This window comes from Cyprinus carpio, chromosome B1 (genome assembly GCF_018340385.1).
Source record: "Cyprinus carpio isolate SPL01 chromosome B1, ASM1834038v1, whole genome shotgun sequence".
In the NCBI taxonomy this organism is placed as follows: domain Eukaryota; kingdom Metazoa; phylum Chordata; class Actinopteri; order Cypriniformes; family Cyprinidae; genus Cyprinus; species Cyprinus carpio.
In genome coordinates, this window is record NC_056597.1 from 8,126,076 (window position 1) to 8,234,932 (window position 108,857).

Below are 108,857 nucleotides of genomic sequence, written 5' to 3' on the forward strand. Positions count from 1 at the left end.
TGCTGAAAGGAGGACTGTGTCTGTGAATGTGATCAAGTTGCCTTCAGATACTTGACATGGTTTGCATTTGGCTCTGATTTGAACTTTTTATGTGTAGAATTATCATATGCAGGTCTTTCACTGATACACACCTGTTAGTACTTAGGAAGGGAAGCTCACCGTCTGAGAGTTTGTGTCTCGGTCAATAGAAAAACAGTGATGGTTTATCCCAGATTTGGCTCACAGTCAGTCTCCTGGAGAAGCTTTGCATTGTTGAGATCCAGCATTATCAGCACTGAGTCATGCAACTCTTTATTGTCCGTTATATTTAATCATGAACATTTTTTTTACATAGGACCCAAAATATGTAATAATATAAAAAAAGCAATGACTTTGAACAGGCTAAGATTTTCGACCTGGGAATAAGAATGGGTTGGAACAGCAAGGTCCTGGGAAGGTTTTAACTAAGTTCAAAACTAAATATCCTTTTAGGTTTTAAAGGGATAGTTTACTATTCCTTTAAGTGCACTCAGCGTGAGCAGCTTCTTGGTAATTAAAGGAGCTGGAAGCGATTGCAGGCATTTTCCTAGTTTCCACCATTGTGCTAACTTCCATTACCAAACTCCACCCTCTCTCCAAAGACATGTCAGCAAACCTGCAAAATGAGTCATTGAATTTCAACGTACAGCAGCTTTAAGACTAGTGTTTATTCCCATTCTGATGTTTTCCAGTAATTCAGTCAGATGGGCATTGTATTGTAAGGGCTTTGATTAAAAAAAAAAAAAAAAAAACTAAGAACATCAATGAAATGCGATAAAGCTGACGAAAAGCAAATCATCAGTAGATAGTTAAACAGCTTACTTCATTTCAAGCATGGTTGGGAACATATTTCTTAGAGATCTGTTTCAAGTAAACAAAGAAAGCGGGCAGCTGGATATTGTAACAGGAATAACTCAAAGTGCATCTGTTTCTAAGTTATACACTAATTGTATTTCTCTGCTCATAATTTCCATATCCCTGTGCCCTTTAGCTGATCAAGGTAAACACATAATCTAATCTAACTGGTTTTGCAGATTTGGAGAAGGTTATTGATCAAAAGAGAATCCACATACTGGTTCATGAATGAGCCCATCTAGGTCTAAAGCTTTTATATTCAAAAACATTGAGACTACCGTTTCATAACAATTCCAACTATTATTAGAGGAACAGTTCACCCAGAAATTAAAATTATCATAATTTACTTCACACTTATGATTTTTATTAAGAAAAGGGTTTAACCATGCAGTGAACGTCAGTGGGATTCAATGTTGTTTATTCCACAGACTAATGAAAGTCATACAGGTTTGGAACAACATGAGGGTGAGTAATAATTACAAACATTTAATTTTCAGGCACGATCAGGCACAAAACCGTGCAGTTTTGGGGGACAGTTAAGGTCAGTAGATTTAAGATCCATAAAAACCATATCTAGGTCAGCCTAGAGTCCCCATTTTACCACCGGCAATGCTGTAATATTTCTTGATTAACCAGCTGTTGAGTGTAACAGCAGCTGAATTTAGAGCAGGCCTCTCTGGTGATGGTCATTGCACAAATATGCTTACTCAGTTCTAAACGTCCATCTGCAGAGCCTCTGGGGAAGGAGTGAACTGTAGCTCTCATGATTACAGTCTAACGGTCTGATTAGAGGGGACGTCGTTGCAAGGAAATGAGAATGAAATTAGAGGGGATCTTCTTGCATGGAGAAGTAGAAGATCTAATTGAAATAGTATTACATTTGATCTGTGTCTTATCCAAGTGGTGGATAAGAGCAATAGAGGGGACTTTTATATTAACATATTTATGATTTATGGCTGTAACTGTCAGAATGCATCAGTATCATCATGATTTGGACTCGTACAAAAAAGAGTGATCCAAAACACTCAACGCTTCTATTTAATTAACTGTAATGCTTTTCTTGGGGCCTTATGGGTACCAGATTCTTTGACTGTTCATCCAGGGTTGTCTTGAGTGAATTGTTAATGGAATTTGATCTGACTTTATTCAGACTTTTACAGAAAAGCAGACACACATGTATGACACAAATAAATCATTTTAACAGTTGTTTTCCACTAAGTCTTCAAATAATGGCAAGGCTCTTTGTAAATGAATTGCTTGGTGGTCAGTCTGCATCATCGGATTGACTCAGTTTGGTTTTTATTCATAATGGGGAACTGACTGATTTGTTATGTCTCGTCTTTGTTCTTGTTTGTGAGTAATGGCGTCAAATTTTTTGCTTATGAAAACAAGTTTAAGATCTATACACAAAAAAATATCATCAAAGATGTCTCTCGGCATTGCGCCTGGCTATTATTTAATGCAATGAGTGCCACGTTTTTAAGATATCAAGATGTCAGTGAAAAACAGTTCAGTTTGTAAAATGTGTAGCAGACCTGTCCATTCTGTTCCATTAAACATCCTCTGTAAGTGTGGTTGGATGAGGAACGTTGCCTTTTGTAGCTGCATATGAAGGTAGCAGTTCAAGCTTGAATTGTTCTAATGGAAATAAAATCTAGTTTATTTTAAGGTATTATTTTGTATATGATTGTAATAAATTACATATATAGGCTACACTGTATACTGTATATAACCCAGCTGGGTCCTTAATGGAAGCATTTTGTGGTACAGTTGTATCTGATGTGTTTTCATGCTTGCCACTTGAGGTTCTGACATTTGTCATGGCTCTGAAGAAAAATCCAACAACTCAGCGGAAACAAGAATGGAACAAGCAGTTGACAGGATTATGACCTTCATAGTACAACCAAATTAAAATATTAAAATACCAAATTAAATTGTATTTAAAAAATGTTTAAGTGTGGTATATGCCAAGTAAATATATATATATATATATATATATATATATATATATATATATATATATATATATATATATATATATATTTTTTTTTTTTTTTTTTTTTTTTTTTTTTTCTTTAGAGGTGCATCTGTTAAAACCCCAAATGCTCTCAGTTACTAAGTGAGAAGAGTTTATCCTTCCCTATTCAACATTTTGCATTGTGTCATATTAATCTTTACAAGTATAAGCACTCCAAGTGTTGCAGGTTCAAACCTATTCTTCTGCAAACAGTTGCTGTACGAGCAATAATGTATTAGTAGACCGTATCTGCCAAGTAAGTATATATATATATATAAAATTGTTTTGTTTTTTTGTTTTTGTTTTTTTGCTCACAAATTTCACCAAAAAGTATTAACTATATATATATATATAAAAATTGTTTTGTTTTTTTGTTTTTGTTTTTTTTGCTCACAAATTTCACCAAAAAGTATTAACTTTTCTTCTCTCTGTTGACAAATTCAAGAATGCATTGCAGTTCAGCCAATCACTTTCAGATCTGCTTCCAATAGAGTATGCAACACTCGCTTTTTACAATCAAATCAACAACCAAATAATAACATCAAGTCTTGCACTGTGCTGTTTCAAGCTCAATAAATCGTATCACTGTCACGATACAGAAATAAAGTCAGTCACAACTTCTATTTCACGCCAACTATAAGAAAGGGAGCAGAATTGCATTTGTATTGTTTTTTAAAAGAGCATCTGCATTTTTCAGGGGCGAACCAGTCTGACATCTATGCCAAGTACTGGCCTGGTCAGGCTGTAGATTATACAGAACTCATACGGATGTAGCCACATAATGGCAGGCCTCCAGTGTGATGTCATTATAGTCTGTTTTCCTTCAAGAAGAGCTTGTTGATATTGGTATTAATCATGCATTTTCAATGTGATCTCAACATGGAAAATGGACGAGTAGGCAACATATTTGAATATTATATGGAAATAGAGAATAATATGAATGCTGCAGTATAAAGTGTGTTACAATATAATTCGATTTGATCATGGTGAATTCAGTGTCCCACATCCCAGCTGTTTTATAAGCCCCTATAAAAGCCCCTCAGTCCTTGACACACTGACATACTCAATAGGCACCAGTAGACAAGTGAGTCATGCCCTGGCAGAAGTAAAGTGTATTCTGGCATAGTTTCCAGGAGATGTCTTAGCTTTGAGAGAGGAAACATAAAACTAAAGCTTATGGCTGAAAGACAGTCCAAAGATTTATCATACCAACAGCACACTGCAAGTTTAAGCACTGCCTGAGGCCTTCCTATCAACCCATCTTGTTACTGAGTGCAGTTTCCTTTCAAATCAGTTAAGACATTTCCAGGTCAATGATAACAGGTTGCTTTCATTTCTTAACAAATATATGTGTAATTGACAACGGGTTTCACATTTGATACAAACACTATAAGGTTTGTGGAATTATGACTTTGGTTTTACTATACTAAATTACTGCTGTGCTGTGTTGAGGAAATAAAAGGAAATCAAGAAGAGCTACTAATTTCCATGAACTGCTCTCTAATCCTTTTACGCTGAGTTATGATGTAAACATGGTCACCCATAAAGGTCGACCCCTGTCATCAACCTGTTATTACTGCTGTGCAGGTAAAACTGACATTAATTCACCATCTTTTCCCCTTTGAAGTGTGACCAAAGACATCTTATCAAAGGCTTTGCTGTTGTAGCTTCAAACATCAAAATATCCTAGTAGAAACATCAAAAGCATCAAAAGATTAGAAATAACTAGTTATCTGGCCATAATCTTCATCAAACATCTAATAAAAGTGAAAGAATTTTTTTTTTTTTTTTTTTTTTGAATGAATGAAATTGAAAAATAAATCACCAAGTAGAAGGTCTATTGACACCAAACAGAATACTGGGTGCAACAATTTTTAACAATTATGAACGGCTTTAACATGTCTGTTCTGAGCGTCATTAATATCCGCATACAATACATGCATCACAATTTTTAACGTTGAGTTTTTGTTTTGGCCGTCACATAAAACTATTATTTTGCTATGCCACAGTGATTAGTGGATAAGGAATCTGGAACCAACTCTTTTGTTTATGTGTTCTTGTATTTGATTGTTTGATAAACATTACAGCGAATTTTAAAAAATAAAAAGCTGTTAATACTATTCGACTTCCTTTTTTCCATTTTAGAAATGTAAAGTTGTTCTGCACTTTGTGTACCTTGTCATGGGCATTTCTGCTTTTCAGTAAGCGCCACCTATGGTCAAAGAATGAAATAGCATTTTCAATTTGTGAACAGGCCTTTTTTAAAGGCCTTTTAAGAGTTTGATAGCATGTTAATCAGACAACAATCAACCTTTCTGATTCAGTAAAAATATTTGCCTACAGATAGATGATTACGGACTAGCTTTGTTACAAAAAAAACAAAACAAAACAAAAAAACACTTTACCGCAATTGTAAATGCGCAAATAATTGTAAATGATTTTAAATTACAATAAGGTTATTCCAATAACTCTTGTCTTTTTGGGTCTTTTTCTTGTGAATATTCTGCGCTGCTGTTGAATGGACATTCAGATAGACATGTATCGCTTTCTCGCTCATGAAACAGACATCAAGTTTATCTCATTCCAGAAGCAAAAGGCCAGTACTGTACACAACTTTGATTTAACACTGGCTGTCGGTGTAGTGATATGGCAGCCTCGTTAATGTCTGCCACAGGAGGAGATAAAACTAATTGAATGTATGCTTCCAGAATTTATCATTTAATATCATCATACAGATGATCTTCTACACTAATGAGCAATGTATGAATCTCACATCTAAAACTGTGTAATTTAATTACTCTCCCATAGGAGTCCCTTCCTGGATCCTACCAGAGTCTCTTCCTCGGGGGGTCAAAATCTTTTTTTTTTTTTTTTTTTTTTTCACATTCTTTCCCTTTCACTAAATTCCTCCAAAGGAGTCCATGTGGATTTCTTTAGAGGTGCATCTGTTAAAACCCCAAATGCTCTCAGTTACTAAGTGAGAAGAGTTTATCCTTCCCTATTCAACATTTTGCATTGTGTCATATCAATCTTTACAAGTATAAGCACTTCAAGTGTTGCAGGTTCAAACCTATTCTTCTGTAAACAGTTGCTGTAAGAGCAATAATGTATAAGTAGATGATATCTGGCGCACCCCAAGCATGTTTAACAAGTTTCAGAAATATTTAAATCATAAAGTTTAAAACAACTGTTCTGGAAGCACAGCTGAATAAATCTCAGTTTATCACCCTTTGGTGGATAGGCTGCTCTACAGCAGATGTTAAATAATAATAGGCCTGTTACACTATTTAGTGATTCGTTGGTAAGTTTATGTCCAATTTGATGTCCAAGGAACATCTCACGCCTCTTACCGATTTCACTGGGAAGAACACTGGAAAGAAGTGTCCATTGTTTTTAGCAGGAATTCTTTGAATGTGTTGTACAGCTGTTGAGTTAATTATGTGAGGAGTTTTGTGTTTTAGTCATTACTGGTGCTACAGGTAGATGTTATATAATCCTGCACTTACAGTAGAACATTTTATGTGCTTAGCATCTGTTTGCGATCTGAGCCAAGCATGTTGAAAATATGTTAAACAGTGCAATCTGGGGTTTCTTGGATAATCCTGATTTATATTCTCTCTTTGACCTGAGAGGTTTTCCAGTCACTGGGGTTCAACATTTGCATCAATTACATTTTGTTACCTCAAAAAGTCAAAGCTGTAAAAAGTTCTCATTCTTTCCAGCTCAATTTGCATTATCTTTTAAAAGTTGCCTAGCTTAGTCAGAATCACTTCCATTTTGGTTTTCCCATTTCTTCTTTTTCTTTTTATTCCAGGGATTTTATTAATGAACATTCTAAGATATTCTCTTACACATGCGACAACCTGGAAAGAAAGGTATTAATTTCAGTGCCATTCCACAGATGGTCTTCATTAGAGTCTTAATCAGAATACTCAAGTTCTGCTTCCATCTCTGGAGACTGGATTTGTGAGAAAGGAAACCCCCCTAGAGGACACAGACTAATGTAAGACCTGGATAAAGTTGAAGAGATCTCCATAATTTTCCGATGTCTCTAACCTGTAAAAAATAAAGAATGTGCCAGGGCATGTTTGGTTTACTGTGCAATCATATCTAGTAGTTTTCAAATACCTCTGCCATGATTTCTATAGTTCACGCAGTTCTGTGATTTACCGTCATCTTATATCACAATAATCGAGACCAGGTGTTATGTTGAAACTGACAACATGTTATTTAGCTATTGCAGGAAGCAGTTCATTAACAAAAGTGGGGCAAAATGTGTTTGCCCTCCTCATACTATGTTGCCAACTTGAACAATAAAGTCTCATATAAAGATTCAAAGACTGTTATCAAGGGCTAGTTCAGCACAGAAGTTCTTTCCAGCCTGCTGAAGACAGATGTGTAGGTGAAGAGATCGTCTTACCTTGTTTACGGAAAGACTGCATGTGCTCAGTCCATTTCAGATTGATTCGTTTTTTTTTATTATTATTCTGGGCGAGATTAACAGTATTAATCTCAAAGGTATGATTAATATTTCTTAAACCAGCTCTGTTTACCAGATAAGTGTGCACACTAAAGGAGTGCTATGAATTTGTCGATGAATCATTTGTGTAAAGCTTGATTACGCGACTTAGATACGCAGTGTTTTCAAGCTGTTTCCTACAGTTTAGCTGGATAAATATTGACTCAGCTGAAATGCATTATAAGAGCATTTGAGGAACATCAGAACAGTTTAGTCTTTGTCTTACTTTAGACTGTAGACTACATTGTGTCAATACAACAAGAATTGCTTAATGTGTATAATTCTTTGCCATTTTTAAATGTCTTCTCTCTGCTTATTCTGGATAAACAAGTAAAATGAGTGGATTTACAGAAAGAAACGAGTAGCTCTGTGGCACTTGTTTGGGTGTTCTGACCAACACAGCAACACTGTCTCAACCAATGGTGTAAGTGGGGGAAATGTTCAAGTAACCATTCCTTACAAGTCCAATAAAGTAAATTTTTGCACATTTGATATGCCAAAAAGGATCATTTCAGATTTTTTTCCATTTGCAATTGCAAGTATATCTAACAATTTGGGATATTCTTCTTAGAAATATCTTCTTAGGTTATCTCACAATTCTGACGTATTAAAAAAAATAGAAAAGGTCTGAATTGTGAGATGTTGTAACGTGAGACCCAAACAGAAAATAAGTGTTTGAACCCGGAGCAGTTTACTGACAAATGTTGAGTGCCAATAGCACTCAAAGAGGTGAGTATGCAGCGGTAACAGTCAATGTTGACCAGACAATAAGTGAACTGGTGAATGTCTCTTTTGTAGTGATGCAGTGATGAGGTAAGTGTTCTCAGGTGCGTGATTGCTGTTGTGGATAAGGTGTGGAGCATGAAGGGTCTGGGTTTTAGTTAATGATCCTGAAATTAGAATTTAGGGGATTGTGATCACTGAAGGACAGTGGAGGTGGAGCCTGGCGTATCCGTGACAAATAAATCTCAGAATTATGAGATGAAAAAAGTCAGAATTGTGAGATTTATACCATGGCAAAAATAAGCTTCTGTAACTACTGGTGCAGAAATTGGAGTGGTTTTGGAGTGGAGTGGAGTGGTCTTTAGTGGTTTGTTTTGTTTTGTTTTGTTTTTACAAATTCTTTATAGGCTGTAGTATAAAGTAACTGTATGTAGGTTGAGGTGTCCATGGTTTTCCACGCTTTGTCTGGATTCTAGCAATAGTCCAGCTGCACACAGCAGGTTGGGAGGCTGTTTATTATACAGGCCTGTCCATGTGGAGGCCCTGGGGATCTAGGCCAAAACGGGAAGACAAAAGCTAGTTGAGAATTCAGGGAAATGGCCTATAAACCTGAATGCTACGGTTTAATAGTGACACACTGAAAACCACATAGTCTGCTCTACAGAAAGACTGACTAAAATGGCTCATCTTTTTATATGTCTTGTCTGTGCTTGCCTTTCAACACTTTTCTTTCTCAAATATGCCCTTTAAATGTCCATCAACTGCCTTTTTTTTCATTAAAGCGGAGATAAGGTTAGAAATATTTCGAGAGTCATGGTAATAACAGATGTGATTAGCTATTCATTTCAGGACTCAAAGTTTTTTTGTTTTTTTTTGCATCCTTTGACAAAAATATATGTCATAACCTTTATTAGAAATATGACAATGTAAATAAAAGCTACTTTACCCATTATAGGATCGTTTTAACATATGGTCAGACCACCAGTGAAAATAAACAGAACATCATTGTCTAGGGAATGTTGTTTAATACTAGTTGAATTCTACAGGTCAGTCTTCGGCCAGATGGTCAAACAGGGAAGTCTGGTTAGTACAGATCATTTGCTGATCCAAGACCAGATTTACTGTTTCATTTTCAATGAATAAAGCAAGGAAACTGATCTGGGAGCAGCGTAAATGTGCGACTGACACTTTTTGATTAATGCAGGGGGGAATGAAAAACACATTTCAGTGTCTAAAGATGACCAAAAAAAGGAAATGTAGAAGCTGGTAAAATGTTGTAAATCACTGAGGATAGAGAAAACAGGTGCTAGTTGCTTTTTTGTTTTTTTTTACATCTGCCACAGGTGCTGTGGGTAATTTTTTAGAAAATGTATTTAAAATATATGAAACCGGTGAACAAAAACCTGTTAAATAACAGGTTAACAATGTTATACTCACTAATAATTAATGCTTTTGTATTTTTTGTTATTTTATTTTGAATTTACAGCTGGATATGCTTTAGAATAGATATTTTAAAAGTAAAATTAATATGCTGAATGAACATCAGTGTTTTCCTACAAGTATCATGAAGATCTCAATTGCCTGAAACAAAGCTTTTAACAACACCTGAAAGGTATTTGCAAGGATATCATGCATATACTAGGTCTTTAGGTCACTTGCATGTCAGAGGAACTACCGCTCAGGGACCACTGGTGACATGTGCTAACCAGGTGGACTGGCCTGCATTGTATACTGTAGATTCATTGTTGAATGGTAGCTGCATTCACTTTCAAAACAGTGTCTGGAAAAACAGGTGCAAGCTTTGATGCTTCCCACTACACCAAAATATTATTAATCCAATATGAGCTTGTTGCTAAAGTGTGTGCACACCCTTCAAAGTTAATTTTAATTTATGCCTACAAAGTTCTTTGATTATAATCTTATCAAAGCACCTTTGACCTCACAACCTGTAAACATGTTGTCTTCAGACTCCCTGTTATTAAATTTAATTATGTCTCAGACCTAACAAATTTACAAGCTTAAAAGTAACAATTATATTTTTAAAGTCTTATTGGGCCCCAATATACATTTTAATTTTTTTTTATTAAACCTTTGATTTAAATGCAAACTTTCCAAAGATATTTAGCTTATCCTTATACACTTGGGGAAAAATTGATTTACAGTCAGTAAATTTCACAAATTATTAAAAAGAAATATCAAATAACAAATTTGATTAAACAATATTTTTAAGTAGAAAGACTGATCTATTTTCTTGTAAATATTTTTGCAAAATGTTTAAATACATCTTTTATATTTACTTATATAATATCAACACATACTGACAGGTTTTAGGATGGATATACATGTTGGCCTACATGACATATATGAGTGTAGTACAAAAATGTATTATACATGCATAAACATACACATTTGTATAGGTTAAATACATATGTTAATATATGAAATTGTTCCAGTTTCTAAAAGATTTTGTATGTTTTACTTCATATGATAGTAATTCTATAAATGAAAACGTAATATATATATATATATATATATATATATATATATACATATATATAAATATATATATATATATATATATATATATATATATATATATATATATATATATATAGAAATTAAAATATGGGTTTTAGTATAAAAACAATTTATTTTTTTCATGGTAAACTTAGGATTCTACCTTTAGTATTTCTCCAATAAAATGTGCACATTATGCTACGCATAGCCCTAGAACTTAGTCATACTGGAGTTTTGGAAAATTAAGGTTGACTCATGCTTAATGAGAGCCTGTTCATTTGCAGTATGTATAAAAGGTGATGGAGGATGAACTCCCAAGTCTGCTCCAGGTGCACTATTTCATCTCACCGCAGCAGAAGTATATTGAAAGACCATTCAGCATGACTGTGGTGTATGACTGGTCTGTGGCAAAGCGTGAGACATTTTAAGAGAGGCCTATTTTTTTAACCACTCAGTCAGTTGTTGTTAAAAGATTCTGACATCAGTTTCTTTCACTGTGTTTAGATGTTATTCTGCCATTAAAATGAATGACATGTTGAGGTCACAGAACATTAACTGAAAATTAGTTGAGCATGTTGTTTGAAGAATGTGTAAATGTGCTCTCTGAGAAAACCAGTCACTGTGGAACATTTTCAGTCTTTTTCCACACACACACACACACACACACACCCAACCACCCACCCACACACACATATATATAAAGTGTTATTTACAAAATGTACACTAATGTTCTTCTTGGGTTGGTAAGATCTTATTGCCATGAACTGCAGTAAAAATGCATTCATTTTAATCATTTATTAGTATAAAACTGTATAGTAATTTATTCTCCTACTAGGAATATCAATGATTTATGGTGATAAAACCTCCAAACACAACAAATGAGAATTAAACTGTTTAAATGGGATGATCTCCCTAACAAAGGAAGTTCCTTTCTTGAAGACAGTGATTACATTTTGTTTTGGATTCTTGTCTTATCATGATCACAGTGGATCCTTCACTGAAGAAATCTGCATGTACGTACATATCATTTTCAAACAGGTGTGCTTTCTGCTTGAAATGACATGATGTGATGTATGGAATCTCCCAAATGGTCAATAACCTGGACAGAAGTTTGTGAACTTTGCCCTTGCCAGCCCCCCTGCATTTTCTTCTTTAAATGCTTCAGGGTGCCTTGTGAACTCAGGGGACTTCATGCATCAGTTTAGAGTACACACTGTATTTGTATGTGTGTGTGTGTTCGTCTGTGAATGGTATGGAGGACAAGGGTCTAGAAGGAAATTACAAGGCATTGAACTCTGTGTAACCTTTACTTATACAGAGCCGGAACCTTTAAGAGTCTAAACAGCATGGAAAAATCACAGTGGGGAGATGCAGTAATTTCAAAGCTACCACAAACAACATGTTCTTGTTTGTAGATACTGGCCAGGTTTTAACACAGAATTGACATTTACCCCTTAAACTGTGCTGAGAATCCTGTAACTAATTTGGTGTTCCTGGTCAAAAATCACTGCCCTGTTAAAATGTGTTTGCAAATCTCTCATTGTGCTACATTATCACTATATTTTCAATAGCACAAGGGTTGTATTTTTTTTTTTTACTTATGTGCCTCAATTTTTGAGTAAAACATATGTATAATTTTGGCAGTGGTCACTCAAAAACCTTTTTTTTTTTTTTTTTTTTTTTTTTTGAGTTGCATAAGCTCAGATCAATAAGTTAACGAGATTGCATCTCATTTTTGGTAATAATATAGCATAATGAGAAATGTAGGAGCATTTTTTGTATACCAGGAACAACCCAAGTGTAACAAAGTGGAAAAACAAAACAAAACAAAAAGTCGTTGATTTTTTGTCCAATTCGGTATAATTAACAAGCATTTTTCTCTCCCCTCTAACATGAGGGGTTAATGCACCACATTTTGCCTGGGCGGTGTGCTCCTCGTGTCGTCCAAAACATTACTTTCAGGAACGCGTGTAAACGGCTCACAGTCGGTCACTCCCCCGAGCCCTGCGTTCTTTGCGCAGACGCGTTCACGCGCGCCACCGCCAGCTGAAAGTTCCATTCTCACGTTTCCAACAGAACGCGCAGCTTCACAGCTGGACTGCGCTTCTCTTTCTTTAAGATTTTAGTGATTTATGCTGTTTTTGTGTTTCCCCTCATCAGAAATCAACCAACTGGATTCATTTCGGATTAGGAAGAGAAGAAATAAAAACTTAAAACCTGAATGAAAACATTTTCAGCTTTTCATCATCAGTGGAGAATTTGCTGCCTGAAGTAAATGGACTATCACATGATCCTTGGAAATGGAGTTTTGAAGGGTTCTGCGGACCAAAACCATGCCGGATTGTAAATGGAATGATCTCCTGTTAACAAAGTTAACATAAAGGTTTGCTCTTTCCCTTTTCTTGAATGAAATCGGAGTTCAATATTTCAGCTGCGCCCCCTTACTTATTTTTAAGCAAGAATTCAACTGTTACCCACACTAAAATGAACCATGGTTTTATTATAGTAAAAGTGTAGTAACCATGATTTTCATTTGGCGTAACCTACTGATTACAATTCATATAAACACAGTTTTACTACAAATACCATGGTTAAACTATGGCTAGTGTAGCAAAACCATGGTTAATTTGTGGTTAGCTACTATAGTTTAACTATAGACTTGTTATAGTTTAACTATAGAAACCATGTTTTTTTAGTTTTATTTGTAGTAAAATCATGGCTAATTTTCGTAAGGGAGATTAAAAATAAATGACATTTAACACCGATTTCTTTATTTCAAGTTTCAATAAATATAGTTTCACCAAGATTTTGTTATCTTGTGTATTAGAAGTCATGGGGGAAAATGTGTGACAGTATTTTGTAATGTGCCGCTTCAGCTTTTGCTTCTTTCTGCAGTTTAAGGTGTTTGCTGGTGTGGAGCTTAAGATGGGTCGCTTTTATGCTCAGGTTTTGTTGATACTTGTGATGGTAGCACTGCTTGTAGTGGTACGGTGTTGCCCACGGCCATGTGCCTGCCAGCAGCCCGCGGAGGTTCACTGCACGTTCCGCTCTTTAATCGCGGTGCCTGCTGGCGTGCCCAAACAGGTGGAGCGGATGAATTTGGGGTAAGAATGACTGATTACGGTGTCATTTTCTTCTTCTTTTTCTGATATCAGCTTTCTTAAAAGAACACTTTAGCACACCCACTTCCAAAAGTGATTTATCTTGTAAAGATGATCATACAGGTCATCGAAACATGTTGAAACTTTGTTTCATTTCTCGTTGTTTGAAGACATTTAATCCAAGTGGGTTCATTTGTAGGTTAGTGGGAATTTCCCTTGATGGTGTTGAATGCCAGGGATATTTCAACCATTTTACAGGTGGCCTTCAACTATTCAGGATCTTTAGAACTTTCCCAGGGAGGATTTGAGATGGTACTTTGGGGTGACAGAGCTGTCACACTTTTCTTTCCATTTCTACATAAAAACTTAGCTTAGTTACAAAGGTATATTTCTACTGTTATTGCACAAGAAATGTAAGATGCAGTTCACTTAATTGTCACAATGCAATACCTGTCACCAGTCTATTTTCAAATAAAATTAAATAAAAACAGCAAAACGATTGTTGAACAAATTAATTTATTAAGTAACAATTTAATATGTAATGAACAAAATAACAAACCATAGTTTTAAACAAGAAGCATTATAAATAATAAATTGTAATTGTTTTTAAAATAAAAATTCATAGGACAATTTGCCCTGACTTAAAATGTATATTAAATAAATAAATAAATAAATTTTGTAATTATAATAAACTTAGCTGAAGTGTGACTTTTATTTTGTTCATTTGTTTACCCAACAGCAGTTACAAAAAATTGATATTCACCAGGGCATGGCAGAATTCACTTTTAAATTATTTAATCATAATAACTAGGCACTTGAAACAAATCTCCCTGGTGGAGAAAATACATATTTAATCAATTAGACTTTTAATTCAAAACTGTATAGCCTTCTAAAAACAAGCTCTGTTCTCCCCCACTGAAACCAATTAATTTTTTTTTTTTTTTTTTTTAGTAAATCTGCAACATTATTGCATAATTAACCTTAATCTTATTGACCCCTTCTTATGTCCCTCCTTCATTCAGGTTTAATACTATACATAGAATAACTTACAGCTCTTTCGCTGGGTTACGAAAACTGGAGCTTCTTTTAATGCATGGCAATGATGTGCATCAAATTCCTGATGGAACATTCCATGACCTCATATCCCTTCAGGTACTGTCAACTTTTTCCTTTGAAAATTTATTATTTCTGTACTTTTTGTTGTTGTTGTTGTACTACTGTTCACAATAAGACTTTCTATGACTATTTATGGAACAACTATTGCAATGAAATGACACTTAGAGTTAAAATTCCTCTTTCTTCGCAGATGCTGAAACTAAGCTATAATAAACTGAAGGTAATTAGCAGACAGACCCTTGTGGGTCTCTGGAGTCTCACTAGGTTGCACCTGGATCACAACAGACTTGAGTTCATCCACCCCAATGCATTCCAAGGCCTCACGTCTCTTCGCCTTCTCCAACTGGAGGGCAATCAACTTCAGCAGCTCCACCCAGCCACCTTCTCCACTTTCTCTATTCTTGGACACTTCCCAGTTTCCACCCTGAAACACCTGTACCTGTCTGATAATTTACTGACCACTTTGTCACAGAGGATGCTAGCAGGCATGCCCTACCTGGAGAATCTCTTCCTGCATGGGAACCCTTGGACCTGTGACTGTCGCATGAGGTGGTTCAAAGACTGGAATAAAAATTCACCAGGTAATTATCATAATTTTTGACAATCATGTTGCCGTTAACATAAACAATGATATTGTATCAGTTCAAAGGGAAAATGTAGTAGAAATCATGAACTGTAATTATCATCTGCATGGGATGTTTATGGTTATACTGAACTCATATTAGTAAAATTAGTTGTAGAACTGTTTCCAATGCTTATCACTTTATTTTATCTTGATGAATTTCCACTTACTGTACTTCGACCACCTCCCTTTCTTTTCCAGGAGTGCTGAAATGTAAAAAGGACAAAGCCTATCCAGATGGCCAGCTATGCCCTATGTGTTTTTCTTTAAAACAACTAAAGAAACAGCTCCAGGAGTTGGAGAAGCCCACTTGCAATAGTCCCATCATCAGCACGGCTCACAGAGCCATTTCACCAGAGGACACAGAAAGTGACCTCTTGACAATTGATGAATTTCGTCAACCCCTTGGCAACATTTCCCTGGGCCTGTCAGATGAACATGGACATCAAGTAGACTTGAAATGCGTTGTCACTGAGCCAAGAGAGCTGACTAGCATAAGCTGGGACTATGTTAACCAGTATCAAATATCAGCAAATGTGACTCTGACGTTAGATTTAAAGTGTGCAATTGACCGGTCCAGTTATGAGAGGTTGTGGAGATTGATTGCATATTACAGTGATGTTCCAGCCCACCTTCAAAGAGAAATTATGTTGAGTAAGGAATCTTACACAAGCTTTAGATATCGCCAAGATGTTGAAAGGGATGCTCTTTACTATACAGGAGTAAAAGCTAACATAGCAGCTGAACCACCCTGGATAATGCAGTCATCAATGGACCTTCAGCTAAACAGACTTCAGTCTACAAGTAAAAGTGTTCGACTAATTCTAAGCACCCATATGACTGAGGTTATGGAAAAGGAATCTATAAGACAGCAGAGTAGGGGCTGGGTTGTAATTGAGTCCAAGAACGACACTAGAACGATGCAGGCTGCTGTTGTGGGAAGTCCTGCTGAGATAAACTGTTCCATACAAAGCTCAGGGAATGAATCAGTTAAATGGATGCTACCCGATGGCTCTACTTTAAAAACACCTCATAGCAATGTTGATAACAGGCTTTCAGCATCAAATGCTGGTCTTCTTAAAATCAAGTCTGTGGATCATTCTGATTCAGGGGTGTACTACTGTATTGCACAGGTTTCAGATGACCTTACTATACTCCCTTTTCGCCTAAAAGTGGAGGAATCCTCCAGTCCACCTCCTGGAGGGGAAGGAGTAACAGAGCCCATTACAGGATTCACAGGTGGACCTTTTATCCTTCCATGTGTTGCCACTGGATCCCCTGATGCTGAAATACACTGGATTCTCCCCGATGGTAGCATTATAAACAAGTGGGTAAACATTTCCAGGATATTTGTGGCTTCAAATGGATCTCTGATTATTAGACACAGTCAGCTTTCAGACAATGGATACTATAAGTGTGTAGCAGGAAATCAGCATGGGATGGATACTTTGGCCACAAAAGTAATAATATCAAGGCCACCAGGTTTACTCCCATTAAGGAAGTACTCTAGTAGCCCTCAACCTGCTGAGGGAGTTTCAACCCAAGTCCTTGTGACAAACGACATGGAGTCTTCGGGGGATAATGAACCTGAAGAGTTTTTAGACAAAGTGCTTCCTAGGCAAGTGGATTTACCCAATCGGAGGCGGGTCCCAAGTGTGGGAATAAGGAGAGGCCATCCATTTAGGAACTCTTGGAGACGCCCTGGCACACCACGGAGGAGAGTAGGTAGCCCAGTAGTGGATAGGGTTAACACAGTAGAGACAAGAAGAAAAACTAGCATGTCAAACAACCAAATAGACCCAAAGCGCTGGGCTAGCATTTTGGCGAAAGTTCGCAGTGGTGGAACTAGTTTAAAAACAACTACTCCAAACTATGTTCAGACCAGTTCAAACAAAATACAGGAGTCAGAGACTGCCTACACAAAGCAATCAGAAATTGCTAACAAGATTGAAGCATCGTCTGCAGACGGTACAACGATAGAGGGCACCTGGGCACCAGTAAAGGATGTGTTGTACTCTGTCACAATGTCACAGATGCCCACTGAGGCTACTGAGTACAACTTGGATATAAGAGCTCTGGATTCTGAGGATTCAAGACATGTTGAATACCAGATAGCTGCTCCTGAAACAGATCCAAATACAGATTTGTTTACAGTTAGCACATATATCACACAACCCACAGTTGGACCACAGATGACCCATTTTACTTTGGGAGATTCAGAGGTTGCAGAAGGAGTTGCAGTGAGCACTGTATGGAGCACAGCATCATATGGAACCCATTTACAGGAAAACCAAAGCCACACAATGGATGGTGGCAGGGTAACTGAATCATTTCAAAAGTCTGATGACGAAGAAGATGAAGAACACAGGGTTTTGCAAAATCCTGAGCTTGTGGGAGAGATTTATCAGGGAGGGATGGATCACAGCTTATCATTGACCACAGCAAAAGCCTTCACAGAACCAAGTACAGAAACTGCTGTGTACTCTTTTACTGAAATTCTTACTACAATTAAGCAAAGACCACAGACCCTACAAAAGCACATAACTCAGAAGAAACATAATGTCTCAAAAATTCCACTGCTTCTTACTGTGACACCAACCACCAAACCCACTTCAGGACATAAAGCAACCTTCACTAATTCATTTAATGCTTCTTCCTCACGTGCTAGGAACTCATCCAGTTTGAGGAGGAGGAATGGTGGAAGACGAAGAAAGCCTAATCGAATTAGAACTAAGACAAACAGTTCTAAATCATCAGTATATGTCACAAATGTCACCCCACAGCCCACTTCAGCTTCAATTGTGGAGGTTACAAATGGGTTTTCAGTGATTACTAAGACAACTGCCTCCTCTCAAACTAAAATAGAAACATCTTCATGGGCCAAAAGTGCAGGAGTCAAGATGAATATTACTGTTCCATTAACTGGCAGCCAACCACCGTCACTAGGCAAAATGACTCATGAGGAGAACACAGATCCATTATACAGTGGCAGGAATAACAAAATCCATACATCCAAATTCCATGAAAATGTATCTATGACAAAGGGTAGACACTCATCTGATTCTAAGCCAGCTCAAGAACTTATAAACACTGCAATAGTACCAGTGTCTCCATCAATATTCAGTCATTTTGGAAGAGAACAAGAAAAGGCAACTATACAGACAACTATACTATCCAAATTGTCCCCCCATATTACAAATCCTCCTGTGAAGGCAGACGTTCATGAGTGGTTTACAAGCATGCATACCCCTGCAGCTAAACATTTTGAAGAGACTCAACAGGGAAAAATTACAAGAGACCCCAGCTCGATCCCAACATCAGACAGCTCTCATGCACAATTAGAGGAACTTCCAGGTGCAAGTCCAGATAACACAAACATCCAATATAACCCCACAGAGACTGAAAACATTTTGTCCTACAAAGAGCTTGAAGGAAGGTTTCCTGTGAGGCCATTCACTTCATCTTCCCCAAGCACCCAAAATGAAATTCTTAAAAATAATTTGGAAATTCAACAAGGTTCAGCAACAGCTGACACTACAATTTTTGAGGGGGCACAACATAGTTCACAGGTTCCAACAGACAGCCCCCAAATCTCTCCAGTATTAGTGCTTACAACAACAAACCCAAGCAGGCTTCCAACTGGCAGCATTCACAACAAAGAAGATTCTTCTTTATCCATGAATCCTTGGGCTCCATCAGAAAATGCTGATCTACCTCCAGTTACTAAAGACAACATTACTGCCACAACAACAACTACAGCAGCTCTGAAATTTTCTGTAGTACATACCCATATGTTTTACCCAAATACACCCACGTCTGAAGGCATGCTAGGTGAACTAGACAATGCTAATCACATTCCTGACAGTGACAAAGATATATTTGTAATCCCAGGCAAAGAAATTATTAGTAAGATAGAACTTCACAGAACAAATAGCAGGGCAGGACCTCCAGTCACACAATTTCCTTATCAGTTAGCCAGTGTTTCTGAGGAAACAGTATCTCAAAAATTAGAGGAAGACACCCACAAAAAGACCACTACAAAAACACCCATGACTCAACCACTTCACTCAACTTCAACAGTATCTTCACCCAAGCAAAAACTTCCTGGTAAGCCAGGTGTTCAGGGTAGAGGAAGCTCTTTGATACATTATGCCACATCAGGAGGACCTCAACAAAGACCAACAGCAGTGCCCGAGGGTAGTAGCAAACCTCGGATCATCAGCACAGACATTAGATCAGTAACTGCACATGCTGAGACTGATGCCTATTTGCCTTGTGTGGCTGTGGGGAAACCCATTCCCTTCCTTTCATGGACTAAAGTATCCACAGGTAGGAAAGATATGTTTTATCATTATTTAACAATATTACAATTACTTTTCCAATACTTTGCTGACACATGCATGTAGAAATATATTCTGTTGATTCTGTACTAGCATTGTCACTGTTTTCCTGCAGGGGCAAGTGTAACACAGAATACCAAGGTACAAAGATTTGAAGTCTCCTCTAATGGTACACTCATAATCCACAATGTACTTCCTCTGGACCGTGGCCAGTACCTCTGCAGTGTCCAAAACCAGTATGGAGAGGATAAATTTGTGGTTAATTTAATTGTTCTGGCTGAACACCCCAGAGTGCTGCAGCCTCGCTATAGTGAAGTCACAGCATACCTTGGAGAAACTGTTCGGTTTGAGTGTCAGTCCCAAGGGCTCCCTCAGCCTCGGATCACCTGGGTCCTACCAGATAGAAAAATGGTACATTCTAGTGGACCTACTCATGCCAATCCTGCCAATGTCTCAGTCTTATCTAATGGCATGCTTCACATGAAATCGGTCAGTCACATGGATCGAGGAATTTACAAATGCATTGCAAGCAATGCAGCGGGTGCTGATACCATATCTGTTCGGCTGACTATTCTGGCCTTGCCACCCATCATTCAGCAACCAAGACATGAGAATGTCACTCTTCCAGAGGGAAGCACTGCCTACTTGAATTGCACTGCCAGGGGTGCCCCTCCGCCTTCCATTGGCTGGATTACCCCTGATGGAATGCAGCTCCGTCCATCACAGTTCATCAATGGACGTAACTTGTTTGTATTCCCAAATGGGACACTCTATGTTCGTAGTCTCTTTCCGACAGACGCAGGGAGGTATGAATGCTCAGTAACCAATGTGGTTGGCACTGCACAGAGGACCATTATTTTGACTGTAAGGAAGTCCATAATATACTCAAGAGCCAAGATTACATTCTCTTCGCCTCAAAAAACAGATGTGGTCTATGGAGGCAGGTTGCACCTGGACTGTATTGCATCAGGGAATCCAGAACCCAGGATCATCTGGAGGACTCCATCCAAAAAACTTGTGGATGCTTACTACAGGTAATCTAAACACTTCACTGAAGCACATCTCCTTTGCATTCTGGGTTTACTCACATTAGAAAAATATACACATAGCTACTATCTTCCTTTCTTTTTCCTATCTATCTGCATTTCTCTTGCTCCTTAAAGCATGCACTTAGACACTGTTTTCATAACTTTGCATCTTGTTTTGACTGATGAGACATCTTACTCTTTGCATGCAAAATCAAACACTCTAACTGCTCTTCTAAAAGAAGGGCACATCTGGTTGTGAAATCTCAAGGATCAAGAGTGCAACACTACATTAAAAGCAAAAATCTTCTGTTAGTAACATTTTACATTACAGTGCTCTAATTACACATCTTAAAAATGTATAATGATCATAATAATAATAATGTCTTTTTGTATATTTCAGTTATGATCAAAGGATAAAAGTATCTGCCAACGGTACACTATCCATCATATCTGTGACAGAAAAAGATGATGGTGAATACCTCTGTGTTGTCCGCAACAAAGTCGGGGATGATTTTGTGCCCTTTAAGGTCATCGTCCTGGCAAAACCTGCTAAAATTGAACAGAAGACAGAGTCTGATAAGAAGGTGATGTATGGAGGAAACCTAAAAGTTGACTGTGTGGCCTCTGGACTACCCAACCCTAAAATCCAGTGGGCTCTGCCTGATGGCACCATGATCAACAGTGTCATGAAGACTGAACGTAATGTTGGCAGTCGAAGTCGCAGGTATGTTGTCTTCGACAATGGAACCCTCTTCTTCAATGAAGTAGGGATGCGTGAAGAGGGCGACTATACTTGTTATGCTGAGAACCAGGTTGGAAAAGATGAAATGAAAGTGCATGTAAAAGTAGTTGCAGATGTTCCTGTGATTGCTAATAAGACAAATGATGCAATCAGGGTCCTGTACGGAGAATCCATCTCTCTGCAATGCAGTGCCAAGGGTGAGCCAACACCTCTTATACTGTGGTTTTCACCCACTAATAGAGCCATAACTTCAGGTTCAGACAAATATTTTATACACGATAATGGGACTCTAGTCATTCAGAAAGTTCAGCGATTCGATGGTGGGAACTATATTTGTCTTGCCAGGAACAGTGCAGGGCAGGATCGCAAAGTGACCAGAGTAGAAATCCTTGTCTCTCCACCTACGATTAATGGCCTCATAGGTACCACAAACTCAATGAGGATTTCTAGTGTGAGAGATCAGCGGAAACTGATTGACTGTGAAACCACTGGTACCCCTGTTCCACGTGTCATGTGGGTTCTTCCAGAAAATGTTGTACTCCATGCACCATATTATGGCAATCGAATGACAGTACATCGCAATGGCACTTTGGATATCCGTTCAGCGAGAATGACCGATGCAGGCCAGTTAGTCTGCGTTGCTCGTAATGAGGGAGGCGAAACAAGACTTGTTGTTCAGCTTGATGTAACAGATATTTTAGAGAAGCCAAAACTTAAGAGTCCTAAAATGGAGTCACTCTTACTGACTGTAGGCAGGACTATAAATCTTAACTGTTCATTTGATGGGTCACCAACCCCACAGCTTACTTGGATCCTTCTAAATGGCTCTCCACTACAGAGTGGTGCACAATTCAATAAATTCCTCCACAAGTCCGATGGAACTTTGGTCATTAGTAATCCTGCTCTGTCAGAGGCAGGCACATATCGTTGTTTGGGACGAAATGCTGCTGGAATGGTTGAAAGAACTGTTACATTAATGCCAGGACACAAGCCAGAAATCAGTAACATGTATAACTCACCTGTTAGTCTCATGAATGGGCAGAGTTTACATCTGCACTGCTTGACAAACACTGAGTCTGTCCGCCTCGCCTGGACCCTGCCAAGTGGGATGGTCTTAAACCGACCTCAAAGAGCAGGTCGTTATGCTGTTCTTTCCAATGGTACCCTCTCAATCCAACAAGCCTCTGTCCATGACAGAGGCTCATACACCTGCAGGGCCTCAAATGAATATGGAAGCTCCCTACTAACTGTCCCAGTCATCATCATTGCATATCCACCCCGCATCACAAGTGGTCCGGCTCCTGCCACCTATGCTAAAAGAGGAGTAGCAGTACAACTCAACTGTGGGGCCATGGGTATTCCCAAAGCAGAAGTTGCATGGGAGACCCCAGACCGAACACGGCTTATTGTCAGCCCCCAGCCACGGCTGATTGGGAACAAGTACCTCCATCCTCAGGGTTCATTAATCATTCAGAATCCTACAATAAGAGATACTGGATTATACAGATGCACAGCCAGAAATGTGGTAGGGGTTGACACAAAAAGTACATACCTTTATGTGTACTAAGAAACACAAGAGATCTACTCTTCATATGCCCAAGGAACTGCGACGTTGAGCTTAACACAGCTTAATAGCAATAGCATTTGTCAATGTGAAATATAGAAAGGAATCAGCCCAAAAGCAAAAACATTACATATTTGCAAGTAAAACATTGTGAAATGTAAAAAGTTACTACCCTTCAAAAGCTTGGAATGGATTTCATGTAATGTAACCAACCTACTGATATTACAAAGCATCTTTCTGCTTTTACTGTTTGACAATGACAGTTTATGTCTAAATGTATAGATGAAATAAAAAGATATATATTTGTAGCCATGGAAGAAAAATATAAATGATATATTCTGATTTCCAATAATTCAGAATATTTGCAAATCAGGGATACAATTATTTTAATAATGCATCAAGTAATGAACAAAATCTAATTATTCAAATCATTCATACACGTTTTTTGAATGAATCACATTCCAAATTTTTTTCTTCCCAGTATTAAATACAGATTCTCAGCTTTTAATAGTTACTATCAAATAAGATGCCAAAGGTGCCTACAATAGCTTTCTCATTTGTTTTTGTTTTTTTATCTGCATAGATCTGTTTTTAAAATTTTCATACCTTTCAGTTGTTTCAGTTGTAACACTTATAAATTATTTTTTCTTTGAAAACTAATGTATTTCTATTTGCATATTTTTAATAAAGATGAGTTTTAATAATAAAAAAAAGTTGGTTGTCACCCAGTCTGATACAGATAACACAGATGCTACACATGAGGAACAATGCCCTTCTGCTCTTCAGAGAAATGGGTTAGAAATCAGAGGCAAATGTTTTGTCAGGAGAGTGATGAAAAGAGAATTTCCTCTGCGGGAGTTATTGCACTGTCGTGAGAATGTGTTACAGAGAAATAAAACATCAGGGATTCAAGGGGGTGATTCCTTTTTAGATTGTATGTTTACAACAAGCACCATCTTGGTCCATTATCCTTCCTTTGGTGGGACGTCCCATAAAAATATGATGATCTTAACAATCTGCATAAACAAAGGCCATCAATCATATTGCACAACAATCTGCTATTAAATATAAATATGTATATTCTTTAAATACAACATTTGTGCCTAACAATATGAATCAACATGATTTTTTTATTTTATATGATCACTCTCTAGCCTCTGCTAATGACTATTTAAACATTCTCTAACCAGTAAATAAGAGCAGTTCATTAAAATTAGAAATTTTGAAAACTATCATGTAACTAAGTTTTACATGTCCTCTATATATTCTTTAAAAATGTGGGAGAACATTTGGAACTGAAAACGTCTTTACTTCTGTCTCACTATGTGGTACACCTCTGTTTGTTACCATGCATACCCTTACGAAAAAGAAGTTTATTCAAGTGTGCTATTAGTATACTTCTTTTAAACTAAAAATAGGAAAGTATGCTTTTAGTTTACTTTTTATGTACTTCTCAGAAATGGGCATTATGTACTCCTCAGAAATATACTTAAAATGACATTTAAGTATACTTGACTTATACTTACAAAAACTCTAAATATACTTGAACTTTACTTAAGTATACTTAATAAAATAAACTTGAAGTATACTACTTTTTGGTAAGGGTAGCTTTCATCAAATTCACACTTAGTCACACACTTACTAACTACAGCAAAATTATTAATATTGAAGTAACACAAAACTGTGGGAAATCTGTGTGGAAAGCAGGAAAAACTTGATCCCAACAACAAAACCACAGAATGTGGAAGAGGGCAAATAATCCTTATTGGATTTATTGACGACTCTGAAACACGTTATGGCAGCACTGTTTACTTCGTTTCGTGGTACATGGGTATGTACCAGACTGTGAGACACAGCACAGGTAGTCTTCAGATTGCTGAACTATTAAAAAGAGTCATAGTGAAAGAGTTTTTGTCCAGGTCCATATGTTGATGGACATAAAAGTATGGTTAAAATACACATTTAGATTTCACTTAGACCTCTCTTGTGCTCAGTTTAGAGCATATAAAGAGAGAGAGAGATCTTTCAGAAGGGAGGACCTCTATATACCAAGAATTGCATGATTTATTGAACCAAATCAAATTAAAGATGTTCTCTAATTGACAGAGTAACATAAGCATAAATAGTTCATGACTTCAAAGAGCTGTCATGTTAACAAGGCAGAGCCAGAGGGTAATACATGGATGTAATATTAAAACATGTGGAACAAGGGTTTAAAAACAAGATTCCATCATAGAACTGGTTTTGACTTTGTCTGGCCACTAAGTTTGCTTACTATAAAAGTTTGTGGTGTCTGGCAGATAACATTTGGAGACAGGGTTGTGTTAAGCATCTCTGGAGAGAGATAAATATGTTTTATAAAACTCTGAGGTATAATACCTTTATGATTGTATTTCATCGTCTTTTAAAGCTTTTCAAACTCCAACTGTTATGCTCTGCCAGTGGAGTTTGTGGAGGTGTTAAAGCTAGAGAGAGTTTATAGACTGACCTCTAGTGGCAAGAAATGGCAATTTTGCTGTTGTGCACTAAAAAGAAAGACATTTTGAAAACCATTGTTAAAGCACATTTCCTCTTCTTTTTACATGATTTTTGTTGGACATTGACAATAAATACTAAATCATTCTTTCAGTTCTTTTCTCATGATTTAATAATAACTGATTAATTCTAAAATAATTGATTTGAAACAGTAAGTCAAATGCCTCCCTTAACAGCTATAGAGCATATTTACACTCAGTTCTTTAGGAAAACTGCAAACAAAAGATCACAACAAAGGCTAAATCATACAGACAGATCTTATCACGTGTAGGTTCATAATACACAAACTGAATTACTAGATTTTTTCATCTAGATCAGGGGTGTCAAACTCAATTCCCAGAGAACCAGAGCCCTGCAGAGTTTTGTTCCAACCCTCTCCAACACACCTACACATACTGCACATATTTAGTTTTCAAATTAGCCTGAAAGACTTGATAAGTTGGATCAGGTGTGTTTAATTAGGGTTGAAACTAAACTCTGCAAGGCTCCGACCCTCCAGGAATTGAGTTTGACACCCCTGATCTAGATGTTTACATTTATATATGAGACATTTTTCAGAGTATTTTTGATATGATCCAGTGATTGTGGCAAATACACAACAGAGGTAGAAAAACAGCTATATCTAAGGAGGGAAAAATGTAACGGCTGTGACGATGACGGATATACAGTAAAAACAAAACTATATAGAGATAATATTTTATATAATCTCATAAACACACATCAAACACTTACACACAAAATTAATCGAGGAACAGGTCAAGTTTCCTCATGATGTTGTTAAAGGCATCTTTACCCATATAATCAGCGCGACCTTCCTCCCACATACGTCGATGCTCCAGGTCATCCATTTCTGTCACAACAGCAGCCTGCAATTTAAGGGACCATATGAAAAAAAAAAATCTAACTTTAATATAAATATTGCTATCAAAATCATAATTATATGTAGTTTGTGTGTGTGTGTGGGGGGGGGGGGTGGTACTGGTGGATTCATGACTGCAAATTGAAGTCTTAAAACTGTGTTAATGAACCACCACTAGATGGCAGTATTTACAAACACAGACCAATCTCAAACTTCATTTTGTGAAGCAGTGTTATTTTAGTATCATTTTTTAAAAATACTATTTCAGTTTTATTCATATTTTGAAATATTTGTATTTTTACATTTTCAATTTATATTTTAGTAAAAAAAAATTTTGTGTAGAACAAATTCTAACTCTTTTTCTATTCTAAAAACTTTTTGAACAAAGCTCAGATACTGAAGTATCTTGGAAAGATGTAATAAGTATTAAAAGAACTACAACAACAAAATCAACTACTTTCCCAATAAGCAGGTAAATCAGCATATTTTTCTACATACAGCTTCTCCAGTGGCTGTGGCAGAATCATCAGTACTCTCTGGTTCTGTGTGCTCAGATGGAGGGCTGACTGCAGGAGTCTCTTCAGTCTCCCCATCAGACAGGACATCAAAGAGAATATTCTAAGATGACAAGATAAATAAGTAAGTGAATAAATACATAGGCCTTCTCCTAAAACACTTTTTGCATGACAAAATATATGCACATTCACTATATGTGCAACAAATTCTAAATACAAAATCAGGATTTGGAGGTGGAGGAGGGGACTAAGATGGGACTAACTTGGTATTGTATTTTTGTTTAATGCATGTGTTCATTTATTCATAAAAATTTGTTTGAAATCAAACAATAGGCAAAGGCAAGCATGCATAAATGCTTAATGTAATGAATTTTAATTAATAAAGCATATACACTCTTGTGAGGTAACGTAATGTGTATACTTATTCAAACAACATCTGCGCTGGATTATACAGGGAATAGATTGAATGGATGGACAGCAAACTGACAACACTTTTATCCTTTACGTTACTTAAATCAAGGGTTCTGGCCTAGTTTAATTGCTAAGCCTTTGCATTGCATGTAAACTGAACTCTTCGCATTTATTGTGTTTTGCAACCATCTGATCTAGTTTATGTTCTCTTTCTGTTGTGGTGAGTCACTGTTGGGTGTGTCACTGGATTTGTCTAAAAGCCCAGAGGGCACAATACTTTTAAAGAAGGCAGAGTTGATTTAGAGAAAGACTCAAAGCAAGAGGCAATCAAAACTGCATAGTGTCATTTTTCACAGTTTTTCAAACCTTCATTTCTCTGGGCAGTAACACTTACCGATTCCTCGGACTCTTCAGATGAGCTAGAGCTGATTGTTAGTGAGTCCAAAGCCAGAGGTAGAGAGGGCATCATCATCTCTCTGTGGTGGGCTTCAGTGCTGCTCTTTTGGCTTTGTGATGGAGTCTGATGTGTCTGTGGAGAAACAGACTGCTGCACTGACTGCAAACAAAGAGAAAGAACAGAGATGACTGACAACTTAAATACAATTTAATATTAGGTCCATTAAATAAGATAATTATGCTAATGGTGTGTTAAAATGAGAGTTCACCCAAAAATGAAAATTCAGTCATTTACTCAACCTCATGTGGTTCCAAACCCATTTACTGCTTTATTCAATGGAAGAAAAAAAAAAAAAAAAAGGTTTTGAAGAAGGTCAGAAAACAAGATTTTGGTTTCCCATTGACTTCCATTGTATAGAAAAAAAATACAATGGACATCAAGTAAGTCATACATGTTTGGACTGACATGACTAAATGATGACTATTTTCATTTGTTGGGGGGTGGACAATCCCTTTCTCAGTGTTGTAAGTGATTTGGTTTGGAACTTTGGTTTGTATTGCTTGAATGCAAAGTCGCTTTGGATAAAAGTGTCTGTAAATGCATAAAGAACAGCTAAATGGGCCACATAGGTATTATTACTATGTACAACATAAAAAAAAACAGATATCTGATGTGAGTGTATTCTTACATAGTCTTCATTCTTGTCATCCTTCTTAAATTGTAGCTGTCTTTGACTGTAGTACTCCACCCACCATAAATTCATAAATTGTGGAAAGTTCTTGCTGGAATCGCATAAAGATGACTCACTGGCAGCCTGTGGATCATATGAAAGGTGCCAGGGCTTAGTCCCACCCAGGAAGTGGACAATTTTTGCATGGTGGCCATACCTGCACAAAACCAGAATGCGTATTTGTCATACTTGTCTATGTGTTAAATGTCATATATGAGAAGTTACTAAACAGTTCACAAATATATAACATCAGGAATTATTGGTATACCTAATAAGAGTTTGTTTGAAAACTTACTGCTGAAATGCTGGTAGATATGTGTAAACGGCAGCGGCTGTGAGGTTGTACACAAATGGTAAATGCTTTCTGATATCTTTCACTGCCCAGTCACTGAAGAAAGTGTTTAATATGCCCTGGTCTCCTCCTATACATGACACAACACAGCATAATAATGCCATTAATACATGTTTTGGTAGTGCTAAATTATTGTGTAAAGAAAGAAATAATCAATCAATGCTGCATACGCTACCATTTAAATTTTGTGGTCAGTAAGTTTTTATTTTTTATTTTTTTGAAAGAGGCCTTATGCTCACCAAGATTATAGTAGAATACAGTATGAAACATTAAAGGGATAGTTCACCCAAAAATTGTCATCATTTACTCATTCTCATGTCATTCCAAACCTATATATGTTCGTATATTTATGCTGAACACAAAAATATATATATTTTGAATAATATTAAAGAACCAAGCTGTTCTTGGTTCCCATTGACTTTCGTAGCAGGGAAAAAAAATACTATGGAAGTCAATGGGTACCGTCAATGCTGGTTTGATTACCAACATTCTTCAAAATATCTTTTATGTTCAGCATAAGAAAGAAACTCATACAGGTTTAGAATGACATGAGGGTGAGTAAATGATGACAAAATATTCATTTTTGGGTGAACTATCATTTTAATATTACACAATAAAACAGGAATATTGTAAAATATTTTTTAAAAAAAGTAATATATTTTCAAATGCAAAGCTGGATATTCAGCAGCCATTACTCCAGTCTTCAACATCACATGATTCTTCAGAAATCATTCCAACATTCTGATTTGCTGCTTGAGAAACATTTCTGAATGTTTTCAGGATTCTTTTAACAAAAGAAAGTTCAAAAGAACTACAATTTATTTGATATCTTTTGCGATATTTGAAATGGCTTTACTGTCACTGTTGATCAACTGGATGCATTTTTGCTGAATAAAAGTATTAATTTCTTTCAAATAAAATCTTACTGAAACCTTTGAATGGTAATGTATATGCGCTTCTCTTGTTTTTAAAGATTAAAAAATACAAAACAGCATTTGAGGCTAATTAAAGTTCCAACAGGCTTTGAGTGCATCCAATTTAGATTGAACTTAAAAGATCCGAATGTAATATCAGCTAAATATAACCATGTGATTCACCATCAAAGCTGCCGTGCTGTGCAGCGTGTTCCAGTATTTGGGTATGGGTATTCAGGGAGGGCCTAAACACAAATACCCCAGAGTTGAAGCAATCCGGCCAGCCTGGATCTGGTGCAGCAGACAATTCTTCATATTCAAACAGCTCGTCAACATTACACAGTACCTGCGGCACAGAGTTATATTACAGACACATTTTTCTCTAAAAGTCTAAAATTCTCTAAAAGTTTACCTGCACTGTAACATGCTTTTGTGTATACAAAGTTATTAATAAAAAGCCTATAACTTTGCTTTTGGATATATATGTTCCTAAAGCAATAACTTTGAACACCTTGGTGTTCAGTAGCACTCTTTACAGTCAAGTACTCACAAGTGTGTCTGCATCCAAGAACACACACTTGCTGTACTGTGTAAGGGTCCAGCAGTGGAGTTTGGTGAAGGTGACCCCCAGTTCAGGACGTCGCAGCAAGGTGAGATGAGTCTTGTCTCTACTGTCCAAAACATCTACCACTACAACTTCATCAAACACGTCCTCCAGGGCCAATCTAGGCAAATGCATAAAAATCAGTGAGCCAAAAAAAAAGTCAAAGACAATTCAAGAAAGATTGGAGGCAGCCGACAATAAAATTAATGTTGCACTGAAAACATATTAGAGACTTTCAAATGCATGGCAAAGTATAATTAAAAGCAGTGTACAGAAAGAGATTTACATTATTGTCATTTCAAAATGAATGGTGGAGGATAGTTACTCTCTCACCTTGATGCTCTGGAAACGTTGGGGGAAACCATAGCCACTAACTTCCTTGATGTTCCATGCCTGCGCAAACTTTTGCCTACCACTAAACATCCCATGCTATAGGCATCTGTGGTGGCCAGGGTCACAAAGGCCTGAGCCTCTGAGAGACAGAGACAGATAAAATATCAGACAGTAATGGTGAAAACAGAGGACAAACGTGCAATAAATGTGCCTTGGGCCAACTTATGCATTACTAGTAAGGCTGGTCCGAATGCCATTTTTTGAGCTTCGAAGCTTCAGTAGTAATCAACACCGAATATTCGAAGCCTTGGAGGGAGGGGGCTGAACATATTCTTATCTCAACACCGTGTCTACACCGGATGATGTGCTGCGACAAAATACAACAGAACCTTTTATGCTGTCTACAATGGATGTGGCGTGGCATGGCGCGATACATTCCCGACAGTAAACTGCTGCAGCGTTCTATTTATGACATACTGACACAAATTTCAAATGATTTTCAACGGTCGGTTTGTCACGTCCAGTGCAGACAGACTTTAGTTGTTGCGGAGCGGCGCAACATGACAACGGTGCCCGGTGTAGACATGGTGTAATAAAGGCAGGAATCTCTGTGTGTCTGTCTGTTTGCATTTGTATTATGTCGAGAACTGTTCATCCAATCGACTTCGCATGGCGGGTGTGTTGCTGCCGACTCAAGGGAGTGCAGTGTCTTGTTTTGGTGCAATATGGACATGCAACAAGTTCCGAATTAATAAACTTTTAATAAACTACAGAACAGCGTGAGCCAAAAGTGGCACGCCTCACGCGGGCAGGGCTTATATGCTCCGAGAACAAACACACTAGTGAATAAAAAGAAAAAAGAAACAATCATTTTAATATAGACACATTATTAGTCTATTAGACTGGGGTACTTTACGTTTTTTATGGCTGCTGTATTCGCAAGTATTTTCCAAGCAAATTAACTTGAAACTTCACGTTTTTATCATGTGTAAAGATACTGATTAACATGGCGGATAAAAGCAGCTCGTTTTTGGTCTATAAAGCTATTTTTGCCCTTCATGACAACTGTGAGGGGGGTGATTTTTTTTATAACTCATCCGTTTAAATTATATAGATAGATATAGAGCTAGGTGGGCGTGGCTTCAGCAACTAGCTCCCGCCTTTTTGCCCATTTTCGATTATCCAGGAGAGTCATGCTGCCAAGATGGTGACGGCATGCTCTGCACACTTTGAGCTTCAAAAACGCTCTTCAGGAGTCTACGGGTGATGTCACGGACACCACGTCCATGTTTTTATACAGTCTATGGTTTTTTTACACCAACAATATACTAGGCATACTACTTACAGAAATTAGGTGATTTTTCAAACTTGATGTGCTGTTGTGTTAGGCCAGTTTCAAATCATTTCTTGTCCTCACTCAATTTAAAGTGCTCCTACACAGCTGAGGTCTTCGGCATGTTTGTCTTCTCTTCCAGATGGAATGAATCATGACGTTCACTCATGGGCGATTCATATTCAAGCAAATGAGAACCGTTTCGCAGGGGATGCCAAGGGGTTGGGACATTCTAAAATGCTTAACGTTTAATAACACCTTAAGCCTTTTCCTTCCATAGAAAACCGTTATAAGAAAATGATTAATTTTTAGGAATAACGTGTTATTAAAAGTGTTGTGTTCATATTCAGGGCTCATCTGATTTTTTGTAGATAGTATACTTTATTAGTATGATGTTTAGTGAGTTTGGTCTGTTAATATCACTGTCTTAGTAGCCTACATTAAGCCACGTTAAGCGATGTCACGTTAAGTGTTTTAGAATGTCCCAAGGGGTTAAAAAAAAAAAAAGAGAATATTCGAATCTCAAAATTGAAAATCGAATGCCAACCCACCCTAATTACTAGTCAAAATTTTTAGACACATTTGACTTAAAGGATGATCTTATATTATGTTTTAACCAAACTTTTGTTTTATGCCTAAATTCATTAAATTATTATTACTACTATTTTTTGACAAAATGGGCCAGATCGTGAATGAAAAGAAGCCATAAAATTATTTATAATAACCTTCCATGGTCACACTTTATTTTAAGGTCCAGTTCTCACTATTACCTAACTATCAACTACAACTTTTGCCTCAATAAACTCCTAATTTGCTGCTTATTAATAGTTTGTAAGGTAGTTGTTAAGTTTAACTATTGGGTAGGATTAGGGATGTAGAATATGGTCATGCAGAATATGTGCTTTATAATAAACAGCCAATATGTTATTAATAGGCATGCTAATAAGAAAATAGTTAATAGTGAGAATTGTTCGCTATAATAAAGTGTTACCGGTTCCATATTGTTAACATGAACAATTCAAAATACCTCTGAAGCATTTAGAAATCTTAGGAAATTTTAATTTCAACAGTTACTAAGACGTTATTAAAATCAAAAGTTGTATCTGTTAATATTATGTTAATATTACTTAATGTGCCTGAGCTAACTTGAAATAACAATGAATGCATTTTTATTATTTTTAACAAGGATTATTGAATACTATAACAAATGCACTGTATAAAAAAAGTGTGTCCAACTTTTGACTCGCGTTAACAAGGAAGGTTTCCAAATGCATGGCACACAAGGTCTCAAGTTTAACTCAATGACCCATCGCAATCAGGCGCCAGTGTGAGCTGGTTACTGATATACACTAGCTATCACCACTGTTGTCTTCCTGACCCCCTTTCCATTGGCAGACAAAGGAAGCGGATGGCACAATAACACTTCACTTCACTGTATGGCCAGTGATTGAACATAGAATGAAACAACAGGTTTGAAACGCAAATAGACTGCTTAGTGCTTATGCTGTTGGTGACAGCACATGGAATAAACAATTCCTTTCAAACGCCAATTTCATTTAAATAACTAAGTTTGCTTGAATAGGTCAAAACGCATCATACATCCTACCCAGTCAATGATTTAAGGGTGCTCACTTATGCTATATTTGTTTACTGTCTAGTGTATGACATTTGGACGAAAACGGTAAAAGAAGGGTGAACTTACCCGCCATCCCAGTTTGAATATCGCTCTTCTGAGTAATGAGGGAAATCTGTACGGAACAAGTGCTATTAAGTAAATAGCAGTGTTTAAAATAAATGACAAGTCGATGAAACGATAGTCGTGCTATCTTCAAATAGCAGCGCGCCTCAGTCCATGCTCAATGACAAGTGAAAACTGTTAGTAGCCTAACGGTCACGCGACAGGGTCATTCAACCCCCGCTACTACGACTGAACATAGATCTACAGATATCGATTATAGACTTACTACACTGAATACTGAAAGAAGGAAAACAAGCGCTGCGCTGAATGAAAGAACACATTGCGTTCAGAATGAACAATATTCTTAATCCAGAAATGGAGACAAGACTTTATTTGGTTAAGAAACAGAAAAACATATTTTAGACACTAGACACTCTGTTATACATACAATAAATCATCGATCATAATTTCTCTGGATGGTAAAAGAGGTGCATTGCACGCATTCAATGCAAGTTACTTGTAATTTTAAACTCATCCATCTTCAGCAGTAGGCTATTTACAATAATAAATACAGTAAGAGTCTTTTTACCTTGTCTATGAATTCCATTCAAATTTAAATGTATTTAAATATTTAAAAAAATGCAAAAGACGCAGAAATGAGTTGGCATCCTATAATTTTAAACTCATTCCTTTTTATTTTAGTTGACATTTTGCCATCACATCTCATAGATTCCCATCAGCAACCTCATCCTCCTCTTCCTCATAGTCTTCTGTTTGATTTGGAACAAAGGCAGTTTCTAATTCAGAGTAATGCAAGAATGAACAAAAGCCTAACTGATGCATTCACCTCTATATAGACAGCTTGTGCTTTACAAAAGCAAGTCCCTGGCTTTTGCAACTTGCTGTATTTCTACAAAAATAGTAACAATTTGTCATGTAAGTGCAGTATCTTACATTGGCACTTTCTGAAATACTAAAAGAACACTAAAAGCCATTTAAAAAGTGACTCTACCTCCTCTAAAGATGAACAATTAGTTACACAAAAGATTGAATACAGAAAAAAAATACATTCTTAAACAAAATAAAGATTAGAGTCAATACAACCTAGATAATCCAATAATATATAAAAAAAGAAAACCAAACAAAAAAACACTTACACTAGTATTCTAAAAACATTAATTTTAAACCAGCCTTTCATGTAACAGATGTTTCCCATAGGGTTAGGCTCCCCATAGCTGTACATGCTCGGTGTGCATATATACTTTCAGTGTGCAGATCCAACGCAGTTACGATGATCGGAGCAGGTTGCTGAGAACTTTGGGAGAGAAAATAGCAAATGATGTTATATACTAGGAGAGACTTGTATCAGAAAACATGAAATCCATATAAAATAAAACTGGTCAAAGAAACTTCTCTCCATGTTATGAGAGAAGGCTGAAAAAAATAAATACTTTGTATAGGACATGGTGTCAGAACTTCATTCTTAAATTCACATTAAGCTTAAAACATAATTAAAAAAAAAAAACATCTTACCTTGAGGATCAGACTGAGTACCACGGTTTTTGCCACTCTCTGGATCCTCCCCTACAAGAAAAGGTACTTTTTAGCTTATCCCATGATTTAATTTTGTTAAAGCCATTTTCATTAATCCTGTTATTAAAGTCTTATGTTCACATAACTTATACTTGGACAACACCGTACTAATTGTACTGTTAGCCTCTTTTTAACACTCTTTCAAAAAACACGACTCTGGTGGGACTCGAACCCACAACCTTTGAATCACTTCTCTAAGTGTAGCTTAGAAGTCCAATGCGCTATCCATTGCGCCACAGAGCCACCTGTTGAGGGCCCGAGGGCTTTTGTAATACAAGCAAAGCAGTTAAACTGCTTGCCACGTCATACGCCCAACCCCCACTTCCTCTACAAAAGCTGCTGCGTTAGTTGAGCTTCTTCAGAATAACCCAAGTACTGTGGCTCCCACAAGTGTTAATATACAGGTGTGAAGCAAATGATAAAAATGTTTTGAGATTAAAAAAGTTTGAAGTCTAAAGAGTTTTGTTTTTGCAACCAGAACTGCTCAAAAAAGTAAGCAACTTTTATAAATCCAAACCAAGGTAGTTCTTATATGAAGATTCTGATTCATACACTGAAGAAAAGTGCCAAACTCACCTCCTTGTACTTTGAAACACAGTTTCTTTTTCTGGTAGGCAAAGTAACTTGAGGCGGCACCGAGGATAGCAACACCCACAGAACTGATGATGGCAGCCATGTCTCCTACATTTAAAGGGATAGAACACACAATAAAAGAGGACAAAGGCCGGTTTTAAAATGCTTTAAGAGTGTGCCATTTTTTAGGTTTTATTTTATTTTTTTATTTTTTATAAATGGCTTCATCAGTTACTAATTAGAGCTTGATAACAAAACTACAGTAACATGGGAATATAACAGTATGGCAAGCAAACGGTAATAGTTTTGGCCACTAGGGGGTGCAACAGCTGTTTCCTATTCTCCACAGAAAACTTGGCAAATGTTACTGTACATATTGTTCTTCAACTAGACCTGTTTTTAATTTAACAGATATAGCAACTAGTACAGTTTACAGCACACATACAGACTTACTTAGGGTTTTGCTTCATTTAAAATCATACAGTCACTAAATGAAATGATTTAATTGTAGCCTACTATAGATCAGAAAGAGATTCATAATACTAAAGTGAGTCACTACATATTTGAAATTGTGCAATTTACTAAACTAGAAATTTAGTTGATGAGTTGCTGGGATACCACTGGGGCATGTTATCCAGTGTAAACATGCTGGGCGTTGCCGGCCAAAACTATTTTTGTGTACGACACGTCACACATGCAGGAGGCGGTCAACTGACTAAGCAAACTACTGATCTAAACTAATGACTGCACAATAATTTCAGATATGAAGCTATGCAGATTTGTCTCCCTAAACTTTAGGCAGCTAGATAAGAGGCAACTGCTAATTAGCTGGCAGGCCAGTGTTCTTCACACATGCTCAGTACATTCTCACTGTGCCATTGTTGATGGTGTTTACACAGCGAGATGTGCTGACAATTAAAAGAACAGAACAGGTCACAGCCGTTGAGCCAAACAGAGGGAATTCTCATATTTCACTTTATTAAAAAGAATCACAGATACAAAAAAAGCTGCTTAAATGTTTTTCAAGAAATCAAAGAGTGACAGAAAACAGCTACTTCTGTGGAAAAGAAACCAGACAAATCGTGAGCTTGAGTAAAAAAAAATAAAAAAAATAAGGAACAAACACCAAAGAATGCCAATGTTAAAAGGAGTCTTTCATGAAAACAAAACCAGCCAACATGGATATATGCAAAAGATTAACAACAGTACATGCAAACTACCATGTGCTTCAAAATACATGTCTGCCATGTGTGGTAAAAAAAAAAAAAAGCTCCAAAAGGGGGTTATACAACAATGCCATATAGCAGAATAACCATTTTGGATTCCCCAATAAACAATAGTGTGAAAAAAAATATATATTAAAGAACGTTGCGGCACTAGAACATTTTGATTAACAGAAAGGTTCTATGGGCTTATTCAGACTGTCAGAAAAAAAATATATATTTTTTTTGCATATTCAGATGGGTTTTGAATGTCTAGACCCCCCACCCCAAAAGATATAAGGAGGTGGTCTGAAATGCTCAAATCCTCAAATAGCATTTCAAAATGTGACATGCTGCATGGTATATACAATATATACTAGTCTCCTCCATCGCAGATTTTATCTTGTGTGACAGAGCAGTTTCGCAACTGCGACTTGACAGACACTTATTTGGAGATCGAGATGTCTGTTTTGAAATCCTCATCAAAAATGTGGGTACGTCTGCGTCATAACCAAATCAACCCATGCAGATAAGTTGGTTACGTCTGGACACACAAATCTGATTTGATCACTTGCAATTAACAGTGCAGACAGTCTGTTCGAAAATATTTAAGAAAAAAAAAAATTATTTGCCTGCAGTCTGAACATAACCTATGTTAAAGGTTCCTCATGAAACCAGTGATGGCAATAATGAGGATTTATTTTTAAGATTGTCTGTGTAATAAATCAGCCTCTTTTAACCTTAAACATCAAAGCGTCTGGGGTTAAAAACATCCCTATAGCGCCTCGACTCTCTTTGAGATTTGGGACAGCGTAATCCCTGCATGCGCTAAGCTTCTGGTTGAGACCCACACACAGACAAACATTTGCCAACTTCAATCTTCTGGTACATTTTCGAGGTCAACTAAGTCTAAAACCAAGTTTTCGCCAAAAGAGAATTGCTGTGTGACAATGTTTCTGCCACAAACATTCATTCTCAAGAAATGGGAAATAAAATGGCAGCCATGAGCAGAGAAAAAGGAAGCGCAGTAATGGAATGCTCAACATGGCCTTGGGTTTAATTTACTGTACCGTAAAATTCCTCATCTGAGACATGCCATGCAAAACCAGTCAATCTGTTATGTCTATTGGCAAAAATTCAGAGTGTGCCTTTTACATCTATATTGTATAAACACAATGGGGGCCGGGGGGCGGGGGGGGATGGTGGGGGAGTGTAATAACCAGTAGTCACAAGGATGTCCTGAGGAAAAAGATGACGGGGAAATCCCTTTTTAAAACAAATGCTTTGATATTTATTTCCCAGCCAGGATCATCATTCATTTGTATACTTTGGCTTCCACCTACTGCTTTATTATATATAAATATATAATATCAGTAAGTTGCTAAGAGTTGTTAAAGTTTTTAAAGACGTTTTTCATTGTTTTATGAAAGAAATCTCTTATGCTTACCATGTCTGCATTTATTTCCTCAGAAATACAGTAAAAACAGTTGTAAAATATTGCAATTCAAAATTATTTTAACTTAAAATTATTCAGTATTATATATTTGATCAATTTAATTGAAGAATAAAAGTACGGTAGTCTTTTTGAATTTTTTGCAAAATGCTTTTTAAAAACCTTCCCAACTCCAAACATTTTAACACTAGGTGTATAGACTTATTATAATCCTTACCAACACACAGAGAAACCAGTAAAACCAGTCAGGAATACAATAAGATTAATTCCTCATTGCCAGATGTCTAAATCAATACAATCACGAATCACTTGATCATTACCAAACATGCAACTCATCCATAAAAGACCATAAGCACCAGCAGTCCCAGCCTTACAAGCAATAACTTTCAAACCATGTAAACAATGTGTGAAACCATTTCAAATCCCAATACAAGTAAAGAAGGTTGCTATCCAGGATAGTTAGAGCTCTGCTTTTTCCTCTGTTACATTCAGAAGTCCTCGTAACTGCTCTAGCATGGGCTTTACTACTTGATTAAACTGGGCAATCCAAGCACTGAGGCCTTCTGGTATATTATCGACTAGCATCTTGATAATCTGGAGCCACTGAAGATCTGCAACAACAGGCAATCGAAGCAGAGATTTAGGACACAACCACTGGCAGAATGAACAGGTAAAGTAATCAGTCTTTAAATATACTAAAACGACAGCATACGACTGTTCACCAACCACTTAACTGTTCCAACACAGAAAGCATCTGCTAGTGGAAAACCTCAACATGTACTGCCTACAATAATTGTTTTTGTCAGTTGAACCGCCCTGTTCTTATATAAGAACTGTGTGACAGTTAGTCATCAGACTAGTGCAGTTTTCATGGTCTTGCTCTGTAGGCTAAAATATTTTAGCTTTGTGGTCAGACTCATGAACTTTCTCATTCTTGATTAAAGAAGTAATCTGAAGCAGGGGACATCATGCTAACTCCACTGGGAAAGACGACAACACTGGCAAGTAAACCAAGCTTCGGAAAGGACAAACAGCTCGAAGTGAAGTGAGGAACAGAGAGTGAGTGAGAGCTAAACAAAGACACTTCCCAGAGGCACTCATTTTCATTTATTTCAGTGGACTCCTTAAGTAAAATCCATAACAACCTTCACTTTGTGGCTGACAGTTTTTCCAAAACAATCACTGATAGATGGACTCAAAACCTTAAGTACAATTTGAATGAAATTAATGAATGTTTAATATTTACCTTGAGGTTGATCAGAGGCTCCATCTAATGAGAAACATAAATTAATTTCAGGAAAAATGAAAATAAATCTTACTATTCGAGACTATGAAATAAAAATGAAAATTTATCACATCAAATTGCAAGTATTTGCCATAAATGTAAGGAAATAAATACCATTTTCATTATTCTGAGGAATTTCTCCTCCTCGCCCTTAAAGCAAAACCAAAAACCAGAGTCAGATTCATTCAAAGCACTGATGTACTTCATAGAAAACACATTTAATAACAAATGCTTTCAGGTTTAGGTAATTGTGACTGCATTTAGGGCTTGAAATTGGCTAAATCTGAGTCAGAGAAACCTAAGAAAATCCAGAACTAAGAAAAATAATGCTGCAAACCTCCACTCCGGCCTCCATCGGGCTTGTATTCACCCCCTTCATTCACTTCAAAGAGGTCTTTGTCATCAAAACTTCCACCACCTGATAAAAAATAAATGCAAAGTTGATGCACGCTCTCTGTCTGCTGGTGGAAAATAACAGGTGATAAGCCTATGTGTGAACTGATATTAGGCCAACATTGTAGCTCTACTTGTGTTTTGCTCAATATGAATTAAAGTGGTAGATCAGTGGGCAGTTGTATATCCAAGTAAGATTTTATTTGTCATTACATTTACAGTTAAGATCAAATTACATTGTATTTTGGTGGCCTGATTGTAAACAACTTAAAAAAAACATTGCAATAAATGAATTTTTCATATAAATGAAGTCAGGCATTATTATTAAAAATAGACAATGTGCACTCCTAATAAACATAGTAAAAATAACCCAAAAATTACACCATTACAAGACCCTAACAAACAGATGTTGGCAGAAACATACCAGTTCCTCTCTCTTTGGGTGGGACCACAGGCTTTTTGGGCTCAGTATCTGGAAAGAGTGGGGAAAAATAGAAAGAATACTTATGGGATAATCTGTTAGTATTTCAAATAATTCTAAATATCCTTTAAAACAAGAAAAACAGGAAAACTAATAGCACTGGTAATAGCCATGAAATAACAGCTAACTGTAGCTTACATAAATACATAACTATTTAATGAAACACATTAATACCCAATATCTATTTTATTTTTTTCTAAAAGAAAGCAAACAAAACAAAACAAAACAAAACAAAACTGCACACTACACACAGTCTGAAAGTTCCTGAGAAAATGCAAAAACACTCATTTTTACCTGGACCAAATGCATCAGACAGATCGAATTCACCTGAGAATGAAAACATCATGTTATTTTTTTACATTTGTAGCTTGATTACTGTACAAAAACAAAGTAACACCTGATTTGAAGTAGAAACTACCTGACTTACAGTCACGTGTAATGCAGAGGTGGAAAGAGTATGAAAATATTCTACTCAAGTAAAATTACCATTACATTAATGAAATTTTACTTAAGTACAAGTCTAAAAATCTAGTCAAGTAAAAGTAAAAAGTAGCTTGTTTAAAATTTAAAAATTGTTTTTACTCAGTAATTAATGTGTTTTAGTACAATACTTCAAATAAAATATACTTAAAGTAAAAGTAAAATTACAGTCTGGAAAATTACTTTAAAATGTAGAGCTACACAAAAAAGCTACTCAATTACAGTAACGTGAGTAAATGTAATTCGTTACTTTCCACCTCCACTGCGTGTATGCATATGTATATTTTACCTTCAGATGGTTTCTTTTTATCTGCAAATAAAATAAAAAAGGAACAATGCAGTACATCTGTTGTATTAAAGCATGTATTTACAAATAAGACAAAACATGTCAATAAATTACCTTAAATGAGCTCAATAAAAACCTCCAAATAAATGCACTTTGGATCACTTAAACATTACTATATGATCTGGTAGCATTTCATTAAACAGTGTCCTTGTTACACGTACTAACTTTTAACTGACCCTAAACATTAACACTAATACATGTTGCTAATTACCATTACTTTAATTAATATACGATAACACTACAATAAGGGAACCTTAAAATAAAAGTGTAACCCACAAACTTTACACATAATTACATAAACACCTCAGTATAATGTTCTCTTACCATCTTCTGATTTGGGGGGAACGACATCAGGTTTTTTAGGGTCTTTGTACAACAAACAATGGTCATAAAGTTTTTTTTATTTTTATTTTTTCATTTTGAATTTAGGGTAATTCAAGTTTATTTATTAAACTGAAACACAATGCATGGTGGAATTTCAAATTACATAACATAGGAATTTACTGAACTGCAATTTAAAGAAATTCAAATGCATGCAGCTGCAGAATTTAATTAGTCATTTTTCTCCACAAAACCATTACTTTTTTTTTTTTTTGAGTAATTACAAAATTAAATTAAAAACACTTAAAATATCCAAAGGTGGTGTTCATTTTGCCATGCAGTGCTACAAAATGTCCATCATGTTACAGAGGGAAGAGTGAAATCTTATAAAGGACATTTCAAATGAAAATACATAAACAAATGAGGACATGAATAAACAATGAGTTTAATCAATGTACTGATCATCATATATTCAGCAGGCCCTAATAAAGAAAACCACAAAAGTGTGATAAAAATTAAAGACTAACATGACCAAAGTTTATTTTGAATATTCACTTTTTGTTAATATTTCTAAGCCCAAACAGTCTTACCAAAATCGAAGGCATCTAAAATATCCAATCCTACAAGAGCAAGACAAAACCATATTAAATAAGTCTTTGCATATACTTCCATGTGCCTAACTCAATCAATACAACAATAGCAACTAAATTATGTTTGAGCATAATGTTAAAGGTTACCTGAATCTGGGTTTTTCGGTGGGGCTGGTTTCACTGTTGGCTTCGGAGTGGCTTAAGATCATAATAATATTGTTAATTGTTTGAAACAACAATATAAATAGTGATACACTAGAACAGTATACACAGAATAAAGGTTGGGAGCATGGTGTTCCACATATGCTTGCAAACTTTTATTTACATTTAAATATATAATATTTATTTATATATAAACATTAAATATCAATAAGTAGACCATCAACATAAAGAGAGGACCACATAAATTAAATAGAAAGTCTTCTTTACTTACGCTTGACAACATCATCAAAAGCATCACTGAGGTCAAAATCTGCAAGAAAACAGTTTTTTTTTATATATATATATATATATATATATATATATATATATATATATATATATATATTTGCATTTCTCTATTAGTTTTATGGCCAGTTTAACCCTAATCAAAACTCAAGTTTAAATCTAATCTTATTTAACTAAATCAAAACTGTGCATGTCTAGAAAACAGGCATATACAAATTTCCAGTCTGTGTCCTATAAAAACTAAAAAAAAGAAAAGAAAAAAAAAACCTTTACAATACAGAATGCATCCAACCACTTCAAAAGCACTCGTTGGATTTACTAAGGCCAATATTTCCACTGCAAGCAGCAAATTTATGCATATCTAAGCAATCAGAGTCACACTCCAAATACAGCCAGTATGTAAAATATTCATTACAATAAACTTCCCATAAATGCCTAATGGAATTTGACTGATTAATTTATGAACTAGTTCATTAGCAATCCAAATTGTTAATTTGATCAAATGCAAATCAATTAGCATGATTTGAGCTGAATTATGCAATTTACATGTGGCTCCACACCACAGTACAAAACCCAAATAAAGGATGCAAATCGAACTCAAGTGAAGCGACTCAAATGACACTGAAAGTAATTGTTTTCTCGAAATCATTTCCAAATATAAAGGCTATTAGCATTGCAGCTAATTTTGAAGTGTTCTAAGTAAGTAACAAGACAGCATCTAGTGCTTTTCCTTTTGCAAAGTTACTACTGCATGAGCCCCAAATAGGCAGACTCAAAATAATCTCAAAATAAACCAGTCTAGTTCTCAGAAGGTGAAAGTCTTGACTAGGCTAAATGATTGGAATTTGACAGTTGTCTTTCACACGGAAACCCCACCCAGCTATACACTGTATGTATCTATTGTGTGTCGTATTAGATTCCCATTGTGACCAAACCCTCCCAACCCTTGAAGTGACATAAAGCAAAATTGTATGTAAAATTATTTTTACCATAAAAATATGAAACATATATGATTTCAGATGTACACTACACGCGACACACGTGATGTTAAGCGTGCGACTGTGTGCCTGCCACACGAAACACCCTGGCAGAGGCCGCATCCTGTGGCTTACGTTGCCAGGGCAATGGACTGTTTTCATTATGGTCTACGCAAAACCCATGATGATGACTCGTGGTTGAGTCACAGCTGAAACCAGAGTGATCCTTTTATCTGGGTGCATTGTTTATGCAATCGTCTTGCACTGCATAAAAAAAAAATATTTGAGAAGTACTACATTAAGATTTTGGGAAAAACAAAAGATTCGGGCAAACTTGAGTGATGCAAGTATTACTAAAATATTCAAATTAAAATTTGGGTGTGTCTGATTTTGTTCTGGCCTGTACACTATGCCTGCCGTGCTGCTCTCTGAACATTTCTCGACATCAAAACCCTAAACCAGCAAGAAGAATCTAATATCACATCGTGCCAAAACATCAATGTGCCATTCAGTAAAAAAACAAGAAGCTGTGGTTTACTTTGAGACTCAATGCAGGAACACAGAAAGTCATGTGATCAAGTTTTATTAGCGCACTGTTCAAGGCAACTTAACAGCTGATAATGCAGACCAAATTTGATGTTTCTGAAAAAAAAACAATTTTTCTGTGACCTTCAAAGTCTAACGTGAGATTTGAGTTGCTTCCCAAGCTAGCATCGATACCAAACAATGAGAAAGTTGTTATCATTGGTTCATTAACAATGTTGTGGTAGCGTCTGCCAAAATGATTTATTGTCACTCACTGATACACCTGCAAAAAACACTAAATATTGAACAGTGTAAAATTATAACATGCCACCCGTGCAACTGCTTGCATCATACATTGTTAATGTAAGATTTACAATATTTCAAATTGAACAAAAGCCTCAAACAACAGGCAAAGACAGTATACTATTGAAGGTTTGTTTTATAATTATAATTGGGGGGGGGGATCTAATAACAATAACAGCTAACTTATGCATATTAACATGTAAAGTCCATATTTTAAGTTGTGAATAAAAGCAAAGGGAGCTGGGAATACGTGGAAGGATCACTAATCTCAGTTTCAACTCTGCTTTATTTGTATGTCATAACTTTTCATCATGCTTTTAAAAATATCCCTTATGAAAATAACCATGGTTTTATTGTAATAAAAGTGTAGTAACCATGTTTTTTTTTGGTATTGGTTACCAATCGTATAACCACAGTTTTATATAAATACCATGGTTAAACCTATTGTTAGTGTAGCAAAACAATGGTTAATCTGTGGTTAACATGGTTTTATTTGTAGTAAAACCATGGTTAATTTTCGTAAGGGATTACGTGATGTTACCAATACCATGTTACAGAAACAAACACGCTTGCTGCTACAACTCTCTTGCCATTCTTCCCTTGGGTTGGTGAGTCATGCAGCTTGTATGTGGAAAGATTTCATTTCAAAGAGTCAAACCAATGCACCAAACCAAAGTTTTTTGGTCTTTCAAACGTTCAACTTTTTCCGCAATACAAAACGGTAAATAACCGTCGGTGGGCAAACATGTTTAATTCATCGCTTCAGTTACAGCTTATTTACGAGCAACTGAAACGAGCGTTTATATCGTTCATACAGAGCACGGTATGACTCCTGCGTATTTGTTGCGTTATTTTGGACACGATATACTTCCCAGTGCTACAAATTACAAGCGCTGTTACCAAAACAAAACGTCAACAGTTTAGATAGGAAACCATACCTTGCGCTCTTGTTGCCACAAGACTTGCCAGAATAAGTAAAATCCACGTGTATGAAGTCATCTTGCTGTGAAAATATATCAGGTTTAAAACAAATTTAGCGCAATTTCAATAATTCGCATAAGACTTTACTAGCCTTGAAGCCAACAACTAGGCTACAAGTATTTCGAAGGTAAAAGTTGAGCAGTAACTAAGTTCAGTTTACCCCCCCCTCTGAGTGATCCGAGCGTGGCCCAATGCTGCTCCTCAGTGCGGCTGGTCTGTAAAGTCTAATCAAAGAGTGATGATTCAAAAACACTGTGCAGGAAAAAGACGCGCCTCGCCACGCCCTACCTGCGTGCGCTTTTTTGAACTCGTTAGAACAGGCTTAGCGGCTTATGTAGTGGATGAATTATTAAAAAAAAAAAACATTCTTCATATAGGCTTTACAAAGGAAAATATATAACTCTTATATCTGATACACGGTGGAGAGAAATCTTTAGGTAAAACCAATAATCTGCTGAAGGTGACGTTGTATCACATCTAGTTTATGTGATGTCTGCCACAGCATTTTGTACAAACAGCGTGTTTACTTGTAATAGATTAACAGTACCATTGGGGTTTAAGATTAGGTTTAAGTTTTTTATTTGAATTTTTTTCCTGCTCAAAAATCACTGAATATGCGCGTGCCAGTTTTGGATGCGTTTCTAAGTTTAACATTTTTTGGCATTAGTGTTGGCATGGCAATAGCGCCCCCTAGCAGACAGCAAATAGACTGGTTTCTTACGCCATCTAGTGTTAAACGAACGCGTTGCAACAATAGAAGCGTGCAAGCAGCTCTACAGGATGTGAATTTGATTATGGTAAATATTTCTGATCTGACTCACTGAGAATCACCATTATCGGATACATGACTTGACTTGCACAGTTGGAATTAAATAAAACACAACCCATTGTCATCTTTGTCAGCGGATCTGGTTACAATATAATTCAAGGACACCTCATTTGTTGGACAAAACCCTAATACCAAGAGCATCTACTCATTTCAGAACCTAAGGTTTGCGATTTTTTTTAAAGCACTTTGTAACGCAACCTAATTCCATCCGAAGAGCTATTTATTTTTTCCCTTTTCTTTTTCTTTCCTTTTTCGAAGACCATTCACATTTCACATTAACATTCTTATCATTTATGATTTAATTTATTTAATCTATCTTTTGAACAAGCAGTGTTGGATAATGGGTATCCTGAAGGGACCTCAGAGTATCGTGCCCCCTTGCGCAAATGGTGTGAGAGATCACCAGTGGATGGCAGCGCTCTTTCGCGTGTCATGATTTTGAAGAGCCCACGCGTTTCACTCTAGGTTCCCCACTCGGCACGCACCAATGCAGACACGGACCGGATCGGACGCAGCTGGCGCCTGAACGTGTATCCATCTTCATTGCGCTCAAGGTGTCTGCTTTCTCCAGCTCGCCGGTGTCATGCAGTCTTTAATATCCCCAGTCACCAAAGCAATACTGGTTGCACTGTTTATTTTTGCGATCCTGCTCATTTTGTACGTGATATTATGGTATATATGTCGAGATGTGGATTGTGATCACGGAATTTGATTGAAATTATTGGATGCGTCTTTAAGACATGCACCGGGTGTCCAAGCTTTGGCACTGATCAACAAGGGAGCAAAAGGTGACTCTGGTAAGTGCCCTGTTACTAACCTGATAAACTCCTGGAATGAGAATTAAGAGTGGACAGCACTGATTCGGTATTTTTGTTTTAATATACTGACATTAATTGGGGTGTCGTTTTCCACTAACGTGTTGCGCTTCACTGGCTGTCAGTAACCAGTGAAAATATCTGCTTTCCTTCCACCTGTTAATGTAGACGCATACAAATTCAAATCATTCCATATGTCCAATTTTGAGCTTTTTAAACTAATTTGAATTTGAAATCGGGGACTCAAAAATGGAACAACACCTTATTCTCGTTTAAATTAAATTTAGTGGACTCTTTGCTGCCATTAATGATAAAAGAACTTGTTTGGCTCATTAAGTTTATATGCAATACTGTATCACATTTCATAAATTCAATTCCCTTCAATTCACCTTCCCAAAAAGACAACAGAGAACAAGACGATATATGAGCGAAAATTAACAATAAAAGTTGAGATATGATATCTAGGGCTGTCAGTGGTTTCTAAGCATGGCATCATCTGACTGCCGCCTGATTATGGTGTACAGTTTATGGATGTCTCATTTTTCTGCTGTCAGATACACTAAAGCAAATATCTTATACCAGTTAATCGCACTGGAAGTTTTATGGAAACCTATGGCAAGCCTATTTAACATTTATTCATATAAATTAAAAGCATATTTTGTTATTATATTATTTTCAGGATGTATGTATAATTACTAACGAGTAATCCTATACTAACAAGTGTATTTTTCAATTTCCAGTAGTAACTATTCCATAAATAGTATTTATATTCCATATTAGTCACTATTATAGGGCTGTCTATTCAATTAGTACTTATGTACTAGTACTTATTTTCATTACATTTACATTTATGCATTTAGCAGACGCTTTTATCCAAAGCGACTTACAGGCATTCAGGCTAACATTTTTTACTTAACATGTGTTCCCTGGGAATCGAACCCACAACCTTTTGCGCTGCTAACGCTCTACCACTGAGCCACAGGAACACTTATCCCATTGCAACAGTTACAGCGAATATTCCATTGTAAGTGGCAGAAAAATTGAATGCAGTTTTTCCATCAATTTCTTTATATTTTATATCAACTATTCACAGATTATTGTATTTCAGTTGTTTCAAGGTTGTCCAAGTTTACCTACCTGAATTATTTTACTAATCCTGAAGACAGTGATTACTTTAGTTCAGGTGAGTTTGACAGGAATTATAGAGCTAAACTTCAATCCCTCCAAACCCAGGATTTCTGAAACTCGTAACTCTCAGTGGTTAATTGTTATGCTTTTCAGTTAGAGCTTATTTACAATTGGATACTCGTACCTGTATGTCACCAGGTAACATTTATGTAAAGTTAGAATTGATTTTATATATGTAACTAGCCAGAAAGGCCCATTTAAGTTCAGTTATTAGTAATATTAAATATAATGTGAAAATACAGAGACATAAAACTATATAGGCTACTAGTTGGGTATACACAATAAACTCCCTGCAATATAAAACTGTGGTTCGCCTGTTGTGCGCTTAAGATGTGAGAGCGTTTGGAATTTGGTTCATGCTTTCAGCCATTAGTTATGGAGAGATTCAGGGAGAACTCATTGCTACAGCTTTATGTCTTTTTATTTGTTCTTTTTGTTTTCATTCACCAATGTATTGCCTATAGATGTTCCATAAATCGGCAAAGATTTGATTATGCGTTATCGTTTCCATTGTTTAGAGTAGGATATATATATAGGCTATATTTATCTATTTCTTCTTTTGCAAAACGGCTACAATTTCACGCTACTAGCATTGTGACTCACCGATTAAATACTCCGCTCTGAACGTGAGAGGAATCTCAAGTGTCAGCACAGTCACCATAGCGCATCATGAGCGCGTCCGGCTGCCAAATTGCCCTCGAACCTGGGCCACCTATGCAAGTGATCTTGAGAAAGAACCGCTAGACCCAGATCAGTGACAATGAAGTGCTATGACGACAGAACCCATTGAAGCGCTTACATTTCCTATCTGAAGGACAAATAGAGGGCAGATAGGTTGTAGTCAACCCAGATTTCATTGTGCTTGTTGAAGATGTCTTATTCCTATAGAGTTTAATTAAAAACAAAAAAACTTATAATGATAATAAAAACAGTAATGTTTCTAGGTGTATATTATTTGTGTGTTTGTGCAAGAGAGAGATAATAGAATGATATAAATTCTTTAACTAAACTTGTATTGGCATGCATATTGATCTATTTGCTAATAATATTTATATATAATGTGTAATTCTATACATTTTTGTATATATATATATATATATAACAAAAATGGTTCTTGTATCATTGTATTCTTTACAAAATGACCACAGCTCAATCATATAACTCTTTTAAACAAATAATACAACACAGACATACTGTACATATAGTGCATATTTTGCAATGATTGTGTTGAGGACAGAAAAATAAATTATATATTATTAAATTGTAACATTTATATATTCATGCCTTAAAACCACTGTCAACAGTATGAAGCTGAGAGGTGACATTGAATAAGTCCTAATGCCATATTGATTAATTACATTATTAATGTAAGTAAAATATGGAAATTCTATCATTATTTACTCACTCTTATGTGGTTCTGAAACCGTAAGACTTTGGTTAATCTTCAAAACACAAATGACAATATTTGAACTAAAACCTGAGAGGTTCCCGTCCCTACATTAAAAGTCCATGTAACCAAAGTTTAGAAGATTCAAAATAATCATAAAGGCATTGTAAAATGAATCCATATGAATCATTGAGCTTCCGTGTTTACATCATGTGATGTTAAAAAAAAAATGTATCATTGTTTAGATGTAAATAAAAGTCTAAATGAAATCTTGTCATCAAAGCAATAATAGATCTTCACAAAACGTAAACCCACTAATTTTTGGTTTGCCAGGACTTTCCAATGAGGGACAGAAATCTCTCTTAATTTCTTAATTCGTGTTTGGAAGAAGATGAACAAAAGTACTGTGTTTGGATGACATGAGGGTGAGTAAATAATGACAGAATTTTCCCTCATGCTCTGAATGCCAACTACACTCCATGTGTGCATATGTAACAAATTACACAACTGTTCTTGGAACAGTGGAACTGGAGAGAGAGAGAGAAAATAAGAAGCGGTAGAGTGAGAGATGGGGGAGGGTTGGAGCTCCCAGGTTAAACGTGCTGTTGTTCTGAATGCATTCTGACAAGGAGTCTGTAGATACAACGAACTCTGAAGGGGAAAATACAAAAGCTGTTTTGCTATCCAGCATCCCGAGTAAGAGGAAAAGATGGAGAGAGAAGATCGTGTTTATGCGTGAGTGCTTGTTTGTCTGGAGGCTTAGCACTTCTGGAAAGAACGAGTGCGAGTAGGGATTCAGGTCAGTATCAGAACATGCTCAGGGGAAGCCTCCCTGGCCCTGAAAGGATAAAGCAACATGCAGACAGAAGCTCCTCAGGTCACAATGGCACATAATTATTAGTTTTTGAAGTGGCATTGATTTCACCTTTGAGGATAAATCCTGAGTGCCGATGTGGAAAACCAAGTTGTCATTTTGTCACACCTCAGCCTCTTTGACCCATGTCCAACATTTTCCTTTTTCCCCCCTGAATTCTCAAACATTATAAAAATTCAGTAACATGTTCATGTTTAAATGATAAACAAAACTAGAAAGAATTGTCTGGTGCTCAGTTTCCCACAATCTAAAACATTCATCCTCTTTTCTCAGACAAAATCCCTACTTATAAGGCCTGAGAGCACTTCCAGTAGAAAATGTCTGTTTACATAGCACTAGTCAAACATCAAGGATTCTCCACAACCTGCTGTCACTGCACCAAAGCTGAGCTCCAGGTTTGCGTTTCTCTCTCTTGAGGGGTTTTCATGGCACATATCCCCCTTGTATGACAGTAGGTTACATAAATGCCTGTTTGCTAACCAAAAATAAAAAAAAACGCTTGTCAAGAATATAGTGAAACTATAAATAAATATATATATAAATAAATATATACCACAAATAAACAAATATAAATATATATATATAGTATATATATACACACACACAACATAACATATAAATATCATAAATAAATATATATATATATATATATATACACACACACAAACATATACAGGGAAAACTAATAAGGGAAATGCTTCTATCTTGCATTTCTCTAATACAAGTATTTTTATGACAAGTTATTATCAGCATAACAATTCAAGTGACAATTTTAACTGAAAAATGAACATGAATTTCAAAATGTCTTGGTAACTGACAGAAGAACTTAAGCTGGTGATCTGGCATCTCCACAAGTAAAACCTGATGATCCTTGTTATCCAGCAAGATTTGAGAATGTTCCAAAAGCACATCTTGTGTTGTGTAATTCAGTCGCACAAGAACATCTGACGCATCTATATCCCAGCTCCAGTTTTCCCAGAATGTTTTAGAGGTCTTGTTAATAAACACATTAAAATGCTGATGAGTTGAATCAGGTGTTTTAATTACTGAGACATCTAAAACATTCAGGTAGGTGGGTCCTCAGTACTGGAGTTTTACTTATTGAGAGAAGAATCTAAAGCAGGGGTGCCCAAACTCGGTTCTGGAGGGCCGGTATCCTCCAGAGTTTAGCTCCAACTTGCCTCAACACACCTTCCGGGAAGTTTCTAGCATGCCTAGTAAGAGCTTGATTAGCTGGTTCAGTTGTGTTTGATTAGGGTTAGAGATAAACTCTCCAGGACACCGGCCCTCCAGGACAGAGTTTGGGCACCCCGATCTAAAGTAAACTGCTAAATTTGAGGGTCTCCACAGTTTACAAAATGTAGGGGAAAACAATTAATAATAAATAAAATAAGCTGAAATTTACAGAGGGGGAAATAGGCTGGAACGAACGTGATCAAAAGCATACTCATACAGAACAGCCTATATCATCCATTTGCATCATACATCATAAAATAACATTGCATAACATATGTGCAATTTTGATGTAACAGTCTATCAATATTTAATCTGTATCAGCTGATAACTGTACCCAGCTGGCCGATTAAGGTCATCATAAAATCTAAACTGACATTTTATTTTCTATGGAAGGTTATTCCACCTAGTGACATTTAAAAATAGTGCAAATAGTTAATTGTGAACTTTGAGTAAATATTGTATAAAAAAAATAAAAAATAAAAACAGTTCAGTTAAAATTAACAATTTTATCTTATTTCCTATCATAAAATTTTATTATAGGGCATCTATCTACATTATGTTGGCTAGCTCTCTAGTTATTCAATCTGCACTGGGCACTAAAATCTCTCTTTTTATTCAGGGTATCTCTTAAAGGGATAGTTTACCTAAAAATTAAAAATTTTGTAATGATTCACTCACTCTCAAGTTGTGAATTTCTTCACAATATTTTGAAGAATGTGAGTAACCAAACAGTTTCTTGTACCCATTGTGTGTCGTAGTATAGAGTCGGACTTGTATCCCGAAGGTTGTGGGTTCGAGTCTCAGGTCCGGCAGGGATTGTTGCTGGGGGGAGTGAATAACCAGCTCTCGCTTCCAACTTCAATACCAAGACTGAGGTGAGACCCTTGAGCAAGGAACCGAACCCCCAACTGTTCCCCGGGCGCTGCAGCAATATGACTGCCCACTGCTCCTGGTGTGTGTTCACAGTGTGTGTGTGTGTGTTCACTACTGTGTGCATGCACTTGGATGGGTGAAATGCAGAGCACAGTTTCCAAGTATGGGTCATACATGGCCACATGTCACCACTTTCACTTTCTATGTTGTTCCAGCAACTGTTTACACACATTCATCACTGTTTAGTTACCCACCTTCATCAAAAAACACTTTTATGTTCAACAGAAAAAGGAAACTTATACAGATACATGTCATACTCAATATTTTGCAATATTGTCGACTTTATTGCACAGACACCACTGAAAAAAAAAAAAAAACCTGGACCTTGATCCTTGAATTAACGGTGAACTGGTATTAACTGGATTTTCTGGGTGAAATATTCGCTTTATGGAGCCCGTTTCTGCCACAGAATAAAAAATAAATAAGAAGGCAATTGCATCTTTTTATAAAACAATTCGTACTTTGTTTCTCGCAGTTTTGAGGAAAAAGAAATTCAGCGATATAAACTTGCCGACTGTTTTCTCAGAACTGCGATGGAAAAAAATAAAAAAACAGAACTGTGAGGCGGAAACGGGCTTCCATAGATTGCACACTTTTTTTTTTTTTTGGTAACGTTAATCTTCACCAGCTACATTTTTCCCCATTTCTTGGTAGTGGTAACTCTCCGTAACTCTGCATCCAGACTCTCAAGTGTGTCTACAGTGATTGACGTAGAAAGCGGAACTATCGAACAAACAGCTGATAACATTCTGCTGTACTTCAACACGGAGCGTAAATACTGAGACACTCGCTGTCATCTTCCAAACATGTGGTGGCTTTTACCTTGTATCCTCGGCTTCATCAGACTCTACTTAGACGGCGTCAAAGTTCTTCTATACCAGCTTTTCAACAGATCCTTCACCCTGCCAGGTTAGAGGTTTTTTATGGTCACGCGGGCTTTGTAGTGATCTGAAGGGCGCTTGTTTTATTGTCGAACAGCTGTCAAACAGTTATTCAGTAGCTAGGAGCTGCCAGGAACAGATTGGGAACGTTTAGAATCGCTTCGTGAGAAGTGCGCTTAAAGGGACAGTTTTTCAACAATAAAAATTCTGCATTTATTTGCTCACTTTCATGTTCTTCCGAACCAGTATTATTTTCTTTTTTCTTTTTTCCCCCGATAAACACAAAATCAGTCCCCGTTCACTTCTATTGTATGGTGAAAGGTGCAATGAAAGGATAGTGAGACTGTTATTTATTTTCCACTGAGTAAAAAATAAAATAAAATAAAATAAAAGTCAGTAAAATATATGAGAGACTAGAGATAAATTATTACAGTTATTATTACATTATTACATTATTACAAATTATTACATTACATTTCTTTATACTTTTTGATATTGAAACGGTTGTTTGTATATTATGGCTGCTGACTTGGCTGTGATTATGCATAAACCTAAAAGAAATAGTTGTTATCTAAACATAGCCGACTGTAACCTTTGACCTATTTACTCCAAAGCTGAGGTCTTTTTATAAAGACACTTTATAATACATTTAATTAAAACTGATTATATAATTGATGTTGATGTTCACTTAAATAGTTAGAAATGTACTGCATTTATAATGTATTTGTTTTAAATGTCTTAAAAATGTATTAAATTGTAGTCTACATACTTATGCCCATTTATTAAAGAGTATGTAATTTAATTTATAGCAGACTCTGGGTGATTTAGAGTGTTGCCAGAGATTCAGTGATTTATGCATTATCACAAACTTATCACATGTTTCTACTTAAGATTGTTCCATTGCAATTTTAGACGGCTCTTTATTTAAATTTAAATCACTGTTAAAGGGCAATGTCCCAGCACAAAGCAAAAGGATTAGACTCAAATCCATCCTCACAATGGTCTTTTGTATCAGAAATATTTAAATCTTCTGAAGCCTGACCGGATTAGCTATAAACAAAAAAAGAAAGAAAGATGATTAAGAAACACTGATTTTAAGACTTATTTGCATTATTGGACTATGGTCTGAAAAATGTAAGCTTTGCAGTTAACTAATTTTAACTGGACATTTCAACATGGAAATGGCAACAAAGGTAACACTGCTTATTAGTGATGATTGTTATAATTTTTCTGCTTAAATGTACAAGTGCACTTGTTTTTCTTCATTATTGATACTAATAAGTACCCATAAAGCAACAGAGTGAAGTCATAGCATCATTAGTAGGCTTAATGACAAAAACAGGTCATGCTGTTCCCAGTACATCAGTGTAGGATGCAGTTTCTACATTTAATCATCCCTGAGACCACAGTACATCCAAGAACACTCAAAGAGGGATGTCCCAAACAAAGACAGTTTGTGTCAGTGTAAAACATCTTTTTTAGATAAAAAAAAACACACACAAACACACTAAAAAAAACAACAACTTTGTAATTTTTTTTTTCATAATTTCCTGTCTTGCCCAGATTTGCCCAAGCAGAATGGAAAGGTTGCCATAGTTACAGGGGGAACCAGAGGAATGGGATATGAGATTTCCAGACATCTTGCCAGCCTGGACATGCATGTGGTCATTGGTATAGTATCATCTCATACCTGATTACAAATCATTGAACCAAATCCATTTCTTTGGTGTCTTGACTCCAGTTTACAGATCAGTTCTTGTAGTACTGTAGCCTTTTATTTGCTTTTCTGGTACTTGTGATTGATTTTGAAAAATTTTCATACCACGTACAGTCAGTTATAAGTATGACTGGTGCTAACGGAGCACCAACCCAATGTTTCCCTCCTTTTTTTTTCTGCCTGTCAGTTTGCATTATCAATAAGAGCTCTCTCATGAAGTATGGTGTCACATAAAAGGCAATAAGAAGGGCTTATGCAAGAGTAACTCTCCTCACATGTTCATTCAAACGCAGGACAGGTTTCTTAGGGTACTGTATGTGTTGGAAGAGAACTTGACAGAATTGTTTTTTTGTTTTTTTTCCAGACACTTTATTTTTTGGTTAAAGCCTGTTGGTAAAAGTTTGTGTGCTAAAATTGTTGTGCAATTGCTGCTTGAAACCTGAGGTAAACCTTTCCATCTTTGTTGATAAACTGTCAGAAAAAAATGGTAAAATTGTTTGTCATTGGGGAAGGAGCCTATCCTCAAAGATATTTTTTGTACATCACCTACTCCTAAATGTTGTTCATTAGTACCTTTACAGTACGTTACTTATATTAAGACTTAAAATGGTAATATGCTACCTTGTAATACTGCATTAAAAATACCTTATTTTTCTGATAATTTGCCCTGAAACATCCATGTTATATACAAATTTATATATAAAGTGAGTCTTTTTCCTTGAAAAATTTTTTTTTAAGAATTTGATTGAAGGTGCATTCAGTAATTAGAAGAACTAGAGGCGACGAAAGCCGACGGTGTTGTCGCCTCGCGTTGACAGCGGCTGGACCAAAATCGGCACTTAAACACACCGCACAGACTACAGCCGACTGCAAACTAACACCTGTCTGTTTTGCACCTGCGTGAGAGGAAATATCTGTCTATATTAGCAGCTATCAGTATTATATATTTGTCATTAAAAGGGAGAAATGGAAACGAGGATATACAAGATATACGCAGATTTACAAAACGTAAACAAAGCAGCGCTTGCCTACCATTTTGAATAATAGTTATGTTGATAACTTTCTTAATTTTAAGTGGCTCCTGTGATGAAAATATTCGCCTATCGGAATGCTTGGGTAAGATCAAATACAGTAACATTAGAACAGCGCTTTATCTGTGCTGCATGCATTTACTCGGTTTCATCACTTTCACTTTAATTCCTGGGCACTGACTTGTTCGATAAACTGAACATCCAATCAGAGTTCTCACTTGTGCCGAAGGCTCCGATGCCAATTCAACATGTTGATGTGAGCCGGACGAGAGCTGACGTGTGGAACACACCATATATATATATATATATGAATGAGAGTGTGAGATCAATTAGTATGCTTAATATGGTTCTTTTCTATCTTTTTTTTTCTCTTCTTCAGCTGGGAATGAAGAACAGGAGGGTCTGGCAGCAGTGAAGAAGATTCGAGAAGATTTAAATCAGGGAAAAGGTAAAATTCATTCAATTCAAGTTAAATCTTTGAAGAGCCTGGGGGTTTTAAGTTGTCGGTTGTGTAAGAAAGGCTCTGTAAGTTCTCAAGCATCACGTACCCTCCTCCATCGGCGATCCTGACCTTTATGGTCTCCTGGAGGTGATGATTTACTCCGCAATGACCTGATGCTACTTAATTTGCAGCTAAACAAGATAATTTTTCTTGCCATGTTTGGATTGGTGTGTTTACTGGAAGAATGTGTGAGAGCAAGCAGAAGAATACCAAGAGAGAGATGTTTGATGATTGTGTTCGCTGAAGAACCATAACCTCATTGTAATGCAGATGGGATATTGAGAGCCGCAGTTCGGATGAAGGCACGCTCACTTCCCTGCGGTATCCACCCCTCCCCCACGTGGATTTTTAACTGCTAGGCGAGAACAGGCCCGTCGGTTTTCACTTCTAGCTTTCATCATAGAGCTATTGAAGTTGAGAAATAAAGCACTGGAGGGAAGCTGTCCTTCTGCCCTCATCTAGGGTCAGTTTGTCTAAAACCATAACCTTAAATACCAGTTTTGAAATTGGTCTTGGTTCGGGGTGGGGGAATGATGCTGCGAAAATGACGGATGTGCTAACAAGAAATGAGTCTTTCAAAACAAGCAAAGGCCTGGCTAGAGGTCTTTTTGTGTGCGTGTATGTGGGGCTCTTTGCTCTGCATGATCTGTCACTGTACTTCTTTAAGCTGGTCTAATAATGACACATGATCGCTCTTTATACGGCTACAATCACCTAATGAGGGTTAGACATCACATCCAGTTAAATGGAGGAGGTGTTTTAGGAAAACAAGATAGACTGAGCTGACAAAGATAAGACGTGTAATTAAAATGGGCTCAGACTGCTGTAAAGGAACTTTAAAGTCAAGCAGCCGTCTTATTCAAGATGTTTACTGCTGTGTAATTGGACAGTCTAAATGTTGCCGTGGCTGGTTAATAATAAAGAATGCTGTTCCAGGATGATGCTGCTTTAAAAACAATTGGTGGGGTCAAAGAGTTCACACTTGAAAATGTTTACTTAAATGTCATTTAGGCCTGGTTTCACAGACAGGGCTTAGACTAAGCCAGGATTAGGCCATAGTTCAATTAGGACATTTAAGTAATTTTTATAAACGTGCCTTAAAAACATTACTGATATATATCAAAATAAAAAACAAGGGCACTGACATGTTTCAAGATCAGTCAGTGCAAGTTTCTTTCAATTGAAACAGCTTAGACTTACATTTTAGTCTGGGACTAGGCTTAAGCCTTGTCAGTGAAACCGGGGGATAATCACTCGGTTCACTTTTGAATAACAGTGAATTACACTAAGATTGCCAGATTTGTGTTGCTTCAACACAACAGAGACTAGCCTATAGAACATCCAAGATGTCACTCGTATAGTTTTGAACGGGGAAAAATGCAATGCTTAATATGGCCGCTCAATCGCAGGAAGCCCCACCTTCTGATTGAAGGAGCCAATCGCTAATCAGTAAAGTCAGCACATCACTGCAGCTGCCGTTAGAAGTCCTGGTTGCTATAGAAACAGTCAGCGTCCTGAGACGTGCGCCGAGATGGGCGGATCTAGCCTGAGAAATAAGCTTTTTGTAACACTATTTCAGCAAAAGAAACAACATTTATGACACAGTTGTTGTCAGATTTCATTGGTGATTTAAAAGATGAAATTTAATCGTAAGCTTTGTGAACAGTTTGGGAGAATTTGTTGTTTCCCCATTGATTGGTGCTGCACTTGCATGCCCGAGAGGTGTTTCAAAGATGGCCGCCGAGTGACATGACTTGCCAAAAACTTTGAACACAAGCATCTTTATGACACATGCTGACATCCATTATTAGGAATTAAACTAAATGGAACTCAAATGAACTGAATGACATTTACCTAGGGATTCACAATAAATTGAAAAGTAATCAAGACTGCGGTTATTGTTACCACAGTTTAAATCTGTCACTGTTAAAGGGGTCATCAGATGACCATTTTCCACAAGTTGATATGATTCTATAGGGTCTTAATGAAAAGTCTAACATAGTTTTGTTAAAATTTCTCAATGGTAATGTCAAAAACAGCTCTGTCTACAGCACAATGAATTTTACATTCGTCGTAAAACTCGCTAACTAGCACATTAATAGAAAAGGCGATTTGCAAAGATTCATTAAAAAACTCACTTCTTCTGGAGGTGAAGCTGGATCACGAATGATTTGTGCGAAGATAAACGCATTTAAGTAGTTTGGTGGCGCATACCCTTCAGAAACAAAGGTAATCCACTGCTTCTTCAGCGGCTCTGATGTTGGGAGTAAATGACAACTGCTATGTTCATTATTACATCCAACAACAGAACACCTCAATCAATTAGGAGACATTCTTGTCTACCCCTGCTCTGGCGGTGAAACAATGGTGGACTGATGACAGCTCACTCAGGGCGGGTCTAAGGTAAGACAGCAGTCAAAACTGTGCTGAAACAATACTGTCAATCAAACTACCGTGGGAGGGGCCTGTCTGTGTGATGTCACAAAGACAGGCATCTGAGATCGGCTCGATTTCAGAAAGGGGAAATCATTTAATGAGATTAAAAAGGTCGGTTGTGTACACACACTACCAACACACATTTCAGTTCAAACAACTTGCATGCATGTTGCATGTAGCATCCGATGACTCCTTTAACAACAACATATCCTGTGTTTTTCACTAACTTGCAGCATTAGTTGAAATTATTATTGTATTGCTCACTAAGCATGCATAATTTATAAGAAGTCTGAGTAATAGTTTTGTTTATCATGCTGCTATGAGTGTGAAGTTATAGGCAATGTTACAGTAATAAAAATTTAGTTGAACACAGACGCAACATCTAATTTCCATAATGACCAGCACAATCTACCAAAAGCAGTGCAAATTACCAACTGCTTCAAGGCATGCTTTTTTAGGGCATTAAATAATGCCGCAAATACAAATGAATTGACGAACGCTAATCTTAAAAGTCCTAAATCGCGTTGCCTGATTCATTTCATTTCAGTGGCAAATGAGGGTTTGCGCTGGCGCAAGCTTATAGTAAATCTGGCCCTATAACTTCAAAACAATTTTAACATGCTGCCAAATTTCAAAATTAATTTTTTTTTTATTACTTTTGTCGTTAGCATGACATACGTGTCAGTTTACTAACTCTGTAGATTTGCCCGGTAGCTCATGCAATAGTGAAGAGCTCCTGTATGAATTCCATGGTACTACGGTTTGAAAAAACGGTTAAAACCAGCATATTAAAAAAAGTAAAGTAGCACGGTTGCACCAGTGAATGAGTTTTTATATCACTTTCGCCTTCGTTAACACTATCAGGTAGGTTTCATTTGGTTTAGGGAGTACTTCCTACACAATTAGTGACACTCTCTGGACATTTCAGCCAACATACCAACGGAATAAAAATGTGGCCATGGTCATGTATTGAACATGCATTTCACTTTGAAACTGCCGCAAAATGTGCAGTAAGGTATCAGTGTCGCAGAAACGTCACCACAAGTACATATTTCTAATGAGAATGACTTGTGATGGTTGTGGAAGCATTAGTTAGAACAGGTTTAATATTATAAACACGCCTAATGCTTTGCATAACTGTATGTCATTCCTGGCACATAAAATACTAAAAATGATATACTGCTGTTCAAAAAATGTTGTTCTTTTAAAGAAAAGAGTACTTTTATTCAACAAGGATGAAGTTAATTGGTCAAATGTTTAAATTTTCTATTTCAAATAAATGCTGTTCTTTTTAACTTTCTGTTCATCAAAGAATGCTGTGGGGAAAAACCTGTATCAAATTTCCACAATGAATATGAAACAGCACTGTTTTCAAGTCTTGAGTAGCAAACCAGTAGGCTGTATTAGAATGATTAAGGATCATGTGAAACTGAAGACTGGACAGTTATTTATATCAAATATAGGAAATGTAGCCTTAGTGTGAGCATAAAAGACCTTCCTTACTGACCCTAAACTTTTGAACGGCAGTATACCAATCTTAATTTGGGCACCAGGAAAAAAATGTTTACTGTGTAGCCCCTAAGTGAATTGAATTTTGATAGCTTTGAATGTACCCAAGCTTAGTTGAATTGAACCACCCAAAATGGCACTGGCCAAGCTCATCATGGGGTCACGTTGACCCTTTACTCTGCAGCTCCAGAGATAGTGTCCGTCTTAGACAGATAGAGCTGAGTGACTGATTCAGGGCAGAAAACTGCTGGCAGACACACTCGTCCCACACTGATCCGCTCTCTTCTCTCTTGCCCTGACAACACAAGGCAGACGTGCAGAGCTGAGCCATGGCAGGCGGCAATACACTCTGTCAACGCATTATGGATTCATTCACTCTGGATGGGCGGACAGTTATGTTCCCAAGGCTGTTTTCCACCCATCCTCCGCTTGTCTTATTTCTCCGCACAGCTGCCGCAGCTCCGAATCTGTGGTGTGATTTGTGAGTGACGAGGCCTTTGTAGCGGTTTCAGAAAGCGTCTGTGTCAGATGTTAGATGTGGTCATGGAGTCTGCCATAATGACACACACTTTCAGGGTTTAATGTATCAGTTTGACCAAGATCTGCTGAAATGTGACATACATATTGTATGGCCATCAAATGTCTGTTTAAATATCTGTTCCTCTGCTTTGCATAGGCTGCATCTCAATTCACATTTGTTTTAAATAGTATGTGAGATTATAATTAGTGCTGCCTTAATTCTAGTGCTTTAAAAAAGTATTGCAAAGGTGCTTGGATAGTATACTTTACCCAGTGGATTGTATTCACTTTTTGGGCTATTGTCCATAAACTTTGCATTTGTGCACTATGCAATTTGATTTTTCCAGTTATTGAAATATGTCAAGGAATGTAGTTCTTCTTATGAAATACAAGTTTTCTCCAGACATAACAGGGCCCAAAGTTCCACTTTTGATTCAGATTCTCTCTGTGATAATAACCTATTTCAGAGTTCTTGAGGATCATCCAAGTGCTTCTTAGCAAACATGAGGAGAGCTTTCATGTACTTCTTGGTGAGGAAATGTTTCTGCCTTGCTGCTCTGCCATGGATCTATTTTTGACCAGTGTCTTCTGATGTTAGTCATGCTGAGCACTCATTGGATGTTGTTCTGGTGTTCTTTATGACTTCTTGGATTGGCAGCTATTTCAAAATGTTCTGCATTTGGATGACTCGTGGTGGGAATTTTGATTCCACCCAGTGACTCAAATCTTTTGAATATTTCTTTCAGACTCATTCACTTATTCGATTCTTGCCGCCTGATTCTACTCTGTCCTTGTCGTCAGTGACTTGCATGCTAAATTGAGCAATCAATATATGTCCCTTCATGCATTTGTCCAGCAGATTCTTCTTCACGAATGAGATGTCTGATTTTTTTGTTCATGAAAAAATCTCATTCAGAGTAAAAGTAGCAACTACTTCAGTGAAAGTTCATTGGATCTCATTCATTGGATCAATTCTATACTTTCCACTAGAAATAAAGTACTAGTTGTGTTCTTTGATAAATAGAAGGTTCAAAAGAATAGCATTTAATTGATTTTTTTTTGTAACATTATAAATATCTTTACTGTCACTTTTGATCAATTAATGTGAAAATAACTGTTATAACCAAAAAGTTATAATTTAGAACATTAAAAAGGAACTGTGGTATCAAGATTTTGTGACTATATTGGTTTATGACCAGGGTTATTATAAGTAACCAAAACTAAAACACAAAGTTACTGGAAATAAAAGATATTTACAGTGGTGGCCAAAATTATTGGAACACTTATATTTTCAGCAGCTAAAAAATGGTTTTAAGTCAGTTATTTCTATCTTTTAGTAGTGTGTCAGTAGGAAATATCAGAAACTAAAATAAAATTAATAAAAAAATTAGACATTTAAAAAAACATAATTACTAAAATTGGAGCAGATACAAAATTATAACTATAATAGCATCTCAGTGATACTAAAATAACACTATTTATGACTCTCAATTCTGGTCTTATTCTGTACTCAAACAGAATTGTTCATTGTAAACGTCCTATTAACCTGTATGTAATTCTCAGTAGGTCATGTTGAGAGTTTATTGTGGTACCTGTTGACAGCCAGCTGGCAGCTGATGTGAACAGCAGACGTCTGCACAGTCAGAACCTGCACAGAACCTTCTGGATCCTCACCAGTGGAGTCAGTGTTTGGGAAAATATCTGCTCGTTGCAGGGGTGACGGCACCCTACTGCCTGATGTAATTAGACAGACACCCCAACATATGCCCAAAACACACACTGTGTATCAAAGGTTCAGAACAGTTGTTTGCAACATGTAAAAAAAATGTTATTATAGAGACACGTTTGCATATGCACGAAACAGGAGACACACATCTGTGAGGTGTCAAAGACAGAGCACTTGATAGTGGTTGTGCATGTCACTGTGTGTTCTCATCTGTTTTGCATTTTTATTATATACCACTCATACATTTTTATCTTCTGTGGCATCATTATAGTAGTGACACTGCAATTATGACATCAGTGGGAAAAAATAGCCTGTTCCTTTCTTTATCTCTGTCCTTTATTGATCTACTCTGTCTCTTCCTGACTTGATACAAAGAGATAAATCTTATCATCCATTCTAAGATTTACTGTCCAATCTCTATCTTCCATCTACATTTCGTAGACCTGTTGGAGACCGACCCGGCTGACGAAACCCTGCGTCACAGCCAGAGCTGTCACTTACCCAGGAGTTATTCTCTATCAGTCTTCCTCTCAGGAGTGCGTGTCTGATTTACTGGCAGCCTTTGAAGATGGAGAAGGGGGGAAATGTCTTTGTTGGTACTTGAAAATGGCGGTATGCCAGTCACTGTGTCCTCCAGCTGGCACTGTACCTCTGGTGCCAAGATTACCTCATTACCACACTCTTTGGCACATCCAAACTGAAAATTATGAGAGAAAGAGCAAATAAGGATGAGACGGGTATATTTTGTGGTGGGCCGTATCCCCAGATTAACTCACCTCTTATAAGGCAGACCTGTTGGTCCGGTGCCATCAGGGAACAGCACTCATGAGTTGTGCGTGGGTCTTGTGCTCATTATTGTGGCTCGGATTCTTAATCAGAACAGAACATCTGCAGGTATCCCTGTCCAGCAGTGCTTCGAGAGAGACGCCAGCGATCAATCATGCCAGAACCGCCACCCGACTGAAGGGCTTTGAGGAATTCCTGGAATGAAAAACACAGAGCGGAAATACGTGGACAGAACTTGCCATCGTAGAGTTTCTGTAGGTTGTGGTTTTTGGGAGAACAGCATGATTGTTGGGCTGTGGTCTCTCATCAAGCACAATAAAAAATAGGGTGTATTTATATGTAGTCATCTCTACAAGTACCAACCAAAAAGACTTTTGAATGGTAGTGTATGTATTTTTTTAGAAGGCAAATTTCAACATATTTCTGTCATGATAACTCTCGGAGGGATTGACATGGTATGTATATGACAATGTTAATGTATTTGGTCTTGGCGGAATAGATCTGCTACCCTGCTGCTGCTGTGGGAGAGAAAGTACCATACTTGCTACAGCCAATGCATCTACATCATGCTGCTGTGAGCATGTAAGAAAACTGCTGCTTCACATAACATATATGAAATAACCCCCATATAGCATACATGAATCACCCTATAGCAGATCTATACCGGTGGAGCTGGGGAAGGTGGAGGGTTCCCTAAGCGCACTGCAACTGCTACAATAAGCACTAGCCAAGTATTTGAATGTTGAGCAGCAAGCTCATTGGCTACCGATAAATACAAAAGCAATCATCTGTGCCATGTGTTATTGAGTTTGACCTATCGGATTTGCACCATCTAGAGTTTCATGCCAGAACTTTGGATTTAATTATTTTAAGATTAATCGTTAACTACAAATTGATGTTCACACTTTATTTTAAGGTCACATTCTCGCTTATTAAAGGGTTAGTTCACCCAAAAGTGAAAATTAGTCCATGACTTACTCACCCTCAAGGCATCCTAGGTGTATATGACTTTCTTCTTTCAGACGCATCCAATTGGAGTTATATAAAAAAAAAATTGTCTTTGATCTTCCAAGCTATATAATAAAGCGCATCCATTCATAATAAAAGGTGCCTCACATGGCTCCGGGGGGTGAACAAAGGCTTCCTGTAGTGAATCGATGCGTTTTTTTTTGAAGTAAAAATATCTATATTCAAAACGTAATAATCACTTTAATCTAGCTTGCACCAACAGTTGTCCACGGGAAGCAGTTCCGGGCTGATGACATATGATTGACAAGGGGCCAGTGGCGGCAATTTGGGCAGGACACCGGGGTTACACCCCTACTCTTTACAAGTGCCATGGGATTTTTAATGACCACAGAGAGTCAGGACCTCGGTTTAACATCTCATCCGAAAGATAGTGCTTTTTGACAGTATAGTGTCCCTGTCACTATACTAGGGCATTAGGACCCACACAGACCACAGGGTGAGCGCCCCCTGCTGGCCTCACTAACAACTCTTCCAACAGCAGCCTAGTTTTCCCCCAGGAGGTCTCCCCATCCAGTTACTGACCAGGCTCAACCCTGCTTAGCTTCAGTGGGCAACCAGTCTTGGACTGCAGGGTGATATGGCTGTGGCCACTGCATTTTTATGCGCCATAATATTTCACAAGGTTGTTTGCTCTATTTTATTTATTTATTTATTTATTTTACTTTATTTTTTTGTATCTGAGAGTTGAAACTGTTCAGCTCTGGGTAAAATGCAATGTTCATCACTATCCGTTTACCCAGCGGTCCAATCAATGGAGGAGGGGCGGGACAAATACTACACCGACCACCCATCCTACTTTTACAACAATTGAAAGACATTGGAGAAATTAAATTTGCTGGTTACTGCAGTTTGATATTCAATAATATTCTTCAAAATAAGATGCTAGCAAAACATTACTGCCATGGATATTCCAAATAATAGCAACCAAAGTGGCGCAGCTGGAAAAACCCTGGGCCTCCAAAGCATTCTCAAGCGCCACTGACTTTTTGTTTTTTTACTTTTTTTTTCAGCTAGTTCAACTGTAGCCAAACCTGAGAAGGGAGTCCAGAAGACTATCCCATCAAAACAGAGTTACCAAAAGTTCCTGGACACGTATCTTAGTTATAATTCATAGGTGGGGATTATGCTAATTGTGAATGAACATGTGCCCTATTTTGGATTGATTGGAATTCATTAACATACACGTTTTTAACAATCAAATCTAATGTTTTATGACACGTTTGTGAATCCCAAGGAGAGTTTTTGGGAATGTCTGTTTAACGGGCAAGTTACGTATGTATTTACGCAAGTTTCTTAAATGAGGCCGAATGTGCGCTTTTGTGTTGGGAATGCACATACTTCACATATCAATTTAGACCAACCTTTCTTAGACCTCTGAAACTAACTGAATGTAAAAACACCCCAAGAAATGCATACTTAATAGATCCTTGTTGACAATATTGTAGTGGAAATGGCCTGAAGCCTGAAAAACAGTAGCTTTTTCCAGACAATATAAAGCTGTCACAGACGGGACTGCTACGCAAGATTTAGTCATCTCTTTTGCCTCACACCATAAACTGCCTCTTATATATGCACAACACAGAGAGAGAAATCTAAGGGAGGGCACAATACATCATTAGGGTTCTGCCCCATGAGCATGTCCTGATATATCACACTCACACACAGACTCATACACACTCATCTGTATCTCACCCCCTACCCTTTCATCTTTATGAGTCATGATACACAATGCCACCACAGAGAGACATCGCTCTTCCTGTTTATATCCTCTCTGTTTAATACTCTTTTCATAAATTCAAATCATTTAATGTGTGTGAAGGATGAAGTGTGTGTCGATGACTTTTATAGCGTTCTCATGAAACTAGACTAAGTGGTACAAAGTGACATTTTATGACTTGGTAAGGCTATAATTACTACACGTTTCATTAAAGTTTCATATTTAAAGCAATATTTTGACAAAGCAATATTTTGAAAAAGATTAACGAAACAAATGTTGGAAGGGCTGTCGATTCAATTTGGCTTTGTTGATTGAATGGAGGCAGATCAGTTGTAAAAAAAGGGGTGGGGGTGATGCACAAATGATGATTGGAGAATTCTGTCATTTCACAATATTGCTATGATCTATTGATTTAAAAATTATGCAAAAACATGGTACAAAAATCTATGCATGAATGAGTCATTAAGTCCTTTAAAATCAATAACTTAGAAAAGATCAATATTTGGAAAATAGAAAAGGGAGCACTTTAGCCTAGTCAAGAAGTGAAACTGGTCTATCATAGGTTGTCACTTTTGCGCTTGATAAGCTGTCTAAGAACATTCTGTTATTTGGGAATGAATGAGTGGTTTTTTGTAATGAAGGGTTGCCGGTCAGAATGGCATTTCCTACTCTAAACTGGGGTACCGTTGGACGATTAATGTAATGTAGTGGGTAATTGCTGTAATTGTGTAACTATAATTAGTTTAATTATGCGGTTGAGTACTCAGCACTGGAAAGGTGCACGCTGTGCCAAAGAGCTGAAAGGAATAGACACTCACATTTTATCACTGGTATGAGAGCTTCGCTTCTAAGTCACCATTGAAATAGTATGTAATTGTAAGTCTTAATGGGAGGGCCAGACAGACAATATTTTTCTGTTTGTATGATAAATAGTTCTGATGGAGCAAGGGCCTATTATCAGCCGTTTCCATACGCCTCTGCTGCCATTGCACCTGGTTTTCTCATCCCTTCTGCCATCCCCTTCTCCCCCTTTCCTTCATTATTTTATTCTGGGCTGATCTCATAGAATGATAGCATTCAGGTCAAGAGCACTGTAAAGTGCCCAAAGGTCTTTCCATCCATTCAACCTATTTCAATCAGCCAGAGATGGGCTATACACCTTAAGGGAGTGGTGGTGTTTATCACAGTTAATCTCAGAAATGAGGACGCCTTGAGGATCTGATAGCTATCATAAAGCATTTAACTGCATTACTTTCTGTTAAATTTAATAATACCATCTTGCTAAGTTCTGGGTTCTATTTACTAACTTGGTTATTTTATATAGATATATTTTGTTTGCAGTAACTGGATATTCATTGATAAAGACTGAAATTAGAAATTGATTGATTTTTCAGTTTAAATGTTTTAATTTTAATAATCAAAATGTGTAGTTAATATTTACAGGGATTTACTGTTTAAATTAAAAACCGAACCTGAAAACTGTGTGATATCTCCTGATATTCCTTAAAAAATAAGGTTTTAATAAATTTGATTATTTTGTGAACGTTCCACACAATAGTAATATATTTCTGTCATAATGTCTTACTTTTAATTTACCGGTTTCTAGTGTAAAGACCCTTTTTATATATATATATATATATATATTGGGTATATATTTATAACATATAGCTATATCTAATAGAAAGGTAAAATTGTTTTTTTTTGAACTGATAGTGTGAATATAACACATCTAATATGGTAAATGTAATCTCAACTGTGTTCTTTTTTATCAAGACACACATTCAATCATTTGTATATATTATATATATATAATATATAAATATTATAAATAGTGTGTTTGTGTTATAAATAGTGTGTTTGTGTGATATATATATATATAATATATATATATATATATATATATATATATATATATATATATATATATATTCATTATTGATTAGTATAACATTGGCCAAATTAAATATATATATATATCTCAACAACAACAAAACAATTTATGTATTAACAATTTCAGTACTTTATTAAAGTAGAGTGGCAAAGGCAGTGCACATAGTCTGATATGTTGCATGAATGTTAGCAAAATTTGAAATCCATAGTCCTTTAATTGGAAATGTATTTGAATTTAGGTTCATACAAGACCAAAAGCAGATTTATTCAAACTAATTACTTTTTGTTGAAAAGGCTCGATTAATTAATTTAATGCAATTTCAGCTGGAAATTAATTTATTTCTTTAAATGTTTTTAGAAACTAATGAAATCATAAATGGATGATCTTGAATATAATGAGGAGCTAATTGGGGTAACAGTCATTTTAAGACCTTCACCATATTTTTACTATTTTTGCACACATCTGCTAAACAACCATGGGCCACGTCTAACTCTCTGTTTTGATGGGATAGTAAAGGTGAACGTTTTGTCATATTGACCTTGCCTCACCTCACTATTATGCAGGGAGGGGGGAAAAATGAACCAAATACCAGGATTTGCATAACATGACAACTAAAACTGATTGAAGCAATGATGTGCATATGACTGGAATATTTTAATGTAGTGTCTCATTTTCATAAGCTGAAAGCCCAAAGGGCTTATTGAGGTAAACACAACAGCATTCTGATTCACAGATGCTGCAGTTTTAAATGATAGGATTTGGGCTTATAGGTTTACTATGTCTGTGAACAAAATGAGAAACAAAACGCTGACTTTGTCATGTCAAATTACTTCCCATACTTGGGCATGTTCTGACAAGATCATCAACAGTTCCGCTAAACATTTCATTTAAAAGGCATCCTTGAAGTATCGCTGCTCTTTTTTAGGGCCTCCTGTGTACATTTCTTGCTGTCCACCCCGGCAGGCGTGTAATGGTCTAATTCTCACTTGGGAGCCGTTATTAGCTCAAAGGTTAGTTCCGTCAGACTAAAAGAATGATAAGCCTAATTAAAGTTGATGGAGAACAAGAACCCCCCCTCCAGTTAAACAGAGTTATAAAGACCCATCATATTATTCAGATTAGGTTTTAGAGACCTAATGAAATCCGTGTATGGCCTGTTATTCCAAAATTAAGCAGATATCAAATTTAAAGAACGTTTGTTAGTGTTACATACATCAAAGAAAAATGACAGACTGATTGTTTGACACTTTTCAAGATTATTAACTTGTGCATAAAATAAAATGGACCTAACTTCAAATTGCGTTTTTCAGATGTACAGTAAATAGAGCTGCCTTGTCAAGAGGCAAGACTTAACAATAACATTCAAATACAGCTACACTACCTGGTAAACATTATTATTTTTTTTTTTTTGGTAGTTTTGTATCTCTTGGAGCAGATTTTTAGGGGTGATTGTGTTGGTTTCAGATGTTTTTTCTAAAAAAAGTGATAATTGAAACACTGATAGGCCATTTGGGATGATGGGAGAATGTCCTTTTGACTTTACGTGAGCATTAGTGGAATAACTTGCATGCTTTGAAATGAGACTAATTGGACACGTGCTTTGATGTACAGACCAACAGAATAAGGTTATTAAATGAACTACGGCATGAGAACGCTGGATGAATCAACAGACATTTAGCCTGCAACCACTGTTTAAAACCAAACCCTGTAAAACAAGCTGACAAGCTGAGTTTACTTGTTTTATTTGAGGAAGGCAAACTCTTTGACTGTTATGAGCTGCATATGAAAATATACTGTGCATTCAGTGTGTCATCTTTATTATGGAATAATTCTGTTGCTATATTGAATACTTATTGCTGTGATCATGCAAGTGTGTGAACCAATTTGAATCCTGAAAAGACTTGTTCATCTGATCAAAGGAAGACCTTTTGCAAAGACCTCACATTATTGGATGATTCAGTATTACTGCCATTCACATGCTTGTGTCATCCTTGAGCAATTCATTATGTTTTATTACCAGGGTTGTATGCCATTCGGAATTGAATTGAAAATGCTTTTTAAATTCTAATTCAGTTGCTGATTTTGCATTGGTAGCAAACGGGATGCATAAGTGCAATTCATATTTTAATGTAAGGCAGTAGAATTGAAGTGAATTGAAAGTTTGAATGAAATGAATGAATTCTGTCATCATTTACTCACTCTCATGCCATTCCAAACCTTTCAGTCTTCTGTGGAACAAGAAGATATTTTGAGAAATGTCTCTTCTTTCATGTTCCACAGAAGAAAAACAACTTGAGGGTGAGTAAATTATGTAGTTTTAATTTTTGATTGTTGTTTTTCTTACATTCATTTACAGCATGTGTTCTTATAGTTGCTGCTTGTAGTACTGATTTTGTAATCTCTTTGCTTTTAGTGGAGTTCATGTACCTGGATTTGGCCTCTTTGACATCTGTACGACACTTTGTCCAGAGATATAAAGCCAAAGGTTTGCCACTACACGTCCTTGTCAATAATGGTATGTGAATTCCTCAGTTTCTCTAGTTTCTTAGTTCTGAAAATGCAGTATTTGTTAAAGCATTTATTATTTTAGGTCCATATTAATTTATCCAAAGACATTTTAACATTTCGCATTGTGAATATATATATATATATGTCCAATGAACAAACATGAAATTGCAATGAATAATAGTATTTTTTTTTTTTACTATAACCTAGATTAATAAATGCTGCACAATTGCTGTTCATTGTTAGTTTGTGATACTTAATACATTCATGTAAACAAATTGAACCTTACTGTGAAGTGTTAGCTATTTGTCATTTTTAAGGGCTGTACATCTTGTCTCTCAACCTGAAATCTCTTGCGTCCTCCTAAGCTCGCTCTGTTGGACATGTCTGGTCTGTGTCCTGAGGGCCTTAGGGGTTGTTTGTTTTAACTGAGTGACTTTTATTTAGAAGCCTGCCCCAGGGAATGTCTCAAAATGACAGGAGCAGTCACACACTGTCCTCTCCCTAACAGAGAGAATAAATAATTCACGCTCCCCTTTTCCCGTTTGTTCTCACACACCCCTCCCCTCTGATGCCGGTTGATGGGTAAATGCATTTGTGCCACCCCACTGAGGGTCTAATGATGCAGAAAGGTCAACGCTTGACCCCTCTAGTGCCCTGGCTGGACAGGACACTGCATGTGTCTGAGGCAGAGTCAGGGGACATTGATTGTCTTTTCAGAGATCCTTCAATCATGGATTGATAACGTTAGGATGCATTAGGTTTAACTTTCCTGTAGGGTTGGACAATAAACCATAACATGTCGGATTTGTTGTAAAATTTATGTTGATAAAGATAAACTCTGGACATTTTCACTCTATGGATTAATCTAACAGCGTAGTAAACACATCAAAAATAAACGTAACTTTTAGTGAGAAAAAACTGCCATCCAATATTAACCAAAACTCAAAGATCTTTAGGACAACCTGCCAAAAGAGTGGGGTTTAACTTGAAGAAATTATAACAAAAATATTACCTGGAAAGAAATGTCAGGATAATATTTTTGGCATATTGCCCAGCCCTACTTTCCAGCATGAGATTAATTAAAGAAAAACATATTGTTTCATGTTGATTTAATATGCTGAGGACATTTTTATAATCCTGATTACTGTTTTCTCCTGCAAACTGAACTGTAATTCTGTTAAGAGCAAAATAATGATGAAACGTTTTCAAGAGCACAAGCTTATTCCCGCATGAATGCTGGTGCTCAGTCTTGGGCAGGGTTTTAAACTAGATTACATCCATTTAATATAGGGATCCACCAACTTTAATTGTCTTGTGGCGCTTCTTTTAAAGACATAGAAATGCATTTCTGTAGAGGGATATTTTTATGTGTGAATGTGACGCATGATGTTCTTCACATCTTTTTATCGAAAACATTACTACTTCTCAGCGAGACCATAAATTAAGCAGAACGAGACACATTAAGAACATTAGTTTAGGCAATGGTTATTTGCTAGTTCAGTTTCATGTAAAGACATCTCTGATATCCTTCTGTGTGTGCTAAAAGCCATTTAAAAAGATGCAAATCAATAAACCAGCAAAACATAATCCACAGTATTCAGAGAGCTGCATGCGGTACGAGAGTGTGTGAAGTTCATCGCTTTTCAAACCAGAAGAAAGAGTGACTCAGAATGTACTCATGAGTCACTTCTTTTTAAGGTGTGAATATTTGATCAAGCCTAGTAGAATTCTTCCTGGTGGCCTGCATATTCTGTTTGTTCATAATATATCAGCAATGATGTTCCTTTATGTCTGCAGCTGGCGTTATGCTTGTTCCGGAGAGGAGAACAGAGGATGGATTTGAGCTACACTTTGGGCTAAACTACCTGGGCCATTTCCTGTTAACCAACCTGTTGCTGGATGTGCTGAAGAAGTCAGGCAAACCTGGGAAATGTTCCCGGATAGTCATTATGTCTTCAGCTACACACTATGGAGGAAGATTAACTCTGGATGACTTGCAGGGAAGGTTAGAAGCTTTTTTGAATTATAATTGAGATTCTTTTCTTGCCTCAAGCCTTTTTGTGAACGGAAAGGACAAGCTGAATCTTAAAGGCAAAGATTTAATCTTCCTACTTATATTTAAAATTAAAATATATTCGATTGTGCCCAAGGCCACTGCTGAATATGTAGTGGTAGACAAAAAAGACGTACAATTAGGGCTGGGTACCGAGTTCGATACTTTTTAGGTACCGACCGAATTGCGTCGATACTATCGAGTATCGAAAAATGACATGTTGTTCGGTTCCAGATTTCGATACCTAAGGTACTCGTCAACGTCAGTGCTCAAACAAGTACATATGAAATGCACAACAACACACATAAAGTCACTCACACACACACACAAACTCTACACACACAAGATGCGCGGAACTCTCGGAATTTTGAATTCAGTCCGAGCAAAAGGGGTCATTATTTTTTTTATTTTGTACTCTTCTCTGATATCCATTTATAATCTTATCAATCTTATCAAAAACATAATTTAGAAGTAATAGGCTATATTCTTTCCTGATTTGATCCCCCTCATCAGAACGCTCTGTATTAATAGACATGGCAGATTGTAGACTCGGAAGTAAATGCCCACTGCTATGCTTGGCTAACAATTTCCCAATTATAATTACATGATTCTTTTGAGGTGTTCTTAGCCAGATTAATAATGCTAAATGTAGATCTGAAACGTCTTGCCACATCTGGTTTGAACAGGTTATATACATAGTAAGAAAAATAAAAAAAAATTCTGTTGTGTTTTAGTGAAAGTAATCTATAATTTTGCTGCTCTCCGTGTTTCTGTTGTTGTTAAAATAACCGCGTCATCCATGCCAGCGTACGTCATAGAGAGAGAGAGAGAAGATAGAGAAAGACAGCACGTGCACACGGAGCTGAATAAAGCGCATTTGGCTTTAGATAAAAATACTAGAGTAGCCTATATAGCGCTGAAAGATATTTACCATAAACGACCCGAGCACTTGTCATGTGATCCGCTTCGCTATTTTGATGCGCTGCTCACAAAATGGTGCTGCTGTTACGGCTCGCGGTCCGGATGGATGCCGGGTGTGGATGTGGTCAGTCTTTTGAATATTATTTATATAAGGATTAGGACTCGAGTTGCTTTTAAAATATAAAAAATACAATTCCCTCTACCCCAATCAAATCCAAATCCATATTCATATCAGATCGAGTCTGAAGTCTATAAAAATGTGACTCGAGTGCGACTCGGGTCTGAGTCACTAACTGGAGTGGCCATCTCTGCTCTGTAATAACAGACAAGGCAATAGTGATCACGTAATAAAAACTTGTGTGGTGTGACATTACGGTCAAATACAATATAGTCAGCACAGCATCGTCTCAGTCCTTCATCGAATTGGGCCTTGTTTGTAAATTTCTCAGGACAGGGCTTCAGTGAATGTTGATCATCATAAACAAGTTTAGCCAGAACATTGTGGCCTTATATATGAACAGATCAAGAGATTTTAGAGTATCTAGAAAGTTTTGAAACTTGCAGAAACTTTATAAATCAAAATAAAAACCTATATATTAAAAGATCAAGAGATTTTTTTTTTTTTTTTTTTTTTATTCTGTTTCTCTTCTTATATGCAGATCAGAGAATTTTTGATTTCCAGTTCGTGAACTCTAAAAAATGCAGAAGCTTTTTTTTTTATTTCCTAAAACAAAGCAAAAAAAAATGAGTAGGACTTTTTTTTTTATTTCCTAAAACAGTTACCACATACCTGACAAGGTTTCACAAAAATTAACACTGAGTTTAAAAGTCTAGTAAGTTGTTTTGAAAAATAAAATAAAAAATGTATGTACTGTACTGCTAAAATGAAAAAAAGTAAGTAATTATTTAAACACACTAATAGTTTTCTGATATTAAACACTGTTAAATGTTATTCAATTCTAGCAGATCTCAAAATGAATATCCATTCATATCCATTCATACACCATAATAGTGTGATGCCTGAATTTCAGTGTAGCATTTGAAATGATTGCCGTTTTTATATTTCTATTCATTTTGACAAAAAACAGTATTGGATTTTAATATTAATCATTTATCAGTTGTCATCATGAAAATAATATTATTATCGGTATAAGCCAGAATTTTAATATTGGTGCACCCCTAATATTCTTAAAGGTGAAAATGTCTCCCTCTCTCATATTAAACACAGATCTTCCTGTAGTGCAGATTTGTCCATCCTGTTTGCATCTGCTTTATTCCTCAAAATATTGCACCATTCTATTTTTCCTCAGGTCTGCTTTTATTGCTTTTCAGTCTTGAGAGTCCTCATCCGTTTACTGCAGTCATGTACTGCAGAGACTCAACGACTCAAGGACACTGTCGCTATAACATGCAGCATGATTCAGAGCACCATGCGTCTATTGATTGACTGAATGCAGCAAAGCCTCCTGGGAGGCAGAAAGGGGTGGTTATGAGTGTTACAATAAATACTGACAAACAACAAATCTAATACAGCAAACAAGGTGCCTGTCTGCAACTGCCGATGTCTTCTTGTCACGCAGTATGTTAAATTGGGGTGGGGTGGGGGCTCATGCTGTGGGTTGGCATGGAAGATTCCTAATAAATATGTACTTCAAGGTGAGAGAGGGAGCGAGGCAGGGGTGGGCGCAAAGACATCTGCTGGTATAAATAACGGATAAATGAGTCAGCTGAAAGATTAGACATGGATTCTTGATTCTAGGGCATTCTAGGACTTCGAAACTTGGATAGAAATGCAAGATTTTTGGATTGTTAATGTGAGGGTCACTGTTTCCTCTAGATACCTGAAGGTTTATCTTATACTCAGACCTTCATAAAGCATATAGCATTGTCATGAGACAATAAGATAATATGATTTTAAAAAAATGTTTGGTCACACTTTATTTTAAGGTGTCCTTGTTACACGTTACACGTTACATGTATGTACGTACTATTGCTAACATAGTACGTATTTTTTAATGATCCAATTGTATATATTATATTGTTATTATTGCAATAACAATATAATATATACAATTACACTATATAGTAACCTATATAGTAAGTACATGTAGTTAATTGATATTACTCAGTACTTAAATGTTTAATTACACTGTAACAAGGAAACCTTAAAATAAAGTGTAACCAATTATTTTATAAGTTGAATATTAATATACAACTTTAATAAATTAATAAAATGTTGAAATCAAGCATTTTGTAATTGAACAATCAATCATTCAGTCAAACTTTTCAAATTAACAAGTAAATTATTTAAGTAAATTGTCAGTAATAAAATGAAGAACAAAGATGCTAATCACAAAAGAAAAAAAATAGGCTAAAATTATTTTTTATTAATATGTATATATAAATGACTGGGTATTATGTCAGGCTTTATTGTTGCATTGGTATTGAATGTTTAAAATGCATGTCTTGATGGGCAATCTCGGTGTGTAAAAGAGCTCTAATCATGTCAGGTGTTAGTTCAAAGATGATATCTGCAGAATCATTCATAGCAATGTAATAATTTTGAAACAACTTTCCTTTTCACCTGACGTCCCCAAGGCTTCTCATTTTTCAGCTCTTATTCAACTGCCTGCTGTACAGAGATCATGTCCTCTGATCCCATTGTATTATGAAAAGATAATGTTTTAATGATCCAGTCCATTCCTGGTGCATAAAATCAAGTCTCACCCTGTAGTTCTTTTTTTTTTTTCTTATTGAATATCCTGTTTCATTCAGAAATACGTCATAAAATGAGTTGCAAATTCTGTTTTTGATTGTTAACTAATACAGCAATTATTCAAATTAAATGTATATGGAAAAATATTCTAGTTGCAATAAACTTGAAATAACAGAAATAGTACATAAAAAACTTAAAAAGGTAAAGCTATATAGAAAATATTTAGGCTATAAAGAAATATATAACTGTGTGTGTGTGTGTGTGTGTGTGTGTGTGTGTGTGTGTGTGTGTGTGTGTGTGTGTGAATGATCAGACTTGAAGCAACAACACATCAGCATGCACATTCTTGTCATAATGGGTTTACAAATGCAAATTACAGTAAACAACACATTAATGATCATTGGCACCAAAATAGCTGTTTAACCACACTCAGTGTCTCTCTTTTTTATCATTCTCTCTCTTGCTCAGGATGTGTTATAGTGCTCATGGTGCATACGCCCAGAGTAAACTGGCCCTGCTGCTGTTCTCCTACCACCTACAGGACGAGTTGTGGGTCAGAGGTGACTCTGTAACAGTTAACGCAGTGGACCCAGGCATGGTGGACACAGCCCTGTATGACAATCTGTCTAGCCCTGCACAGCTGGCCAAGAAACCTTTCGCAAAACTGCTCTTCAGGGTAAGGCAAATCATATTGCCCTCTATAAAACATCATTAGTCAAGTTTACTGGAGGATAATAATTGCCTGGACAGATTTGGAATGCCTTATTTCACTTAAATAACTTGTCAAACTTTGGAAAGTCAGCCAAACTAGGCCTGAGTCACTGGCGTGATGGTTTATTCAGACATCTGTCTGTGTAGAGCCTCAGTTTCACTCATGTTTGGGTTCATTTTTTGCCGCTTTTATTGACAGGACCGAGAGAGGACAGGAAATGAAGGGGAATTGGACTAGAGTAGGCACTAGAATGAATGTACTGCTTTTAAGTGGTTTTAAACCAAAAATGCAAATTTTCCATAACAATAGGACAATGATTATTTTCATAGTATAGACGATAACCGTTAAAAGATTTAAAAACTGTACTATTTATGATAAATACATTAAGGAATGAATGAATAGATGGATGGATGGATGAATAAATAATAAGTAAATAGGAAATATATAAATTAAATAATTTTGTGAGGCTTGCATGATAATGCAAAATATAAACTATAGGTAACTATTATTTAGAAATTAGTAGTTGAGAAAGTTTGGTCACACTTTACTTTAAGGTCCAATTCTCGCTATTAACAAACCGTTAACTATGACTTTTGCCTCAATTAACACCTAATTTGCTGATTATAAATAGTTTGTAAGGTTGTTAAGTTTGGGTATTGTGTAGGATAGGGATGTAGAATATGGTCATGCAGAATATGTGCTTTTTAAGTATTAATAAACAGCTAAGATGTTAATAATAGGGTTGCTAATAAGCAACTAGTTAATAGTGAGAATTGGTCACTATACTGAAGTGTTACAGAAAGTTTTGTCTGAAATAAAATAAGTTTAAGATTTTTATATTGTATATGTATTTTTATATTTGTATGTGTTGGAACCCTTACTATTTAAAAGCTCTATTAAATTTTTGTTACATTTTTAAGTTAGATTTTAATTTAAAAAATAACTAATATCCCTGATAACTGTCATTACTTATCAGTCCAATATAGAATTCCCAGCTTTCATATCTAAAACACAATAAATATAGGCAGTTCATGAATATTCTCTCTCAGATACATTGTGTCTGTGTGCAACACGCTTTAGAGTTACTGACAAAGGCCGTTGTGAAAGGTGCACTGTTAAATGTCAACACTTTATGACAAACCCACCTGCCCCAATATGTTGCAGTAAGGCATTGTGACAGTGTGGTGTGTCCCGGGAGACACTGTTTTCACTCTTTCTTTTCTTCTTCTCCATCTGTCTGTCTCATCCAATCTCTTAGAATTCGTCTTGAAATCTAAAGGTTTGGAGCTGTTGTGTCAGGGTGAACAATAATTGGATTTAGATTGTCTTTTTGCTTCAAAGGTGTGTGTGTGTGTGTGTGTGTGTGTGTGTTTTTTTTTTTTTTTTTTTTTTTTTTTTTTTTTTTGTGTGTTAATCAGACGTGATTCTTTCATCTTCCTTAAGAATATTTGTTACACCTCTTGAATTTTAAATCAGTTTCAGAAAATGAATACAAGAATGAGAATAAAATGTACAATACACATAAACATATATAGTATCTCCAGATTTTTAAATGTGATTTTAGACTTTTGGATCTCACGGTTTACAATATATGTTACATGCCACCTATACAGTAAGTACCCGTCTATGAGCTCACTGATGTGTTGTCTCCAAATTATCAAAATTGCTACCATTTTCGCAGGTTGTTTTACTGTCATCCCTCAGCCAATCATTGGTTTTCTTTCTGCTCCATTAAATCCAGCTGAGTTTGTGCTAAAAGAGCTTCAGAGATGATCAGAATAACAAACAGCAGCACATGATAGTGTTGCACGCTCTGTCAGATATATAATTCATTTTTATATGTGAACAACTGTCTTTGGTTATGCGCAATAGACAAGGGAAAGTAGCATACGAAATCCGCAACAGTGGGCAGTGACCTTCGCCTCTTCTCAAAGGGGAATTATTTGTACTACAAAAGATAATTCATTGTGTAATCTTTTGAATACTAATGTAATTTCCGTGAAACTCATACCCTTGTTGTAGTGAGGTGTGTTGATATTGATTTATTGTGATCGTTATCAGCATGGCAATATCCTTTTGCAGGGTGCTTATTTACGAGTCGGGTTGGGTCACGGTTCACGGCGTCCGTTATGTATGCGGCACAGGAATTGCTGTAGAAAACCCAGAAATTACGGGGCTCAGTGAGGACAGTGTGTTGTACGTGTTTAGAAGAAAGGATGACAAATTATGAATGTCTCGAGGGAAAATATCGTTATGACTAAACAGGCAAAGGCATTTAAAATAGAAAAGCACACCCACTGTAGAGAATACAAATTTTCTGCACTTGGCTGACAAAAAAAAACAACAACAAAAAAAATGTGAAGGTTTATCTAAGAGCAAAAAATCTCGTTGAGGAAAAAATGTCAAAGATAATGATGTGTTTTAATAGGTTTTTTGTTTCCTGAAATAAGAGTTCTCTTGCAGTGCATGACGTGAATACTGAATGTGTATACAATTTCTGAAGTTTATTTCTGGAACCGTTTGTGTTCAGAGAAAGAGAGTGACATGACATCCTTCCTATAAATCAAATGTGCTCTCAAAACTGAAGGATACTTGCTTTTAAACACTTATTTTACATTTACACTGCTTTTCCACCAGTGTTTTATTTCTCACCTGACAGCTTTCCAATTGTCAGAACCCAAACTGAGGAATAAAATAATGCTTGGATATAAAACATTAGGGGAGGGTGGTATGGCTGAAATCTTCACCGTATCTGCATATTATCACAATGTAGTTCATCTTCACTTAATATTCAAAAAACAATGCTTTAGAAATTAAATAGCCATGAGTTGTTCAAGGTACTTCATCTCTGTTGATTATTTTCTCTTTTTATTTGGCACTTGAAGGATAAAACATGCTTAAAGGGTTAGTTCAGCCAAAAATGAAAATTATGTCATTAATGACTCACCCAGAAAGCTCTAAATCGGTTTGTAGAAAAACTGAAATTGTATATATATATATTTTTTTATTTATAAGTTAATTTATTTTGTAAAATGTACCCAATAATCTTTATTTACGACTTAAAAAAAGCTATATATTTTAAAGTTTACTGTCAAAGCAGCCCTGTTCGCTGATAGCCATGCAAATATATGTGTATACGACCCAGCAAAATTTCTACTGGTTGATGCATTTCTACCATTGCGCGGATATATAGTGTCTGTAAATGTTGTGCTTAGCCTTATAAAACTGTATATAGAGGTGATGAGTCTTTCTGTACCGCAGCTGTTGCTCCATTTCGCCTTAAGCACACAGTATGGCCCAATACTAACAGCTTTAAGAGAGAAGCTTTTCTCACACTCTTTGTGCTGTATTGATTCAGCTCAGTATAGAGAAACATTGTGGCTCCTGTAGTTCAAATCCAAATTCCCTCAGACGAAAGAGATCTAGGAAAGAGAAAAACAGTGCTCAGCCCCAATTGCCTGGCCTCAAAAAGAGCCGTTTGAAGTACAGAATCTGGCAGCGGTTATAGAAAAGTTCGGCCGTCCTGTGTAATTGATCCGTCTGGAGGTCAAAGTCCAACTGACCGTCTGCATATCAATCTCACCAACTGTGCTGCCCAACTTTTAGATCTTCTGATGTGGAAGCGAGCCATAACATTTGCAATTAGAAGGATAATTTGAATAATTAACCACAGCAGCTGGAAAGCATCATGTGTAAACATGAGGCAAGAGTCACGTGAGAAAGTGTATGAATTAGGAATAACAATAAATAAATTGAATTACATAAGCAAAAGCCCCAAAATAAAGATAATTTAAGACATTACAGTGTTTTGGCAGATAAGTAATGAATTCAATAGCCATTACAAAAAATTGCTTTTCATTTGATCTGCGTTTTGCATCAAGAGCACAGGATTTTGAGATGTCATGTCAAAAGGGATTCACCAAAAAAAAGAAAATTCTGTCATCATTTGCTCGCCATAATGTTGATCTAATCTTGTATAACTTATATTCTTCTACTGAATTCAAAGAATCCCAGTGAAAAATAGATATACTAACTTGTATTTGAAATACATTTATTTCATGCTATGTACACTACAAATACATTTACATATTTATGTACTCAGTAAAAATACCCTGCACCTAGACTTGTGTACTTAGTCTGCTAAATTGGATTTTAATTAGTACACTAATTTTGTACTTAATGCACTTTAATTGTACAGAAGTAGTGCTGAAGTCCAACTATAGATATAATAATGTATATTTAAAGGGATAGTTCACCCAAAAATTTAAATTCTGTCATTAATTACTCATCCTCATGTCGTTCTAAATCTGTAAGACCTTTGTTTATCTTCTTAACACAAATTAAGATAATTGTGATGCATTCCGAGAGCTCTCTGACCCTCCCATAGACAGCAAGGATCCTTACACGATTAAGGCTCAGAAATGTAGCAAGGAGATCGTTAAAATAATCCATGTGACATCAGTGGTTCAACCATAATTTTACGAGAATACTTTTTGTGCGCGAAGAAAACAAAAATAACAACTTTATTCAGCAATTTGTCTCCTCCGTGTCGCCCTATAGTGTCATTTTGGAGAGTATTACATACGTAAATATTGTATGCAACGTATGTACGCAGATGCGCTGTTTACCTTCAGATCAAAGCATGAACAGCGTATCCGCGTATTAGGGATGTTCATTTCAACCAGTTAACCGTTAACTGACCGTTAAGAATTTTGACCGATTAATATAATCAGTTAAACGGTTTAAAAAGTCATTTATTTATTTATTTTCATTAATTTATCAAAATATTTAAAAGATTTGCTGCATGGTTAAAATATGCTACATGTAAAAAAAAACAAATTGTTTTTTTAGAGAGAGAAAAAAAACATGTCACGTATAATAAGTCGCATTTTATTATTTCATTCAGAAATAGGCCTAATGCAACACAAAATGTTTACAAACATTGTAATAAACTGTAAACACAGCTAGGCTATTTTAGTTCCCCTCACTCCACAACAAATCCTTTCAAGTAACAGTATTATAACAATAATTAAACATAGGCCTTTAAGAAGTTATAGCAATATAAACGACAAGCCAAAATGAAATCATTTAGGCTAAAACGAAACTAAAACCAACGTTGGGTCTCTCATTCGACACAAAATCAAATATTTCCGTATTTGCAATGTATTTGAATGGCATATTATTATTTATTATGCAGCCTTCACACGCGTTCCAATATCTACGTAAAACAAAATGTTTTGCATAACATCACGGTGGTAAAATTAACCCCCGGGAAACAAATATTAGTATTTTTAACGGGTCACAGACACTTATCCTTTCTAATTTAATTCAATTCTAATTTAAAATAATCTTGTCAGTTAACAGTTAATAAACAAGCGTCGGTTGTTGGTTAGGAAAAATAACCAAAATGAACATTCCTACACAGCTTACATTGTTTACAGGTTTATTTACCAAAGCAACTTACAAGAAAGTGCACATGTAAGTGGCAATTACCAGTGCTAGCAGCTAAGGATATATGTCAAGTACTAGGGTTAGACTTCAAGTGCTAAGAAGAACACTAGAGCACAAATGCACTGTAACATTGCGATGGCTGTCACGTACAAGGACCATGAAGTCATTGACACTGGCAGAAATGAAAAATGTATATTTTACTCCAGGAATCAGGATCATCTTTCCTGTCCTTCTTAGATATTTAATATCCGTCTCTGATGAAATATCTGTGTTGACTTCATCTCTGATTCCTGTCCATCCACAGACGCCTGCAGAAGGAGCATCCACGGCCATCTATGCTGCAGCTGCCTCCGAGCTGGAGGGGATCGGAGGACTGTATCTGTACAACGGACGCAAGACAGAGTCTTCAGCACTTTCTCATGACCAACGGCTGCAAAACAAATTGTGGAAAGAAAGCTGTGCTCTAGTGGGTCTCCAATAAACCTGAGAGAACATCAGCACCTGAGCTCCTGATCCCTGAGACTCGGGCCCTCATCTTACAGTCCATATAACATCCACCTGAAAAAAATTCAACCTCATGCCTTAAGTTAGTATCCCTATTTGCCGAATTGTCCCTTGGTCTTTAAATCATCTCATTACCTTTATAGTGTTCACACAAGCCATCTTAGACTACATCTTGGGAACATGTACCTCAACAAAATGTGACAAGATCGCTGTTTTCCATCCTGAAACGGCTCTCTTCCTCCTCACTTGGGAACTCTTGGGAACACTTTTTCCCTGAACTAAGCAAATAAAACAGTGATTTTGACTAATCTAGTATCTTGTTCTCTGCTAATCCTTTTTGGGTGCTTAATGAATCAGGACCGTCGCAATGGCTATTCTACTGATTTTCCTTTGGAATTTGTCAACAGACTATAAAGACAATCGAAGGATAAAAGGATTATATGTGAAATCTCTATCTCTCTTAACTGGGCAAATACCAGCCTGTGTCTGTTGATTCTCTAAGTTTCCGTGCTAGGATTTTGCGTCTTTCTTTGTTAGTATTGTTGTATATCTTCAGTGGCGCCTACGTTGGGTTATTCCACCCATCAGTCAGTGTCATTCCTCCCTCTGCCTACCGCATCTAATTGTCTAAACACAAACTGCAGAAGGGCTAAGGGGGAAAAACATTTGTCTGGCTAAGCCCTTCATTTTTCATTCCCTCACTGTGCAATTTGCAATGCTGTGTTTTAAATTTAACCACAAAAGAGACGGCTGCCCTCATGCCAGGTGCCTCACCTTCATTTACCTTCTTTCTCCCAGAGGGGGAAATTTTGTCCAACTGTTCTGTTCGTAACTGTGACGTGCTCAGGTTTTGTGATTCCAATGTGTAATAATGTAGTTGGTTTTTGTTTGTTTTTTCAACAGATTTTCCTTTGAGACTTAAAGGGGTCATATGACATTGCTAAAAAGAACCTTATTTTGTGTATGCAATGTGTTTATGCGGTGTAAGGATAAAAAAAACCACATTATTTTCATATAATGCACATTATTGTTTCGCCTCTATGCCCCGCCTTTCTGAAACATGTCGATTTTTACAAAGCTCATTGTTCTTAATAAGCGAGGTGTGCTCTGATTGGCCAACTATGCAGTGTGTTGTGATTTGCCAAATGCCTCAAGCGTGTGACGGAAATGTTACGCCCCTTAACATACTGTGGATGACGTCTCCCAGCAGCACGAGACTCAGTCCAACTGCTCTGTTCGTGCACATCCCATCATCGGTTCTCTTTTAGCAGTTCAGTCAACGTACTGTTAGGAGTAACTGAATAACTCTGGATATTGGTGTATTCCGGGTCAGAGGAAGTGTCAGGAACGTTTATAAACTGAATAACTTAAGTAATTTGTGGATTAGTGCGTAGTGCTCAACCTTCATAAAATGCGCTCACACAAGAAGATCCGGTAAAATGAATATTTAGGTTGAATCCGACATCACTAGACTGTTCTGGAACACATTACAAACATTTGTGTCCAGTCAAATTCTGATAAAAGACTTAACCACTGATTACGCGTTGCTAGTCGTGTCCCATCTTTTTTGAAGGCCAAACAAAGTAGTTTCACTTTCACAACGAAACACAAAAAACAGTGAAACTCCACAGACATGGCAGCAGTGGCAACAGAAGAGAATAAAAGTTACGAAACAGTCCGCTCACTTTCTTTGCGTGAACATTTGGACGGATTTCGTTGTGTGCAAATTTTCACTTACATCATGAAACTCAGGTCATGTGGGGGCATGTTACTTTCTTTGTGTGAAATGACGCTGTTTTTAGGATGGCGTGGTTGACTCTTAACTTTTATAAAGAATATCTCTTTGGGTTTGAGACTTTAGTCTTTGCAACTTTACAGATCTTCTTTATGCACCAAGAGCTTGTAACACTCCAAAGAGAAAGGAAAAATTTAAATCGCATCATATGACCCCTTTAACTTTTAAATATATTCAGACATCCTATTCAATTATTATTATTATTATTATTAAATATGTAATTACCCAAGGTTGATGTGCAATAGCAAACCAGCTAATTAAGTCTTGAAATAATGGAAAATTTAAACATTTTCCAACAGAAGATGTCGCTTCATAAATACCAATGTATAAAAGTACTGTAAAATGAGTTGCTTTCTACTTTGGTAAAGTACCACTTTGACCTGTTAAATTCTAATTTAAATGTACTAGTGTCAAAATGTGCCTGTTATTTGTGTGTTTTATGTGGTGTCAATCATGCAGTTGACCAAATGTGTTCACATTTAAACCTCTCTAATTGAGTTCATTTTCTGTATGGTACATGGAATGGGATATGAAGCTTTTGGTTAAAAGAGAGATGACGATATTCCCCCATTTGCATTGCTTTTGAGAATTTGCTTTTATCATTGCCTAGTGTTGCTTATTGTACTCTAATTATGCACTAATTGAAGTGCTGCTGTATTTTAATGTATCTAGCATTATAGGAAGAGTAAAAAACTTCCATGCACAGATAATAATGATCCAATAGATTAATTATATGGTTGTGATACTGAGAAATAAATTAATAACAGTGTTCGAAGGCACCAAATGGCTGATGATAAATCAATCGAGAAACAGTCTCAATACAAAATGTGCAAAGAGGATTTTGTGTACTTGGCTCCTCAGCCACATGCACTGTGAATGAGCCCAATGTTTCTGTCATTTGTGTGTGTGAAAGAGAGGGATGGAGACTGAGAAAAGAGTGCAGCATTATTATCTTGCCAGGAGACTCTGAAGTGTCTCATCTTCAGCTCTTGTAGAAAACAGAGTGAATGAGTTTCTCTTCTAAGGCTCTTGTCTAAATAAAAACTGATTTTGCTCTTGCATTGGCTGTTTTTTTTTTCTTTTTTTTTCTGCTAATGTTGAAGTGTAAACGAAAATATGGGATGTAAAAGCCAATTTATGTTGTTTGGGTTTTAGAAATTGTGCAGGGCCGCTCATTTGCCAAGCAGAAGTCATATGATCAACATGCTCTGTTAAATTGAATAGAATAAAAAGGCTTCATTCATCCTTTGTTGCAGACAGACTTTTCATTTGAAAATGATTTAGGTCTCACGAATACTTCACAACAAGTTCAGTCACGCATAGTCACATGTAACATTTTTTTCACCATTTTGAAATAATAGTTGTACATTTTGCTTTAAGCAGATGGTACATTTCAAGAGATGGCTGTTGCAGGCTGTGTGTGTGTGTGAGAGAGAGAGAGAGAAAGAGATGTGACCTGAAATCCTCTACAGGAGCAGATGACTCATTTCAGTTTTTTTTTTCTTCTTTTTTTCTGTCATGAAAGCCTTTGGCAGTTTGTGGGACATCCATCTCAAGCACATCCTAGCACCCACTCTCAAACACATGCAATCCCATGCAAGACTCATCTCGCTGACATATTTAAATACTAACACATTTGATTGCTTTTTACATGATACTCTTGATCGCAAATACTTGCTGATCAGATGTGGCCTTCTAAATGTGCACCTGTTTTTGCAGTTGTCTTCAGACATCGATGATTCAGTGGACTACTTCTGCTAAACACAAAAGAAAGATATTTTGAAGAATGCTGGTTTAGTTTGAGCCGGAAAAAAGCTCATGTTACACTTCTCTTCATCAGTTTACACTGGCTACCAGTAGCTGCTCGCATCAAATTCAAGGTACTGATGTTTGCCTACAAGACAACCACTGGCGCTGAAACAATATACCTAAACTCACTAGTTCAAATTCATGCACCCTCCAGAAGCTTCCGTTCTGCAGTCTTTGGCCATTTACAAAAAAATGTCTAAAGACACCTCTTTTTTTCGCCAGCACCTGACAAGCTAATACTAGCACTTACCTATTCTATTCTATTCTATTCTATTCTATTCTATTCTATTCTATTCTATTCTATTCTATTAAAAAATGTGTACTGATCTAGACTAACTGAGAATTGTCACAGCACTGTTGCTCTCTCGTTCATCTGATTGCTTCTATTGTCCTCATTTGTAAGTCGCTTTGGATAAAAGCGTCTGCTAAATGATTAAATGTAAATGTAATGTTGACTTTCATTCCGCTGAAAAAAATAAAAAAAGTAAAGCCATTTCTCAAAATATCTTCTTATGTTTCACAGAAAAAAGAACGTCATACAGTTTCAGTGGCATTTTTTAGTCTTATTTATTTTTATGTTTATAACTGGAACTCGGCCCTTGTTAAGAGATGACTGGATTTGTGTTAGATGCAGCAGCTTGACAAAGTTTAGTATTAAAGTTGAACGTGCACATCTCATCTCTGATGTTATATTCAGTTTGGATTTGCTCCTGATGAAATCAAGAGCACTGAATATTCATAGAATGATATTTCTAAGAATATTTTAAGCAAAAGAGAAGCTGCATATTTAATGTATAGCCTATAGTCATAACAGTTAGGCTCTTGAAAATAAAATAAAACATTTTAAAAAATGTAAGAAGAGTCCTAGAAATCTCCTAAAGCCCTATATGCATATAATGTGTCCCCATGTAGGGTTATATGCATAAATTACATTCTTAACAACTTGGGACTCCATCCAGACAACTGAATCCCTCAAAAGTTTCAACAAACAACTGAAAGGGATAGTTCACCCAAAAATTAAAATTGTGTCATTAATTACGCACCCTGATATCGTTCCAACCCTGTAAGACCTGTTGTTAATCATCAGAACACAAATTTAGATATTTTTCACGAAATCCCTCCATAGACAGCAATGGAACTATCATGTTTACGGCCCATAAAGGTAGTAAGGAAATCAATAAAAATAGTCCATGTGACATCAGTGGTTCAACCTTAATTTAAAACCTTGAAAGTCCATATGTGTGGCTTTTGTGATGTAGTAAGCTTGCTCTGTAGCCCAGCTAGTACAGCACTGCACTTATGATGCAGAGTGCTCAGGTTAGAATCCCATGAAACACAAGTCACGAATCATTCCACAAAAGAGCTCAAAGCCTTGCAGAAACAACTATTGGTTAGGTTTAGGCTATGATTTTCGTGTAGGGGGTATGTTATTTTCAAATGGGATAGAGCTTTAACCTTCCATTCACTGGACATATCATTTGTGATTTGCCTTGATTCTTACAACAAACAACATAATAGAATGTTACCAAAGTCAGAGGAAATTTAACACGCTATTTAACAACTGGATATTTTATTTTATTTTATCAAACAATGCAGTCTCAATTTGCAACCATTTTGTTTCCACAGGCACATATTTTTCCATGACACTTCTATTTAATAATCCTGCATCTGTGATTGAGAAATAACGATATAACTTATTGTGCCTCTTGTGGACCCAAAATGTATGGAGGAGGATATTTAAGCTTTTGCAGAAACATATTTTCAATGAGTTGTTTGTAGAGGTGACCAGCAGGCTCATCAGCATGCCTTTCACTCTATCAGTCATCTATCAGATTTGCCCAGGATCAGTCCTCCCTCTCTCAGTGGGGTGGGGCAGAAGGTTTGTGCAGAGAGCTGTTGTCTTATCCATAAATCTCTGATTAGTGTCCACGGGCCACATTAGTGTGTGAAGGAGTGTGTGTCTGTATATGCGCTTGACTTGATCCATGATCCCCTGTAGTTTATTTTCCTGGAAAGGATGGCTATCTCTAATTTATCACTGTCACAGGCTAGCCAGGGCTTGTTACACTTTGCCCATCACTCTATGGCTTCTGTGGCGCTCCGGTTGGTCCCCCATCGTGTCTGGAATCCAGCTTTTTAGATCCTTATCTGACCCTAATTTGTGCATCAGACTTGTTCGCTTTGTCTGCTCGATAAAAGACATACACGTGGCCAGGTAACTGGCTGCGGCTGAATCGAATCAATTGGTGGACTGTCATCATGTCAAAGTGATCAACTGGTTTATAGACCTCTGTCCAACAAATGAGTTAACTGTCTTCTAGTCTTTTGAAGACAAACACCAGTTCTAAACAGTTTTTTTTTCCTTTTTTTTCACAATAACCCAATGGTTTCACTGCCTTTTCTCTCTATACATAAAAAAATATGAATTGTGAAATAAGATATGTGAACTCCTGAACCAATAGGGGCCACATGCTGTCCAAGATGTCATAAGCAGCCTAATACTGCTGACATTTCTTGTCATGCAAACAATGATAAAAATGGTATAAATGGTATACTAAAGTATAAATGTTAAACTGGGCAACACTTTAGTATAGTGACCAATTCTTGCTATTAACTAGTTGCTTATTAGCATGACTATTATTAACATATTGTCTGTTTATTAGTACTTATAAAGCACATATTCTGTATGACCATATTCTACATCCCTAATAAGCTTAACATCACTAATGATTAATAATCAGCAAACAAGGAGTTTGTTTAGACAAAAGTAGTAGCACTTTATTTTACAGTACGTGCACTTACATGTACTTACAGTGTACCTACCTACGAAAGTACTGTAATATAACAGTAGGCTAACACTTTATTTTAGGGTCTCTTAAACTAGTTTCTTATTAGCACACATATTACTAGAATATTAGCCATGTATTAGTACTAATTAAGCACATATTAATGCCTTATTCTGCATGACCTTATTCTACTTCCCTAATCCTACCCAATACCTAAACTTAACAACTACCTTACTAACTATTAATAAGCAGCATATGATATTAAAAATATGTAATATCTAAATATTAATTTTAAACATTTTTAAATATTAAATATTATAAAACTAAATATTTAAAACTGGATAATTCTCCAAGTCTCAGTGTTTTATATAAGAATGCCACATTAAACATAATTAAAAAAAATATATATGTATCAGGACTCAGGAGTCAAATTTAAATCATGGAAATCAAAACCTGGCATGTACGTACTTGTTAATCATGCAAGCTCTTCTAAATATATTTGTCAGTACTACCATAAACAATATCCGTTACAACTTTAAGTCCGGATTTTGTACACTTAAAGGTGCTGTATGTAGGATTGACACCGAGTGGTTGAGTCCAAATTCAGTGTTTGCAGTCCAAATTCAAAATATTGGAGAGGGTTTTTTTCATCCGGCCCCTCCTCCTTAGAGTTGTCGCACACACAGGTTGCCAGATTGATGACACAAACAGTAAAAGTGAAAAGAAAGTGAAATGACATTTGCCAAAGATGGTAACCCATACTCTGAATTGGTGCTCTGCATTTAAACCCATCCAAGTGCACACAGCAGTGAGAAGGGAACACATACACACCTGAACACACACCCAAAAGCAGTGGGCAGCTATTTGCTCCAGCGCCCAGGGAGCAATTGGGAGTTCAGTGCCTTGCTCAAGGGCACTTCAGCCTGGGTATTGAGGGTGGAAGAGCGCGCTGTTCATTCACTCCCCCCGCTTACAACTCCTCCCCGCCACTCAGGCTCGAACCTGCGATCTTCGGGTTACATGTCCGATTCTCTAACCATTAGACCACAGCTTCCCCCCTGCTGGAACGAGCGCAGCAAAGAAAATGAAATAAAAAAATGCTGTATTTTCCACCAACTGGCAACCCATGGTGCCGAAATACAATTGGTTAAAACTGGCAGAGGACGGGTTTCAGAAACCAAACAAAGACCCACATTCTGGCCGGAACACACATTTTCAAAGAAGAATAACTGACTGTAGCATTGTTTTTTCAGATATAAACAAGTATGTTACTTGGCATGTTTCTTAAATATCTGCAAACATATTATGGTATTTTTATGCTTTAGTAGAGTCAAAAATGTACATACAGCACCTATAAGGCTGTCCTGATAAGACTGATCAGCTAACGATATTTGTCTTAACCCTTAACCCTAAGTTTTCAAAAAAAAAAAAAAAAACGGGGGGCCCATACTTTGGCTGTTTGTGGCCATATTGTTCATTTAATAAAATGGTTATAAAACTAACTTTCCTAAAGGTCAACTAAAAGATATATATTATATAGTAATAAGGTCACTAATATAATATATATATATATATATATATAAATGAATGAATGAATGACTGAGCAAATACATACATACATACATAAAAAGTTGTAAATAAACAAAGATTATCTGAGTGCATTTCACTAGAAAGTACTATTTCATTCTTTCCTCTTTAAAAGTTCATGTTTAATTCAATGTGTCGCTTGCCATTTCTTTGTATTTTTATGTATTTTTGTGAAATTCACTAGCAAACTTTGTGTTTATTTCTGAGTAAAATTAGTAATTTTTACAATGAAATTATGCATTTTTATGGAATTTAGGTTATTTAGATATTATTTACCTATCCTAAGCTGCCTTCCCCCTAGGCCACTAGGGGCCATTTTAACCCAGAACAGTTTAAAAGTGGGTCATCCCTAAATACTAACATTCCTCGAAATTAACTCACAGTACATTAAAAAATTTTTTTTATAGTGAAACTGTTCTGAGGCCTCAGGGTGGTGGAAAATGTTTGGAGGTTGTAAACACACTGATGGGGGGTTTGCTTAGGGCCCACAAATGCTAGAAGCTAGGATAATTTGTAGTTAAAAAATAGAAATTTGGCCTGTCAAGACAGATCGGCCTCTAATGGGCTCTCTAAATAGGTCTTCCTGATTATGTCCTCGAGAAAGCTTTCTGTCCACCAGCCGTTGAACTTGCAATGGATAATCATACAAATCCTCTGCCAGCTCTCCACTACATTTCCCTCACAGCTTGAGAGACTCACTGACCAAGGGTGTTGCCAGAAATGTCCCCCTTTTCACCCCTGATCTAAGATCTACTTTTCCTGGTTTCTGGATAGAATTGAGGTAAGGGGGATTGGCCCTAGATCCATATAAAAGAGCAATTTTAGGAGCTGTTAGATGACTGCTAATAACTCCGGTGCCCCCTTAGCAGGCTCGGTGGAAAGGCCTTATCTTCACAAACCAGCAGGCCTGCTTAAACCTGGGTAATGCTGTCACGATAAGCCTCTACATTCAGACTTGCACTCTTTGCCTCAACCATCCCAACCAAAGCACAGCCATCATCCATATTTAACAACTCTTAAGAGTCTGACTCTGATCTCACAAGTGGAGATACAGTAGCAAAGTACCAGTTTTTTCTCTCATTTCAATGAAGAACAAATCCCATACTGACCTTTTGTTCTCTGTGATAGCACAAAGCCCTTTAACTAATAATTATTCTAATATGACACTGTTTCTGTTTAATTTTCAGTTTCAGCAGCTCTAAATATTATTTAAAACACAACCCCCCCCAAAAAATTAAAACGAGAGAACTGCACTGTACATGCAAATATTCACCTCATTTTTAATATATAAGAATGTGTGACCATTTATAACTTCAAAGTGTGAAGCTTCCAGTGTCATTAGCTATAATTTAACCTGGACGTAAACAGTCCGTTATGCTGATTTTTATTGTAAATTGGTATTTGTTATCATGTTATTTTAATTTAGTATCATAATGATAAATGCACTGGTTTGTAGTGAAAATAGTTTTACTGTTATTTGCACTTCTTCAAAATTATACTTCATCATCTTATTGTTCTTCAAATTACTCTTCCTATAGTGACTAATGAATCAGAACCTCTCGCACATTCACAGAAAATAGCTTACTTAATTGGAAAACAGCTAATGTTAAAAAACTACAGTGGCTGAGAGAGCTCAAAACGTGCTGCAAAAAAAAATAAAAAAATAAAATAAAATAAAAAAAAAAATACCTGCAAATTAAGAAACCATCAGTTTGAAAAACACGTGCTGCAAACACCCACAATGCAACAAAATACAGAAACATGCTGAAAATACAACACAGGCAAATATAGAAACTGTAATGATGAGTCAGCGGAGTGAGGATCCATTTTCAGCTTTTAAAAAGAGTACACAGTGATACAGGTGATGATCGATCAACAGTGAACAGGGTTATCAGAGATGAGACAAAGGCAGAGTAATAAGACAGGCGAGTGATCGGGGCAGGCAGCAAGCAGAGTAAACAACAGTCCTACAGTACAACAGAGCAAGATGTTCAAAGGCATCAGCGTACAATCTAAAAATGAGAGAGACCCAAAACAGTCCAGGATCAAAACACAGTAATCCCAATAGAGAAGACAATAACACTCAGAAATGTCAACCGGTGCAAAACAAAACTTCGCAAGGAGTGAGTGCGAGACAGAGGCTTAAATAGTCCCCATAAACAAGCATCAGGTGAGCTTGTAATCAGTGCAAGGTACGGGTTGATGGGAAAACAGTGTTTGAGGGGAAAAGTCAATACTCAGGTGATGGCGACCTCTGCACTGCAAAAACAGAAAAGCACTGCAAATACTTACAACACAAATACAGAAACACACTGCAAATACTCACAACACAAACAAAAACAAATTGTTCTGCAAAAACAGAAAAGCACTGCAACTTACAACACAAAACAAAATAAAGAAATCTCACTGCAAATACTCACAACACAAACACAATACAGAACCGCACTGTAAATACTCACAACACAAAACAAATACAAAATGTACTGCAAAGACTCACAAACACAAACAAAATACAAAATGAGCTGCAAAAAACAGAAAAGTGCTGCAACTCACAACACAAACAAATAAAAAAAGTACTGCAAATACAACACAAAAAAAAGAAAGAAAGCATTGCAAATACTCACAAACACAAACAATTACAGAAATACACTGCAAATATTCACAAACAAATACAGAAAAAAACAAGCTGCAAAAACAGAGAAGCACTGCAAATACTCACAACACAAACATATACAAAATGTGCTGCAAAAACAGAAAAGCACTGCAACTCAATACCAAACAAAAAAAATAAAGAAATGCACTGCAAATACTCACAACACAAACAAATACAAAACCAAGGTGGCCAGTGCCCCGAACAGCCTGAACGGAAGGGTAACAAATTGGTGTAATCCGAACGGCGTTGTGAAAGCTGTCTTTTCTTTGGACAATGGTGACAAGGGGGATCTGCCAATATCCCTTTGTTAAGTCCAGTGTCTAATAAAAATGAGCCGTACCGAGCCGATCAAGCAGTTCGTCAACCCGCGGCATTGGATACGCGTCGAACTTCGACACAGCATTCAGCTTGCGATAATCCACACAGAAACGAACTGAGCCGTCCATTTTCAGAACTAAAACTAACCCACTATATGAACTACTTTTTCTCTTGTGTTCAGGCAAGCGATACGGCCGAATGCGAATCACCACGCCCGGCCTTGTCTCGATATGGTGCTGAATAACGTTAGTACATCCAGGTAGGGGCGAAAAAAACGTCTGCAAACTCGCCTTGCAACTTAGCTAAATCAGTGAGCTGGGAGGGCGAGATGTGATCTCCACCTGAGGCCAGAGTGAGAGATTGTGTTTTGACATTTGCCTCTGGCCCAAGATCCTCCTCTCCATTAATAACCGTCGCCAGCATCACTGATCCTGCCATCATTCCATTTTTTAAGGAGATTGAGGTGGTAAATTTGACGTGCTCCGCTCCTATCAGACCGTACTACCTCATAATCGAGCTCCTCAACTTGCCGTGTGACCACAAACGGTCCTTGCCAATTTGCCAGTAATTTAGAACTTGACGTTGGGAGTAATACAAGCACTTTATCTCCCGGTGAAAATTTAACTTAGTCCCCCTGTTATACAGCCGAATGTGTCTGTCCTGGGCTTGCAACAAATTCTCAATCGATAGCCGCCCCAAAGTGTGGAGTTTTGTTCTCAAGTCCAGTAATACTGAATTTCGTTTTTACTTTGAGATGGTCCGTCCTCCCAAGTTTCTCTTAGGACGTCCAACACCCCACAGGGCTGGCGTCCATAGAGAAGCTCAAAGGGGGAAAACCCCGTGGAAGCTTGCGGGACCTCTCGCACAGCAACTAACAGGGGTTCTAACCATTTATCCCAATTCTTGGCGTCTTCCTGGACGAATTTACGAATCATGGACTTAAAACTCTCGACCAGGCCGTCGGTTTGTGGGTGATAGACGCTGGTACGAATTGATTTAACACCCAATAATTCATAAAATTTTGCGTAAAGTACATGACATAAACACTGTGCCTTGATCAGTGAGGATTTCCTTCGGAATACCCCACTCGGGAGATTAAACGAAACGCGCGTCAGCAACACTCTGGGTGGAGATGCTGCAGTAGAGCCAACTGCTTCCGGATATCGTGTTGCATAATCCACTATGACTAATGCAAAATGATGTCCCCCTTGCTAATTGCTCTAATGGCCCGATGAGGTCCATACCAATTCTCTCGAAGGGGACCTGCATTAATGGGAGGGGGCGCAAAGGCACTTTTGGGGCGGGCAGTGTGTTTACCAATTTTACATTCAGGCAAGACGCGCACCACCTGCGCACATTCTCGTGAATGCCTGCCAAAAAGAATCAGGTCATGAGGTGATTTAGTGTCTTGTCTGTCCTAAGTGCCCCACCACTGGATTAGAATGAGCCGCTGGAAAAGCATTTCCTGCAGCTCCTTGGAACTAATAACTGGGTTGTATCTTCTTTTGTCTGAGCGTCTTAGGTACACGCGATACAACCGATCTCTTATAATAGCAAAATACGGATAAGCACGGGCAGGTTGGAGGGGTTGACCATAGATGGTACAGACCTGTTCAAAAGCATGTTTCAAAGTTTTTTCATCCTGAGACTGCTCCAGGGAAAGTCATTGCGTTCCGAGTGAAATGAGTCTCTCGATTTCGCTCTGTTCCCCTGAAGCAGAACTCAGTGGGCCCCATTCAGTCTCTCCCAACTGCACTCGTGCACCCCCTTCCGATGCATTTTTCCCCCAAGAGGCATCTGTGCATAAACAACCCATAATTCAGTAAAACGCTGGCCAATTCATTCCAAAAATTATCGCATGCCGGAGGTGCGGGATTAACTGCCACCTCAACACTATGTTTTTGTCCCCGAATTGGATAATGACAGGCATACTCGATATTCCACCACCTCCCCGTGTAATACACCCCACCCTAACCAAGAGGCTTGTATCCAATGTCTCAGGTTGAATCAGGCTTTGTGGGATCGAGGTTTGGTTACATCCTGAATCCAGCAAGGCCTGATAGGTACCCCTTGATACTCACAGGGTTTTGGTACCAGCCAGGCTTGAACCGGGGGCGGCCTGTGGGAAATCCGGGACACGGGATCATCATTCCCACCTCCATTACTGGACACCTATCCACGAAATGCTCCGTGTCCCCGCAAAGCCAACAGGCCGGCCTCTAGTGGCAGAGAGTGGGGTAAAAACAATTGGCGTGGAGAGAGCGGAGAAACAGGAGCGGCATCCGACCGGGAGCGGTCAGTCCTGCCCCCCTTGGCGGGGCTCTCGGACTCGCGAACTGAACCCTGGAGGAGGGCCGGCGCGAACGAGACCTAGGTAGAGGGATAGGTAGAGAGAGAGAAGGAGGGGGAGAGAGGGAGAGAGAGAGACAGAGGAAGAGCTTCGCCGACCCCTAGGCAGGCCACCATGTGGTCCTCTGCCAGATGGATGGCCGAGGGCCACATGGAGTCCAGCGACGTGGGACGGTGGGCACTGGACCCCACTCGACGGTCTTCTTAGGGAGCCGAGTGATGAACTGCTCCAGCACCACGCGGTCGATGATCTGGTTCACGTCGCTCCTCCCTCAGCCATTATAGCCATTTGCGGCAGAAGTCCTGGAGCTGTTGGGCCATCACGAGGACAGAGTTTTGCATTGCGGTGGGCTCACCTTCTTCCTTCCCTCCCGGGTTTTGGCACCAGTGTACTGAGGTTCTTGTGTGGGAAGGAAGAGGACAGGGTCGGCTTGACTGCTGATGGTGGCTTTTATTCTCATATATTCAGTCTAAAACAGATCGCTGTGCACACAGCACAAAAAACATAAACACAGTTGTGAAAAAACTTTCACTTCGTCAAGGTTTCCAGCTCAGTCAAGGTCCCACCAGTCAGCAGTCCTTCTCTCTCACACACACCACCTGTTTCTCCTGGCGTTATATACTCTCTCCATGCCGATTACTGACCAAGACACAGGTATTGGTTATTTGCGTTTAACCAAACTCACTCACCGTTTGTCTCCCGACTCTCTCTCCCCACTGCAGACTTCGCTGAACCACGCCCCTATTGCCACAACCATATTTTAACCATGGTATTTGTACAACTGTGAAAAAAAACCTTACACATTTACTATAATAAAACCATAGTGAAAGAAAAAAAAAAAAAAACATTAAAAACACATAAACTAAAACAAAAACATGGTATTTTTTTGTAAGCATTGTTTGGCGTTCCCCATTGTGGTCTGGGCTACTTGCACAGCATTTTGAATTTAGTTGTTGTGAGTATTTACAGATTGATGCTTTCAAATGATGAATATGTTTTCTTAAAACAAAAAAATTTTTTGCTGGGTGCTTTTTCTATTTGTAATGTGTTTTCTCAAGTTGAGTTCTCTCTGCCATGGTATTAAAACCTTTTTCTATACGAGCTGAATCTTCAGAAACAGCTACAAGCCATTTTAATCTCATTTTAATGTTCACTCTGATTGTTTAATGCATGTTATTGATCTTATTGTGATTTGTTTTCAACTATTCTTTCTCTTTTTGTCTCACTGTATGCTATGAATATCACAATACTGAAGAACGTAGTTATTGCTAACAGTACCTTTCATCATGACATTGGATTTCCCTAATATTGTAAATACTCGCTCTGTGGTGATTTTTTGTTTGTTTAAGGTATCAAGCATTGGTTGGCTAGCATGGTTTAGGCTAGACTATTTGGGTAAGAGTTCAGAACTCAACAAGAGTTCATAAAGTTCACAAGCAATTACAGGCAACTTCAGGAAGAATCTTTAGCCTTGGCTTTGCATATTTTTGTACAGTACCCAACTACTAGACTCAGGAGAGAAGACAAGTTTCTGGTCCATTTCTGCAGATTGGCTTATACAATGACCCTTTGTATCAAAATGCTTTATTAGAGAACAGGCAACACTGGTTACAGATGAATGGGTAATGGCAGCTTAAAAAAACTTTGTGTGCTTTGCTGTATATGAGCGTTTTTGTTTAATGTGAATGTGTGAATTCCATTATTTATTTATTTTTTACTCTATCACTTCGCTAGTTTATGGTGCTAAGAATTTAAAAAAAAAATGAAATTTCAAGGTCTTTGGTAAGTCTTGAACAAATGCTTTAGGTCGTAAGTCATTTTGACTGCTGCTCAGTGGTTGTTTACCCTTTGTGAGAGATTTCAGATTAGCGATATTGTAGTAATAAGCGGTTTTCATAATGACAATGCAAAGGAGACAAGCTAGTATCAGAGGAACAGTATCTTGCCCCCTCTGGGCTTTTTTTTGTTTGTTTTGTTTTGTTTATAGGGAGGGGGAGGAACAAAGAGAGAGTCATGCTATGAATTTTTATTAGCAGACTTGCTTTCCCTCGGGTGTGTTGCGCTCTGTGTCAGAGGTCAAATACATACTACAGTTCTCAGATAAAATCTATTCCATTCTACTATTAGTCTTAAAACATAATGGTATATTCTGTAACACTTTACAATATGGTTTCATTTGTTAGCATCACTTTACTACATTTAGCAACATCAGTTAACAAAATGAAAATGTAAAATTTTTTAATTAAAAAAAATACTTCCAAAGTTTTCATTAAATGTCAATTTCAGCATTTAGTAAGTCATTGTTAAAATCAGTAAAAAGTTTTATGTTAATATTATTTAATAGACCTGAACTAACATTAACAATAAACTGGTGTTTTTGTTGACAAACGGTTGCAATTAATACAATACAAGATTAATACATACTTTAACAAATTTGTTCATTGTTATTTAGTGTTAATGCATTAACTAACACTAACTACTAGGAATTTATGGGAACTAATGAGACCTTTTTTATTTTCTTAAGAAAGGCTTGTTTTTCTCTAACTGCTTAGACAACAAAATCAAAACAATTTGCAGAATATTTTAAACATGTAATTTTCTGCTTTCAATATTACTTTCAAAACATTTGAATTTCATGCTAGATAATCTAGAAATGCTTCTTAATCATGTTATATTATCTTAGAAAGTGGAAGTTTCAAGATAATATGCTGGTAAAATAAAAAAAAATCATATCAATAGGTTATTTCATGACCATGCACGCCATTTATGTACCTGGGGAGTAGTTGTGTAATAAGCAGGATAGTGTACATTTAACAGCAGAACTCAGGCAGGAAGGGACGAGGAGATGCTGGAGAATACTTTGATGGAGTTTATTCAAGAAACAAGGAGCCAACGAACACAGGAACGTCACTGATGACATTTAACAGCAGACAAAGGAAAACAGCACAAGCTAGAACTAATTAGGGCAGATAACGAGGGGCAGACAGGTGAGGAGGATAACTGATAATGAGACACAAATGGAGACGAATTCAAATGACAAGAACATGCACAGGAAGGACCAAATAAGGACAACAGGAACTAAGACCGGGGGGGAACTTACAGGTCTGAACTCAGGGCTTGGAGCCCTTAACTGGGGATCGGGTATGTGCTTACGTGGTGCTGGCACCGGTTGGTGCTCTTGAGGAGCAGGCACAGCAAACGATTTCGAGGAGCCAGCACTGGAGCGAGGTCTGAGGCTCGAGCTGACGCTGGAGCGATCTCTGGGGAACAAGATCAACCACGGAGGCTCTCCAGACACCAAATGACCTGCCTCCTTCCAGTCAAGGTTGTTGTGTCTGGGAGCTCCACGGGACCATGGTAGGTTATCCCGATCCGGAACAGCGTCACAAGCATTTCCCCCTTGAGAGAGCTGGCAAGGGTGAGCGGTAAAACAAGGGAAACTAAAGTCCACAACACTGAGAGTACTGGTCATTATGGCAAAATAATCCTCAGAGTGATATGATCATATTGTTTTCAATGGACTTTTAATAAAGTGTTTAGTGTGTTGTATTTTGATGCTTTTGTAATGCTAGTTGTGCAACTGAGTTTGTGAGTTTCTGCTTATTGTTTTGAGAAATATGTTACATAGGTATTGTTTTGGAATTGTCTTAGCAAATAAGGAAAACAGTAAAACTCTGAGACATCACTGTGATGGTTTCAGGTTTGGCTGCCTGCCAGCAGCATTATTAAGAATATAATAAGGAAATAATGGTTACATAGTTACATCTCTGTCAAATTAGCTGATGCATTATGTCAGTACTCATAAATCCCAAACAAGCATTGAGAACAGATGCCACAACAAACTTTTTGTTGCAACTTTGCTAATATCTCTTCCATATTATTCTCATTTTGTGCATTTGTTAGGTAAACGCTACTAGCCTAAGGCTGAATAAAATATTATATTTTGCCCATTCCTGATGTGGTTGTGATCACTTAAGTGGCTCTCTTCACAAATTAACAATTTTAATAACATTTTTGAGCACTAATATTTCACATGCATATGTATGACTGAAAAATATAACAGGCTGCTAAGGGATATGGAAGAAATATATTGTGCACTGGGATTGAAATTAGGTGAGTGGAGGGCACACATCTGAACATCTCCAGCTTCAGGGTATTGGTAGATCAAAACATCTAACCATTCAAGCAGGAAGTACTCTCATTAGTTACACTGTGAACATCTCCTTCAGCTGTATGTGTATCTCTGCTGGATACTTGAGAATTTAAAGGGATAGTTCACCCAGAAATTACAAAATGTCATCATTCTGATAAGCAAATCTGTCATCATCAAATTCAAACCTGTATGAGTTTCTTTCTTCTGTTGAGCACCAAAGAAGATTTTGAAGAATGTTGGTAACCAGAGTTGACGGTACCCATTGACGGTATACTATGGAAGTCAATGGCTACCATCAGCTGTCCCTTGAAATTCACTTTCTTAGGCTCTGTAGTAACTAGGGGTGTGACGAGATCTCATGGTATGAGATCTCGCGAGATCCGATGTGTCTCGCAAGATCTGACTGGTCTCGCGAGAAGGGGATTTCTTTAAAAAAGTTTAAAAATCTCATCTCGTGAACTCAGTCTTGTGTCTCGTCTTGTCACATCCCTAGTAGTAACAAATACAAATTTCAGGCTGAAACAAATAGAAGTATGCAGATAACTCTGGATGTTTGTATGAGATTCATACTTCTTCATTTTCTCATGACACTTTTATGTGCTAAGGTTTTAATTTGATGGACACTAAATTTCATGGTTTCAGCATTCATTTTCATCAAAGTCTTGCAACGATTGGATACATAGCCAGTTTTTGCCTCAGCAATATACCATCATCCTTCTTTCACCCTTCTGACAAATCCAAATGTACTGAATTTATCCATTAATGTCATCAACAAATCCCTACAGGCCGCAGATATGTTTGTAGCTGAATGACAGGTGACAGAAGGAGCTCTGAATTTAATCAATATGGCTCCTTTTGTGGTAAGACTGTTTTCAATTCCGTCCCAGATGAGATCTGTCAAGGTCCTGACAGCATTTGTTTAGGCTGAGAGAGCGCTGCGTTGTGCTAAACAAGATTCAGAAGAGAAGGTCACAGAGCTCCACCTAGACATTGCCTACAGTATATATTTCCACTTAGATCCACTCTTTACTGTTCATTTATGCTGGGGACATTTATTTAAGTCTAACTGTAAATAAAACCCAGATAGGCAATTATTTATTACAGCTATTAGCCTTAATTACTGTACTTTTAAGACCAAACATTGGCACTTAGTTCCTGAACTACCATTCAACGCTTTGGTATTGATTTGGGGAAGAAGATTAAAAGATTTTTTTTGATGTTTTTTGAAATAGGTTGCTTACGTTTGTTAAGGGCTGCATTTATTTGATAAAAATAGATTAGACAAAAAATAAAAACAATATTGTGAAATATTATTACAAAGCTCACCTCTAGCCATGAGAATTGCTTAAATAAAAAACCAAACAGAGCACTCGGAAAATAATCAACAAGCCAACAATGCTGAGAAATATCACTTTCATCTTTAATTTAAACAAATAGTTCATTCAACTAAAGTTTTGAACTGCTTGTAAACAGTGCTTGGGCTCTGCATATTTCTATCCTGATTTAAATTAGATGACTTTTTCACTGGAGAAAGCAATATTATAGATGGAGGACTTGTATGTTTTGTGGAAGCAACAATTTGAAGTTTATTCAGCCCGATCTCACGGCAATTCGTACATATTTTACGAGGTGGCTAATTCGTACGAATTCATACGACCACACTCGTACAAATTCATACGATTTTTGCCAAAATCGTACGTATTTTACGAGTTGCACATTCGTATGAATTTTGTACGAATTACCTACACCAAACCCCGCCCCTTAACCTACCCGTCACTGGGGTCTAGGCAAATCGTATGAAATCATACGAGTGAGGTCGTTCAAATTCGTACGAATTAGCCACCTCGTAAAATACGTACGAATTGGTCGTGAGATAGCGTTGGTTTATTCTGTACATCTTAATGATGGATTTGTTTCTGACAAACACACAGCTTTTCACTTCACGAGACGCTAACTGATGGACTGGAGTCTTATGGATTACTTGTGGATTATCATTGTGATGTTTTTATCAGCTGTTTGGAATCACAGTTTGACGGCACCCATTCACCGCAGAGGATTGATTGTGAGCAAGTGATGTAATGCTAAATTTCTCCAAATTTGTTGTGATGAAGAAACAAACTCATTTACATCTGAGTGCATTTTCAATACATTAAAATTTTTAGGTGAGCAATTTCTTTATCACTAGAACCAAACATAAACCAGCTTTTCTGATCCATGCTTTCATGCATTCATGCATCATACTCAATGATAAATGTAAAACTGTGGTGTGTTGGTAAAGAGATATCTGGATTGATGTATGACTGGCACACTGGCGTTAATATAGACGTGTTCCCATAAATCCTGCTCCATCCTGAGAGCACTGGAGAACAGCAGCGTATCATTAGATGAGTCGATGTGTGTGAGCATGCATGTCTTTGTGCTTGAGCATACACAAACGTAAGCATTCAGCAGACAGAACAGAAGGAGGCTGGGTTACTCTCCATAATCTCCAGGCTTTCATTTGCATTTCAAATGGAGTTTGCAGCGCAGGAGATGGGAGAGGAATGCAGGGCCAGCAAGTCTCAGCATAAAAACATGGATGAGAGACTGTGCAGCTAAATGTGTGACTTTGTTGGGGCTGCAACTGATCTGAAGGTTAAACATATCTTTGGGGGCAGTGAGGTGGTAAATAAACAGCTACGATGATTACAGTAAAAACATTATCATCTGAATTAAAAAAAGATTGTCAACAAAAACAAGACGAACACAACCTTTAAATGTGCATTAAACACACAATTTGTTTTTGTTTTTTTACAGATTTTACCAATTAACTTAAAAGCACATGATATATTTCATTAATACTTTAGTGTAGGGACCAATTATCACTATAATTGCTTATTAGCATGCCTCTTGTTAACATAATGGCTGTTTATTTGTACTTGTAAAGCACATATTCTGCATGACCATATTCTACATCCATAAACCTACCCAATACCTAAATTTAACAACTACATTACTAACTATTAATAAGCAGCAAATTGGGAGTTTATTGAACCAAAATCATAATTAACGGTTTGTTAATAGCAAGAATTGGACCTTAAAATAAAGTGTGACCTATCTTTCTTTCTTGTTGAATTATTACCACAATAAACACTGGGACACAGGGAGCACATGGGGAACACAACACAACACAAGCCTGACAGTCAGTCACACAATTTTGGGTAGTTTATATTGTTTTTTTTGTTGTTGTTGTTTTTTTGGTATGGAATCTTTCAAAAAGGAATTATCTTTGTGTGTTTTTGCCAATAAAAGTATGAAAAGCCGTGTTTTATAATTAAAAGCTTATCTTAAGCACATTTTATGGTGCTGTACATAAGATGGAAAGTTTGTCAAAATGTTCATATGTACAGATTGAAAATTAAGCATTAAAGAATCATCTAGGGCTGAACAAATCATTGAAAATTATTTTTCAATTAAATAATTGTGAAACACAATGATTACAGTATTCTATTTAGGTTTACCCCTTTTTTCCTGCCACAGTTAAGCTGTGTAATAAATCACTGAGATGTCCATTGTTCGCATGAAATAACACAATGAATAGCACATTACAATAAAAATTAAAATCTGTCCTAGTATGTATCAGTATTATCAAATTCCCCTCTGCATATTCCAAACTTTGATTTAGGTGGGTGCACTGGCCCGTGCGATATTCCCTGTCTGTGGATATTCAGGGGTAATATGTCCCATCTGTTCTCCCTCCCACCCTGTAAGCCACCACCTGTAATGACAGAGCTCTCAAGGTCAACAGGACAGTACTGCAGCTATTAATCACAGGCCATAGAGAAAGTACCCACCTCTACACACAAACACACACACACACACACACACACATAGACACAAGTGAGTCCCACTGTAATCAGAAACACTGCTCTCTGACCTTTGAATCTCCACTTCACGCTAACAATTAAAAATAATGTGTTTCACAACGTGTAATTACAGAGTGGCCACGGAGCACAGAGGGAGACAGAGAGAGAGAGAGAGAGAGAGTAAGAGAGAGAGAGGTGGGGCATGTGCTGAGATGCTGGCAAAGCTAAAGTCTTTATATTATATTAAAGCATAGCTTATAATATAAACCCATTATACACATGTTGACCCTCTGGAATACTTGATTTGAATATTTCTGCTTCATAATTGCTTAAATGTATATTTTGCCACATTGGCAATATACCAGTGCTATATCACTCCATGGTCGCTCTCTTTTCATAGCAATGCAAGTTGGAATATCTGGTCCCACTTTATATTTGATGTCTTTAAATACTATGTACTGAAAAATAACATATGCAGTTTGAACACTTTGAACACTAATGAACACTTGATTACACTTTATTTTAGGGTGTCCTTGTTACAGTATAATTATATATTTAAGTACTGAGTAATATTAATTAACTATATGTTCTTACTATATAGTAAGGGTTAGGATTAAGGTTTGGTTTATGGGTTACTTGCATGTAAATATGCATAAGTTATTGTTATTATAATAGTAAGTACATGTAACCTTAAAATAACACTTTAAAATAAAATGACCGAACACTAAATATAAGGTGGGTCTAAATATCTCATTGATGAAAATGGTCTCAGTGGACTTAACTATACATTATATCCAAAGCATAAACCTTTGATAGAGTGGTAGTTTGCTTAAAAAGCAAAAACTCATTGAAATATGAAACTCGTAAGACACACACACACGTAACTAATTCTGTATGATTTATTACCTGTTTTCCTCATGGGGAAAAAAAAAAAAAAAAACCTGCCCCCACAAGTTCAAATTTACAGGTATTATTATACTTGTGGGGATATTTGGTCCCTATATTGTAGGGAATACACACACACACACACACACACACAGTTAAAATTATTCAACCCCCTTAAACAGCAAGACATTCTCATAAAGTTTATCAGTACAAATTTGAGTGGTTCTCAGAATGTGAAGTTGATGGAAAAATGGCTCTAATCATTCATGTTCAAAGTTATTCAACCCCCAAAATGACATGTTATCTTTTATTCTTTATAACCTCAAATAGACATTGCCTCTAAGTGTTTATGAGCTTCTGAGACTTCTCCACTGGAACCGTGGCCTATTCCTCACTTGAAAAACTTCCAAATAACTGATAATCTTTGTTTTTCCAGTTGCCATTGCTTTCTTCAAATTTGGTTTGTTTTGGTTTGAAAGTTATCATTTGACTTCAGTAGACAAATCATAGACATGATATAGACATGATTTTCTTTTATGGGAAATACTTTTTTTAAGATTCATCAAAATGTCTTCTTTTGTGTTCCAAAGACAACTTGGCAGGTTTGGAAAAATAGTGATATAAGTTTGGATTTTTTGGGGACCAGCAAACTTTTTTTTTTTTTTTTTTTATAATGCCCATGTGGTCACCTTGCATCCTTCCTAAAACTTGCTTTCACAAGTAAAAATGATTTGCATTGATTATAAAGTCATGATGACCATTAATGCCTCATTTTCCATGTGAGTGCTGGTATGTTTCCTCTGAGGGTTTGAAGGAAAAGTGTTCTAAAGGCATCAATAACCAATCTGAAGTTGGCTGAAATTGCGCTGTTGATAGAAATTGCCTTACATTTTCTGCTCTTATAAGGTCAACCCAATAAAAAAGCAATATCGTTTGAGCAAAAATAATCAGTGCTTAAGCTATTATTCGTTTCTCCAATAAGCAAGTCCACAGTGGGAGACAGCCGAGAGCAAATGAAAGAGGCGATCAGCATTTGCGTTATTTCAGTAGAATGGAGAAGATCACTATTACCTTACTGAAATGGGAATCACCAAAGATAGCACCACTGCAAACACAGCTGGATTGAGGGGCGGTTGATCAAGTGTTGAAAGTGTGGTGGTCACATTCTGTGACCCTGCCTTAAAAGACACACATACTCACAAACATTTTGACAGAAGTGGAAATAGGATGAGGCCTTTGGTTTGCTGTGTGATTGCTTTGTAGTATAACATATTTCCAATCTGTGTGCAGTGGCTGCTGTTCACTTTTCCATTTTATCTACAGTGCACACATCTGGTGTTCATTAATTCATATTTATACCATGGTCTGCCTGAATACATGATTCCGATTGGATGGAAGGTGTGCATTAAAGCCATGTAATGCACAGATAGTTCCAGTCTGTTTAATCAGAAGCGATCAGTCAGCAGAGCAGGCTGGAGCGCGTGAGTGTTTGCTTAACACTTTGTTTCTGCATCTGTTGTTTAAATTGTTTCTTGCTGCTAAGAAGGTTTATTTCATTCTCTAGCTATTTCTACTGCTATATGTATTTTGCACTTTATTTGTAATTAGAGTAATAGATCTCGACTAAGAAGGAGCTTTTGTTATTAATATTGCTCAGTTCCTGCGCATAAGTGCAAACTTCAGTTTTGATTTGAGCAATTGCCGTGCTATATGCTTTTGGGTGTGCTAATTTAACAAGACAGCCACAGCTGTTTTCTCTGAAGTGCTGGGTGGTTATGTATTTGTTTGTTGTCTGTCAGCTGAGGTGGAAGCATTCAACCCTCGAATTCAGCCTCCTTTTGTGAAGACCTACGAGTCTAAAGACCTGCGACTTTAACCGAGCAACGCACTTAAGTACTCTCCTTTTTAACTTTGCACATTCCTTTCTGTCCTCTCCCTTCCACCTCTATCATGTGTTTTCAATACATTCCAGTTGTCTCACAACAACATTCTAACATCACACACCTTTCCTTAGAAAGCCATGTTTCTAGCATTTGTAAAACTGCATTTTTCCATCTCAAAAATATATCTAAATTACAACCTATGCTCTCAATGTCAAATGCAGAAATGTTAATCCATGCGTTTATGACCTCAAGGTTAGATTATTGTAATGCTCTATTGGGTGGTTGTTCTGCACGCTTAATAAGCAAACTCCAGCTGGTTCAAAATGCAGCAGCTAGAGTTCTTACTAGAACCAGGAAGTATGACCATATTAGCCCGGTTCTGTCAACACCACACTGGCTCCCTATTAAACATCATATAGATTTTAAAATCTTGCTTATTACTTAAAAAGCCCTGAATGGTTTAGCACCTCAGTATTTGAATGAGCTCTTGTTACATTATAGTCCTCCACGTCTGCTGCGTTCTCAAAACTCTGGCAATTTGATAATACCTAGAATATCAAAATCAACTCAGACTACCACCGGGACAAGACCACAGGAACCTGTTGAGTCCTCTGCACAATGTGACTTTGCTGCAGCCTGGAATTCCCGGTTTCTCCCATGGTTTTTTTCTCCATTCTGTCACACAATGGAGTTTTGGTTCCTTGCCACTGTCGCCTCTGGCTTGCTTAGTTGGGGACACTTTATTTACAGCAATATCGTTGACTTGATTGCAATTGATTGCAAAGATACTATTTAAACTGAACTGAGCTGGATGATGACATCACTGAATTCAATGATGAACTGCCTTTGTCATTTTGCATTGTTGACACACTGTTTTCCTAATTAATGTTGTTCAGTTGCATTGACACAATCTGTTTGTGATACAGTTCATGTTAGGGGAGAAGGAAGAAGTCAGGGTGGGCGTGAATGAGGCTCGTGGCAAATTTTTCAGCACAACAAAATAACAAATATAGGCGTGATCACATGCATCAGATAACATAAACTCTGAGTATGTTGGTTTCTAACTTGATCCAACCAGCAACGCATCAGCAATGAGTCAGCCACGAGTCCTTAGCCGCTCTCTCTCTCTGCCACTTCAGCCTCAGAGTG

General features: G+C 36.9%; 4 protein-coding genes and 1 non-coding gene across 8 annotated transcripts; 2 read left to right on the top strand and 3 right to left on the bottom strand.

Moving 5' to 3' along the window:
- Nucleotides 1-12,525: 12,525 nt before the first annotated feature.
- Nucleotides 12,526-23,448, top strand: LOC109095173 (immunoglobulin superfamily member 10-like). Its single transcript, XM_042716434.1, has 7 exons — nt 12,526-13,032; nt 13,545-13,753; nt 14,773-14,902; nt 15,057-15,447; nt 15,690-19,817; nt 19,944-20,862; nt 21,257-23,448. The coding sequence occupies exons 2-7, from the start codon at nt 13,575-13,577 to the stop codon at nt 23,163-23,165; spliced, it is 7,656 nt and encodes a 2,551-aa protein (XP_042572368.1). The 5' UTR covers nt 12,526-13,032; nt 13,545-13,574; the 3' UTR covers nt 23,166-23,448.
- Nucleotides 23,449-24,955: 1,507 nt separating this feature from the next.
- On the bottom strand, nt 24,956-34,061 carry gyg2 (glycogenin 2). The gene is made up of 9 exons (XM_042716435.1): nt 33,848-34,061; nt 30,813-30,951; nt 30,426-30,600; nt 30,059-30,221; nt 28,905-29,031; nt 28,568-28,766; nt 27,877-28,038; nt 27,055-27,174; nt 24,956-26,563 (listed from the first exon to the last, which is right to left on the bottom strand). The coding sequence occupies exons 1-9, from the start codon at nt 33,852-33,854 to the stop codon at nt 26,438-26,440; spliced, it is 1,218 nt and encodes a 405-aa protein (XP_042572369.1). The 5' UTR covers nt 33,855-34,061; the 3' UTR covers nt 24,956-26,437.
- Nucleotides 34,062-34,199: 138 nt separating this feature from the next.
- cd99 (CD99 molecule) lies at nt 34,200-46,006 on the bottom strand. The gene is made up of 15 exons (XM_042716436.1): nt 45,938-46,006; nt 45,731-45,795; nt 42,974-43,012; nt 42,688-42,738; nt 42,541-42,570; nt 41,954-41,995; nt 41,573-41,593; nt 41,098-41,130; nt 40,747-40,794; nt 40,267-40,347; nt 40,044-40,079; nt 39,891-39,914; nt 35,993-36,097; nt 35,357-35,407; nt 34,200-35,138 (listed from the first exon to the last, which is right to left on the bottom strand). Exons 2-15 carry the CDS (start codon nt 45,789-45,791, stop codon nt 35,110-35,112), a joined length of 651 nt encoding a protein of 216 aa, XP_042572370.1. The 5' UTR covers nt 45,792-45,795; nt 45,938-46,006; the 3' UTR covers nt 34,200-35,109.
- Nucleotides 35,568-35,659, bottom strand: trnar-ucu. Its single transcript is given in 2 exon segments — nt 35,568-35,603; nt 35,623-35,659. It is a non-coding gene; the product is annotated as a tRNA-Arg (tRNA).
- An 894-nt stretch (nt 46,007-46,900) lies between the features above and the next one.
- Nucleotides 46,901-84,647, top strand: dhrsx (dehydrogenase/reductase (SDR family) X-linked). Of its 4 annotated transcripts, XM_042716440.1 has the most exons (8): nt 46,901-47,399; nt 52,861-52,977; nt 55,480-55,587; nt 57,044-57,112; nt 71,193-71,294; nt 73,085-73,292; nt 77,446-77,653; nt 83,445-84,647. In XM_042716440.1, exons 3-8 carry the CDS (start codon nt 55,533-55,535, stop codon nt 83,619-83,621), a joined length of 819 nt encoding a protein of 272 aa, XP_042572374.1. In that variant the 5' UTR covers nt 46,901-47,399; nt 52,861-52,977; nt 55,480-55,532; the 3' UTR covers nt 83,622-84,647. The 4 variants fall into 4 exon arrangements, with proteins under 4 accessions (XP_042572374.1, XP_042572373.1, XP_042572371.1 ...); XM_042716439.1 differs by lacking the exon at nt 52,861-52,977; XM_042716437.1 differs by lacking the exons at nt 46,901-47,399; nt 52,861-52,977 and adding an exon at nt 53,790-53,944.
- The last annotated feature ends 24,210 nt before the right edge of the window (nt 84,648-108,857 follow it).

Coding starts and splice junctions, on each gene's coding strand:
- LOC109095173 (XM_042716434.1), top strand. CDS start 13,575: ATGGGTCGCTTTTATGCTCAGGTTTTGTTGATACTTGTGATGGTAGCA. Junction 19,818..19,943: donor ATGGACTAAAGTATCCACAG/GTAGGAAAGATA, acceptor GTTTTCCTGCAG/GGGCAAGTGTAACACAGAAT. Junction 20,863..21,256: donor CTTGTGGATGCTTACTACAG/GTAATCTAAACA, acceptor TGTATATTTCAG/TTATGATCAAAGGATAAAAG.
- gyg2 (XM_042716435.1), bottom strand. Junction 30,222..30,425: donor TCTTGGATGCAGACACACTT/GTGAGTACTTGA, acceptor TCTGTGCCGCAG/GTACTGTGTAATGTTGACGA. Junction 29,032..30,058: donor ACAGCACGGCAGCTTTGATG/GTGAATCACATG, acceptor TGTCATGTATAG/GAGGAGACCAGGGCATATTA.
- dhrsx (XM_042716437.1), top strand. CDS start 53,842: ATGTGGTGGCTTTTACCTTGTATCCTCGGCTTCATCAGACTCTACTTA. Junction 73,293..77,445: donor CTGGATGACTTGCAGGGAAG/GTTAGAAGCTTT, acceptor TCTCTTGCTCAG/GATGTGTTATAGTGCTCATG. Junction 77,654..83,444: donor TCGCAAAACTGCTCTTCAGG/GTAAGGCAAATC, acceptor GTCCATCCACAG/ACGCCTGCAGAAGGAGCATC.
- cd99 (XM_042716436.1), bottom strand. CDS start 45,791: ATGACTTCATACACGTGGATTTTACTTATTCTGGCAAGTCTTGTGGCA. Junction 43,013..45,730: donor TGTGGCAACAAGAGCGCAAG/GTATGGTTTCCT, acceptor GTTTTCTTGCAG/ATTTTGACCTCAGTGATGCT. Junction 40,795..41,097: donor GTCTGATGCATTTGGTCCAG/GTAAAAATGAGT, acceptor CACTCTTTCCAG/ATACTGAGCCCAAAAAGCCT.